The following is a 121896-nucleotide window of genomic DNA, read 5'->3' on the forward strand; positions in this document are numbered from 1 at the left end:
GTCATCTTTGAGCAAAAATATTGTCAATCAATAGTTGTTAAAACTCTATGGTAAAGGTATACTCAACAAATCCTCAACACTATTAAAGACGGACTTATATAAAATTACCATAGATTTGGTCCTAAAGTATCAGTATTCTCTATCATTTGCAATTGTTTCGATGTTTAAGGTAATCAGGTTGCCAGGATACTTTACGATTAAAATCATCAAAACTTGATTGCAAACATACGTGCCAAATGATATCACTAGTTGTTATCATTGCTTTAGATGATATCAGCTATTATATTTAAGTTGAAATGTTCCGTGTTTTATACTCTGTAGGTCTCTTTGCAGCTATAAATGTCATAATTAAACTTTCACAATCAATCAAATAACTAGTTTTGTCATAACTTATCGGTACTTTTAATCGTTTGCAATTGTTTTTATGTTTGAGGTGATCGAGTTGCTAGGATACTTTACAGTTAAAATCATCAAAACTTGTTTGCAACTGAAACTCTAAGAGGGACATACGTGTCAAATCATGTCACTAGTTGCTATCGTTGCTATAGTTGATATTGGCTATTGCTTTCAAGTTGAAATTTTATGCTATTATTATCTAGGTCTCTTTGTAATTATAAATTCCATGATCATATTCCCGCTATTATTTAATCAAATAACCAGTTTTCCTCCGCCTCAGTTGACTATGCTGCTATTGTTATTTTGGTAAGATTACTCTGGACTAGGTTTGGCTGATCATATTTTATGGAGTAGCTGGCTATCAATACTATAACCACACACTACATAAATAAGTTTATGAAAGGGATGTTTTCATTATTATTCTTATGTATCCAACAGAATCAATATATTATTATTACTTATAATGGCTGACGACAACTAGACAAGCCGTGATGATTATGAATACTTAACTTATTTCAGACTTGCATTCACCTCAAAGCTAAACTTTTTAGCCCACACCCTGTCCTCCGCTACGGATATGCATTGCTCAACCTATCACAAGTTGGCTTGACATTTCATTGTTTGTGGTATAAGTAATAACTAATAACGCTGCTATGTTTAAGACTATGCATTGTCTCAATTTCTTTGGAAAGGTAAACATAACCACTTTCTGATCAATTGTAACTAGCATCATCAGTTATTGATTAGAGCTAATAACTGCTTCTTTACTTTTTAACTTAATTGTTTTATTATAATTCAACAACAGCTCAGAAACTGGATTTCTTGTTTGTTGGTTGTTAAATTCATTCAGTTCAGTTTTAGCTGTCTTTGTGAGATGCGGATGATGTTAAAAGTGTGTTTGGTAGAAGAGCCTCTACATGTAAAACAAGATTAGTAGGACAGGCTTGGCTATATGCCTAGTCTCAGGTTCTTTAAGTGGTACTGTAAAATTCTTTCAGCGCCCACTGCACATCATGTATTTGTTATTTCGTAAAGATTTGGGTGAGGTTAACAGCATATTTGGTAAAAATAATTTTCACATTTGAAATGAGAATAAATGATAGAAAAGGCTTGGCTATATTAGGTTTAATATCAGGTTCATTAAATATTAATGTAAAATTTTCACAGCCAATCGGGCTTAACATCTATTCCTGAAATTAAGTGTTTACCCAGAATTTGCATTGCTCAATGTCATAAACTTCACAGATAGAGCTCTGAGCTGACAGGCTTACTTTAAAACTATTGACTAGGTTTTTTACTGAATAAAGTCTATAAGAATGAAGTTAACTCAAACTATCAGCATGATTTTACCTAATCTGACACCAAAACTAGTAAGTGAAGTGGGATAAACCAGATGAATTTAGATATAACCAGAAAATATGGATCTTTGACTACTAAAACGTACAAATAATGGCAGATAGCTCTTAAAAATGCATGCACTACATTTAACCAATTAATTTAAGTAAGTGCAACCAGCTGGAACATTTCAATGGTAAGATAGTTACGAATTTTAATCACTGAAAACGTTGTGTTGTTTTGTTATCACATTGGACGTGCAGAAATGCCACAGTGTGTGCAGTAGACTACAGCATTAACCAAGGGTACACTAAACCTTTACTGTGGCAAAAAAGTGCAAGTTGCACCTACCCCTAGTAAGCAGTAGAGATCAGCTAGCAGTAGCTGATATCAGTAAAGACATTTCTGTTTTATGAGTTTGTTGTTTTGCAGCACTTCTACACAGCTTTCTAAGGAAGTAGTCTACTCACCACCGACTGTTTGCCGCTATCAGTCTAGAGCATTGACCGAAAGAGAGCACGCTATCACTGGTTCAGTACACAACCCCTACGCGTTAATAATCTCTGTATAGTAATCTTTTCTCAAAAGTCCATGGATGGAGTTATTCCAACAAAAGCGTGTTAGCATCTAAGATCCGTCTCACTTGGCACTGAGGCAATGGACAAATGGATTACTTGCAAAGCTTGACAAATTGAGGGCAATGCCTTGAGCTTGAAGCACTCTTTTCAATGAAAAAATTGCTGACAATCATCCGAGGGTCTCCTTTCATGAATGTCATTCAATTCTGTTTGGCACTCATATCACAGGGAAAATGAATAGAAAAACAAGTTCGATAAAATAACTTCTTACATTACTTGAATAGAAGAGTTCCAAGGCTCAGCATAACCTTGGAATCGTCCTCCTGTGTCGACATATTTGTAGCTAAAAATTCATAATAACAGATGTTGATGTGAATAAAGCTTCCTATTCTCAGAAGCTGTGTATCTTGTTTTGCATGTTAACATTTTTTAATACAATGAATGAAAAAATTTGGACAAAATTATAGATTAAACTTTTACAAGTTAGCATATAGTTTATAGTTCATTAAACTGCTTGTCTTAAAAATCATGTTAGAGTTGTTAGTTTCTGAACCCCCAAGCAATTAGTACCGCAGTAGGCCCTTTAATCAGATTGCTTACTTTTGGGGTTTAGAAGTGCAAGTTCTCAGTAGACAGTAAATGTTTTGAGGCTAAATCTACATACTTAATAGCAATGCAGAAGACCAAGTGCATGTGTGTGTGGGAAGTTTGAGTGACACGTCTAATGAATGTAGCATCAATCAATCAATGCACAATTGCATACCGATTGCATGGCGACAGCGATATGCGCTGCAGTAGCCAATCAATGTAAGAATGCGTAGCGTCTATGTTGACTAACAGTTATAAGCACTATGTAATTGCGAGGTTTATTCATATACATGACTGATTAGGTCACAGATGAATGTGGCCTAATTATTTTTTGCGCAACTAACAATAGATTTTCCTAAATAGCTTGTTAGCTATTCTATCTATATAAATTTTAGTGCTTATTTGTTTGCTACATGTTTAGTTATAGTCATTAAAACACGCTTAAAAAATTCTCTTGGCACTAGAATTGAAATAAAAAGCAACGGATTTGGTGACAGCCGCGCTAACCACTATGCCACTATAAAATAATTGTTTGGTTGCAGTTAGCACTCATGATCATGATCTGTGGCTAATAATGACATGAACGATGGTAAGCCCAACTATAAGCGCAACTATTACAAACAGTGCAGCACGCTAAACAGGCTATGTGGCTTAGTGGTAGTGCATCACATGTGTAAAAAAGACTAAACGATACAAAGCAATGCAAATCCTACAGCGGTGTGATCGAAAAACATTAGTCGCGGTTACGAGACTACTTCCAATTATTCAAAAACTAGAATTATCTTCACCATATCAAACTGAGGTAGCTCTTTTATCATTTTGGTCATTTAAAGTTAGTTAGAACCAGAATCTCAGTATTTGAAGGATTCAACAAAAAACAACAACATAGAAAAACAGTGTATGTCAACACAACCACTTAGTGAAGGCAGATATCTAACGGGGCTAGTCGCTGGAGGAGACTGAAATGATAGGCAGTCCTTAATTTTTTCTTAGACATACGGCCCTATTAGAGCATTAACAGAGGGCTAGCATTTCAGTTGTTTCAAAATTTTCCTTATTTACATTTTCCATATTGCTCTTATCATGGCTTGGATATAACAAACTCTTTAAAATTTAAGTAGACTCCCTTTTCAAGTGCATTTGTTGTTAAGCGGTATTTTGTAAAGAAAAAAACAAAGGCCATGCTAAAGAATGCTGCAATTCAATGAACATAGCTTTGATGGACACAAGTATACTGAAAGCAATATACATCTCTTATCAAGAAGCAGTTAAAGAGATCCGATAATATATACAGCTAGAGACAGCAGCAGGGACGGTAAATTGGCGGCATCGCCGTGAACTGTCCCTTAATTGGGTGAGTTTCTACAACATGCCACCGAAAGGAAGTAAATCGTCTACATCACCAGCGATTATCGAGGATGATGAGAAATTTAAGAGACTGGATTCAAAGCTAGACGTTATTAACTCTCAACTCAGTGAATTCAATGTAAGAATTACATCGGTTGAACGTAAAACAGCAGAGTTTGAAGACACGCTCAAATACCTCAGTAAAGAAATTAGTGACCTAAGAGCTGAAGTTAAAGAATTAAAACAATCTAAAGCCAATGTAGAGAAAAAGCTTGACTCTTTCGATAGTTTAAGCGGGAAGGTAGATGCTAGCGAGCAGGCATCCCGCGGCAAATGCATTGAATTGAATGGAATTCCACATTCTAAAGATGAGAATTTACTTGAAGGCTTCAAGAAGATTCTAAAAAATCTCAAACTAGACTACGTAAACCCAATGTTAGACATTGACAACATTTATCGCATACGCCGGACATCACGAGTGATAATTCGTTTTCTACACACCAGCAAAAGAGACAAGTTTTTCATCGATTATCGCAAGAACATTCAAGATACATCTTCTCTTGGATTTTCAGATAAAGCAAAGATTTATATCAACGAAGTTCTTAGCCGATCACAAAATGAACTCTTCTGGAAAACTAGAAACTTTAAAAAGGAACATAGTTATAGGTTTATATGGACATTTAAACAAAAGATTTACTTAAGAAAGATTCCGGATTCCAATGCTATCGAAATTTCATCTGAACAGGACTTAGACACACTAAAACTAATATAATTTTTTGTTTATAATATAAGCATAGAAATGTAGATTTATGAATATGTACATAACATGCACTGATTATGATCTTGATAAACTTGATACTTTTTCATCTAACTCTTTGACTATTTTGAACGCTAATATTAGAAGTTTGCGGAGGAATTTTTCTCATCTTCAATCTATTGTGTACAGTACTCGTAAACCAATTGAAATAATATGTCTTACTGAAACTTTTATATATGATCATGAAATATCTTTCTATCACCTGGATGGCTATATATTTTTAGGTGTTCAATGTAAGACAAGATGTGGTGGTGTCGGAGTCTACCTGCGCAGTGGCATTGCTGGTGGGGTGGCTGGCATCGCGGTTGAGTTGGCCGGAACTGAGGCTGTCACTTTTACTGTCGGAGGTGGGGTTGTTGGCATGTTTCAGACTGGTCTTACCATAACGGTAGTTTACAGGCAGCCCAGTGCTAGTATTGGCGACTTTTTGCATGACCTGGACAACTATCTTCAATCTATATCACCTTCATCTAATCATAATATGGTAGGAGATATTAACATAAATACTCTTGAAGAAAGTCATACCTCTTCAGAATATTTAAATATTCTTTCTAACTATGCGTTTGTAAACGTGATAAATATTCCTACAAGAATAAATACGTGTCTGGACCATATAAACATTAATTTTCATAACCGCATTATTGTGTCAGGCACGTTGTACACGCCATTAAGTGATCATCTACCAACTTTCGTTAACATTGATAGCCCTTCACGTTTTTGAATGTTTTTGACAGCGCAAGCTTTTCATTCCAGTATTACAAAAGATTTAATGAGAACTCGTTGTTGGGAGATTTGGCAAACCTTGACTGGAACTATTTGTTAAATAACCAGTTAACACTAGATGAAAAATATGATAACTTTTTACAAAATTTGTTGGATGTTTGTAATACTCATGCACCCAATAAATTTTTTAACTCGCAGTCACAGGCGAAACACCAGAAGAGAAAAGCTTGGATTACAGCAGAGGTTTTAGACTTGATAAAAAGAAAATATTATCTATATCGCAGAACATTAAATTCTCTGTTAAACATGAAATTAATAGATAAATACAAAAAAATTAGGAACAACCTAACAACAACTCTACGGTTTTCTAAATCCAAATATTTTGAAGAGAAGCTTAAGGCTGCCTCTAATGCTAAACACTTATGGAATATTGTTAATCAGGAATTAGGAAAAAGCACTGTAACATCACAGGTGCCTAAATTAATTATTGACAATCGAAACCAGGTTTTAGAAGATGAAAGATTTATTGCCGACCATTTCAACAGGTATTTTGTAAATGTTGGACCTAACTTAGCTAAAGCGTTTGGTAATACCTCTCAAGAAGAAAAAATACTATTGCAAACTAATCTGTCAAATCCAGAGTTTCAATTTAAAAATGTTGATAGCACCGAGGTGAAAGCATATTTGCAAGATTTAAATATAAAAAAGCTACCGGCTCAGATAATATTCCAGCAAAGCTATTAAAGCTTGCTTGTTCCTCCATTTTCAATCCTTTGACAAAATTAATTAATTAATCTTTAGAAATTGGCCAAAGCCCAAAATCTCTTAAAATAGCTAAAGTAAAGCCTTTATTTAAAAAGAAATCAGTAAAGCTTTGTTCAAATTATTGGCCTATTTCGATACTGCCTGTCATAAGCAAAATACTGGAAAAGATCGTGAACACACAAATAATGCAGTATTTAGAAAATAATAATTTGATTCATGAAAACCAGTTTGGATTTCGAAAAAACAAAAACACTACACTAGCTCTTACTCAATTCACAAATCAAATTTTAAAAGCACTTAATGATGGGAAAACCGTACTTGGAGTCTATCTTGATTTTAGTAAAGCCTTTGATACCCTTGATCACCAAACTCTTTTATATAAGCTGAAACAGCTAAAGTTTAGTTCAAATTCTAATAAATGGGTGGAAAACTTTCTTTCTCAACGAAAGCAAGTCACCATTATTGGACAATCTGTCTCTGATGAACTAAGCATTACATGTGGTGTTCCCCAGGGATCCATACTTGGCCCTACACTTTTTTTAATTTATATTAACGATTTACCAAACATTTTAACAGTTTTTACTCCCATCTTGTATGCTGATGATACAAACTTGTTTTTAGAATCCGAAGATTTAGATAAGCAACTTTCTGCAGTAAATAATGAACTGAATAAAATCCAAAAATAGTGTACTATGAATAAACTAACATTAAATGTAGACAAAACAAACTTTATGATATTAAAAAACAATCAAAATAAATATGAATTCCCTAGGACCGCTTTAACTTTGCATGGTAAAATTTTAAACCAAGTCGAAAGTGTAAAATTTCTGGGCGTTCACATTGATACAAATTTATCATGGAAGGTTCACATAGAAAAACTTTTTAATAGTGTTACACCTTTGTTAGGACTCTTATATAAATGCTCAAGTTATTTATCCCACAAAATTTTGGTTTTAATTTACAACACATTTATTCATTCTAAAACCAGTTACTGTATTGAGGCTTGGAGGAACGCCCAGGTAAATACTTCAACAAACTCCAACTTCTACAAAAACGAGTTCTCAGGATTTTACATAAAAAATCTAAATTAGAACACACCGGCCCACTTTTTCAAAAATCTTCAATTTTGACTGTGAATAAACTCTATAAATTTCAAACTCTCATCGCGTCTCATCAATTATTCTACAGCCTTAAATCACATCGCATTCATCAATATCCCACTCGCTGCTCTTTCTTAAATCTAAAGCTACCTCCCTCTAAATCTGCTTCGGGTCATCGCAGAATGTCATACCAGCAGTCAGCACAATGGAACGCTCTGCCTGATGAACTGCGTAGAGTAGAGAGTATGCTCACTTTTAGACATATCATCAAACTGTACCTGTTGAGCGGTGACTAAATATTTTCTGGCTGCTTGCTGTTAACTTGTGGCCCAGCACCTTGACTAGCATTGCTATTGCGCAGTTTGGGCCTCATCATTATTTCTTTTCTTTTTTTTCTTTTTTCTGTTTTCATATTTTTTGATGAAATAAAACAAACAAACAAAAATGAATAGAACCATTGGTGGACACTTGAGCATATTCTTTTTTACTTTAACCAAGGGTTAACCACCCAGCAATTTACTATAGTAAACTTTTATGTCTCCTATCTTGAAGACTCCATTTAAAGTTTCCTAAAATGAGTTAGTGTGGCGTTTACGGCTTGCTGCCTTTTGTGATTAATGGCTGAGAAAAATAATAATGAACTTTATAACTTTATAGTATGCTTAAAATCAACATCATCAAGTTTTCATTGTTTTTTAAGGATTTTCAAAAACCTTTTACTGCTCCACTTGAAACAACAGAATCATATACTTGTATTAATATATTAATCACAGTGTGAAATATGTGCTTATACAAACAAATGTTTGCAATAAGTCATTCCCGTGTTTTTCTTCACTTGATCCTAATTGTGTCTTCATATATTGGAGGCTCCACCTGAAAGCTGTCTAGTTTTACCAGTGTTGGCCGGCGCCTGACTAGTTGTTCTCTTGCCCAGGCTGGTCACCTCTTCTCCTGGGCCCGTGCTGTCGAGCCATTTTTCTCTCTGCCTGGTAAGACCGAACCATTTCCTTAAAGGCCGGGTAGAGCTGAGGCGGCCTGGTTTAGCCAATCCGTAGGTTGGTCAGCAGCCTTCACAGCATTAAAAGATTGTCTTTAGCATCTTTTAAAAGAGTGCAGAGTTTTAATTATTGTAGTATTGGGATGGCATCTAGTAAGTCGGTGTTCATGTCAATTGGACTGGACTTAGCTGTTTACTGAAGCAGTCTCAAGTAAATAGCAAATAGCCAATCAGACGCGTTGCAAAAAAGAGTGGAGCCTGGTTCTCCAATATCGTGTAAGAGCTAAAGCTGCACAAAGAATAAGCAGAAACAATTTTGGAGCCTTCTTTGTATATATTTGACTGTGACTTTTGTTTACAAATATATCATAATTAACTTCCAGTTTGAATTGTTTCAAAATTGTTGTGGCACAGTAGAAGAGTCAGCTGACTTACTTTATAAATTTTATGATATTTGCATTACTGCATTTTGTACTACTGTAAATTTTAAGCTTTAGCAATGTTATTTCAATTATTTAGGTAATTTTTCAAGCTAAATGTGCTGGGAACCTTAAACTGCAAAACCTACCTGCACCGAGAATCAGTGCAAAACTTATTTGTAAAAAGATTGCTAAAATCTTTAACAAAGACCTATTCTCTTGCTTAGGTGATCTTTTTTGCGCTTTGCATGTAAATTACTAACCTCTGCCTATTGATCAGATGCCCATGTGTTTGGTGTTAGTTGTTTAGCACTAAAGATGTAAGCGGGCCAACTGTAAGATGAAACAAAATTTTTAAAAAAGTTCCCAATAAAAAACAGTATACCAATATACTCGCTTATAATGCCTAAAATCTTTGGTATTAAACAATTGATAATTAAGATATTAAAGTAATTATTTTAACAGAAAAAATATATAATTTTTATCATTTGGGGGTTTTTTGTGGTTTCAAATGGTCTCACTGCTAAGATGTTTCATAATTAAAATTACCAAAACTTGTCATAATAAAATGTTCAGAAGAAAAAACATCCCAAAAATGACATCATTAGTCACACTTCTTATTTCTCCTTCTCGATATGACATCAGCAGCTGCACTCAAGTATCTTTTTCCCATCTTTGTTAGCTATTTTGCTTGGCTTTACTGACATATAACTTCTTCTGCATTTGCTCTCGATTGTTAAGAGAACACGTCAAATATAGGTTCAGATACGTCACAGTGTTCGCTTCAAATGATTTGAAGATATTTTTATTAGAAATTGTAAAAGTGTTTCCTCTAAATGTTGTGTAAACATAAGTACTTGATGTCAATGAGATCACATATTTATTACTTATAAACAATATACACAACAACTTTTGCCATTTTTGCATAATTCTTGGCTTGTCTTTTTTCTGGGACTGTTTTAGCTGTTATCTAGTTTTGAAATTTAAACTTTGAATCATTCTGGGAACCAGATCATTAAAAACAACAACAATATTCCAATTGGTAGAAAAACTAGTTATTTTAAGCTAAATTATTTTATTATTTTATATGAGTTGCCTGTTATAACTTAGTTGGCACTAACTTTTTATTTATATGCTGTAACCATTCAGAGTCAACGCTAGTTTTTTCATAGTTGAAGATAAATATCTGTTCTACTTTGTCAAAAATCAACTTTACTGCCTTCATAATGTATAATGCATGCATAATGTATATGCAACATCATGCACTTAAAATATCTCTTTAAATGTTGATGCTAACATTTGCCTCTTCCATCTTGAAAAAAAACAAGTTTTGTTTTTTAAATTATTTTGAATATGTTTTAACAACATATATTTTCTATCATTTTAGAGTTTTATTGTGGTTTAATGTGGTCTGATAAAACGTTTCATAATTAAAGTCACCAAAACATGGCATAATAAAATGTTCAGAAGAAATGGACTTGAAATACCTCTTTAAATGTAGATGCTAACATATGCCAGTTCCAAATTCAAAAAACTGGTTTTCTTTTCTAAATAATTTTGAACCAACTGATCTTTATGCAATACCTAATATACATGTACTTAAATTTCTCAACTTTTTCCAACAAAATGAACTGAAATTGTAAGTTAAACCTGATGGTAGCAGTTAAATTGAATTATATATGTTTAAATGGTGCTATAATTTCCATTATATTTAGTTTATAGTGTCATGAATTTACTGCACATAGAGCACATCAAACATTCTTGCATAAACTGCAAATGAACATGCACAACATTTTCGTAAAATTTATCAGAAAGTTTCAGTATTTTACATTCACTTGCAAATTTTTCTAATGTTAGAAGTGACCTGATGGTCAGGATTTTTTAAGACTTCATCAACAAAACTTAATCTTGATTAGAACGCTCAGACCTCTGGAGAAGTGTGATGATGGTGTATATAATTGCAAAGAGACTAGCGGAACAGATAGTCAGAATAACACTGAAACATTATTGGAATAGCCAATACCAATTATTGCAACGATAGCATCTAAAGCTGTCATTTTGCAAATAATTATTATTCTTTTGAGCCTTTTAATCGCAATCAGGTTTTGTCAGTTTTTATCATGAGTCATCAGGGCAGTCAGATCTTATAGATCAGATGATTACATCATCAGATAAAATGTTGAGTTTATCTTCAGTATGTAGATTTAGCCTACATATTTGTCTATGTGTCTAGGGTGTACACAGTGTTATAGGAAACAGACTGAAAGTTTCTATTTATGAGTAATGCAAACGCTGGACAACATGTACTAGTTTTTATCATCTATCAGTCATCTAACTTGCACCAAAATTTAAAACCTAATAAAAGTTAATTGAAAAAATGAAAACTTTTTTAATGGAAACTAGCTATTTTTGATTTGGGCTTATAGCTAAAACTGAAGAGTAACTTTCGTTTACAAAATGCCTTGTAGCAAAGACCATAGAAAAAGAGAAAGATGTCGTTTTGTTCAGAATTTTGTTATAGCTCTGTTATATTTTCATAGCATGTTTGAATTTATGTTAAACTTGGAACTTTAGAGTCAAATAGGTTTTATAAAACGATTGTTCTCTAAAATTACTGAAATAATTTATACAAAATGCATCTGTATGCCTTTTAGGTTTATTTATGACCTGAATGACTTGTACATCATCAGTTTTTAAGCATTCGAGTTTTAAGTGAATGGCCATTTGTAGCAGCAAATTAACCTAACTTTGAAACTTCAATTGGTTTACTGGATAAAACTAGCAAGGGGTTGCAGAAAAGACTGCATTAAATCTTTTGAGATGTTTTCAATTATGCTTTTATTGTAAATAGAAAGAAAAAGATGATAACTCCAAGTTTTGACATTCAAGTTAACTCGGCTCAAAAAGGTACGATCTGTCTGTTCTAAAAACTAGGACAAAAAATCTATGTATAGTAGCTGTGGACAGCGATGAACAATATTTTGATTGTTTTTGCCAGCTATTTTAGATGTAAAACTAAGTCACCCTTGTGGGATAGCTTAGAGCTTATACCCTTTTCTAAAGATTTCCAAGCCCTCATAGAGACTACACACATTTGATAAACTTTCAGTTAAGTACTCCTAATGCACCAGAATACTGCAGTCTTAGAAAGTGTGTGCAAGGTTTAATTTAAAAAAAAGGAAATTTTTTGGTAAGAGAGATGATTTTTAGGATTACGAGGTTGTGTACTAATGGCTTACATATAAATTACAAAAATGTTTGTAAAAGTACACACAAATTCAACCTTTTAACTGTAAAGTTTCTGTATATTTGCTCGGTTTTTATGCAACGGTTAGGTTTTATAGAAACAAGTTGACAATCTAAAAGTTTGTTATAGAGCAAATAACTCCAAATCAGACATTTTCACAGCTACTATAATGAGAGTTGCTATCCCATGACAGCTAAAGGATATATGTGCCATCTGGAGAAACTTGAATTTATGCCAAAGCTGTAGCTGCATCATTTTGTCTTGATGAAAAAGCTAAATTTTGGATGCTACAAAACTCTGCGAGCTGCATGACTAACAGAAAAAGCTAGACTGCAGCTTTTGGCATTAATTAGCATGTTATGAAATTCATTCATCTGTGTTTTTCAGTTTAACAAATGATAAGCTGTTAATCTGTCAAAGAAAACATATAACAAGAAAAAAATGCAAGATCTCAAAAAATTAATCTAATTAAAAAACTGCTGCGGTGAGGTGCAAGTTGAAAGAATATTAATAAAAAAATGCTTTAATGCGAAAACATACCCAATCTGTCATAAATTTGTAATGTTGAATTTAATTTTAGAAAGTAGCTCGTGCAATTTTTGTAATTTCAACATGTAGTTGCAATTAAAATTACAGTATAGCAATTACAATTACTATACTGTAAAGATTTTGTGCCACTTTCACTTTTCTTCCACTAGTACAAGACTCGGTGCATGAGTTTAGACATTATATTTCTGCTTAGTTCATAAGTTGTACAAGAAGGATCAAGTAACAGGCAATGAACAGGCCCAGAACAGCTCTACTTTTCTACACAAATGTTCGAGCTTATATCGCTAGTAAGCTCTGTCTCCGTTTTCCTTGGCTGGACCCGGCACAGCTCGGTCTTGAGTCGGCACGCCTCTGGCTTGGCTCTGACCTCATTATTTTGCCTGACTGAGCACAGCCCAGCTCTTGGCTTAGTTCAGCCCTAAGCTCAGCTCACAGCGGATCATATTCCACAACAATATGATGATTAAATGACAATCTTTACTAGAACAAGAGTTGTGTGTGTGTGCGTGTGCGTTAACGTGTGCGTGCGCGTGCGTGTGCGTGTGTGTGCGTGCGCGTGTGCATGTGTGTGCATGTGCGTGTGTGTGTGTGCACATGCGTGTGTATACCTAATAGTCTGCATGAATAATACTAGGCACATGTGTTTCCAGATCTTTGTATATTTTGTCCACACTTTGCATGCATAAATGCCTAAATACTTTCTATTAAACTGCCAAAAAAAGTTTTGTCTCAAACAAGAATCAACCTGAGGATAAGCTTCTTAAACACCCACATTTAGGCTATTTTTAAAAAGATAAAAAATATTTTGAGCAATGCCAGACCTAATGCTAATTATAAAACTTGACGTTATACTAGCAAATAAATATTTTCTTCTTTTTCATTAAGTTTTTTTGTTGAATGGTCACGCAGAGTGAGACACTACATGCTCGCTATGACTATTTTTGCGCTTGAACGTAATGAGTCTTTTTTAAAAAGCAAGACACAACCATACTTGTTTTTCAACTTATTTTCTTTTAGCTATTTATTTACATTTGTGCAAAAGCTGTGGAGCTAAAATACAACAGTGGTAAGCAATAACAACTTCTCTATAGAAAGACTGTTAAATATAGAGAATCACGTTTTAAAGCCATTTAGCATTCATCCGTTGTTTAATCATATTTATATATATATTTTTAGCCCCATTGCATTCTAAACCAAAGAGGTGGGTTTACACAAAGATTTTTATAGCAATGATTTTTCTGCAAAACTCAAGCTTTTTATTTGCTATGTTAGCTGTTTGATGCATTACTGTTTTTTTACTGACAGTCCAATATGTCTCACTAGTCTTTCTTGTTTTCACTTTTACCAGTATTGTTTTAAACATAATAAACCAAAAGTTCATTTTCTACTAAAAGCCAGATTCTCAATGGGTTGTGTGAAATAAAATGAAGTTAGCTCTTTCCTGAAAGTCTGACCCTTCCTGCCTTTGAAGTTTTCTGAGATATGGTCACTACTGCACTAGTTCTCGTTAAAGTTATACAAAATGTTTTGCCATGAAAAATGTAGGGACAATTTTTTTCTTTTTGTGGGTATTTTCTGTAGAGTAGCCTGCAGTCATTTGTGTTATATTACAACCTAGCAAGCAATTCTAGTGAGCATAAGGTGCGCATTCTCATTTGAGCTTGAAGTTGTGACAGGAAGGCCACAACACTCTTCACAAATTCAGCAGTTTCTTAGTAAGCAGTGTTTAACAGGTTTGAAAAATAATATATTTTATAGAGGCTAAAAAACTTAATATACTATTATTGAGTAATAGAATATTACTAGTTTGTTGATTGCTGATCTAACTTTTCAATCGATTTACTAGTTTATTGCAAAGATATAGAAAATTTGGCAGAAAGTAGCAGAAAGTAAATTTTAGTATCTGAATATTTATTTTATTTCTTTGTTTAAAAATTATCCTCTTTTGTATTCTTTTAGAATTACAAATTTTAAAACTTCTAGTTTTTATTGCACTAACCTTGACCAATGTTTAGATCCTCTCCAGGAGCAGTCCAGCTAAGAGTAATTACACCAGTTTCTTTGGAAGCATCCAGAACAACAAGGTCAGTAATCTTTTCTGGAGGGGTGCTGTCAGGTACCGCAGACCAGTTGCTAATAACAACTACGCCTCCTGAACAACATCAAGGTTAGAGAGTTTTCAGTCAAAAATTAATGTTGGCCTTTTGCTAAAATGCTTAAAATAAAAACAACTGTTTTTCGCATTTAATTTTAAATTTATTTCTAAATAATAAATTACCTGACACAGCTCTTGCAATGTTTCCAAGACTTTTGCAGTCTGTGCATCTCTTTTTTCTTCTTGAGTCTTCATCACCTGGTTGAAAACCCTCTCCAGATATCTCAATCTATAAAATACTTAATGCCTTTAATATATTTTAATACATGAGTAATAATTCATCATGTGCGTATGGTTATATACATATATGTGCACATGATTATATACATGCATATGTATATGCATATATAAATGTATATAACCATATGCATATATTTGTATATAACTATATGTATATAATATATATATATAATATATGTATATATCATATAAATATTGTATGCCTATGGTTATATACAAAAATATGCATATGGTTATTTACATTTATATATACAGTATATATACATATATATATATATATGTATATATATATATATATATATATACATGTACATAGCTGGTGCATCGTTACGCATGGGCGCATTGCTCAAATAATATATCATTAAGCTTGTGCATACGCTATACGGTATGCGATAGTGACTTTGATCAATACGCCTTGTTTTCAGATGCAATCTCTGTTAGTTAAAATCCATCACAGTGCGAAATTTTAATTCCAAGATTTTAATAGCTATAGCTGGACATACACAGACACATACAGACATACACACAAACTTTCAGAAATGTATATATTTATTTATACATATACATATGTGTCATCTGAAAACAAGGTGTATTGATCAAAGTCACTATCACATACCGTATAGCATATGCACAAGCTTAATGATGTATTATTTGAGATGTGCGCCTACGTGTTACGTTGCAACAGTTACAAAATATTTTTTCCTAGCTTGATGTTTTTTCACGGACACATAATGTTTTTTCGTTATTTTTTCCTTAGGCCAAATTTTCTCTACTATACAACATTGGCAATTATTTCTATCGAAAATTAAATTTAGCGAATTGTGTACTGATTATATATGTTATTACGAGATATACGTTGCTTGCCATCGCAAGTTCAGCGGTGATCATTATTGTAAAAACAGTTTCACAAACGGATAAATGATAAAATTTTAGTTGAAGTTTGAATTTTGCTGAAATACATACTAAAACTTCCTTCAAGTATGTGTTTTGTAAACTAAGTTCATTTAAATTAGATTAAGCGTTTATGTTACACAGTTGTCTCAAAAGTAAGAACTCTTTACATAATACTTTGTAATGCTAAATTATCTTGCAGATCCTATCTACAAAATGCACTAAAGTCATTGTAGGTACCTATATTTACAAATGTTAAAATTATTATTTTGTTACTAATTTTAATGATGATGATTTTTAGCCGGAGGTGATCACATTAGATAATTACTATAGGTTTTCATACCATTCTATGTATGTCTATAACCTAAGATGTTTTCACGTGCCAACCCTGAAATCATATATATGTGTACAATATAACTTTTATTGTAATCGTTGCAAAACAGACTTACTTTACCTTTAGCCATTACTTGCTAATGATTTCACTATCACATTTAATATTATTTTGTCTCTCAATTCATTTCAATTTCTTTCATTCTTGAATTTATTTCAACTACCAAAATACAAACGCACTTCTACACAACTAAACTTTTATCACAATATGTATTTTAAAAGTTAGAATGCCAATTTTTTATATGTTAATTAAAAATAAATTATTTAAAAAAATTATTTTTAATAACATTTACTTTTTGTTAAAAAAACAAAATAATAAAAATATATATATATACATGTATATGTATATATACTCATGCTACAGACAGTACTGTTTCGGCTATTGAAGCCTCATCAGGGCAGCTCAGAGCTTTGGCAAGGAACAAAAATCCCATTACCAATGAGAGTTGACTTCCTGCCACGAAACAACTAAGTTGCCTCACAAAGTTTAAGAAAGTCAATGTGCTGACACCAGAGTGCTCAAATCACAAAATTGATGAGCTTTGCACAAAGGCTAATAGTGTCGCACCAGTCACAGAGTACTGAACCAGACCGAAGTGAGGGAGCATATACTGTATAGGAAGCATATGCATATTCATATATATATATATTCATATATATATATATATATATATATATATATATATATATATATATATATATATGTCTGTAGCATGAGTATATGCTCCCTTACTTCGGTTCGGTTGAGCACTCTGTGAGAGGTGCTGCACTATTAGCCTTTGTGCAAAGCTCATCACTTTGGTGATTTGAGCACTCTGGTGCCAGCACATCGATTTTCTTAAAGTCTGTGAGGCAACCTAGTTGTTTCATGGCAGGAAATCAACTCTCATTGATAATGGGATTTGTGTCCCTTGCCTAAGCTCTGAGCTGCACTGATGAGGCTTCAATAGCCGAAACAGTATTGTCTGTAGCATGAGTATATATATATATATATATATATATATATATATATATATATATATATATTTATATATATTTATATATATACATTGTATATATCCACTATATAAACGGCAATCATTGTCTGTGTGTGTGTTCTCCTTATAGAGCACCGTGATTTTCAGACTATTAGCCGCTACTTTCTTCGGATGATTTGAGCCATGCGGCTTATATAAGGGTGCGGCTAGTGTATTCTGTATTTTTCTTTTACCGCTAGGGCACATTAACAGGAATCTCCGGTTAATTTGCCTCTATACATAACCTATTCATCGTTTTCACACAAAAGTGACATGATCTCCGATTAGTGCGCCTCTTTACAGTGCCTAACGGCACTGTTCCATTTTAAACAAAAATGTTCCTGCCGTGTTAAAAAGCACCATCCTGAGTTCTGTGGCCTATACAAAGGTGCTTATACAGCTATACAAATGTACTACTCATTAAATAAAATAAATTAATGAGTGGTAATTCACATGCAATTAATATTTACTGCCAACGTGTACCGAGAAGATCACATGAGCGTATGTTTCTTGCGGCCACGGGAAAAAACGCAGTTCTCACCTATTAAATTTTTACATCAAAAAGGTAAGTACTTCTTATTCAATGTTGTATTGTCTATGAATTGCCAAACTTCAAATACATAACCCTTTCACTTGCGTTAATGTTCAAATTTAGCTATTGGAATACTGCCAGCCAATTTGTCGATTTTGCTTCATGAAAATTATACAATATTTTTTTCAATTTCAAACTCCATCTAGAACGTTTGTTTTGGTTATAAATTTTGTTTTGCCAACATTTTAACAAGCACTGCTATGCAAAAAGTTCATCGTATCAATCCTTTGTGCATTCATAAAGCGATGTGTAGCTACAAAGCAAATTGATCTTCTACAATATTCCATATTCTTACAAAACCATTACTTTCACCACTATCAGATTCAGCGCTGCTATTGCTATTTTAACTATCTGTTTAATCACAAAAATCTCAATCAGCTATAATGTCATCAACATAAGTAGCTATTGTTTTTCTAACTTGAACACCTTTGATGAACTTACACCAAAATGTTCGTTTTTAAGTTGGAAACCCTCAACAAAAATTAAAATATTAAACTTTAGGTTAATTTTATAGAGAAATCTTAGGACAACACTTTCACTACCATAAAAGTCTTAAAGACCGTTGGTTATGTTATCAACGACTAATAAAATTCAGTTACTAGCAATTGCTGGTAAAATCTCAAAAATGCGTTTACGCGGTTGACCATAGAAAACGCATAATTGAGTCTACTTTAGTGAATGGGTTAAGAACGTTGGATTTGCCACTTTTTGTGATAGTATACGTGTTCATTTCTTGCCGCAGGCAAGTTAATCTTACTTTTTTTCTAACTACGAGTACACAGAACTACAGCTACTACAAAACCTGCACAGGTACCGCTACTCTGTTTCACCTGCTGAATTTCTACTTCAAAAATGTAAGTACTTCTCATTCAATGTTGTAGTGTACTGTATATGAGTTGCCACAGCTCAACTACTTAATAACGTTGGATTTGTCAGGGTTCGTGATAGTGGGACCAGTTCATTTCCTTCAGCACCTTAGTTACTTTTTTTTCTAGCTACTAGTTGGCCTACTGTAACTTACTACTACAGAACTTGCACGAGTACTCCGAGGGTTGTGATAGGCGATGGTGAAAAGAAAGAGAGCAGGTGATATCGACTTACTGTTTCTCTGCTTTAGCCATGACCAGCTGTACGTCGCTTGCTCAAAAGTAGGCACAAGCTAAAAACGGTTTGTTCATACACCCGACAGAAAAACCAAAAATGTTGTCTATCCACAAGTGTTGTGTTGAACTAACATTGTGTTATTGTTATGTCATGCTATGTTCTTCATGTTCTGCTATACCAAATCCAGGATTTTCTAACATATTTTTGAGTATATATATATTTTTTCATGCATTCGTTTTCCTTATTGTATCTCATAAAAAAGCTACCATTTTGGTGTCATGTTTTTTTTAGGTGCTAATGCTGTATCTGCCTTGAAATCATACTGTCTGTGCTGTTATTCAAATAAATCTTATCGACACAACTTCATTACTGTTTCTATATACCATGACAAGACACAGGCTATAGACGAAGAACTGGTGAACCATGAGTAGCGTTTTAAGCGTGAATAAGTCTCCATTCAATAAATGCTGGCGATAACAAAATATTCTGTATAATTTTTTAAATGATGAAAAAGTGTTCAATACTGCCAGTTTGAAGAACTTCAGTTTGCGTATTAGCAGATTTTCATTGTTCTCCCCAACATTATTGACATAAATGACTGCATATGTGTATGCTTAATGTGATAAGGGCAAAATATTTCAGTAGACTGCATATTTGGAGTTGTTTTATAGTATGAAAAACAACTCTCAATACACCTCTTGCAGTAAATGAATATTTTTCTGTAGACAGGTAATGCAGCTAGCATTTTGGGACCGTGGCGTAACTTGGGGATGCGATGCGCGGGAGACCTTTTTCGCCCCAGGTGCAGCGAAAGTCTCCAGGCGCGGCTTTCTGGATGAATTAGTTGGCAAGTGCGAGGCGATTGATTGCAAAGCGTTTGAGTGCTAGGCGATTGGTTGTGTGGTGATTGACTGCGAGAGCGAGGCGATTGGTTGCGAGGTGATTGATTGCAAGGCGATTGGTTGCAAGGCAAGTGCAAGACTATTAATTGCAAGTCGGGTCTGGGCCGATTGATTGCAAGGCGATTGATTACGAGTGCAAAATGATTGATTGCGAGGCGAGTGCATGAGCGCGATTGTCAACTGCTCAGCGGGTAAAGACTGGTCAGCCGAGGCCGGGCTCAGTGGAATAAGTGCGCGATCGTCAACTGCAAATTATGTAGACCAGTATGAGCGGATGCATGAATCTAGACACATGAATCTAGAATTTTTACTAGATTTTACACGTATCTAGCACTAAAACACTTTGCAAAGTTCCATCGTTCTCCTCAACATTATTAACATGTATATGTGTATGTATACATGTATACTCGGGCCAGGGCAACAATTTTAGTAGACTGCATATTTGGAAATGTTTCACGGTATAAATGACAACTCTCAAAAAATTTTATGCTGCACGTCAATCTGTTTCTTTAAGCGGCTAATGCAGCTAGTATATATACATATATATATATTTGAAAAATTATTGCGAAAAAAGTAAACTTTTAGTATTTGCGTTACAAATTTGTTTTGTGCGGAGCACTCATCAGACGTGATTGTACTCGCGGAGCACTCATCAGTACAATCGCATCTGATGAGTGCTCCGCACGAAACAAATTTGTAACGCAAATACTAAAAGTTTACTTTTTTCGCAATAATTTTTCAAATATATATATATATACTAGCTGCATTAGCCGCTTAAAGAAACAGATTGACGTGCAGCATAAAATTTTTTGAGAGTTGTCATTTATACCGTCATCTATAGCCGGAATGAAACACATATATATATATATATATATATATATATGTGTTTCATTCCAGCTATAGATCTTAAAATCTTGATATTAAAATTCCGTGTACTGATGGACTTGAACTAACAGCTAGAGCATCAACATATTTTTTATTTAGACGCGCTACCACTGGGCTAGAAAACCATGGTGATTAAAAACTTTTCATATAACAGACACACATTGCCCAAGCCAATTATTGTTCAGAAATATCTTGGGACCTAAGTATATGCAACATAATACTTAATCGTCTTTTTTCATTAAGGCTAATTTATTAGGCCCTCACGATGTCGACAACAATTTATCTAGAATTTAAAATTTGGCGATTTTGACTGATTATATACAGTGGAACTTTGGTTCTCAAACGCTTTGCTTCTCGACAAACTCAGTTTTCAACCAAAGTTTTTGTGATTTGTTTGTCTTGGAGCTCAAACATAAATTCTGTTTTAGATCAAACCGGAGCATGTGCATTAGAAAAGCTCTGAAAACAGGATGGAAACATTTGTTAACAAACAGAAAAGCAATTTGAGCTTCATAAACTCTTTACAAAAAGGGAGGAACCATCTGGGACGTCTTCTCTACTGAAAAATGTGCCAGAAAGATAACTCCTCCTGTCGAGTTACTCTAAATTGTTTTGGAGGGTGATTCTTCTTTGAAGATTTGAAGTTAATGTGCCATTGTTGTTTATATTTATTTTTCCTATGATTTTTGATGTAACTGATTTGTTGAATTTTTTGCTGTTTCATTATCAATTTTTGAAATATTCAGTATTGTACCTTAACCTTTATTGATTCTGATGTTTAAGAGCCAAACATAGAAAACATTTACTTTTGTTTTTTTATCATCATCTTAAAGAAATAAAGCTTTATATTAAAGTTAAGCACAATCTATATCTACCCGTTTTTATTTATAGTATGCGGTAGACAGTATACAGTTTATGGAGTAAAATGTTTAAAAAGTACTTTATTAAAGTTGTTTTTCTGTCTTGGAGGAGATTAAAACTTAGACAAATTTATTGTATTGGGAAAAATTGTTTTAGATCTAAAACAACTCAGTTTTTGAACAACCTTCTAGAACAGAATATGTTCCAAAACCAAAGTTCAACTGTACATTATTAAAAGATATACGTCGCTGAAAGTTATAAAATTTAATATTTAAAGTTGTTTGAAACCTGTGCAGTCGTTTTCTTTATTTTTAATCTAGTTGTCTTGCGCAAACCATTTTCCTCATGATATGAAGTTTGAAAGTTGCGGTTGTTTACATTGTTTGAATACCTTTACAGTTGTTTTTTTATTTTCTTTCCTAATATACAGTGTAATATACACTGTATTTCACCTACACAAAACACTTCTCTCATGATATGTAGTTTGAAGGTTAGAATGGCAACTAATGTTATATGTAAATACAAATCAATTTTCTGTCAAAAAACCCTTTTATTGCCCGGGCAAAACCAGGTAGCACAGTTAGTACATATATATATATATATACATGTATATATATATATATATATATTATATATATACATATATATATATATATATATATATATATGTATATGTATATATACAGTGAAGAAAAAGAAAAGGTAGAGAAATATCTCCCTCTTGGAGAAGAAATTGAAAAATGCTGGAATGTAAGAACAACTGTAATCCCAGTAGTCATTGGGGCACTGGGCGCAGTAACACCGGCGCATCAAATGTGGCTTGCCCAAATACCAACAACAATCAAGTCAGGTGAGTTGCAGAAAAGTGCGCTATTGGGAACAGCTAAGATCTTGAGGCGAGTGCTCAAACTCCCAGGTCTCTGGTAGGAGACCCGAGTTCGAGCAGGATTTACCACCCATACGGGGTATCCGGGGTGAGGAAACAATTTTTATATATATATACTAGCATGAGTAAGTATATATATATACTCATGCTACAGACAGTACTGCTTCGGCTATTGAACCCTCATCAGTGCAGCTCAGAGCTCAGGCAAAGGAGAAAAATATCATTAAAAATGAGGTTTGACTTCCTCCCATGAAACAACTACGTTGCCTCACAGACTTTAGGAAAGTCAATGTGTTGACACCAGATTGCCCAAATCACAAAAAGTGGTGAGCTTTGCACAAAGGCTAATAGTGCATATAAATATATAAATATATATATATATATATATACATATTTATATATATATATACATGTATATATATATATTATATACATATATATACTATATATATTTAGATATATATATATATATATATTAGTTGCGCTATCCGGCATTGCTCGGGTAATAAAAAAGTTTTCTATATATATTTATTCATATATATATATTTAGTATATTTTAGTACATGAATAACCATTTATCAAAGTCATATGTATATGGTTTTATATGTTTACATGTATATAGATAAAAATATGTATATTTTGGCATAAACTTATATATGTATATTTATATAGACATATATATATATATATATATATATATATATATATATATATATATATATATATATATATGTTTATTTATAGAAATATATAGTTACATCATAGATAATTCAAAGAGGTAACTTAAGAATAGCTTTGGAAAAATAGGATACAGTCAATGAGATCAATGAGGCAAGGCTCATCCGGACATTTTATCTTCAGTTAGACAAGAATGTCCTAACAAACCAGCAAAACTCTGGGATGGTAAATAAGGAAAGCTAAAGATCTACTATAATAGTTGTGGCAATACCTACTAACCACAACACAATTGGCCAAAAATGGAGATAGTGGAACAACTTACTGACAAGCCGTAAAACTTTTCACCTGATTTTCCTCCAATCAAATGAGGTGGATAGCTACCAGTATATATTCCATCATTTGCAACTGAAACCTTGCCTAAAAATGTAAAAATAGCTTTACATTTTTCTTACAAATAAATATTTTCTTTGTTAAATAAGTCTATGTGAGCAATTGGTTTCAAATATTATTTTACTGTTTCTTTCTCATATTAGTGGCACTCAACAATACGGTTGAAAATATCTGACTAGCGTGTTTCTTTCTTTTTATAGACAAAAATCAGGATACTTATGCTTTCACCCTGAACTGTTGTCATTAAAAATTTTGTATGGAAAACTACTTGTATTATTTTACTAGTTCAAAAATTGCATAAAAATTGCATAAAAATATCCATCAACTATGTATATATAATATGTATCTCTCAAAGTTTTTCTTTTGTTTTCTGTCGTCTGCTTTCTTTTGTCCGTCCTTTTGTAGATCTCACTATTAATAGTTATTAAAATTGTAAAATCTAAATTTTGCATTTTGCTGGTCTTGAACTCACAAGGAATGGGATCACAGTTTTATAATCTAGTGCTTTACTATATGATCGCAGAAGCTCTTACAATGTATCGCTCTAACTAAGTAACTTATACATCATTTTTTGTTTTCCCATCCATAATGATGCATTATTTGAAACTCTATTAACCCTTTTAGCTCTATGAAATGTGATGATTATTTGTCCTTGCCATACTAGGGCTAATCTGTTTTCAGCATAATGATTTAAACAATAAACTTTCTCGACAATAAAATTTGGCGATTATTGTACCGATTACAAAATATTCATCTGTGCTGGATATTATTATTTTTTATCAATTGTATCATTACCAAATCATCTGTTTCAAAGTTTACATACTTGCTATTTATTTAACATCTATACTTTTTTGCTCTCCTAATTTTTTTCAGATGCTCTGAAAACTTTTTCCCATGTCGCATTAAGTTTCCTTAAATCTGATAATAGCGTATTAATTTATAAGTGTTTCCACGCTGAATGGCGTGTTAAGTAAAACTCCATGAAATCTACTAACTCTCTGAAATGCAGTGCGTTTTTGTCTTCACCGTAATAGGAATGGTTGTTTTCTGCAAAACGATATCAAGAATTATAATGATCCTCATAATTACAATTTGGCTATTATATCTCACTTCAACATTATCCACTATAATAAAACTGAGTTTGCCAACTGATGAAAGATAAATGATAAGATCTTGGTTAACAGATTACTAAAATTCATATGAAAACTTTTTTCATGTATGTTTTTAGTAAGCTAAGTTCATATAATTTAGATTCAGCGTTTATGTTACACATCAGTTTTTAAGGTAAGAACACTGTGCATTGTAGTGTTAAATTTTTAGCAGATCGATGCCCATAAAATTCACTAAGGTTATTCTAAGTAATTATAGTTACAAAGGTTACTTTATTGTTTTGTTACTACTTTTAATGATGACGATTTTTAACAGGCAGTAATGGCATTAGATAATTACTATGGGTTTCTGTACCATTCTATATGTCTATAAAATATTTTCAATTCATGATGCCAACACTGAAATGAACTAAAATCATTTAATCGTATACCAAGAAATTTCGCATTGAAATCGAAGCAAAACAAACTATATTTAGCCATTGCTTGCTAATGGTTTATTATTGGCATTTAACAATCTTTAAAGTTTAATTTTTCTTCCTACTATGTTTCAACAAAACACTTATTTCATGATATAAAATTTAAAAGTTGCCGTTGCTTGAAAAGTTTGAAAAGCTTTACAGTTGTTTTCTTTTTCCTAAATCCATTGGAACTGAACAAAATTATTTCCCCATGGTGTAAAGTTTAAAATTAAACTAGTAAATGTTGTATATGTTAGAAAAAAATGAGTTTTTTGTTGAAAAATTTATTTTTTACCCAGCCAATGCCGGGTTACTACAGCTAGTCTATATATAAATCAAAGTGCTTGTTAGTGTGCCGACCATACATGTATGTCCAGTTATTGCAGCAAAACCAATTTGCACGGTAACTTAACACCTAATTCCAGTTCTGAAAGCAGGCTTGCAATGAACCATACCACACTACCAATTATTCTCATTACCCCTGTTAATATTCAGTGACAATTGGTTAAACTATTTGAGCTTCACGCTTCATCTAGCACTCTCGAACTCCTAGAAGAGAAACACATGCCAACTTTCCCAAATTTCTATAAAACATATTTATGTATGTATAACATAAACCTAATTAAACTTACAGTAATCCGAAAAATGAGCAAACTTCTTAATTTAAAAGTTAGAATACTAAATGTTATATATGTTGAATAAAAATAATTTTTTCCTTCTTTTTGTTTTCCGTGCAAAGCCGAGTGTTTAGCTACTGTTTTTAAAACCAATAAAAAAATTTGGAGTTTCTGTTTTTAAATTTTTTTTAATTTTTTTAGTTATTTATTTATCAGCTACAATAAAATAGGTGGTTATGTCAAATAAGTTTGTTCATGAACATTTTGCTACTATTGCTGTAGATGTAAGTTTGTGGAGCTTGAAAACCACTAAAAGTGCAACTCTTTTTTTGAAATTGTTACCCATCCCAACCAATGCAGGCATTTCCAGTTAAGCCATTTTGTTTTGAGCACAACAACTTGTGATATTTATGGTACAGCACATAAAATTGCAAACGGTTTCTCATCTTATTTTAGCAATCCTGCTTAAAATCGGTCTTCCAGCAAGTCTGGTTAAATGGCATCAATGTGAAAGTAGCACAATTAGCCGTAATTGGCTAAAAATGCCAATTTACTTATGGTTTAACATTCAAAGCATTGAATCTAAGCAGTATACTAATGAGCGGAAGCGACGCTTAGTGATAGACTTACTTTATTGGAAACAACATAACTGATTAGTTTGAACTGGATGTTTTTTATGCACTTTCAAACCTAAATCGTAAACTATCAAACTTAGATAGTCATGATTCAGCACCATATTGGTCTAACCCCATGTTATGCAGAGAGATTTCATGTGTAGCTAGTAAAACCGTTTTGTTTAAAATCTTGTTCTTGCTTAAGTGGCACAAAAGCTATGTGCTTCTACTAACAGTGCTAGTAAATTTATAACAATTTACAATTTACCCAGTCCGCTGATGAAGCATATTTAAATTACAATGAGATTTTTTCACAAAAACATGTTTTAAATCATTAAAGCATCTGCAAACCTAATTTGGCATAAAAAAGTTATATCAACAAACTAAGGCAACTAAAAAACACCTGCATCACCAAATGGCACGTTAAATTAAAGGAGAGCTTCAAACTTTCATAAAGAAGGATGGTCAATGATTTGTATCTGCAAGTATCTCTTTTTCCAAAAACAATAAGCCAATAAAAGTTTGGCTAAATTTGATTATGATTTGTTTTATTCAGCAGTAAGATGCAAAAGGCTTGTCGGTAAGATTTTACAACTTACTCTATGGTTGTTAGGTAGAAACATTCTACTGTTCGCAAGTTTTGAGGTCGTAAATTTTTAGTGAAAATAAGTGTTTTTTATTGTTTGCCTCAGATTCACTAATAAGTTGTTCGATTTTAGCAGTTGGAAATCCTTTGACTTTACTGAAGTTTTAAAATACTGCTTAAACCACTGACTTGCCCTTCTTTAGATAGGCCATATTTCCAGCCAGTACACCAGTTCAAGATGGTATACTGCCAATCCAACTGAGGTAAACAGCAAGACAATAAGTTATGCGCAAACCTCAGGCTGATGCTTGATACTAAAATATGTGGTAAATTTATCAATTTACAAAAGTACGTGTTTCAGAAAGTCTAAAATTTTGAAGCTTTATTGAACGGAGTGTAGTATGAGGCATGACTAGCATGGTTTTATTTTTCACTTTGCCGAGTTTTTAAAAAACTTCTGAAAACAGTTCTTACCTTTTCCATTATCATAGTACTGGAAAGGTTTTACACCACCACTTGGGTCTTCTAAGATCACAATGACATTGAGTTGGAGAACTGGTGTATAGCCCTGGAATACGCCAATGTATCCAGTAAGCTGAAAATAATAATGATAAATCATTAAACAAAAAAAATAATGATGATAAATAATGGTTAAATACAAAATGATTTTTGTGACTTTATGAATCTTATTGATTAAATTTTTTAAGCATCAAAACTATATGAAGCATGATGCTGGTTCACAATAATCTATATTTTGAAATTATCTAAGTTATATCAATTCCATAGAAAATAGTTTCCCCTCTCATCAACTAGGACATAATAACTAGTTAGGGGCCACGCTATCATTAATTTTTTGTGCTATTCAACCTTACATATATATAAGGTTGAACTAAATATATATAGTTTTTGCTTATAACTCGCAGATGCATTTCAGCTTTTGTCAAATAAAATTTGGAGTATATTGGATCAAAATGGACATTCTTTCAAACAGATAAAACAGTTGTTTGTACTTTGATTAAAGGTTTTTAGTTTTCTTAATGCAGAAAAAGTTTTTGTGCTCATGCTTATGATTTTCTGAGAATTCAAAAAAACTAGTTTTTTTTTAATTATGTTTCCTATGCAAAAAATTTGCTCAGTTTTATAGAAGAAAGATAGTGATTCTTGTGCATTTTTTTATATTTTGCCATTTATATTAAAATTAATTTTAACAAGAAGTCAACGAGAGTAGTGAACTTAAAATGCATCAGCAGAACAGTTGGGCAACAATTAAGCTGGACATGAAAAGACAGCAAATAGTGCACAGGAGTTATTTACTTAAGATTTTAACTTAACATATGTGAGGTTACATATTTTTGAGATATCCGCCTGGCTAAATCAATTTTACAAACTGTTTATCAGAATGTAGCACCAGCAAGTTAAACAAAATGTGAGCTTTTTATTAAAAAATATGGCTCAAGGAATCATTAGTTAGTACTGATTTCTGGACAGGTCAAGCTATACAGTACATATCTAATAGTTGCCAATAATTGACACGATTCAAAGCAAAACCACAATAAACCTAGTAATCATTTAGTGGTAAACTTTCATGGTCACAACATGAAATATCTATAGATTATGATTTTTAGAACTTATGTCAAGAAAATATTGACATTAATGAAGCAATTGCAATTAAAATCAGGTAAAAACATGATAATTAAAATGTGATTGATTCTATAGCAGAATTTACACAACTTACCTTCAATAATTATAAAATTAAACAAGTGAAATAATGCATGACTTGGTTGATAAAAACCATTGTTTTCTTATACACCACTAACTTACATTTAAATTTATACTTACATTTGCGCTAGCACTAAACTCTATGTTTTTAGAATTTAGCCGATTTTTAACTCTGATTGGCTGGACACCTGGGATCGGTGAGGATGTGACTGTGATGATCACTGAAGCAATTTCATTCAACGTATTTTTAGTGATATTATAGTCTATAAAATCCTCCTGAAAGTAAAATAAGTTTTAATAACATACAGTGATACCTCAATTTTAGTGACACACACTACAGAAAACTTTTTCATAGTTGCTGATTTCTAGAAAATCGATAGAATATTTTGCTGCCTCGTTTAACAGTCATGATAACTAAAAAAACACCTGCCAACACATGCATATATATATATATATATTTATATATATATATATATAATATATATACATATATATATATATACATATATATATATATATATATACATATATATATATATATATATATATATATATATATATATATATATATATATATATATATAGTAACTAGAAGCAGGTGCAAAAGCATATTCAAAAGAGAACTCTACACTAAAAACCTAAAAGATAATTAGTGGAGTATGAAATTTTTAAAAAATTATTACGAAGAAAGTAAATTTTTAGTATTTGCGCTACAAATTTGTTTCGTGCAAAGCACTCATCAAACGCGGTTGTACTAAAACCGCGTCGTTTAGTACAACCGCGTTTAGTAGACGCGTTTTAGTACAACCGAGTCTGATGAGTGCTTTGCACGAAACAAATTTGTAGCGCAAATGCTAAAAATTTCCTTTCTACGTGATAATTTTTTACATATATATATATGTATATATATAGTATATACAGTATATATATGTATATAGAGTATATATATACAGTATATTTAAATAAATAATTTTATTACATATATATTTTTATAAATGTTTAATATATATTTACGTTTTGATCTGTAAATGTATACACAGATAATATATATACATGATAGATAAATTCTCGACATATCCGGGGCAATACCAAGTCTCGGTACAAAAACTTATTCATTTTCATTCAACATATACAACATGGACTACTCTAATTTTTAAACTTTGTATCATGACATAAGTGTTTTGCGCAGTTCAAATTAATTACTATGAAAAATCAAAAAACTGTAAAATTGTTACGTAATGTAATAATTAGCAAGCAATGGCTAGATAAAGTCTGTTTTGCTACAATGATTACCATGAAAAATCCTTTGATAATGATACAGTTAATATGAACTGAGATGACAAAGTAAAGATTCTGAACATATCAAACTAATAATAATAATGTAATCAGAAAAAGTATGTCAATAAAAAAAATATTTTGTTATGTCATAGGCTGCCCATCAGAGCTCTAAATAAACAATACTAGTAGCTAACGATACAGGTAAAATTGTATAGAAGAAAAGTGCATAGGGGTACTTTTTCTTCCCAAATGGAGAGAAAACATAGAAACATTTTCTGAGATAAAACACTATACATTGGGCTATATGCAATATTTTTTGCTTTTACAGTTTTATTGAAAACACTTCAAAAGAAGAAAAAATTAAGTTGTGTAATGGCTCTTTTTAATTTTAAGCGGAATATTTTACAATTACAAATAAAAAAAGTAGGTAGTATCTTTTTAAACAGTCTTTAAAAAACTTTCAAAGAAAAAAAACACAAAAGATGTTACCAATTGATAATACCGAGTACATATTTAGCTTGTAACCTGCAACCCAAATAAGGCTAGATATGATAAGCATAACAAGGTTGGTATAGTCCAGAGGTTAGACTGTTTTAGATGTTCAAGATTGCATAATTATATATAGTTAATGGAAAACTTGCTCAAAGCTGTATTTTATTTTGCAACTTTGAACTTGCACGTCTACAAACAGTCTAACCGCTGGACTACGCCAACCTTATTATGCCTATTAATTAATATATATTATTTTTCTGGATTTAGATAAATAGAAAAAAAAATTGATCAGCGCAATTAGCTTAAAATTTGTGAATCTACATTATTACATATAATGTAAGAGTTTTTTTTTAGAACATTCTGATGATTGCAAGGTTTAGACCGATAAAATTCTAAATAAATGAATAGATGTAATTTAGAAAAAAATGCTATCACTAGGTTGCTTTAATACTTTGCATTTGAGTACCTCTTTCATCATTAGGCAGTAGATGTTTCTAAAAGTGTTTTTAATTTCGTCAATCAATTAGTTTTTGAGAAGATACCTCTATGTGGAACCAGGATCAGTTTGAATAGAACATGTATAAACTCTACAGATATCATGTTGCCAGGAAAAAATTGCTTTTTTTCTTGATGAATTGGCCTGACATGCCAGAATTTGTTACAAATGAACAACGACACCATATATTCTACTATAGCAAATCTATTAGTTTGAATAGCAGAATACAAAGCAAATAGATATTCGTATCTGCATTTCAGTGTCTAAGTCTATAGTTTAACAATGCTGCTGTTTTGCTAACAGCAACATTCATTTATGGGCCGTTATAAGCTTTTTTCAAAGTAAAAACTTTCTGCTAAAACTGCCTTTTGATAATCTAAACGACATTAGTTCCAAAGTGTACTCACCACTGTGCCTTCTACGTTCATAATTACTGTATTTAGGCTGTCTTGTTCTGTTACAGTAACTGGCAGATCAGTCAACAAGTCTATCACCACAGAGACATTATATTTGAAGACCATCTTGGCATTTAAACCAACAGTTTTATCAAAGTATACTTTGCCTTGGTAATGTAATTTGCCAGAAGGAATGATAATTTCTTTGTTCGCCAACTGTAATATGTGCAAAGTTGTATTTGAAAATGTTCTGGCACAGAAAAAGCAACAAAATCATTCTATAGGCATATTAAAGTTACTAGTGTGGCAAGTGACAAACCATTTACCGTAGTTGCAAGGTTTTTTAGTATTTGTTGAGTCTATCTTGTTGAGTCTACTTTGAGGCAAACAGAAATTATTGTAAAGTTTGATTTTTATAAAAAATATTTTAAAACTTTACCAAAGTTTAATAATCTCTTTAAGAGCTGTAAATGAGAACAATTAAATTAAATAAAAAGTAGACGTACTAGAGCATCAAAACTCTGCGCCTCACAATACCGATCTGCCGTCTTGAGATAAAATGACAGCAAAAGAACATTTCCTTGCTTATCACTAGCTAGCAACTCTTCACCTCCGGTTAGATTGGCTTGATTGGCTAGATAACCTCCTTGACTGCAACCAAACAATTAGCATCTAACATAATATGTAAAATTTAAGCAATGCAAAACTGCAGCATATGTACAGTGGTTCACTGTGGCACTGGTTCAAGAGACACTGACTTCTTAGTTTACGAATCACTGAGACACAAAAAGAACATTGCAGGTGATAGCAAAGTCTCTGTGCTGTATTGATAAAAAGAGATTCTTGGCAGATAGATGAATACTGACATATAAAATCACCTCATTGCTTTCCCCATATAATTCAACTCTAATTCTTCTAAAGTCGGAAGATAATTCTATGAGGAATCAGTCAGTCACCAAAATATCTAAATGAAATTGTCTTTGTTTATAATACTAGATTATTAATAGTATACAATTTTATATATATAATATTATTCATCTCGGAATTGCTTGTATATATATATATATATATATATATATATATATATACAATCTGTGAGATATATATATATACAATATATACAGTCTGTGAGACAACCTAGTTGTTTCATGGCAGGAAGGCAACTCTCATTGGTAATGGGATTTGTGTTTCTTGCCTAAGCTCTGAGCTGCACTGATGAGGCTTCAATAGCCGAAACAGTACTGTCTGTAGCACGAGTATATGCTCCCTAACTTAGGTTTGGTTGAGCACTCTGTGAGAGGTGCGGCACTATTAGCCTTTGTGCAAAGCTCATCACTTTTGTGATTTGAGCACTCTGGTGCCAGCACATTGACTTTCTTAAAGTCTGTGAGACAACCTAGTTGTTTCATGGCAGGAAGTCAACTCTCATTGGTAATGAGATTTGTGTCCCTTGCCTAAGCTCTGAGCTGCACTGATGAGGCTTCAATAGCCGAAACAGTACTGTCTGTAGCACAAGTATATGCTCCCTAACTTAGGTTTGGTTGAGCACTCTGTGAGAGGTGCGGTACTATTTGCCTTTGTGGAAAGCTCATCACTTTTGTGATTTGAGCACTCTGGTGCCAGCACATTGACTTTCTTAAAGTCTGTGAGACAACCTAGTTGTTTCATGGCAGGAAGTCAACTCTCATTGGTAATGGGATTTGTGTCCCTTGCCTAAGCTCTGAGCTGCACTGATGAGGCTTCAATAGCCGAAACAGTACTGTATGTAGCATGAGTATATGCTCCCTAACTTAGGTTTGGTTGAGCACTCTGTGAGAGCTGCGGCACTATTAGCCTTTGTGCAAAGCTCATCACTTTTGTGATTTGACCACTCTGGTGCCAGCACATTGTCTTTCTTAAAGTCTGTGAGACAACCTAGTTGTTTCATGGCAGGAAGTCAACTCTCATTGGTAATGGGATTTGTGTCCCTTGCCTAAGCTCTGAGCTGCACTGATGAGGCTTCAATAGCCGAAACAGTACTGTCTGTAGCACGAGTATATGCTCCCTAACTTTGGTTTGGTTGAGCACTCTGTGAGAGCTGCGGCACTATTAGCCTTTGTGCAAAGCTCATCACTTTTGTGATTTGAGCCCTCTGGTGCCAGCACATTGACTTTCTTAAAGTCTGTGAGACAACCTAGTTGTTTCATGGCAGGAAGTCAACTCTCATTGGTAATGGGATTTGTGTCCCTTGCCTAAGCTCTGAGCTGCACTGATGAGGCTTCAATAGCCGAAACAGTACTGTCTGTAGCACGAGTATATATATATATATATATATATATATATATATATATATATATATATATATATATATATATATATATATATATATATATATATATATATATATATATATATATGCTGTACCACCTGGCCTTGCCTGGGTAATAAAAAGTCTATGGACAGAAAATTGATTTTTCCTTAACAGATAACAACATTCACCATCCTAACATTCAAACTACATATCATGAGAGAAGTGTTTCTGTAGTTGAAATAAATTAGGAGAGAAAACAAAGTCTGTAAAAGTTTTCAAACGTTGTCAAACTGTAACTTTTAAACTTTATATCACGAGGGAATGATTTTGTGCAGAACAGGTTCTTTTCTTTGGATGTATTAGACAATTCGTAACTTCTGAGAATACATGTATCTAACAGATTAATAAAAAAATATGACAGAATATGGTAGTATTTCTTGGTTGAATTTTATTAGAACAATGTCTGCCAAAAATTGTTGAATCAAAAATTAATATTAATAAGAAAGGTTGGAAACTAACTAAGTAATAATAGGTAACAGTGATAGGACAATGAGTAATGGTTAAACTTCAAACAGATATTAAACTCAAATTATGTTTAAAAATGCAAGTTGCAATAAAAACGATAACGTAACAAACTGTAAAAACTTGTATTATAAACTTTCAAAATTATACAAAGTTTGTAAATGTAATAAAAGAATGTAAATCTACCTATATGCATATATATATTTTTTTCTCAAAGTATGTAAATGTATGTAAATATAAGAGAGTGAGGAATAACTGCTACTAACGATAAATCTTACAGATAATCTTACATTAAACTTACAAATGATTGTTGTAAAATGTGAAAATAATTACGAATTACTCATTGGTTAGGTTTAGAAGGAAAGAGGTGAAAGCTAATACACAAAATGAGCAATGATAGAAAAAGTTTTGAAGCACGCATTTCACGAACAAAACATTTGGCTGTTGAGGAAAGGAAATAGCGCTTGTTACTATACTATATCGCTATTAAAATAAACGCTAATTAGCAAAATGAAAAACATTTAACAAAATAAAAACAACTGAAAAGGGTTTCAAAACTTTTCAAACAACTGTTACTTTCAAACTTCATATCATGAGGAAAAGGTTCTCAAACCACTGTAAATTTAAAAGTTGATAACTTTCAGCTTTTAATGACATACAGTTCAACCTATTCTAGTGAAACTGTTCTAGCGTTGCTAACTGAGTTTTTCGAGATCCAAAACAATTTTCCCCTTGAAAATAAAATTATGTAAATTTTAATCCGTTGCAAGATGAGGAAACAATAAACCAGCAAAAAATACGACAAATATTTGCATCAAAAATCGTAGGAAAACGAAAATATAACATCAATGGCCTGTTTACTTTACATCTTTAACTTAACATCTTTATTTAACAACTGTAACTTTCAAACTTCATATCATGAGGAAAAGGTTTTGTGCAGTACAGCTAAATTAAAAATAAATAAAAGAACTGGTAATGTTTTCAAACCACAGTAAACTTAAAAGTTCATAACTTTCAGCGACGTATAGCTTAGTTTATCTTATCGAACATATTCGATCGTTCCAAAAGGTTGTTGTGTGTTACCTGTTAGGTTACATTATGTGTTAGGTTGTTCTAGCATCGCTTACCAAGTTTTTCGAGATCCAAACAAGTTTTCCCATTAAAATAAAATTATATAGATTTTAATCCGTTCCAAGATGAGGAAAAACTTAGGTAAATTCGGAGATATACTTCGGTAAAGTATGTTTTCAACATTTTACACCATAAGATGTACTGTATACTGCATACTATAAATGGAAACGGGTGTATATATATTGTGTTTAATTTTAATAAATTGTTATATACTTATTATGTTGGAAAAGAAAGCAAAAGTAAACATTTTGTACGTTTGGCTTTTAAAACGTCCAAAGGATTAAAGGTTAAGATACAATACTAAAAAATATGCACCAGATAGTTACATCAAAAATTGTAGGAGAAAGAAAATATAAACAGAAATGACCTGCTTTTGTCTGCTAGTCAATGGCCATGGTGCTAGGAATTTTTTTAGCATAGACCATAAACTCCAAAGAAGTAGTCAAAAGTCCTTTAGAGGTTTGTTTTCTTAGTTGGAGATTTTTAAAGTTGAATGATTGTTATTTGACATTTTTCTCTAAGTTTCATATCTCCGCCATCTTTTGTTTGGATGATGCAGCATCTTCTTCAATTTTTGCTAGGCTAAAACAGTCACACTATGGATCTTTCTGAGTCATGTTCTCAGGGTGGCATGCAGGGTGGCATCACAAACCCGAAGCGACTCCTGTATTGTTCATTAAAGCATTGAGCATTCCTTGTCTTAGTTCCCTCAATACACCCTATATTTTCAGTATTGTTTAATACAAGCACTTTGGACTCTGTTTTGCCCTTATTTTGAGGCTGTAGTAGCGTACGCCAGTGGTGAGTATATCCTGTCTCCTCTGCTAATCGTTGGAAGTAATGTGACTGGAACAAAGATCTATTGCTGCTTCTAATCCTGTGTGGTATGCCAAGTGTAGCAAAAACTGGCGGAAGTTTTGTTTTTGTCTATTAGGAGTCAGTGCAGGCTGTTTGCATTACAACTGAATATGTTCTTCTCTAGTCATTTATAAACATGTTGTAGTGTCCATCAGAGTATGGCACTTTAAAATCTATTGATATTGTGTTCCATAGGTTAGTTGGTATCATTGATTGTTCAACCGGTTTTTTGCAACCACGTTTTGAAAGTCAGTTAGCAAGGGTAGCAAGATGGAATGTGTTTTTCTACCATTATGTGCAAAACTAAAAACCAATATTGCTCTTTCAAAGTTATTTTAGTCTATTTGATTCTGTCTCTAGAGTTCTTTGACTATGTATTCATGCAGTGGTTAAAAAATCACAAAGCAGCATTGTTGAAAGTTCAAGCCATCAATGAGCAAAAGCTCGTTTCGGATTCAGAAATACAGTACTATTTTCTTTTTCATCTTTGCTTTCACCAGTATCCCTTCATAATGATCGTTCTCAGCTTTTTGAGTATATTGCCCAATTCTGATGTTCTTTGAATTATCTCTCGAATAATAGTGAAGTTCTCTTTTATGGTTCATTCTATATTAATGGGTGTGTTAATAGAAAACTTATAGGTTCTTGTTTTTCTTGCTTCTGTACGTACATGAGTTGAACTCGGGGTTACAGTTTGGCAGTAACTTTGTTGAAAATGGCTATCAATAATTTTTCCAATGGTATGCTTGTGAAATGAAGTGCTAGCAACACATGCATGCTAAGTCTTTTTAGGCAGCATGTGATGGCTGAGGTTTAGTTCTCAATTTGACTGATGTGGTTTTCAGTATTCTTCATGATGCAGCTGATGCAGATTAGTCGTAGCCCCTTTCCTTTGTCTGATGATTAAAACAGCCAACTAAACAGTCCATCATAATAGCTCACGTCTTTTCTAACTACAATAAACTGATTTGTCTTGAAATATGTCACTGTGTGCCTGTTGGCATTCTTTTCCAAAATCTTTTCAATTGTTTTGGGTTTTTTACGTTCATCTGGTGTTTGATTTGTTGAGTTCTTGCAATAGTGAGGTGAAAGATGCATATTGTGAGATACATTTTCTAGAGGTATTTCATCATTCTCAAAGAACTTCGTGCTGATTCTTGCTTTTGGTTTTTTTTTTATTTGAGAACTCATGTATCACCTTTGCTTTCTTCAATACTGGTTGGTAATTGCCTTGCTTGAAAAATGAATTCGCAAAATTCTGTTTCAGATTCTTGAAATTGTCATTTTCTCCTATTGATTTACAAAATCTGCTGCTTTTTGTATTAATGTTCTAAGAGTGTCATCATAATTCTCCACAGTTTTTCCTTTTATCATTATGTCATCTCTCTGATTGGTGCATTTTGGGATGTCGTCAAAGATAATGTAGATATATTTATTGAACATATCCTGTCTTGCTCTGTCTCCACAAACCAGACATTTTGGCTTCTAGTTGCTCCAAAGTGTGAAAAAATAATAAAAAAACCTACTTTTGCATTAGAGTCTGAGTTGATTGTATCTCTGATTCATGTCAATCTTATAGACCATCGCGCAGTAGTTGAAAATGCATGTGAAATAATGATATGTCAGAATTTTACATGTATTCAGTAGCATCGATAACATGTGATTGTCTAAATTTGATGTCACTAAATTGCCTGATTTAATGACAGCAGCATGTAAACTATTTTAGTCAATATAGTCAAAAATTGGTTAGAAAAAAGGAAACATAATCAGGCTTAAAATATGTTTGCTGCAAACTTGATACAAATATTCTGAAAATAGTGGTTCTCACACAAAAACAGTTGTGCTCATAACACCGCTTTTAGTGCCTTTTAGTTTTGAGTAATACATAGCTGCCAATTTTAGATAATCATATTTAATTCACTATTGTGGTAAAATATTTTGTTCCTAGCTTTATAAAAATAAACTTTTAATTTTAACGTGAAAGTTTGCACTGTCAGGTACAATATATAAAAAATGTAAGTAAACAAGAAGTAGGTGAGCTTTTGGAACTCAAATTTCCATTAAGATTCATCTCACAGCTATGTTTCAACAACTTCAGCAGAACTATTAGCAGTTAACATAACTCGAAGGCAACATTGGAACCAGCTCGGTATGTGGTGCGTAAATATCATTGAAAAAATGGGATTTTAAATAAAGAATTTAATGAAAATCTTTAACATGAAGAACCTTTTGAGTGTTGCAATAAGAATTATGATATATGGTTTATCAACTTTAGTTCTTACAGATATTATTTTTATTTATGTAGCCTTTATGTGGAAAACAGAAAACATGTAAGCAAAAGCATGACCATGTTCTTAAAGACTTACTTATGGTTATTTAGCTGTCACCATTGGTTAAGATATCATAAAATGTGTTTAAAACTGTTCATCACATTTCAAAGCATTTAATATGTTGGATGACAAAAAATTGGTTGTCTAATGTAATCATTTTGTGCTTGAAAAATGATCTTCGGTTAAAAAGATAAGAATTTGGCTAATTGTAGAATGCATAACTTATACATATATGCCTAGTATCATTGCCAGATACCATGTTAATGATATGTCTTGATTAATTTTTAAAAGTTTTATTGTTGTTGAATTATATAGTGAGAAATAATATAATTTAAATATTTAAATTGCATAAATGTAAAGAAGAAACTTTTTAATCTGATATTCACTGCTGTATTTTAGGTGGTAAATCTTGCAGCTAAACGATAAAAAGCTGTCATCAATTAAGTTGTCCAACTAAGAATTGCTTTATTATGACTTTGACAATTTTTTTTTTGCTAGTTCTAGTTATTCACTTACTTTTTTTAATTAAAATAATTTTTTTTAATTTTTTGTGACTCCTTAATTTTGTGACTCTTCAAACCTGCTTAATATGCGTTTAGCCCAACACAAAAATGGCAGCAATTTGATATTGTGCCTATTTAAAGACATTGGTCTATAACTGTAGTTTAAGTATCTAATATAGTTTAGCAATGCTTATTTTTTTCTAACAGGTTTATTTTAATTTCATAGTTTTATTGTTTTATTGTGGTTAAAAACTGAAATGATAAATATACTATAACCAGAATATTTTTGGATGCATGCTATTAAGAAATGTTTTATGATCATCAAAGAGTTGCTCAAAAAGTTGCTCTGATAACATCAAGGTGAGTAAAAGTCCCAATCTGATAGTAGTTATTGTTTATTGCATAGACGATGTTTAATTAAACATTGACATTTAGTCTATTTAGATTGTTTTTCTAGCTAAAAAATTAGTCAGGCCAATAAATATGTTGTAATTATTAGGGCCACTTTAAGCTGTAAAGATTTTTCCTTTTCAGTCACTTTACCTTCTGTTGATATAAAAAAGTTGCAAGTGCTGAAACATCTAAAATCATCTTACTAAATGAAAAAATGTCCAATATCAATGTTGATAGAACATATCTTACTTTTTAAAAATCAACTGGAAGCCTATGATACTACATTTCTTTTGCTAACACAATGCAGTTTGAGCAACATATTATCAATAGAAGTGTATTCTGTTTTAATAAGTCTAATTATCCTACTTTGCAGCTCGCCCTTGAGGAAAGAGATCATTTTCTTCTGAATAAAATCTTGATTTTCTTGATTCAATTATGGGAATGTTTTCATCAAATAAGCCCCACTTCAACTTTGCAAACTCTTTGACAATTCTCTTAGCTACAACGGAAGGCAACCAGTGATATATTTATTATTAAATCCAACATTTTATCCTCATGTATATGCAGGTGTGTGCAAATGTGTGCAGGTGTATGCAGGTGTGTGCAGGTGTATGCAGGTGTATGCAAGTGTGTGCTTGTTTGCAAGCGTGCATGTGTGTGCAGGTGTTTACAGATGTGTTCAAGTGTGTGCAGGTGTGTTCAAGTGTGTGCAGGTGTGCGCAAGTGTGTGTAGGTGTTTGCAGGTTTGTGTAGATGTTTGAAGGTGTGTGAAGTTGTGTGCAGGTGTGTGCATGCATGTGCAGGTATGTGCAGGTACGTGCAGGTTTATCAGTCTGCTGAAAAAGTAAGCAGTAATCCTGATACAGTTACAGCTCATACTTTATATCTAATTTTTACCCAAATAGTTTCATCAACAAGAAAAATGACAATTAAGTTTGTTGAGAAGTTTGTAGTTATTCAAACTGTACTTTTATTTTTTATGATGATGTGGTTCGGAAAACTAAAAGCATCTGTTTGGTAAATTGTACACTAAGAAGAGTGTGCACCAACTGGTTTGCTAGTACATATTTTAAACAAGCTTATACATAAATAGGTGTTCTATCATTTAACTCTTTGGCTATCGTAAGCCGCAATTTCGGCTTTCGTGGTAATTCAAGTACAGACTGTAAGCCGATATATCGGCTTTTCAATATGGTTTCACTTTTCTTTTAATTACAAAGCCTATGCAATAGCTAGATCAATAAAAATTGTCTCCCGTAAAACAACCTTGTCGCCAATTATTTGCTACCAATAGAATTTTTTTTGGCAACTTATTTTTAACAACTGGTGGTGATAAAAGGACCAACCGTAAAACGATATATTGGCTTATCAATGGGGTTTCGCTTTTCTTTTCATTACAAAGCCCACACATTAGCAAGATCAATCAAAATTTTTCTGCAGTAAAAAAAACCTGTTGAGCATCAGGTGCACATAAAAAAATGTTTGGTTCAACGATTCTATTTGTAATTACTTTTCAAAACTGCAAACCTAGATCGTAATCGTCATGGCAAGGAAAAGCACACCACTTTCGTTCAACGCAAAAAAATTAGAGATTGTATGATAATGGAATATACTTTAAACTTATCTTGTAGAATATTTTGATTGATATAAGATGCATTTACAGTAAAACAATATCTGATTTTACTCTCGAGATAATGCTTAAATACTAGCGGTAGGTATATATCGGCATTTTGAAAATTTGTTTTATTAATTCGGGCAGAATATTTATTTGGTAAGATATTAATGCGGTATTGAAAGAGTTAATTACAAAAATGTCGTTAATTGACAATTTCTTCATCATTTGGTGCAAGACTAAAAATACTTGTCCTGCAAATTAAACCGTAAAAATTAAAAAAAATTCTATGTTTAAGTTTTAGTAAAAATCCTTTACAAGTTTTAACTTCGTTTCAAGATCTATTTCAAACACTTTTAGAAATACTAAGGAGTGACAAAGATTAACTCATATCCATGACGAAGCAAGCTCACCAGGTTTATATCTACTTGAATCAACTGAGATGCCAGCTAAATACTCAGGAGTCATATGAATGAAGTCCCCTTCTTCTTTACATAAGCCAGGTTGACGGACGTAAGGCTCATTATTGTAAGCCGAATTGGCTTCTGCAATCACTATTCTTGCTGTATCTACTGTCATGCTTCTCTCTGCCTAAAAAAAATTTATTGGTAGTTTGTAGCTTAAGATAAAAATGGAATGGGTAAAAAGTCTAACAAACTAAGCACATAATCAACTTAGTTGCATGCTTAGTACTGTGTTAAAATTTAGCAATTTCAGCAATGCCAAAGATTCGCTCCGTTGTCAATCAGAAACTTCGTAAGTAGTTGGTCAAGAGGTTGATTCTCAGAAAGCAGATACAGCTTTGAAACAAAACTTTTTTTTTACTTGTGAGAAGGCAAAAACCATGCTCAAATACAATTTGAACAAAACTGCTCAAAGATGTAGAAGTGCATAGCATTTAAACAGACAAATACACACAAACATACATACAGTACATACATGCACATGCGCAATTACACACTTGCATGCATGCACACGCGTGCACACACACAAGCATGTGCATATGCACGTACACACACTTGTATACAAGCACACACATGCGCACGCACACACGCACACACACACACGCACGCACGCACACACACCTATATATATATATATATATATGTATGCAAATGCACAAACTTGTAACCATGCAAATCGTATTGTACTCATACAAAAAACACTGCCCACACACACATGTGAACACACGTGCCTGTACACCCGCACATGCACAGGATGGATTGAACACACACAGACACGCACACACATAAACACCTCCACACCACATACCACACATCCCACACCACACACCCCGCGTCCGGCACTTCGCAACTCGCACCTCGCACCCCACCCCACACATCCATGCACACACAGAAACAAAAAATGTAAGCACACACATGCATGCACTCAAATAGATTGTACATGCACACAAAAACAAGTAAACATGTGCACACATGCTCACTCACACTTTTGCACACAAACAATGACAAAGCGGGACTTGTTAAATATTGGTGAGTAAGGTACCTACTGAAAGAATTAAGCCTAATTATTATGTACAGGCCACAAATTTTCTTTTAAAGCAGCAATTGTGTGTGAATAAATACAGTTTTCTTCAAAAGTTTCAATACTAACTTTGAAAATATTTGCATAACCATTGACAAAAATCTATTTGAAATATTTTTGTTTAAAACACACCTTGATTTTGCATATAGAAATATACAACAATTTTTTTCTTCTAAATGACTCAAATGGACTATAATGTTTTGATTGAACATTTAGTACACTTGATCGCGCAGTAATTGCCAAAATAATTTTTGAAAATTTTGCAAGCCTCAACAGGATATAGTAGTTTATTTAAAATGTCTTAATGGGTATAAAGTTGTAGTAAGCAAATTAAAATCAACAAAACAATTTCGATATTTGGTCGCACTGTGTACAGAGGCAGAAACTGTAGTTTGATGGTACAAAGTTTATGAATTTGAAACTAATTGAGATGACCAAAAATGAATGGTGCTTAGTCTCAAAAGAAAAATGGTGACCCAAAGCAATTATTATTAGACTAGTTTAAGTAGGAATATATCATGAATTCAGACAACTCAACTCAGTTAGGGTAATTCTAAAAATAGAGCAAAAGAGTTTTGCAAATTTCCTTATTAACTCACTCATAAACCAACTTCCTAATTTAATACTACTTAGCTCAAAGTTATTTGTTTTTGTAGCAAAACAATATGAAACAATAACTAATAAATGCCCAACAAGTCCAATTTTAATATCTCAATTATCCTCACTAGAATACGGTCACTTTATGTGTGCTGTGCGTAAACCAAGGAAATGTATGATTTCTATCAGTTAGTTGCAGAGGTGAATTGGTATAATTTAAAGATTGTTGCTACAGTAAATCTGGAGGCTATATGTGTAACTCAGTAAGCTGTGACATGCTTTTTTTGGAAAGGAGTTTTGATATCCAATTGGGTGTTCACGTTACTTGTTAAGTTCAAGTTTTTATACATTTTGCTGCCTACATGAAATATTAAAAATCTGTGTGTTCTTGACTCATTACAATTAAAAACGAGAAACAGAAACACTAAAAATATTTAATAATTATCTATTTTAAAGATGATCTTGCACAACTTTTAGCAAATTTTGTTGGTAATAGCAATGATTTTGAATCATTTGAGTTCTTTTTTTATGTTTGAGGTCAATTTATTGCAAGGATGTTTCAAGATTAAAATTGACAAAACTTAATTTCGCTTGAAATACTCAAAAGAAAAATATGTGTGCATTGACTTCACTAGTTGCTATAGTTGATATTGACTATTGTGTTTAATTTGCAGCACTACATGTCTTTATTTTGTCAATTTCTTTGCAACTTTACACATCTTAGTCGTCCTTTCAATTGATATGAGCATTCTAACTGTGAGGAAATTTTGTCAATTATAATTTTAATTATTTTGACAGTCAGATCATCTCAAACATGGAAAACAATTAGGAATGCAAGAAAAACATCGGAACTTGCTGATAAAATCAACCAAAATGTTGTGCATGATCCTATAAGTGCGCAACTTAATATTCATCCTCTTAGTAGAGAAAAGTGCTTTAAACCATATATATATCAAACCATTGATTTGATGGACTATTACCTTTGCTATGAATCTTCTACAGCATCATTATTTATGCATTTAGCTAATAATAATTAATAAAATAAATTAATAAAACAATTAATAAATGCATAAATAATATGCCAAAATAAGGATTGACTTTGATTTAGAATAAACTTTCTACGAATTAGCTAACAAAACGCTGCATAAATTATTTGATTACCTACTGTGCAAGCGGGAAACTGCTTGTCCAACTTTCTGGTATCAGAATGGTAATGCCTTTGAAGTAGAGTCGGTTCTTTGTAGCAGTAAGCAAAACTTGGGAAGCTTCTGTGAAGTACTCCTATCGAAAGAAAATAACACAATTATTGAAAATGTCTGACTGGAGTTTTGATCAATGGGCTTAACTGAGCAAGGTGATGAAAGGTTAATAGCGAGTTTTGGCATTTAATCAAAGAATTATCAGCAAGAACAATGAAATATATCACATTTACAGATAAAAAACAGCTAAAAACAACGATAGAAACAATAGCATCTATTGATGTCAGTTTAATTGCATTTTTTAAAAGTTTAAACCGTGACCAAGTTTTTCAATTTTAATTTCAAAACATCCTGGCAGTCAGATCACTTCAAACATTAAAAAAAATTGCAAATAATTGAGGAATACTAATACGCTGTCATAAAATCTACTCAGTTTTCATGGAAGTTCATATTTAAGGAACTCTTTGGTAATCACTGCTTGTTTTGCTACAGTGTAGTAGGTATCAATTATACAACACAAATGCCACTAGCAGTTCTGTGCAAACACATTTGATTACAAATTCAGTCAATAATAGTTATTTATTGCTTTTGATACCTAATTGTATTTCACTTTTTAAATGCTAGCAGTGTTAATTTTTCTTCACAAATACCATAAAATAACTTTTTGTTCGAAACCATTTTTAATAATTTTGAGCTACTGCTTTAGTTTGAAGTGTAGAAAACTTTTCTCTATCTTATATACACAAAATTTGTCATGCACAAATTTTTGTAAATTAATAGAAATAATAGAATAATTAATACTATTGATTTACAAAAAATTTAGAGTTTAATTACATGTTCTTTGTAATTAAATAGAACACTAGTCTGAACAGTGTCTAAAGAGTTTACATTAGTGACTTGATTGGATGGCTGCAAAATCAGAAAAAAAATTTAAATTTGGAATCCTTTGCTCGAGCAAAAGATTTCACTTAAAGAAGTGCGATGTACTAAATAATTTTATGGCGTTCCTATTTTCAGCAAGGCTTTTTTTTGAGGAAATGCTTGTCACAGCATGCTGCGGCAAGTTAAAAAGTTAAGTGAGCCTTTCATTTTCAATGGGACGTTCAGAACAAAATAATTCATTATAATTTCATGATAAAGTTCATAATTTACTAGAACCAAATACAAAACAGCGGGTGGATTATTACTGTTGATTACATAAGGCCATGTGAAGATTTATAACAGTTCTACATGTATTTAAATTAATGCATGAGTCATTAATACTGGGATTTTAGGTAGTGCATAAAGAGTATCAGAGGTTGCTCCCTGTTTAAACTTTTGATTATCTCTTATACTTTTTGATTTGCTGCCAACTAACAAATCAAAACCTCATTATCTATCAGCGCATTTCATATTTAACTCCTTACTGGCTGTAGTGGCATTGCTGCTTTCTGAATTTAATACTACTACATGGTGCATAAACCTTGCTGGTAATACATAAAATTTCAATGTTGAGTTTTCAAGCTACAGTAAATAATCTCATTTAAAATCTGATAACATTCATAATATAATATGCTTTTGAGACACATATCGATATTGTTTAAATTTTACTTCTAGAAAGAGTTATGGTAAAATAATTAGTCACTTGAAACACAAATTTGCTCATCAATGTACTTTAAGTCTGTGAAAAAATGTGTTCAAAGTTCTCAACAAAGATTTTAGGAAACCCTTTTAGATTTATTGCAACCAAATACAGTAGGTTTAAACTGCAAAGTTGTCCGTCAGGTTGCGAGAGGAGTAAAAGATGCATGCAAATTTAGGCTTATAATCATTCACAAGCAACAAAACACTCAGTGATCCAGTAAAATTGAAGTAATTACATTTTGCAAAAAAAAACTAATATTTTGCAAGCCATGTATTCTATAACAGGAGTGGCCAACCTACTGTCTGTAGTAATAGTGTAGCCTATTTGCATATTCAGAGTAGCTCACCTGTTTATGATAACTTTTTGTGTGTGAAATAGTTTATGAAACTTACTGGATTTGCTCTGCACAACCCATCTGTTGTATAAGTTTTGTAAAGATTCAAAAACTTTGCATCTCCCAACATAAAGTTACGACCAAATCTACAGTTGTACCGGCATAAACAATGTGTTCGGCCTTTCATCAGCATGGAATTGTGTTACATTACTTCTTCTTGCATTAATAATTTTGTAATGCACTTATACATGAAACCAATTCAGCATTCTTTTGGCTAGTTACTTTTTGTGGCTTACTTATACATATTCTGACACTCCAGTTTCGTTTCATATTATTCTATTAATCTGGTAATGAACATATTAATAATATTGATATTGATAATGGCTAACACAGAGAAAAAGCAAAAATTGTAGCCTACTATCATAATTTTTAATGATGACTAGACAATCGAGCTTCTTTTTATACTGTGTGATACTAAATCCCAATGCTTGATATGCCATGAGACGATTGATGCTATCAGAAAACTGGCTCAGCTCTTAAAGCAAATTTGATAGCTAGAACAGCTAACAGTCAAAAGCGACTTTAACTGTTACAACAGATGGGAATTAGGCATGGGTCATTAGTAAACTTCCTATTGTACCTTTCAGTGTCGGAGATGCATATGAAACTACATGTATGTGACCTGCAAACAACAGAAAGTGTCTTTACCTCAAGGTTTTGAACCAAAGCTGACAAAGGCATTGTATCCCATGACACAACTAGCACGGGCTGCGTACAATCTTCCCATGAACATATATATGCCAGTCCACGTGTTCTAAGATTATCCTAATCAAAACTAAACAAGGATCTGTTCTCATGCAAGACCATTTACACCAATCAATGATATTATTGTGTACCCAAATTAGATCAGACTACCAAAAAATTTTGAGTGCTAAAACCCGATTCCATTATAGGTATTAGAAATTTTGGCTCGAGTCGGTAATTTGTGTGCACGACATTGCTGTATGTATACATACATATTTTTGATGCATTTTAGTGTATATGCATCATTTATAGTAATTTATATTATGTTTCAAAATAGAGTAATTATTGTTAATTACCTATGTCACTAATGATTTATGTAAAAATACGCTTGGTTATAAAAGCAAAGACCTCTGGTCTATCTTACTCTTTGATTTCTTGTCCATTAGCAAAGACATTTGTTCACCTTTGGTATATTGCATAAACATGTTTAAGTAATTGCATAAATTAATTACGTCCCATAATTTAAATTTTTTTTCATCATTTGAATAATTGAGGGTTTATTAGTCGTCTGCATGTTTTTGTCACTGTGATGTACTCATAAATGTTTTCAAAACTGCTGCATTTCAGTTTTGGTTTGACAACAAAATTTTAAAAGTAAACAGTTGTTTTCTATTTAACGGGATATAGGTATTTATTAGCTAGCATATCATGTCTACATCGTTACTGCTATTTTACTACTGTATCTATATACAATGTCATCGATAAAAATGCATAGCTGTAAAATTTCAGTTTGCGGAACCAAGTTGCTTGAGTTTAAATTTAGGGAACACGATTTCTTTTTGATAAAATGCAACATTGAAATCAGAAAAGTTAATTTTTTCTTTAAAACAAAATGATTGAATAGATTTGCAGTGGCTGTGACTTAAACATTGATTTAATAAATTAAAAACACTATCTTTAGAGAAAAATTTTGTTGCTCACAATTATTTCCCGCAGATATTTGCGGTATTTGGTAAAAATTAATTTTTAGGTATTAGTTGTTCAACAAAACAAAGTTTTCAGTTCCATTATTATTGCCATGTTAGTAAAAAAATCAACTCCAAATTGATGGAATATTATCTCACTCTAATTAACGGCATTGTTTTACTGCAAAGTGGTTCTCTCAAATTAAGTAGAATATATATTATTATTTAAGCTTTTTTCACCTGACTGAGAAAATAAAGCTAATTTAAATTTCATTTTTCAAAAGAAAAAATTTTTTAGTGTTCATGTAGTGTACTTCACAACACTAACTGTTAAATTATAGGAAAGTGATATACCTTGTAACTTTTTATGAAATGTCAGAAGATTGCGGAGGAGCATCTTTAAAAAGTGAATTTAGTGATAAAAGTTGAACTTAGTTCATTGAGTTTATGCAAACTACAATAGCTCGATATAAAGATAAAACTTCAAGCTATAACTTGAATTTATTTTTGTTTTTGAAGACTTGCCAGCCTAGAGATATATTAGCTTGAATGAGATTCTTTCTTAAAATGCTCATACTCAAGCAAGGTCTCTTGGTGCACTTCGGCAATGAAACCGACCCAATCGAACCAGGTACTAATGCGGCTTGAACGCGATAACCTATTTCAATGAAGAGAGACGGCAGGCGCATTACTGGTAACGTAATTTTACACAAATTTTTCTTCTCAGTGTTTTAATAGCCATCAACTTTGATCAATTTTTGTCTTAAAAAATTCTGAAAGTCATTTCACCTCAAGTATCAAAAGGTATCTAAAATAGTAAGTGTTAGAAAACTTAGAAAGATACTAAGTGTTTTAATAAAATTAATTATAATTGTTTTAACTTATTTTCAGTCTTGAAAAAAATAATTTCTAAATAAATTAGAAATTTATTCTGTTCTAGTAATTATTTTTTTGCTCCAACTTTATAAATTGAGCAAAATGTTTCATGACATACGATTGCTAGGAGTTTATTGATGGTGTTGAAGAGATTCGTTAGTTCATTACTTTTAAAACAAAATCTTTCAAAGAAAAACATGAATACTACTAAAGACAATTTTAAATACGCTGCATTTTTTTGTAAAATAATAGCTTTCTGAACCAGCATATCTTAAAACCGATAGAAGTATAATAAACCTAGTCATAATTTTGTTTAATTGATGTTCATAGACTGCCAGCAGCTATTCTATTCTGATATTGTCCAAAGTACATGCAATTTAGGAAATAAACATTTGTCAGCGCTTTATGAAAAACAGCTGACTGCATCATGATATGGTTGGTCCATCGAATTTACGCATCATTCATACTTTTTAATGTAGGAGGCTGCATCATCATTGTGTCAAGTATACATTACTATGATTTTCCATTGAATTTGTTTGAGAGTCTAAAACCAGTTTATTTGGTCAGTGATAAAAAATTGCTGACAGTCAATTTTAATAAAATTAATGTTCTAGTTTTAGGCTTCTTTTTGAGTTAGTTATTTTAAAGCAACAACTGTTATACTCTGACCTTCAGTTTAGAGACAATTGCTGTGTTCTCAGGAACGTCTTCATCAATGGCAACGAGCACGTTGGTGTAGCCTCCATCGGGACTAAGGTTGAAATCCTGCCTGTCCTTACCAATGTTTGATGGCATTACTATCACAACTGCCCAGTACAGCATGATAAGTCTGGTGATGCCATGTGGAGGCAGCATGTTTAGTAGTAATCAATTAAAACAACCCCACTTCCTAAAAATAAAAATCTTTTGAATATATTTTAGCAATAAAATACTATAGCATGAAAATAATTTTAATCCTGATTGGTGAGATGGAAACTCAGTTTAATAATGAGCCATTTTTACATATTATTCTATCTCCTAATTCTTCTTTTCATATGATATATTTTCATGTGGGGCTTATAGTGAAAAATGAAAAGTTTATTTATTCTAAGAGTGAAGATGTAGTTGTTTTTGTCCAAGAAACAAAACAGACATATATTTTGACTGATACAAAGTACCAAAACCTAGTTTTCACTTTTTACTACTGATAAACAGATTAAAGCTATTTGGTTTTGTAGTACAACTTATAAACATTTTTTACTTTGTTTATACATACGTGAATCCCAATTCTTTTTTGGGTTTCTGTTCTTTTCACTGAGATTTTTTTTCTAAAAACTTTTCATTTTTAAAAGAACAATATATCAATGTTTTTTACACACAGTATTTGTGAGTGCATAAACAGTGGTTTTTTTGGTCTAATCATGATTTTTTAGATAGAAGAATTGCATGGATATGCAGTCAGTTTACGACATTATTAGTTGAAAGCTCATTGTTAATTTTTCCTATGTCGCTAGTAAATACATGAGGTAGATTACTAGATAGTTTGGTCGCAAAACAGGAGAAGCAACTCTAGTATACAAACCACTCGAATTACAAATAGTATTAGAGGTACTACTAGTACTACTACTAGTACTGCTACTATTATTACTACTACTACTACTAATACCACTATTACTACTACTGCTACTACTACTTCTACTACTAATTCTACCGCTACTACTAATATCACTGCTACTACTACCAATATACTACTACTACTAATACCACTACTACTACTACTACTACTACTACTACTCGTACTACTACTACTATTACTAATACTAACACTACCACTACTACTAATATTGCTACTACTACTTCTTCTACTACTACTACTACTGCTACTACTACTGCTACTACAACTGCTGCTACTACTACTACTACATACTACTAATGCTACTACTACTACCACTACTACTGCTGTTAGTTATTCTACTACTACTACTGCTATTACTACTACTACTAGTACTGATGCTACAATTAATCTTCTTCTTATAAAAACTACTACCATTCCGACTTAGACTACTGCTACTACTACTACAACTTCTATTAAAACCGATATTTTTATTAATTTCGCAGATAGTATTCTTACTACTACTATGCTTGCAGATTGTAGATCATCAATCATACTGGCAGCATGCTAGTTGATCTTATTCATTGCGATAAGATCTCAACTCATTACAAACGGATATCGATTCATGACGGTCTGATCTCGACACATGACGATCTGATCTCGACTCATGACGATCTTGTAGTTAGTCAGGAGTAATAAGTGTATGAAAACTTATCCAGTATATTTCTAGGGCACCCAAATGGTGCAACACTAGTATGCTTGTGTTTTTTTTGTGCGTTTGCAATCAATCCCAGTGCAAAGCATTCTTTTTTATAACATTCTTCACTGAGTCGATAAAATTTAATATTTGTCAGGAGCGCGACAAAGTCGTCTTAGCTTTTCAACCTAATAGTATATAAAAATATTTTATACCATATAATTCATCATAAAATTTTACATTAGCTGATGCCATGAAAAATACCAAAAATGCATTATAGGATGAAAGGGAACACTTTTTCGGTCATTTTCGAAAAGGCTGTTAGTATGTCTGATTCAAAAATTAATAAATACTATTAAATTTTACGACACCATTACTACTGATAAAATGTGAACGTTAGTGTTTAATAGTACTATTGCTTAGTAAAAACCATCTGAAGGCCATACATTAAATTTTAATACAAATTTGTAGCTTTAATGCGTCTAATACGACTAGTCACTGCAGACAACAAACTGCAATAAACATAAAAGATATTGAAAGGCAAAATTAAGCTTTAAATAGAATTTTTAACATATTTTTATCAGCTTAAGGCGTGCTGATAAGGGTACCATTTTGTTAAAGTACAGAGATGACAGGGTCACTTAGGGGTGTAGTGTTTGTAGCGTCAAACAATGAATCTGGAATACCTGAATCCAACTGCCAAGCAGGACAAATTTTATTCCCAATGCTTTCATAGTGACTTCGGATGAACTGACCTTGTTATTAATATGGTATAGATTACTAGTACTGTTGCTAATTGTAATACCTTTATTAGCTGTGTGATTATTTTAGTAACTACTACTATAGCCACCAGTACTCCTCCTCATATTACAGCTTCACCCTATAAGTACTAACAGCACTACTGCCACTATTACTCTAACTGCAGCTAATATTTCTGCTCATACTAATCTTACTACCTCTATTACTCTCACTGCTATTACTACTAAAATCGCTACTAATACTAATAGTTATATTTGTTTTACTACTGAATTATTAATACTAGTAGTAGTAGTATTATTACATCATATTTACTATCGTTATCATTACTATCGTTACCATTAATACTAGTTCCAGCGCCGCTATTACCAATTGATCAGTTTTACATAAGACTAAACTAGAGTCAGCAAGGATCCAAATCACCAAAACTTTAATCATGAGATTTATAAACAAAATTTAATTTTCAAAGTCTTTTGGAATTGTTGTCAAGACAGTTTCTACAAAATATACACAAATATGAAAGGTTAAAGGTTAAACTGTCGCCTTTCAAACTTGAATGTCATTTCATACTTTGTTTTTTTACATGAGAGTCAATACCTTAAGTATGCTTGAGCTTATTGTTATTGTTTAAAAAAATTTCTATAAGATTAGCCATTGCATTTCTATGCCTGCGGTGTTAATTGTGCCCATGTGTAAACTATGTTAGACTGTGACAGAATTCAACAGTTGCCTTGTCTGGAATAGCTAAAACGTTTCAAGGCATTTAAAAATTGAAACGCTTTAGCCAAATTTTTTTGACCTTTATAAGTTAACAGCTCATATATGGTATGCATAAGAATTTGTACAGATGTTCAAATTTGGTGATTTTCACATACCAAAAAGTATATTTCAAATTGCAATACTCATGAAACAAACTGTATGAAAAATTTCAAGATAAGAAATAGCCATTTATTTTCTGTTATCCATAGATTCCCATTCCGCCACGCACTATAATCCAATTGCATATAGACTTCAAGATTTTATCACTGAAATTGATATAAATAATTTGACACTTAAAATTTTTCTAAAAGTCATACATGTATATCCTTTCACAATGAAAAGCCATTTTTATTGTACATGTGATCTAATATCCAACTAATAATTTGATAATCATATAAATCTTTAAGCGAATTAATTTAAAAATATCAAAAAACCACTTTTTCTATTGGTGATAACCTAAACACTGAGTCACACTTATGGTCTCTGCCTAGGGTTTTAGTGAAACTGAGCAGTGGTTTCGGCATAAAGAAATATTTTGTACTTTAAGCAAACACCTCAAACAGACTAATTTCTACCTGTGGTATATCTCATGCAGATCATTAAGTGTTTTAAAAAAAGTGTGAAAAGCTTTGGCCAACAGACACGCTTAGTTGTTTTAAGGTAGGAACAAATAGAGAAATGTTTGTATAGTCAACCCAAGGTTTTTAACTGCTTTCTTATCAAATTAAAAACTTTTAAAAATACGGAAAACATTCACCTTTTAGTACAGATGGTGAAATGAGTAGTTACTACTTGTATGTTATCAGATAATTCTAAAGCCCACAACATTGAGAAACCAGTACTAATTATATGCTATTTACCGAGTGAGATTTTAAACCTAACTTTACATATGCATCAATTGCTAAAAGTAGTGATTTTTATGGAAAAACTCACCAAATAATTTTCAGCCCAATCTCTAAACTATTCAATGTATTCACATGTTTACTTCTTCAAATTACCATATATAGTGACAGCTTGCTTCTTTTTAGTACACTATCAGGTGGAGTGCAATCAGTGCTAACTTACCTGCGTGAGATTTGTTGCTAAAATAACTCCACTAAAATTTCTGCTATCAAACTTGCATTGCTAAAATTCAATGATACTATTGCTCGATTAATTAGCAAAGAAAGAATTTAGCTATTTTAGGTTTTTGTATTAGTTGTAGCTAATTGGTCTGACTTCTTTTGATCTTGTTTAAATGGTTTTGTAACCTCGCTTGATTTCAACGCGCCTTGTCTCACAACAATGTAACTTAATTGCACTCAGCTAAATTGTTTTCATAATCAACATGATCAGGCCTAAATTCTTAAAGACCAATGGTATGTGTATTATTATGCGAGTGAAGCTAAGGAAGGCGGAACAAACTATTCATAGCTGTTTGGTGGCGGCCCATACCTCTTGAAATATAGCTGGTTTACATGACCTGAATATTTATTCTCAAGTGGTTTATTTTCATGTTTATCTAAATTGTCTTTTATTGGTCCAACATCTTTGAAAAAATGTAATTCATCAAACCTTATATTTTGTAGCTATTTGGCGGTAGCCTGTACCCATTGAAATATGACTGGTTCCCATTGCCTGAATATTTATTCTTAAGTGCTTGCAAACTTATCTATTTTTTCTGTTGCTATTCCAACTTTTTTTCAAAAAAATTTAATTCATGAAATATGTTTTTTTTTTTAGAATGTTTAGTGCTATAATATAAATATTTTGATAGTCAGGAAAAAGTATGGAAGCTAGTTTTTTTCTAGCTATTTGGAGCTTTTTAAATTCATTCAAAAATAATCAAAATTATTAGAACCCCAAAACGTGCAGAGTTTATAAAGTACTTCGGTAAAGTTTTCTTTACGTTTCTAAGAATTTTCTAAGGTGGCCTTTGCTTTGCCTGTTTAGGATCTCTCTCTTTCTCCCTTTCTAAGTGTTATGCCCTGTCCCTTTCTATCTTTTGTTCTTTTCAACAAAGCTTACTCCGTTACATCGGTTTTCTCATTTTTTGGTAGTTGATCAGCCATTCAATTGTTTAGGTTTGCCAAGTAGGTGGCGGTTGTCTATCCCTGTTCTGTTGTCCTTCAATTTTTCCTGTTACCGTCAAGTTTTCCAGGCCCTCCTATTGCAATATTTTCTTTTAAAAATGGTAGCGGTATTTTTTCTGATGTTTTTTATTAAGTTCATATCCTTCTGTGCTGTTATTGACACTTCCACATTTGTGAAATGATCTGTCCAAGATGATCTAAATACTTATTTTAGACACTATACTTCTACCTGTGCCTGTCTTCCTTCCTCTGAGTTAAAATTGTTCAATATCCACTACATGAATATGTAGTGGATGTTGAACAATTGTATGTATATGAATGTATGTACAATGAATTATATATTGTATGTATGTACAATGAATGTATATAACAACTCAACAAACTAGATAAATCTTCAATCCAGCACTGTGTTTATAATAGAATCACATATTCCTCTAACTAACTTTGCCAGAATGTAGTGTGTAAAAATATGTCGTTGCTTTATTTAAATATAAAGATCTCCTTCATCTTTTCATTAGTTGACGATGCAATGCTTTGGCAGCAAGTGGTATCTATTGTGATTCAGATATTGTGCTGAGTTTTCATATGAGGAACTTTGTTAGTAAATTCGGCAAGCTTCTTTATTTGCTAATTTAATAAGGTGTATGATTTTGTATTTGGCATGAAAGTTTGTATCAAGTAGTAATCTAGCATTTGTTGCATTTAATTAAATTATTCTTGTGTCACTGAGGAAAGCGGCTACTAAAAAGATGAAAAACTTATTTCAGTGGCTTTCAGCAAAAACAGATAAACAGGAAGTTGTGTGCAATGCCTGTTTTAATTTATAAATATTCCTAATTAGTTTGGATTGAATTTTAAAATAATTTTATTATATTTAAGTCTATACCTCAAAGTTGATGTATTAGTTGTCTATTGACAGTTTTTTACTTGTGTGTAAATGAGGCATTGTCAAACAATGTTTTAGCCACTGCAAAGCAAATCTAAAAAAGCATCAGACTCGTTGCTGTCATTTCAGTTTGTTTGAATAATTATCCTTGTCGCAAAAATCTTTGTTAAGCTTCCATCTTCTGAAATCAAATATTAATTTTGAAATGGTTTTAATTTTTTTTAAATGTAACAAGTGTTCTGATAAAAAAATCAAAATTAAAAAAAACTAATAAGTCAGAGCATTACGTTTTCCTCACATTAGAATTCTAAAAATAGTTCATAATGACTGCATCAAATATATTTCTGATTTTTGATCAAAGATATAAAAACCACTAAAATATTTTAAACTTAACACTTTGTTAAAATTAGAAGCATTAAAATATGTGTTAAACATTATTAGTTTGGATATGAAGAGCAAAGACCTAGTAAGGCTAATAATAAACAGCATTATTAAACACTTGATGATTTCCACGTCTATGATCATGCTGGAAACTGAATGGCTCTTGCGGCATAGAATAATAATGATCATTATTATAGGCGGAACCATAAAAGGTTACATGAGGAGAGGCTTGTCGGTAAGAGCGCCTGAAAATAGAAGAAATATACAATGAAACGGAAATTTGTGGTAATTTGAAAATTTTATCTTTGCTAGTGAGTCTAGCTTCTTTAAAAAGATGCTTAAGCAGCTGCTAACATAACATCAGTCAATTTTTAGCCATTTTTATCAGTATTGAAGTTTTAGTTAGGTTCTATCCAGCTTTAACCTTTCATTTTTAAATCTTCACCAATTATGGAAACTAGTTAAAACTATTTGCCGTCTACGTGAAGATTATGCACGATCTAAAATTGAAAATAAATTTGCAAAATCTTTCTAATGACTATGCACCACAAAACAAAAAAACTGTCTAAGTCTTGTTAAATTTAAACACAGTTTGCTAATGCGTTATAAATAACATCTATTGCATTTAAGATTATATCATGGCCAGCTTGAACTAAAACTATAAGACTCTGAAACGTTCTAAAATATTGATATTTGCTGAAGACCAATTGAATGCAAAGTTTCTAGTTCAGATAATGAATATAGTTGATATTGTATACTTTCAATATATTTGAAGTATGCTAATTTTATGGTAAAAATATTTAGTATGACTATTAGCATATGAAAAGTGAGTTGGTTGGCTTCTTTAAAAAGGTTCGCTTGTAGTTTCATTATAAATCACAACAAAAGCCAAATAGCGCATTGTGTTCCAACTAAATAAATATGTATGTTATAAAAGTAAGTTGATTTGACTAATCAAATGTCGGTCAGTTTTTGTGCTAAGAAAAACTATCTTACCTGTCTTTCAACTTGCTTTTAGAATTAAAGCTGTAGAGGCACATTGCTAGGCCAACAGCTAAAGCAAGGAACCCTCCAAGGCCAACACAGATCAAAATAATTGTTAGAGATGATGTCTTAGTTGTTATCTGTAAAGTAATCAATAAAATCAAGTTAAAACAATCCAGATAGAGTATGTAAATATAGGTGCCAGATTAACATAGTTACTCAGCGAATGCTCCTAAGTTTAACATTTAATTTTTTAATAATTTACACCCGGCGTTGCAAAAGCTCAAAAGTTACCATCAAACTACCAAATTTGCTAAAAAAACAGTTATTTTAAATTTATGGACAGATATGTAGCTTGGTACAATATAAACAATTGATTATAAATGTTTAAATCTAAAACAAAATAATTGTAACTTTATTGGTTTTTAAGAACTTGCATGAGTACCTATGAAATTCATAACAGTTTTATTTATTATAATAATTTTGCTACTGTTAAAAATAGATGACAACTAAGGAATAACAATAAAAAAAACTTATTTGATTAACTTTAAAATTCTTTTCACCGTCAAGTAAGATGCTGATCAAACTTTTTAATAAATATTATTCAATTTAAAATAAAAACCAGTAGTCCTCCGAGCAGAACCCGTTGCAATTTATGATTTGGTTAATTAGGTTTCTTCAAAATGACAATATTAAGCAGTCTCATGCATTGCTAATGCTTATGATGAATTCGCTAACTTCACCAAAAATTTACTGATCATGCTCAAGGTTTGGGTAGTGGGCAGATAAAAGAATGTAAAAAGATTATAATAATAAGAATAATAATAGACAATAATGTCATATATAATAGGCAATGCCAGGCATTCAATAAGTACTCAAACAAAATAATGTACATTAGATGCAATTACTCCATAATCATAATTAATCATCAGACAGTTATTAGCAATTTAATTTAGTATATTATCAAGTTTTAAGATTTTTTGATATGTTTCTATAACATGTCCAGTGTTTTTTGTTTGTCTGTTGGTCTGTTGTTTGTGTGTCCAGTTATAGCAATAAAGTTTTAGAAATGAAAAATAAGCTTTGCACTAGCCTTCAACTGAGATTTCACGGGTCTGCAGACAGACATTATATCATTCAAGCCAATCAGCCACAATTTTATATAAAGGAACAACTCTGCTCATATTCATTACATCTGTTACAATAGGCACGCTTGAAGAGCTTGCAAAAACACCATTGATTACTACTAGCACTAACATGATCATCAGATATGTCAATATGTAGGAATTACAAGCTGGCGTCATGGCTGTTATGATAGTAAGTTACTAGCGTAAATTACTCAAATTAGTAAATTTACTAATTTTACTATAGGGTAATTATTCAACCTAGCTATAAGCGACTACATTACCTGCAACTGTTTTTAAGCTGTTTGTCATGAGTTGTGCAAAACTGGGCAAATACAAAGAGTATATATACATATATAAATATATATATATATATATATATAGATATATACATATACAGTCAAACATGGATAACTCGTCCACGGATAGCTCGAACACATGGTTAATTCGAACATTTCCTTTGGTCCGTTCCCACGTAATGATAAATTGCTATAGATAACTCGAACTCAACACTATTAATTCGAACTGTTTTTTTGCCCAACAGCTACCGAAACGGTTGTTTTCGCTTTAGAAAATCACTTCATTCAAAGCCATAGAGGTAAACTTCATCTTTTCGTAATTCATAAGCGTCGTTATTACCACCATCGGCAAAATATTTTTGTCAACGACTTTTCTAAAAGTTTGGTGAAATTTGATTTATACTGCGATACGATGAATAGCACGGGCTAGCCGGGTCACGCGCGCAAGAATTTTCGCCACACACATACAAAACAAAAATCGCATGTTGTTTTGTATGTGCGTGGCGAAAATCTTTGAGTGTGTGACTCGGCTAGCCCGTGATGAATAGTTTTCCGACGTTGATTCTGTGTTGAATCAACGTCGGAATGTTGAATGTTTAAAACGTCTTAAAAATGTTGTAATTAAACGTATACGTTGTCTGAGCTACAAAAAACTATTCATCGTTTGACCTAAACACAGAATACGTATGTACATTCAATAAGTATCTATTAAAAAAGCGTGAGTGATATAGAATGTACCGTAAAACCTCGTAAAACTTCTAATTGAACTGCCTCGGAGTGTTGCTCTTAACGAATCCCAGGTAAAGTAAGATAATCTGCATAAACTTCAAAAAAAATGGCAAAATTGATCGTGGGTAAAACCCCAAAAGAAAAAAATGTCTTTTCTTTTGAGCATTTCAACAACGATCAAGTTTTGCCAATGTCAATCTGAAAAACGTCCTGGCAATAACATCACCTCAAACAACAAACCAATCTCAAGTGATAGAAAAATCTCTATACTTTTTCATGAAAACGTTTTAAACTTTACATTAGAAGCATTTTATTTGAAACAAGCCATTTGTGCTTTTGATTTATATTATAGTTTGCATATGTACATGTATCTACTAATAAATAAGTGAATATATGGACTTGTGAAAGTGCTCTGATAACTTGAATACTCTGATAATTCGAACACTTTTGCTCGGTCCCTTGAAGTTCGAGTTATCCATGTTTGACTGTATATATATATATATATATATAGATATAGATACAAATGGTACCATCAAAGATATAGAAGAAGGGTACAAGTACTTGGAGATTATGCAAAGCAACATCAACCACGAAGCCGTGGTACGTCACAAAGCCATTACCGAATACAAGAAACGCCTTCGGCAGGTCTTACGGAGCCAGCTCAGTGCTAAGAACCAAGTCATGGCAATAAATACCTACGCACTGCCAGTAATAAGATATCCATCAGGCATAATAAAGTGGACTGAGGAAGCCATCAAAGAAACAGATATAGCAACTCGTAAACTGCTGACCATGCATAGAGCACTCCACCCAAATCTGATACGACTAAATTGTATCTTGATAAGAAAGATGGCGGTAGGGGACTCAAAAGTGTACAGCAGACAGTGAAAGAGGAGGAGCAAAACATCAAAGCATATGCAGCCTCCATGCCAATTCAGATAAGTTGCTGGCAGAATTTCAATCGACCGCTCTTACAACGAACCTACGCCCTGATGATGAGGAAATTGACTGGCACACGAAACCTCTTCATGGTGCTTACCACCAACAAATATCTAAGGTTGGCAATCTTCACCAGACATATATTTGGCTGAACAAAGGAAACCTAACGGCCAATACAGAGTCGCTAATCATGGCAGCCCAGGAGCACATGCTCCCAACAAGGCAACTCCAAACGAAAATCTATCACACTAGAGATGATGCTAGATGCAGACTGTGCAAAGATGCACTTGAGACCATCCATCACATCATCAGCGGATGCAAACAGCTAGCAGGAAACGCATACACTGAGTGGCATAATCATGTCGCAGGTGTTGTGTATAAAAGTCTATGTGACGAGTATGGCTTTAATAAACCACAACAGTAATTAAGTCACTGGTGGGAAGCTCCTGGTAAGGTCAATGAAAATGACTGCGCTAAAATCCTCTGGGACTTCTACATCCGAACTGACAAGCATGTCCTAGCAAACCAACCAGATATAGTGGTGGTAGACAACGAGAACAAGAGGGCTACTATAATAAATATAGCAGTTCCCAATGACTAAAATATAGCCAGCAAAGAAAAAGAAAAGGTAGAGAAATATCTCCCTCTTGGAGAAAAGATTGAAAAATGCTGGAATGTAAGAACAACTGAAATCCCAGTAGTCATTGGGGCACTGGGCGCAATAACACCGGCGCATAAAATGTGGCTTGCCCAAATACCAACAACAATCAACTCAGGTGAGTTGCAGTAAAGTGCGCTATTGGGAACAGCTAAGATCTTGAGGCGAGTGCTCAAACTCCCAGGTATCTGGTTAGTTAAACTGAGTTAGAGCAGAATTTACCACCCATACGGGGTATCCGGGGTGAGGAAACAACTTTTTTATGTATATATATAAATGTTTATATACATATTTCAAAGTTTGTATGTCTGAGTGTCCTTCGGTATGTCTGGCTATTAAAATTATGGAATTAACATCTCGCATTGTGCTGGATTAGAATTCAAAGCGAATACCAACCACAGGTTGTACTCCAATTGTCTAACTACGAGTCTACGAAGGTTTGTATGATTCATAGCTCTTACTATATACACCCTTTTCTCCATTGCCCGTAATAAATTATTTATTATATATATACATTTATATAATATATATTATGTATAATACATATATGTAATACATATATTATATATATATATATTTTATAACAAACAAAGAAAAAAAATATATAAATATATATATAGTTGCCCCGATTTTGGTAACGGTATCGGTGCCGATATGGGTGTTAAGTATCTGAATCGGTATCGGCCGAACCTTTCTTTAAAAATCTGAAACTTTCGATCCTTTTTACAGATCATCTATTTAGCAGAAAACCGTATTTTAGCCTGCTACACTAATAAAAAAGTAATCAGCAGCAAGCTCCTTACTTTTACCTAATGAATATTGGGCCTACCACACAATTTATTTCATGTATATAACCTGATCAACACAGCTGAGGAACCTCTTTGCTTTAGTCAGGACATAATCACAAAGTTTGGTATTACCCAATTACAGCGATAGGATTTATTACAGACAATCACGAACAAGATAACAAAGCTGGGAGACAGGAATGCAGTGTAATATTTCTATTTAATAGCATCACGAAAGTAATTTAAACAGTTTTTGCATAAAATTATCTATCACTCTCTTGATCCTGACAATACAATGCATTGTTTGTATTGTACAAAAAATGGTAATCCCAGTGGCTTATCATTATTAGCCTGTCCTCATTAATTTGTGGCAAATGAGTCACACTTCAGTACGACTGGCTACATTGATAGTGATAGAAGAAAGGGACTTCTTGAGTAGAGAATTGAATCACTAACGATTATTAAAAGAAACATTGATTTGCTCTAAACTTGTACAGGCGCAGCAGTTTGTTCAGCTATAGAGAAACGACTTCGTTATCACAGACAGAACTGTATCACGAACAGTAATCTCACGACCAAACAGAGCGAAGCGATTGGTTGGGAGATTTATGATAAATGCCCATGTGCACACAACTCACAAAAATTATTCATCAAAAATGAGACGAACCCTTGTATCAAAATTTCATCAACAAATTTAACCATCGTTTTGTAGAGTCGTTAAAGTATAATAACAATACAAAACACATACAAACCTATTTGAATATGTTACCAAGTCTTTGTAAACCGTCGTTATTATCTTAAAACTTACACATTTAATCGGATTGTACACAAATAGACAGATTTATTTGGACTAAAATTGCCACAAAACGCTTGAAAAGCTCGGTTTAATAAAAATTAAGACCGAAAATTGAAACGCCAATAAAGCCGTGCACAAATTGTACAACTATTTAGCAGTGCGCATTTCACAAGAAAACCCTGCTAATTTCACCAGTCTATGGCCTTGTTTATTTGTAATCGAATTCATTCCAAGGTTTCTGTAATAAACGTAGACAGTTTGAGGCGTAAACCGATTTACAGGTACGAAATTGTGGTACATAGTTTATCAGCCTATGTTTTTTTGTCCAATCACCGAAGGTTTCATTGAACTATTTAAAACGTTAGCCGAAATTCTTCACAACTTATGTACAAGCTAGGGCCGAACTGCAATGCCCCTTTATGACGAGGCATTCTTCTCGATCTAGCATGGGGTTTGACAATACACAAGAGTCAAGGTCCTACCATAGCTAAAGCTGTCATTGATATAGGCCACAACGGAATGACCACTGGAATATCGTTTGTTGCTCTCTCGAGTTCGAAACATCAATGACTTATTGTTAACAACTTCGCTAGGGAGCGCATCACTCGATTAGCTATCAATGACCAATTCTTACAACGCAAAATAGAGGAGACTAGACTGCACGACATTTAACAGATACTGTATAGCCTACTTATAACAGACATTGTAATATCAACAATTAACCAATTACCTGTATACCTGGTTTCAACCCAACATTGTCACCAAAATAAATTGTTATAGTTGCACCTTTTTGGAATCGTGCTCCCTCAAATTTATTGTAAATCACCTCAAACAAGTCTCACTTACACTACACACTGTCAATTCTTGCTGAAAACTACTTTTTTAACAATCAGCAGTACCCTTTTTTTCCACTATCACTTTGGTTGTGGGCTGTATGACGGTAAAATTTCTAGTTACCTTTATTTACTAATTACAAGAAACATCGACTGTTTTGTTACTACATCCACGGCATGTCGGTTGTGGATATTTATATATTTTTTTCCATAAATACAAACAAATTAGTACATTAATATTTATATTTTCTCTGCATTATGTTTATATTTGCATAATAAAAGAACAGCTATCTATGCAACACAAAAGATTTTAATCAGATTAATTTTCAATAAGAATCGGTATATCGGATTGGTATCTGAATCGGCTGGTGAATATAGAATCGGGGCATCTCTATCAATATATATATATATGTATATATACATATATAGACAATTGAGAACCATATATTTTCATATATATATATTATATTAATATTTTATATTATATTAATTTATATATATATTAATATATATATATATTAATGTATAAATATTAAAATGTATAAATATATTAATGTATTAATATATATATATATTAATATCTATATATTATGTATATTTATATATAACCATGCAAAAAAAATGAATTTGCATGTAAATATGTATATTTTTGTTCATACACATGTATGAAAATATGTAATTTTGATTTATATACAACTAAATGCGTAATATTTATATATATAAAAGTAAATATGTGATCGTTAAGGGTATACATGTAAATTTGTACATATTTATGTATATAAAAATAAAAAAGTGCAAAGAACTTGTTAGAATGACAGCTTTTCAAAGCATGTTGTTCGTATTGTTTATTTTCTTTCAATTATTATTATACTCAAGCTAGTGAAAAATGAATTACACTTTACTTCCAATAGGTTTAAATCTAGGTTTAATTAAATATTTTTGATTTGAAACAACCTTTTGCTTAGTAGGCTGATATACATTGAGAATAAACTAGAGCCGCAATGCACATTTTAGGGTAAAACCAGTATGCTTAAAATTTTGTTACTAACCTCAGTTGGTTGGTTTGTGGTGGTTGTCGTAGGACCCTGCAAAACAAATTCACAGTAGTGTGTGTATTGAGTACGCTAATTCTTTTATTATTTTTAATGCCCAAGTAGTGCATTTCTTATATCAATGGTTTAAAGCTATTCAACTATTTGATAATTATTAACAATGCATGTAAAACTTATTTCTATACCTAAAATACAATTTCTATATCTAAAATAGTTTTCCTTTTAAAACTGATTGCAAACTAAGCAATATAATCAGCTCTCTTTTGCCAAAAGCTTGACTAACAAATCAATATCAGAGTAGCTTGATTATTGACTAACTTTAAAGGTTTTAAAAATGCTTTAAAACTGGTACTTTGACATTTTTTGATTTGCAAACAACATTTATTTGTGGAAACTAATAAAATGAATTAGTTTCTGTACCACATAATTTTCATTCTTGTCGTACAAAGTAGCATGTGCTAATGATTAATAAGATTGATGACTGCATTAGCAAGCATAATCTCACTCAGCAGTGTAAATCTGTTGACGTTCTCAATCACAGAGCCAAATAGGTAGTGAAAAAGTTTAGTGACAAAATAATAAAAGCTACCAGATAACACAAAAATTGCTATTTGTTACCTAAGAACATCTGACTGAAAATGAAAAAAGTTATTTGCCGCATCAGGTAGAAAATTCTTGGCTAGTTATAAATAAACTTCAGAAAAGCTGACTCCTCGATTTCAATCTTTTAAACAGTTTCAAGGCTTTTAAAATTTGAATGTTACTACGGAATGTTTAAAGTAAAAGCTCATTAATGCTGTAAACCGCAAGAGAGTTGAACAAGATAGTGTTTAACAGCCAAAAAAGTAAAAGATATATAGTGTGCTGTTTTACGCTTCTAAAAAGGTAAAGTTTTTTGAAAACTTTTACTGCAGTAGGTCATTGCGCCAATTATGATCGGCTGCTATTTTTGTTTTTGCTGAAGATGTTTGAACCAATTTTTTAAACTAATATTGTATCAGCTGGGTTTTCTTCATAAGGTCAAACATGGTCTTTGACTGCTTTTTGCTAGACTTGCCTAGTGCGTTATGCTGCTGTTTGTGCGCTAGTTAATGTCAATTATCATCAAGCTTCTGTTTTACGTCATTGTTTTTCATATTAACAAACACCTAGCAAACCACATCTCAACGTATTACATATAGTTATGACTACAACTAATGAGAGTTTCATCCCCTGACAACACTATTAATTTGGAAGCTAGCAAGCATTTCAATTGGATAAGTACCCTATTGTTGATTTACTTGCTAATGTACTTGATTTGAGTAGGATTTGAATAAGAAAACGCTATAATCAGTTAAGTTGAACAAAAAGCGGTTGTGTAGATAAGCGTATATCAAAGAAACATGAAACTACAGCAAAGAAAGATTGTCTGTTCAGAAAAACCTGTATCGAACAAACAATAGTTTGACTACTAAATAACCCCAGATATATAAACTGCCTCTGGTCATTTTTTCGGTATTACATAATGATACTAAAATCTACTGCAATTGCATAATCAAAATAGTCTGGTTCATTCTTAAACGAACCAGCTCAATCAAAACTAGTAATTTTTCACAATGTGTTATGATTAACAAAAAATTACAATGTTAATCACACCATTCATTGATCTTTACTAAAGGCTTTCGGAGCTTCCAGCACAACCTCGGTTGTATGCCATCTAATCCATTGCGTAAAAATGATCCACTTAAGCTTTTTTTAAACATCAGATACTTTTTTATTAACTTCAAATTCACTATACCTACACTTTAGTTTGAGCTAAATTTACTTATAATTTACCAATAATCTGCCCTGGTCGAATTAACAGCATCACCAATTATACGGTGCATGATCTTTTGGTAGTTCTTTTTTCCGCTATGAATGTTTGCGCAATATGGGACCATTTTATTTGCAGCTTTTAGTTACATTCATACATTGATGAAAAAAGTAAACACAAAACACTAGATATATTTCCCGTAACAACATAAAATATAATTAGAGAAACATTACTCACATATAGAACAGCGATAACAGCCGGGTCTACATATGATGCTGAAACAGGGTTAGACCAGTTGGCATAGTTGTTGCTAGAGTCATATGTTCTGATCCGAAAATAGTAGGTGCTGATGTTAGCTGACTCAGGAAGGCCAATCATTGCTGGAGTAATAGCACCTAAAACATGCATACAATATTAAATTTTTCTACTTCCAACATCAAAACGTTTTGAAGAATTTGAGCTTCCTAATCTTTCAAGATTTTTAGCAACATTATGGTTGTTTCAAAAATATTTTGAGAAAGCTTTTTATAAATAAGCAGAATTATTTTTTGCAAAAGTCATGGTTCTGCACCCCTCTTTCCGTCATCGCAAAGTTTTGCGTTTGTTACCTCATACTCAGATGTCTCAGAGCTGGAATGTTTGCGTTGATCTTTGTTATGGGCAATATGAGCTTGAGGTTTTTCATTCATATCTGTGTATTGATCTTATTTCAGCTGTTTTGTACACCTATGGTATTTTTAACTATGCACAACTGTTCTAAGCTTTACAGAAAACCATTAAGTTGTAGCAACTAAACATGTTCACAATGATCTCCAACCTTGAATGCTATAAATTTATAAAATTTCGTCAATTTTGTCTTGCATGAAAGCAATTTTAAACTTTTCTGACATGCACTGTTTTTACAACAAATGCTTGCTATAATCTAGCACAAAGTCAAGCAAATAATATAGACATACTGCAACAAGTGTTATATCAGAATAATTATTATGCAGTAGAGACATTAAAACTGCAAAGTAAAATTCTATGTTCTAGCTATTAATATGAGTACAATTTTTTACAACATGATATAAAAAACATCGAGTTACTGGAGCATTATTATTGTGAAACTTACCGGCATTGACCTGCATTTCAAGTGGACTTCCGGCTTCTACCAGAAATGTAGAAACATCGCTTAGAATGAGTTCTGATGCAAGATTGATCATGGCATCTATGGAGACCTCTGCACCGACCCCAAATTCATATCCAGACACTACAAGCAATATTCATCACTTTTTGAAAGTTAGCTTAGTTTTAAAAATATGTTTTGTAAACAATTTTTTTGTAAAAATCAATTATGTCCAACTCACACTGAGCTTATTCTGCTCCTAAAAGGCTGGTTCACAGTATATCATCGTATGTCATTGTTAGTCACACAATAATTTAGAGATCATCTATAATAAGGATGTTCACACTATCACAAGCTTATAAGTGTTTACACCAGGAAGTTTCTACACCATGGTTATCTCATTATACAATATACTAGTAGAAACAATAAAACACTAGTTCTGCGAGAACTGTAATAAAACCAATATTATTCAATCAATCCGTGTCGACAAATCACTATCACCAAAGTGCAACACAATGCACAGGCCGTCGAAGGTGCCCGGTGAATTTTCAGGAAATTCTGGCAGCTGTAAACTTTCCTCAACTATCTGCGTTGTCTCAACGATGCCTTCGGTTTACAGTGCACATAATTGACAAATAATTACTGAGATGACGACTTCGACTTACGGTGATATAATGTGAACAAGCCTAAAATAAATGTTAATTGAAAGTTTTGGTCAAAACTGCATAATCTGGTAAAAACTTTGTTCAAAAATGAATAGGTAGTCTGCTTAGTACCAAAAACCCAGTTTTAAACAGGCCCATTCGTTTTGTACTAACATTAACTTTTAGATTCTGGTTATCAAAAATCTCACCAAGATACATACAAATCGTGACCAAAATTTAACCATTGAGAACAGTTATTCTCTAAATCTGCCTTGCCTCAAAAATGCCTCTTAAACTAGATGGTTAATGTGTTCTAACTGCCAAAATGAATTTTAGCAATAGCTTTTATTAACAGTATCTAACCACACTCAAAATAGACAATATGATCATGTGATTTTTTATTATTTTTATCCAACAATACATAACTACAAATGCTAAAAAAATTAGACCATTTTGGACAAATTTAAACCATGCAAATTTGATAAAAAGTGAGCCAGTTTTTTTGTACAGCTGTTCATCAGAATAATTTTGTTTTTTATTTCCGCAAGGTCAAACTGTCACTTTACCAGATTTTTGTAACAAATGGATCTGCGAACAAAAAAGATTACCCAAAACCTACAAATTGATCAGGGTTATAGAAGACTTGCAGTTATCAGTCAAATTATAAGTTTAGAATCAAATTAACTTTGTGATAAAATTTAAAAATTAAATTTTGTGGGTAATTGTTTCCAGAGATTTTCTTCAGGATCTTTGAACATTGTCTTCAATTCAAATAATCACACAACAGAAATAATTGTGCTAACCTTTTTTTGGTGGTTTTTCATTTTCTTTTATAAAACATTTTTTCACAAATACATTTACATTTTGCAGGTAGTTTGCAATTGAAAAGTTGAGCATTTAAAGCTCTATAACACTCAGGTGTATACCTCTACCCATGTTGAGATCTTCTCCAGGAGCTGTCCAAGCAAGGGTAACTTTACCATTATCTTCTGACACTGCTAGGACCGTAAGGTCTGTTATCTTTTCTGGTGGGGTGGTGTCATTGAGTTGAACCCAGTTGTCAATCACTATCACTCCCCCTGTCAAAAAACTTCAATTTTTTCAAACAAGCGCAATCTTTGTTTTACAATAGCAAACTTTTTTTCTAGTAGCCAACATTCTTTGGACTTTTGTAAACATTTTTATAGGAAAAATAACACTTGAAACACTAAAAACAGAAACATTTATTTAACAGCCAAAATTATTTAAGCTTTTCAAAAAAAATGTATGGCAAAATAGCTTTTGCATTATAAATTTAGGGAAATATTTACAAACTTGCCATTTGCTGTTGAAAAATTAAAAAAATTGATCCGTTTTTTCAGCAAAAATTATTACAAATAACAACTCGTTTACTCACTATGCCTTTCAAATATTGCTTCAAAATACATATTGACTGTTTTTGTTAAAATATGAACACCTCTGAAACTTGCTATGTAAAAATAAATACGTTGTGCAAATTTCAATTTATAATGCATAGGATTATAAATATATATATATTTGTTACTGCAACTTATGACCATTTGAAAGAATTCTTTGAGATAAAACGAAAAGAATTAAAGGAATGAGGTTACACAGCTCAATGCTAATAATATAAAAGTAATAATGATAATAATGACGATGATGATGTAATACATATATATGTGCTTCCAGCTTAATTCTTCAAAATTATTCAGTTAGCAGTCCTAGCAGAAACCACTTGTTTAATGCTAAAAACTTTTGATGATGCATAAAAATATACTCGCTTCATTTCATTGGGAATGGTTTACACGACGTTGAATCAAAATTAAATGATTAATCGTTAAATACATAATCAATAGTAATCAATTTGTAATTTATGGCTCACAAAAGTTTTAATATATGGTTTAGCACACATTGGGAAAATATTCTTCAGTGTTTTTATTGAATTTGAATAAAAATTGTTTGGCTTGAAGTTTACAAAATTCAAAAAAAAATTGTTCTGAAAGTAGCTATGTTTTACGAGCGTTGAGCATATTCAGTGTTTACAGAAAATGGTTGGACTTTATTGCAAAACAGCCATCAGAGCTGACACTGGATATGGCAACAGTTAAATCAAACTTTATAAAGAGTTTTCAAAAATCCTTGCTTACAAAACAGTTTTTTTCTTACTATTGATGAACCAATAAGCAAACACTTACATGCAAATGCTGAATTAGATGTCTGCATGATTTAGTATTTTTTCTATTACGCGCTTTTAAATCGGAAAAAATTTAAAATTTTTAACGCTTTAATACGTCTTACTCACAATGCCTTAGCAAAAAACCTTTGCATGGATTGTATTGTGAGCTGAGCGCAAAATTATTGTAACTTCATATAGAACATAAGGGAAAGTACAACAGTTTTGCGCTCAGCCCACGGTATAGTCATAGCTCATGCATCTGTTTACAAGTTGAAATATTATGGCTCAATTAATGCAGCTAAATGCATGATAAAGTTTATTACAAAAGTCAACAGAACTGTTGCAAACCGTAAATGGAATATTTGAAACAAATTGTGCTATATTTTTAACCATTTCTCTTTTAATAGGAGTGGTTTATTAGAGGCAAATGCCAAATAGAGGGCGGGTTTGTGTTCTTTTGACTAATTCATCAAGGTTTTTAAAAATAAATTCCAACGGAAACATGGGATAAGCGATGCCAATTTTAAATATAATTTGCACTTTATTTTTGGCAGAACAACATTAACTTCATCAGTCTCAGCATTTTCGATGAAAGTTTTTTATATAAATTGAATAATCAAATCAAGGTAAACAATGAACTAATTCCATGAAAAAAAACTTAGCCTCAAGCAGCAAATAAAATGTTTGATAGTGTTGATTGCTAATTTTTTTTAAATCTATAAATGTTTGGAATTAAATGACAGATTTTGATATGTCATAACCTTGGCTGATATTACATTGTCTGATGTTCTTCAAGGGTACTCTCATTGGTCTATTTTTTGTGTACTTTTTATGGCAATCATGATATCACGCACACAGTTTGACGTTGTTTCCTCATGTTAATCAAAGAGGGGCAACTCCCTATAATACTCTTTTCTTAATCTGTGCAAACCTATTTTATCTTAACTGGTTTCTGTCCTCTCTGTATTTACCTGTTTGAACCAATACAAGACTATGAGCGCCTAATCCTAATTAACTAGTAACTTTCTACAGGTTATGGGCCCAGGAACGTTATATGTACTGTGTAACTAGTTAGATTAGTCATCTGAGATCATTATGGACATTAAATGGAGTGTAGACAAACTTCCTAGCAGCAACTATTCCACATGGACGTTTAAGATTAAACATCTGATGATTGTTAAGGAGCTATTTGGATATATTGATGGAACTACGGTTGCTCCGGCAAACACAGCTGATGGAGCTGTGAAAGCTGCCTATAATAAAAACTCGAGCAAGGCGCTATCTCATATTGCGCTTGCAGTTGGCGATGAGTTGGTCTACCTTATAACTGGATGTGAAAAAGCCAAGGAGGCGTGGGACAAACTGTCTAAACATTTTGAGCGAGACACTCTAGCTAATGAAATGTTCTTGAAGAAGCGCTACTTTTGTTGAGTAATGTCTGAGAGCACATCAATTGAAGGTCATCTAAAGATTATAAAAGATCCCTGAACTGACTGTTAGACATACTCCAGAGCAAAATGGTGTGGCTGAATGCTATAACAAAACGGTATGTGAATCTGCTTGTGCTATTATCATAAACGCAAATCTTCCCAAATCTCTATGGGCTGAGGCCGTTGCCACTGCTGTTTATTTAAAAACAGAATTTTGACTCGCACGCACAAAGCGCCTACTACACCTTATCAGATATGGTATGGTGAGAAACCTGATATAGATCACTTTCAAGTATCCGGCTGCATGGCATATGCTCACATATCAGACGCTATTTGTAGAAAGCTTGATGACAAAGCTGAATCCATGACATTTGTGGGCTATAGTGTAAGGTCTAAAGGCTATTGCATGTACGACCATCAACCTAATTTTGTGGTTGTGAAAAGAGATGTTTTTTCAATGAACAACAGTTGGGTATCACAGATGTATCATGTATCATGTATCCTAGCCGCATTGTGTATCTCAGCCGCAAGTCCAAGGGTGGACAACCCTGCTACTGCAACAGTAAATATTTCCCGTGCTCACGAAACTCAACTTCACCGATCTGACCGCCTTTGCAAATCACCACAGTGCCTAGGTATAGACACTGCTTATCATGTTAGTCAGATTGTTGAACCATTAAACCTTATGGAAGTAGAAAAGTGTGAACAGCGAGATGATTGGTTAGCTGCAGCTGAGAATGAGTATGATGCTCTCATGAGCAATGAAACATGAAAATTCGTAGAGTAGAGCTGCATTCACAACATAAATCAATTGGATGCAAATGAGTATTTAAGGTGAAGTACAATGCCAATGGTCAAGTCGATCGTTTCAAAGCTCGCCTTGTAGCAAAAGAGTATGCTCAAAAAGCTGGCCCCGATTATGGTGAAACATACTTTCCGGTAGTTCGAAACTCATCTCTCAGAGCTGCGCTTGCTCAAGCCGTAGATCGAGGTATGCTAGCGCACCAGATGGACGTTGTGACGGAGTTCTTAAATGGCAAACTCAAGGAAGAAATTTATATGTGTCAGCCAGCAGGGTTTGAGAAGACAGGAGAAGAACACCTATTCTGCAAACTCAGTAAGTCGTTGTATCGTTTACAGCAGTTACCAAAGTGCTGGAACATTGTGTTAGATAACTTTCTCAAATCTCTCTGTTTCAGTAATTGAAATGCTGATCATTGTGTTTATGTACCCGACATATGTGAAGTGAAAACCATCATTGCTGTGTGCGTCGATGACCTAGTTATTATGTCAGATACTGAATGTGAGATGAGCAAGATTAAACCAGCGTTAGTCTCAGAGTATCAGGAGAAAGATCTTGCAATTTTTCACTACTGTCTGAGAATTTCCATCTGCCAAAGTGAAACCACCATCACGCTAAGTCAAAAACCTTATATCGAGCAAGTTCTACGCAAATATGGAATGGAAAATGCTCACCCTGTTTCTACCCCAATGGCTACCGATGCGAAGTTCATGAAAGACGATGGTAGGAAGCTAGCAAGTGCATGTGTCTACCAATCGATAGAAGGTAGTCTTTTGTATGCTGCATCTGCTACTCGTCCTGATATATTTCATGCGGTGGGAGTGTTATCTAGGTACAAATCATCGCCAACCGAAACGCACATTGCGGCTGTAAAACGAGTATTCCGATATCTCAAGGCAGTATAGACATCTGTCTTCACATTGAAAAACATAACATTGGTGAACCGTTCGAGTATACAGATGCTAGTCGTACGGACAAATGTGATAACCGACACTCAACCTCCGGATTAGTATTAAATGCACGACCTTACACCTGTTAGCTGGTTCAGTAAATCGCAGAGTATTGTTTCTGTATCTACCACCGAAGAAGAATATTTAGCGCTGTATGATGCTGCAAGGAAGGCCACTTGGCTTCGTCAGCTATAAGACACTGTCACTAACTGCCCGACTCCAGCAATTTATGTTTACATTGAAAACCAGTCAACTATCACATTAGCAAACTCAGATTTAAACATGAAACAAACTAAGCACATTGAAATAAAGTATCACTACTGTAGAGAAGCGATCACAAACGATGTCATAGTAACTTCTTATTGCCCATCTGAGAAAAACATAGCTGACATTTTCATCAAACCACTCGCTCGCCCTGATTTGAAGAGCTCCGTAAACTACTCATACATTGACAGTAATAAGTCACTCGTTGGTTACGTGTATCAATTATTTTCCTCTGCTAAATGTAAAAATTATGTAGGAGTATTGTTTATGTAGTTTTTTTATGGAAACCGTAATATCATGCACACAGTTTGAAGTTGTTTCCTCATGTTAGCAAAGGAGGCGCAACTCCCTACAATATTCTTGTTTTAATATGTGCAAACCTTTTTTACTTTACTATTTTCGGTCCTCTCTGTATTTAACTGTTTGAACAAATACAAGACTATGAGAGCCTAATCTTAATTAACTAGTAAGTGTTTACACATTCATCACAGCACTTCACAAACTTCAGTTCAGATTGTAACCCACACTGCAAACAATTCTGAAGACAATGGGTTGAATTTAGATCACCATATTGTGAGACATTTCAGTATGTTCAATTTGACGGTGGTTCAAATATTTAAAGGTGATATTTTTAGAACATTCTAGTAAAGAATTCAAAATGATATAACTTGTGACAATAGATTTTACAGATAAATGGGTTAGATTGCAAAATTGGCTCACAGTTTTAGAAAGCATTATATTTGACTATAATTTGTATTATGCAAAACTGCTGAGATTTTAAGCATATTCAAAGGCTCTCTGCAGAATGTTCCCAAATTTCCTTAGTCGTCATGGCTGAAAAGTTTACAAAAAGAGTTTCATTATTTGGCTTTATTAACTAACTTAACAGCATGAACCCTTTTTTAGTTTTCTTAAAAGTTGTCTTTAAAATAAAGTCAAAACAGATTTACTTAAAATAAATATATTTGACTATTACCGGATCCAGATCGCGTGACGTTACCCAGGCTGTTGCAACCCACGCACCTTTTCTTTCTTCTTCCCACTACTCCCAGTCCTGGCAGAAGACCCTCTCCTTGAATGTCAATCTAAAAATTACTACAAGCTGTTACCAGCTAACAAACATATAGCTCTAGTTATACGCATAGTAGTTATACTATGTGTTATATGCATTACTAGTTGTATGCTAGTTATATGCATACATAAATAACTTGTACCTAAATATATAAAGCTTAGAGTCAGTCTGTATGTTTTTCAATTTTTTCTATTTATACCAACAAATTTTTAGACATGAAAAAACTGCTGCTTACTGGATTTGAAATCAGAACTTACAAGTCAGCAGACACACATAATTTATTCAATGCACTATGCCATCCAACTGGCTATACTCTAGAATAATGGTGCTTATACATATTACACCTGCTAACCTTTTATGGCTTCTCACTTAAAACTTAAGCTACTGTTTTGCCTGAAGCTGCTCTAACAGAAAAAGATGTGCCAATATGGGAAAAAATGCCTAATTTATTACTAAACTATTGCAATCAGTAAAGAGTTGTAGTTGAAAAAAAAATATTTACATGTGTAGCCTATATATATGTATATATACATGTTTTTTGATATATGTAAAGATACATTTTCTATATAATTAGAGTTTTTCTTACCGACAACCCGTAAAACTTGCCGCTCGATCCTCCTCCAATCAGATGAGGAGGCAAAAATCCTGTGTAGATTCCATCATTTGCCACTGAATCTTTGCCTAAAAATAAAAAAATTGTTCCTGTTGATGTTTAATTTCTATATTTAAACTGCTTAAAATGGAAGGATGTTTTTTCACAAAGTCTAAAACTGTATTAATATCCTTACTTATTTAGATAATAGATGCAATTTTGCATATTGGTATTTTTGGCAAATCAATTTTTGTGTTTTTGATTTAAAAAAGCTAAATCCACTTTCAGTTAATGACCAGCTTGACAAATACACGCTACATGTATAATAATTACCGATTAACACACAATGGCTAAAGTGAAAGGCAATATGGTTCAAAAATATGTCATCCATCTTTACAACAATTGTTTAAATAAATTTTGAACCTTTCTGTTTGCGGTTACTGACAATTATTTACAGACAACATTACAGAAAGTTTTACAAACATTTTATCAATAATTAACCTAAAATATAACTAAAAGCATGTATAAAATGTGATGTTTGTTTGTTTTATGATTTTTCCCTAATTGGTACTTGCCATTAATTATTTACAAGTTGGTGAGTTGTGTACACCTATGCACCTTTCTAATACATTTGGCGAAAGCTAAAAATATTAAATATAGAAAAAGAAGCTTCCCAACATTTTAATTAAGGTCAGCAATATTCATGCAAAAAATATTAATGCATATATGGTTAATTTGGATAGATCAATTATAAAATTTTTTTTCGAAAGTATTGAACTTAGTTTTAACTAAAAAATCTGTAATTATGCCAAAAATTAACTCTTTCACTGCCATAGAAGCATAAATGCGTCTTCGTGGGACGAGTGCCATAGACGCGTTTGTGCGACTTTCCTTAGGAATTGCGTGGTTACCTAATTTTATTATTCGTTGACAACATAACCCACAGTCTTTAAGACTTTTATAAAATTGACAGTGTTGTTCAAAGATTTTTCTATAAAATTAGCCTAAAATAACGAAGCAATTTTCCACTTTTGTTTAAGAATTTTTTTTTTTAAACTAACGTTTTTTGTGTGAGTTCATTAATTACCGCGCAAGTCAGAAAACAGGTAATTAGTTATGTTGATGATATTATAACCAATTCGGATTCAGATTTTTGTGATTATACAGATAATTAAAGCAGCAGCACCGTCTCTGATAGTGGTGAAAATAATAATTTTGTAAGAGTAAAGAACATTATGGAGGATCGTTTTAGCTTCGCATTGACCGTAGCTTCACATAGCTTTATCATCGCACAAAGTATAGATCCATTGAATTTTTGCGTAGCAATGTTGGTTAAAAAATTCTAAATAGAAATTGAAATTGAAAAAAATACTCTTTGCATATCATTAAGCAATATCAGCAATATTCAGGAAAATGGCTGGCACTTGGCAGATACCCGAATTTGTACATGGTTGGCAGTGAAAGGGTTAAGTAAAGTTGACAAAGATATTCATGAAGTATTCATGTGTTTAAAAAGAGATGTACAATAAAAGAGATTTAGGCTTTTGACTTAATTTTAGTCGTAATAATAGTTAACAAAAGACATTTGTTTTTTTTTCTGAAACCGTAATAAAATCACTCTTGTTTGATAAATAAAATACAAAAAAAAATAAATTTTATTACACAAAACTGGATTGTACTTAAAAGTTGTTAAATGTATTAAATAGATATTTTGACAATATAAAACCCGGATAAACTACAAAGTTTTTGCAACAAGCAGTTCTTATGAACCAATTTGAAATTCTTCAAATCTCAAGTCATTATTTAACGCAGTGATTTGCTAAAGGAGTATATTTGGTAAGCTAGAACCTGTTTAATGATTGTTGAAACTGTTTAAGGCCGCAAGAATATCTACTAAAAGCAGCAAAAGTAACATGATGTTAACATATAATTAATATAATTATTATAGCAACATGATATTGGAACAAGGTAGAGCAGACGACCAAACCACATCTAAATTGCCGTTTTTTGAGTGAAAGGTTTTCTTGTAAACGGTACAAATAAATATATTGTTTTGTGTATAAAAATATATGTCAAAAAAACAAGATTTAAACTATTAACCATGGGTACTCTGAGCTTTGCAATAGGCAACTGTGAGAAGAAAAAGAGAAGGGTAGATTACATGAAAACACACCATCGCATTCACTTTTAGATATGCTCTCAATTGAAAATATACCTCAAACAACAAAAAAAACAAATATTTTACCAATTAAAATACTCATTTTTTCTAATAATATACAACTTTCAAAAGACACTTTGCGGGCGGAAACAAGCGTTTAATATAGACCTTCGAATATCGGGGATCAATATATAAGCCCTAAGGGCTACCGGACTAGCTTACACAATGGTCACAACCAGCCTTATATTTGGTAAATACTAGTTTGTGGCAAATCCAACGACGAGGTCAAAAGGTCATTGCATAAGCTTGTCCTGTAGCCCTTATATATCGAATCTCGATATTCAATGGTCTACTTTAAACACTCGTTTCTGCCCGCAGTGTTTTTTGAAAGTTGTATATTATTAGAAAAAATGAGTATTTTAATTGGTAAAATATTGGTTTTTTTTGTTGTTTGAGGTATATTTTCAATTGAGAGCATTTCTAAAAGTGAATGAGATGGTGTGTTTTTTTGTAATATACCCTTCTTTCTTTATTTTTACCATTGTGTTCCGGAATCCTCAGAGTACCCGTGCTATCAACCCTTTCACTGCCGTCCAGGTACAAATTTAGCTATCGGCCAACTGCCAGCCAATTTACCAAAAATTACCAATATTGGTTCATGATAAGTATATAATATTTTTTTCGATTTCAAACTTTATCTAGACCAGTTTTTTATTTGTAAATTTTGTTTTGCCAACATTTTAACCAGCACTGCAATGCAAAAAATTCAAAGTATCTACACTTTGTGCCAGGATAAAGCTATGTGAAGCTACGATCGCAATGAAGCTAAATGTTCATTACTCTTACAAAACTATTGCTTTGACCACTATCGCAGTCAGTTCTGTTACTTTAATTATTAGTATAATCATGAAAATCTGAATCTAAATTGGCTATAATGTCACCAACATAAGTAGTTATCTGTTTTCTGACTCAAGCGATACTTAACAAAACATTCACAAAAAATGTTCATTTTTTAATTGGAGTCTCAAACAAAATTTTTAAATTGCTTGGTTACTCTAGGCTAATTTTATAGAGAAATCTTCAGACAACACTGTCAATATCATAAAATTTCTAAAGACCGTAGGCTATGATGTCAACGAATAATAAAATTAAGTTGCGATGGAATTGCTGGGAAAGGCGTGGAAATGTGTCTACGGCACTGGACAATAGAAAACGCATAAACGCATAAATGTGTCTAACAGTGAAATGGTTAAACAACAGCTACAGGTGGTGTGGTAGAATACCCAAGCACTGTTTGACTATTTAACATCACTGATTGCAATGTGCAGCATAAAAATAGCAACTTATATTGTACATGCTCTAATTCATTTTGGTTTCTTCCTTCTTAAATGCCACTTTAGCAGTTAATTTGGGTTTTGCCAGAACATGTATTTTTAATTTTAAAAAGAGTACGGTTTTGATAAGTTTTCACTCGATTAAGCTAAAGTTTTATGTTCTATACAATTAATCTCTTAGCATCATATCTACAAAAACCAGGAAAACAAATCTTACATCAATAGTTTGATGAAAAAGCACATTTTAAGTGTTTCTAAAACAATAGTAGTTTTAAAAAAATTAAATATATTTGGTTGGCTAAATGGTTTCTATAAGTGTCTAGTTTATGCTTTTCTATATTTTCAATTTTGTAACTAAATTTTTGATGTACAGTTACTTTCAATTACAGCATTTTAATTCAAATGAATAAGTTTGTTTTCAACATAGTTTTGTATAAGTCTCAAGGCAAAAATTTTCCAATTAATTACCTCATGTGGTGCTCAAAAAAGAAATTTGACTAATAATGTCAAATTTCATTTTTTCAAAGTAGTTTATATTTCAGGTAAAACCCATTCTCACCAGTGCCGTCGTCATAATACTGAATGCGTGTCAAAGATCCACTTGGATCCTCTAGAACGGTAAATACAGCGAGCTGGAGAACAGGAGAATATCCTTGGAACACTCCCATGTATCCGATAAGCTGAAAAATGGTAAACAGTGTTAACCATTGCAAAACTTCAAAAATAAGATTTTAGGAAACCTTTGGTTTTGCTATAAGCCAAACTAGACTTAGTAAGAGTGAATTGTTCTAATTATTGATCTAAGTGATCTAATTAGTATTCAGCAGCTTTTAGTGCTAACAGAAATCAACTTTGACAGCAAGTGTACTGGTTACCTGCATTCCAGCTAAACTTATTTTTATCAATATTAGCAAAAAATCAAATCTATCATCACTTGAAAAAAGAAATAGTACACCTTATAAACTATTTGCTCTTCTATCGAATTGTTTTTAAATTGCAGTACTTATTTTGTTACTAGAAAAACTTAAAAAATGCAATAAATTTATCAACAAAAATTTAGAATGATTTTTAAAGAACTTTCAAATAATTTACATATTGGTGAAATTATTTGTTTAAATATATATTCACAAAAGAAAGGTTGATGTCTGTTCATGATAAAATTTAAAAATCTGAATAACCTGAGGAATGCAATAAAATTGTTAGTGACTGCTCATCAAAAGTTAAATACTTTAAAATAGACGCATTAGCAGCATAGATGAAATTTTACAATTTTAAAATATTTTGACTATTATACATTAATCAAATGATATTACATACATTACAATTAGCTGATAAAAGTGTGCAAATTTAAAAAAAAAAGATGTATAAATCTACTATATAAACGGTAATCGTTGTCTGTGTATCTGTGTGAGTGAGTGTCCGCCTTATAGAGTACCGTACTTTTTGGACTATTACCCGCTACTAGGTATCTAGGGCGCTTTAACGAGAATCGCCGGTTAATACACGCCTCTATACATAACCCAGAGCCGTATGCTTTTACAGAATTACCTATTCATCGGTTTTACACAAAATCACGTCACCTCCGGTTAGCGCGTGCTTCTTTACGGCGCCCAACGACACTGGTGCGTTTGAAACAGTAAATTTTCTGCCGTGTTATAAGGCACTGTCCTGAGTTCGGCTGCCTATACAGCTATACAAATGTACTAATCATTAAATAAAATAAATTAATGAATAGTAATTTACATGCGATTAATTTTTACTGCCAACATGTACCGAGAAGGTCACGCAAACGTTGGTTTCTTGCGGTCACTGGAAAACGCAGTTCTCTCCTACTAAATTTCTACATAAAAAAGGTAGTCTGGTGGCCACAGGGCATTATTGTGTCAACAGGTGGCAGAAGATGGGGTTTATGGTAGCTTGAAACTTTTAACATGGTTCTAATTTATTCATTACTAATTTAGTTTCCCACCGCTATTTTAGTTGATAAGCTAAGAGTAATTGGCCATTAAACGGTGAGTAGTTATACAAAAATAAATTTTTTCTTACGCCGTGTGCAGTCAGTCGGACCAGCTAATCAGAGTCGTAGACCAACATTTACGTCATGTTGTAGTACGGGGGTATTAAATTTCCCTGATATCAATTAGGTTTGTAGTCAGTTTCCTGTCCCGCCGAGCGACCGTCGGCGTTTGTAGTAATGATCGAAAACTTTAATTTACTAACTATACCGATTTCCAAAGCTAGCTGTCATGGATTACATAATTCAACATAATCAACTACCACATTCTAATAGATAAAAGGTTGTTCAACGCACTAACACATTCAACACTGCATCTTTATGGTAAGTCTGATTCTACAAGTGAAGCCGATGCCAGATACAGGTTGTTCTCATCAAAGCTATCTTATGAAAAAAAAACTTCCACCAAGAGGGTTCTCTCCGTTGGCATTTAATGAGGGTCAATTACTAAACAGCAATACAGCAGTGGGAAATTCAACCATTAATAGTGCCCCTAGATCCCACAAACCATGTCTGGAGTAAAGACGATGATGAGATTTCTGGGCAATGCTTACCTGATGAGCAAAGAGCTATTCCTAGGCAGCTTGTCCAATGGACCAGTTGCTCATGCAAAAAAAGTTTGCACAAGTCTATGCGGCTGTGTAGAGTGCAGTAATGAAATGACAGACACGAGATTGAGGATGGTAATCAATTAGACGGTGATGATGAGCTTTAAGATTATAATTATGTAATAGTTTTATTAAATACTTTGCAATATGCTTTCTAGAATCGATTAACAGTTTTTGATGTATCATGATAAACAGACTATGTACTTTGGTAAACATGCTATATAATAATCATACAAAGTACTAAGATACCCATACAAAGACATGATATTAATTATTCATCCAGAAAGTTGGTTGTCATCAAACATACTGCACCATACATTCCATCATACTGATTACATTCAACATTTCAACCATACATGGTTTCAAAATACTGCATGGTTTTAACATGCTACCAGTACAATAAATCTAAAGCTAAGCCAGAAATTTTGCATATAAATGTCAGTTAAATAAAAAAGAAATAACATGTACCAACGGAAAGTACCAAGATAAGCATAATAAATAGTTTATGCTTGTCATGTGCTGCCCAGTAATATAATAATTTCATTTAAAAGATTAAGTTTACATTAGATTTGTTAGTTAGTCTGCATCACAACCAGTGTACCCAATGAGGTATACAGTATAGCCTGTCAATCAGTAGTTGTACAGGTATCAATGTAACGAGTATGAAGAGGGTTTCTGGCAGATCAGTGGCTAAGGTGATGGCGAGAAATGTTTGTCTTATCGAGTCCCTGGCGGCCGACAATGTAAAGAATCGCATCCATTACAGACAATGAGTTCAAAATACAAAATGATCGTATAGACATATAAGAGCTGACATACATTTATGGTGCAATATTTATTGATCATAATCTACCCGAAAAATGATCTATCAAAGCATGTAGCAATAAATTTAAAACTTGAAAATAGGAAGAGCTACAAGACTGATTTGAACGTGTACGCAATGTGCATAGCCCTACATAAAAGTAATAGATGTACCCCCTTTAGCTTTAACCACAACAATGCTTAATTAACTCATACATCACATACTTCTGTAAGGTCATAATTGATATGAGAGCGCTATAACAATACAATATAATACAATTGATTAAAATACAACAAAAAATGTATTAATATATATAATATCACACAACATAATGCAACATGTCAATCCTATAACACAATTCAAATCAGTTCAATACAACATAATACAGCTATAATTATAATACAATACACCATAATATAGTGTAATAACACAATAATACAGTACTGATAAGTTCTGCATGACACAATATAGTAACTTAAAACTAACCAAACCATCAGTTAAATAACAATCATACAGTTGCATGAAGGTACTACACTTTGTGTTGATATCGGTTTGACGTTTCGAAGAGCAATACAGTCTCCAATTTTGTAAATAGGCGAGCTAAGTCTTAATAAAAATCAGCAGATGCATGCTATATTACAAATAGTTCAGTATTATTGGTTTATTAAAAAATACCCAATCTAGGTATTCTATTTATGAAGCCCAATAATATAAGTAGCTTATAATGTTAGGCCTATGTAGTGCTACCGTCTTAGCCTAAAAATTACACAAATTCAATTAGGCTATTGAGTGTATGAAACACTGAGTGTCTAAAGACACAGCAACAATACCTACGACATAGAGTAGTTTATTGTATAGTTTGTAACCAATATGTAAAATCTGGACTGAAAAGTTTGACTTGAGAGTTTGATTCATTAGAATAATCAACACCTATCACTCATTGATCCAACTGACTACAGTAAACAGTGAAGGAAACGCAAGATTTTCAATAAAGCAATGCATTTAATCTTTGATTAATTAATCATAATTATTAAGTAAATGAGTTTGCTATCATCTCACCTGTTTTTGTTCAGGGGTTTGAGGTTCTTTGCTACTTGAGAAGCTCTTAGTTATTTCGACTCACTAGCAATCTTCCTCAAGCATTCAGTGTGGCATTTACATACGACTAAACACTGCGAGTTGCGATCTGACTGTTTGTAGATGGTGCTCTACATCTCATAAAAACTGGATTATCCCTTTTTTCCGTTAGTAAAGCTCTGTTGACTTCTTAGCATGTAAAACTTGATTATAATGAATTATGTAACCGATAATAGCTAGCTGTGGTAATCAATTTAAATAGAAGATACTAAATTTGCGCTGCTACTACTAACCAACGTGGACGGCAGTTTCTAACAGGGAACAGCGGAAACAGACTAAGGACACAAATGTTATCGGTGAAGGCAAATACGCCCCGTATTAAACCAAAGGGGAAAATTGCGTAGATTTATGTTTACCTAGCTGATTGGCTGATTTGGCTAATTGCGCATGGCGCAAGGGAAATCTTATTTATGTATTTCTACCCATCTTTTAATGGCAAGTAATTACTGCTTGACAAGAATAATTCTGGTAGGTATAGTAAAAAAGTTATGAGATGCTTTATTCTATCCATTAAACCTAAGATTCGTTATACCCCATCGTCGTGCCACCTTGGCCAAAAAACGACACAAAAATGCCCTGTGGCCAGCAGACTAAGGTAAGTATTTCTTAATCAATGTTGTATTGTATATGAATTGCCACACTTCTACTACATAACCCTTTCAATTGCGTCCGTGTACAAATTTAGCTATCGGCCTACTGCCAGCCATTTTGCCGATATTGCTTAATATGTATACATTATTTTTTAAATTTCAAACTCGATCTAGAACGTTTGTTTTGGTTATATATTTCATTTTGTCAACATTTTAACAAGCACTGCTATACAAAAAATTTGTTGTGTTTATACTTTGTGCATTTTAATTATCTGTGTATTCACAAAAAATTGATATGGCTATAATTTCATCAACATAAGTAGTTATTTGTTTTTTAACTCGGACGCATTTAATGAACTCACACAAAAATCTTCGTTTTTAAGTTGGAAATTCTCAAACAAAGATTTAAAGTTAAATTTTAGGCTAATTTTGTAGAGAAATCTTTGGACAATGTGATGAAAGAAGAGAGTCATGACATACAGCTTGCGCTTGTAGCGGGGCATTGTTACATAGTTGTGGTTTGCCTTTGGAATGTGTTCGTTACTGGCAGTATGCCTTACTCTTATGTCATTGGCTGTGCCCTTTTTGTCTATCTTGTGTTGTTTGAGATTATGGTATGAGTAGGCACTCACTTCTCACTTGCAGTGGTCCAATAAAGTCATATAGTGTACAGCACATTTCAGCACAGACAACACTGTCACTACTATAATAAAAGTCTTAAAGATCGTTGGTTATGTTATCAACGAATAATAAATTTCAGTTGCTAGCAATTGCTGGGAAAGTCGCAAATATTTTAACGGCGGTCGACCATAGAAAATGCATAAATGAGTCTACTTCGGTGAAAGGGTTAAAAAAATTGGTTTTGCCGCTGTTTGTGATAGTAAAGATGTTCACTTCCTTCCGCGGCTGAGTTAATTTTACTTATTTTTCATCTACGAGTACTACAGCTACTACAGAACTTTCACGGGTACTGCTACTGCGTTTTACCTACTAAATTTCTACATCGAAAAGGATAGTATTGTTGTACATGTATGTTATTGCTATTTACTATGTTATTGCTATTACTGCTATAACTGCTATTGCTATTTAAATTATATGTGTAATCACACAAATCTGAACCGGCTATGTCATCAACACAAGTAATTGTTTTCTAACTCAGTGGCATTTTCAAAACTTACACAAAAATGGTTGTTTTTAACCACTTCGGGTACAATTGCATAATGCAATTTCGTGTTCAGGTACAATTAAATCATGATGCTCTACAGATTATGACATAGGTCAACAAAAGTTATTTTAACCGTAGAAGCACTAACATTTTTACATAGAACACCTATACTTTTTGGAAAGCAGACAAAATTCTATATCTGATCGTATTATCTTTATTTCAAAAATTAAAAAAAATAAATATTGAAAGGAGCTTGAAATAGCGGTTTTATTAATATTCGTGTTCTACAAACATATTTGACTAATAAGGGTAGCATGAAAATGTATAAAAGTATATATAATAACAAACAATCAAAACATTATACTGTGTATACAATGCAATCTACAGTCTCTTCCATAGCTGTTAACTTATCTCCGTCATCACTCTTACTCAGACTACTTACACAGACTACTGGAAGTCTGCCATTTCTATCGCTGAATTGAAGCCTCTACGCATCAACTACTAGCTACTACGCGTTGTTACTAACTGATCGAGATGTTGAACTTTGAACGCAAATTACTCGAAATTCTTTCATTTGACCATAGCTGTTTGACCAGTCCAATGTCTGCAAACACGTCTGAAGGTCATGCTTAGCTTTGTAGATATAGTGTAACTGTAAGCAGGCTCTAAATATACAGTGCCGTCAGAAATTATGAGACCACCTCACATTTTAAGAGGCAATTGGTGGTAGCAATGATTTACTGACTTAGTTTTACAAAAAACTATCATAAACCATATACCATTAGATGCGAAATTTTCTACTGATTGATATGAAGCAAATTTCCATCACATAACAATCCATACTTATTTTTATCCCAATCGAAAGGCATATGCAACTGATATGAATTAAAAAAACGAAAATTTGCTTATCTATTTCTATTGAATTTTCAGCTCGTTCAGCTTTTGATATTCCTGAAATATAATTTGAACAACTCTTGTAAATAGATGGTGGCCCTGAAAAGGGCCGTTGGGGTTGTCAATTTGCTGGGGTTACCATTAATATTTGGTAGGTCAGCCTTTGTTCTTGATCACAGCTTGACAGCGTCTTGGCATGCTGCTGACCAGATTTTGCAGTTCTTCTGCAGTCACAATGTGATGCCATGCTCTGATTATCTTTTCTATCAGCATTATTTTGTTGGTTGGCTTGTCTTTCGCTATGATGCAACTCATCCTCTGCCATAAGTTCTCTATTGGGTTCAAGTCTGGAGATTGGGCTGGCCAATTAATGGTTCTCACTTCATTCTCCTCCGTCCATCTTTTCACCAATCTTGCACGATGACAAGGTGCATTGTCATCCTGAAACATCCAGTCATTCATTTGAAAGAGGGTTCTGGCACTTGGCAGCATCTTGGTCTGCAGAACATCTTTATACTTTGTAGCGTTCATCATTCCTTCGCAGATATGGAGGCGACCAATTCCACTTGCCGCCATGCACCCCGAAACCATTACACTGGTCGGGTGTTTGATGGTTGGCAATATGCACTGTGGGCTAAATTCTTCATTGGTTCTTCTTCTGACGTAGTTGTTACCCGCATGGTTCTGGATTGTGAATGTGCTTTCATCGCTGAACAAGACTTTTGCCCACTGCTCCTCCGTCCGTGTCAAATGTTCTCTTGCCCAAGTCAATCGTGCCTTTCTCTGCTTCTCATTGACTTTTGGTTTCCTTCTTGCCTTACAACCTCTCAGACCATTCTCCAACAACTTGGTTCTGACTGTTGAAGGGGCTACATCAACATCAGCTGACTCTTTCCATTCTCTGCAGAGGTCAGTACTTGTCAAGCGACGGTTTCCCATGGACAGCCGCACCAGAGTGCGATCCTGGCGTACAGTAGTGGCTCGCTTTCGTCCTCTTCCAGGCCTCTCTTCTAATCCGTCAGTTTCCAACCATTGCTTAATGGTAGTGTTGACACCTGTTTTGGAGCATCCAACCTCTGAGGCAATCTTTCGCTGAGAAAGTCCTGCTTTATGAAGATGGATAACCAAATATCGTTGCTCTGATGTGAGATGTTGAGGCATTTTGAAGCATATGATATTGCAAGCTATCTTCTGAGTTTAAATACAAATTTATGTAACAAAGAAGACAAGTAGGCAGACTAAACCCATTGCCAAACTATTTGACTTTGTGAGATTACAGAATGCACAACACATAGTGATGACATGACGTTTTACCACTAACAAGCTATGTGGTCGGACACTGAAGAGATAACTTGATGACACCAATTCTATCACCAATGCTGTAAAAAAAGAATGAAAGACTCCTGATTTACTTTACTAGAACAAGGAGAAATTTCTGCATCTAATGATGTACAATATGTGGCAAATGAATGAATTAATATGGTGCCAGCAGAGGTGCAAAGTTGAACTAAGGCGAGAATTATTGGGTGGTCTCATAATTTCTGACAGCACTAGATGAGTAATGCAACTACACAAAGCCAAAATACTGGCTGATGAATTTTAGAAGAATATACTCAATCTGCTATAGCGGCGCATGCACCCAAAGGGGTTAAGTTGGAAATTCTCAAACAACGATTTAAAATTAAGTTTTAGGCTAATTTTATAGAGAAATCTTTGGAAAACACTGGCACTCCATACAAGTCTTAAAGATCGTTGGTTATGTTATCAACGAATAATAAAATTCAGATACTAGCAATTGCTGGGAAAGTCGCAAAAATGTGTCTATGGCGGTCGACCATAGAAAATGCATGAGTGAGTCTACTTCAGTGAAAGGGTTGAAAACGTTGGATTTGCCACTGTTTGTGATAATAAACATGTTCATTTCCTTCTGCATCTGAGTTACTTTTGCTTTTTTCCAGCTACGAGTAATACAGAACTACAGCTACTACAGAACATGCACGGGCACTCCGAGCCTGGCGAAAGGCGACGGTGAGAAGAAAGCGTGCAGCCTATATTACAAAAAAGCACACCATCTCATTTAATTTTAGAAATGCTTGAAGCAGTACAATGCCTTCCAAAAAGCCTACTGCCCAAACGCAAGAACAGATTGATTCCTGTAGAGAAAAAGACCGAATTTGCAAAGCAGCAGCTAGACAAGCAGAAACTGCAGAGCAAACACAGCTACGTCCACAACGAAACGGATCTGCTACTGCAGCTGCTAGAAGTGCAGAAACTGCAGAGCAAACACAGCTACGCCTACAACGAAACAGAATTGCTACTGCATCTGCTAGATGTGCAGAAACTGCAGAGCAAACACAGCTACGCCTACAACAAAACAGAATAGCAGCTGCTAGAAGAGAAGAAACCGCCGGACAAACACAGGTACATCGAGAGCAGGCCAGAATAGATGCTGCAGCTGCTAGAAGTGCAGAGACTACCTAATCGACCCCAACAGCAACTCAAACGGCTCGGAGCAGCCGCTACATCGGCCAGACGTGCAGAAACCTCCGAGCAGATGCAGCGGCAACAAGAACATGATGCACTAGCTACAACAGCTGCTCGGCGAGCTGAATTTTCACAGCAGATGAAACGGTGACAACAGCGAGATGCACTAACTACAGCAGCTGCTACTAGGCGCCGTGTATGGACAGAAAACTTTGCACTTGACTACAGTCCTGCAACATAGTATAGGGTCAAATTTTTTTATGGGACAAATGTCCAAAAATGCTCCAGACGTAGTGTCGTACGTTGGAAAGGCGAGAGGCCATATATGTAGTTTATATAGTAGATTTTATTGATAATAAATTTTATCAACAACCGCATTACTGGTGCACAGTTTGTATATACCATGTCAAAACACAGGCTATAGACGAAGAACTGGAGAGTCATGATTAGTGTTTCAAGCATGCAGAAGTCTCAATTCAGTAAATGCTGGCGATAGCTAAGCAGTGCAATAGCAAAATATTTTTTAGAATTTCTTAAAACATGTAAAACTTTTTAGTAGTGCCAGTTTGAAGAACGTCAGTTTGCTTAGCAATGTCAATTTCATTATCAGTTCTGTGTACAAATTTAGGACAATTCCGATTTGATTGGTTCGCGATTGATGCATTGTAAACTAGCTGTAAAACACATTGCATATTTCCATTGGTCTCTCCAACATTATTCACATGTACAACTGCATATGTGTATGCAGTCAGATCAGTACAAAAGTTTCAGTAGATTGCATATTTGGAGTTGTTTTACACTATGAAAGACAACTCTCAATAAAACTATTGCTTTACGTAAATCTGTTCCCGAACACGGGTAATGCAGCTACATGTAGTTTTATATAAATACAGCCAGCAGAACATGGTCTTGTATTAGTATGGCTTTTAATTAGCTTACTGAATAACTGTATCAAGTTTTTTGCATTAGAGGGCTTTAAATTAAAGTATTTTATTTCAAATATTATTGGCTTTTATTCTTTAAAAAAGTATGGTCACTGTTTTAGACTAACCTAAATCAGCTTTCTTTTAAAAACGAAATCATAAAGTATTGCACATATCCTCACTATAACTGTTAACTTCACACATAGCAATTTTATGAAGACTTCAGATTCACAATAAAATTACTCGCATATTCTTTAGTTTACCTTACCTCTGAGCTTGCGCTAAAATCAATGTTGTTGGAATTGAGTCTATTGTTAACCACAATAGGCTGAATTCCAGGAACTGGTGAAGAAGTTACAGTAAGGATGACAGATACTTCAGTGTCTGGATCTTCTTTGGTGATAGTGTAATCTAGAAACTGTTCCTAAAATGAAATGAAAGTAAATCTATTTACGCTAAATTTGTAAAAAGACAGTAACTGCACTTAATGTTGGCTAAACAATAATGTCGCCTTCTCTCTTTGGGATTAGCTCACCAAGCCATCATGCTGGTTTCTAGTGATTTCAGTTTAATTGGCTGTATACACTTCACAAATATTGAATCACAACCTTTCAAGACTAGCTTGAGGTAACATAAACAAAGTTCTTTTACCCTGTGTTGTTTTAGAAACTAGTTGCAGACGATAGAAAAATACCAATTATCTATATATACAAATGTAACTGTTTGACATCTATCTGTTTACAGCGAGGAACTTTTAAGAATAAAAAACACACTTCGTACTGGGTTTGAACTCACAAGGATTGTAACCACATGTTCTCTAACAGGCTCGCCTCGGCACAAGGCTAATCCATTCTTACCACTCTAAGCTGTTTTATCTACGGTATCTTTATCGCTAAATGGAATGCACTTTTTACTATTAATTAATATTACCTTTAGCAATTTTTTGCTTTTTAAAAGATTTCAAAGCTGTTTCTAATAGCATTCCCTATTTTTTTATTTGTAACTTTCAAATGTCCTATTACTAACTCCAGTTTGCGGTTCTTTCTCATGACCATTGCTAGGAACTATTAAATTTGAAACCTTTCCAAGTGGACTGTTGTATTATCCCAAGTATGCATTGCATATACACTTTTTCTCCATTTGGTTAGATAAAGCATTCAAAAAAAGCAGTCCAATATCTCATTGTTATGTTGTTACTGACTTTGAAAGGTACAAGCATAATAATTATAGAATGATGGACAGCTTTGGTTTCAACAGTAATATTTTTATACCCATGCTTCTATGCTGTATGTAATCATATGTTGCTATTATTAATTCAACATATTCATGGTTTTAACGTATTTTCTCAATTCGTAACAGTCATATCAGTCTCAAATCATTTTTCATGGTAAACATTGTAGTAAAAAGACTATCTAACTAAAACTTGCTAACTATTTTAAACAAGGACAATTTTACAACTGATATATGGTCTTTTAATTTATTTGAATTGTACAAAACACCTGTCTCATCATATGAAGGTAAAATGTTAGATTTGGAAATATTTCCTATGTTAAATAAAATTAAACTCCTGACTAAAGAATTTTTATTACCCGGACATTCAGCTAGTCTTTATTACAATAAGAACAGGCTCCGTACGTCTGTTTGTCCAGAGCCAAGCTAATAGCTTTAGAAAAAAATGGTTTCATTCTAGAATCAAATCAATGGCATCAGGCTCAATGGCAAGAACACCACTACTACACCACTTGGGGGCCTTATTGTTTTATGGGCTAATTCTCTATATAATGGTTACTCCTGACAATCTCCTACATTGTACAGTTCTGGAAAACATACTATTTTTTAATAAAATTAACTGAAATTACGTGCTAGTTTATTTTTAAGGTACAGCTATAGGTCGCTTGATAGTTCACCTAAACACTGTAGAACTATTTAACATTGCTGATTGCACTGTCCAGCATATAACATGATATTTAAAACGGTTTTGAAGCTAGTTTTGGCTTTGTGAAAATATGTTGTATTTTCATATTAAACTGAAGCACATTTTTGATGAATTGTTACTAAGTGAAGCAAAGTTTAGTTTTTTGCACAATTATCTTTAAAGCGTCTTATCTATAAGAATAAAATACTTCAATTCCTACTAATTGCTTTGGTTTAAACAAAAAACCTGGTTAATTAGTTTTTACTTACAAGTTGACCTTCTATGGTAACAATTGTTGTCAGAGAGATAACATCTTCGGATAAGGTAACTTGGAGATTAGTCGATATTGATATTTCAACTCTAGCATCGTATTGGAAGACCATTTTGGTGTTCAGGCCAATAGTGACATCAAAGTAGACTCTTCCTTGATATGTTAATTCTCCCGCAATAATCAATATTAGGTCATTGTTGAGCTACAAAATAAAATTTGGTGTATGAAATGCTTAGATTAAGTTATTAACCACAAATCATTTCTTCGAAGGTATGCAGCATTTATAACAAAACCTATAACATTTTTTTTGCAAAGGTCTACTAAAATACTGTATTATGGCATTGTATCCAGCTTTAGAGTCTGATAAGGTTTTAGCTTCAAAATTTTGATCAGATATGTAGCTTGGTACGGTATAAATGGTTAATTACTGATTTCTGAGGTCAAAGCAGAATAACTGTTAGCTTTTCTTAGTTTTTAAGAATTTGCATGAGTACTTATGAAGATCATACCATGTTTATTAGAGAAAAATACTAGATGGTATTCTCCTGAAATTACATCACAAACACTTTTAGATGAGTGCAAATAACTATTACTTGGAACCTGAAACTGTGAAATAATATTCATTAAATTAGGATTCAGCACAAGCATAATCAGATTTGGTTCAAATAAGCTTTCCATAAGCTTGATAAACCTTCACTGGTTTACACATTACAAAATTGCGAGGAATGACTTTTTTAGTTGAAGTTTTAAAATCACCTTCTTTTTTGGCATGGTCAATTTAACAGTTTATTTTTGACAAACTTGTTTCATGTTTTGAGTGAATGTTTGTAACTTCAAACATGAAGATGCACCTCAGGAAAGCTTGGTAAGCAAGAGTGTCATTAATAAGTTAAAGAATTTTTATTGACATGCAAAGTTAGTGATGGAATTTTGAGACCGTAAATTTCAACGAAACAAGCCAGGAGAGGGTCGCTCACTTAACCAAAAGCACATTTAAAACTTGAAAAAGGGTTAAAGAATGCGAAAAGTAAAACATTGCTTTTTGGCCTGTAATTACTATTGTATCATCAATATTTGTAGTCTGTTTTTATTGTGCTTTCATTTGTGAGTACCGTGTGTGCGTGTGTGTTGTGTGTGTTGTGTGCGCCATGTGTGTCACCTATTTGTGTGTGTGTGTGGTTGTGTGTGTGTATGTGTGTACGTTTGCGTGTCCTTGCACATGTTTGCATGTATGTGTGTATGTGCATGCATTTACGTGTGTGTACGTGCATGCATGTACGTGTGCATGTATGTGTGTATGTGTACTTGTGGGCGTGTGTGTGTACATATGTGTGTATACATGTGCGCAGAAGCATGTACATGAGCGTGTGTGCATGTGTGCATGCGTGTGTGTGCGCGTGTGCGTGTGCGCGTGTGTGTATGTGTGTGTGCATGTGTGCGTGTTTGTGCAAGTGCGAGAGTGTGTGTGTGCGTGTGTGTATATGTGTATGTATTTGTGTGTATAAGTGTGTGTATAAGCCTGTGTATATGTGTGTGTATATGTTGATGCATATGTGTGTGTGGATGTATATATATATAAATATATATATATATATGTATGTAGGTATGTACGTACATGCGTGCGTATGTGTGTATGTGTAAGTGTTTATATGAGTGTATATGTGTGTATATGTGTAGTTATGTCTATATATGTGTATGTGTTTGTATATATGTATATATGTTTGAATACATGTGTATGTATGTGTATATATGTTTATATATTTGTTTATATGTGTATATATGTGTATTCATGTGTTTATGTGTGTATATATGTGTATAAATGTGTGTTTGTCTGTGTGTATAAATATGTGTGTGTATATACGTGTGTATGTGTGTGTATTTGTGTGTATGTGTATGTATGTATGTGTATATATATGCATGTGTATGTATGTGTGTGTGTTTGTATGCGGGTGTATGTGTGTGTTTGTGCGTGCATTTATGTATGTGTATGCATGTGTGTGTGTATATATGTGTCTATGTATGTGTGTGTATTTGTATATGTGTATGTGTGTATATGTGTATATGTTTATAAGTCATGTTTACAGTCATGTTAAATGCACCTGTGTCGGTTACATGTTCAATCTGACCACATTGAGTACCGTGAATCTTAACATGAAGCTTATATTTTCAAGCTTCTAATAAGTTACTCAATAATTGTATTACAATATGTTAGTCATTTAGTTAAAAATACTTTTGGCAATTGCTTTGATGCTAGTTAAGCCTTCCATGCAAAATGCTGAGAAAACATGTAATTGAAAAAGTCAGTTTTGTTTTAGCCATTATGTACCTCTTAGCTTAGTTACTGAGTTGATTTTGTGATTTTAGAGTTTTAGATTTTTCAGCCTTGTCCTCATCCTCTGACTGCCATCACATCAAAACAAATTTGCAAACTTTCTTTATTTTGAAGGCCTATAGAAGAAAATATTTGATACAGGGAACCTTTTCGTCTGAAGTTGATAACTTACTAATGAAAAGCTAGCATTCCTAAACAACATAAAACATACCAAAGCATCTTCATTTTCAGCTTCACATGTACGTAAAGCAGTTGACTCATAGAATGCCAATAGACCAACTCCTCCTCGCTCATCACTCGCAAAGTACTGCTGTCCTCCAGTCTCCCCAGCTCGATCTGCTAGAAATCCTCCTTGTCTAAAGTTAGAGGAAACTGGTGAGATTTTTAAATGCAAGAAAACTACCACATATCCTGTGAAATGAAATTGTCACTATAATAAGTGTCGCATTTTTTATGCCTCAGTAAAAAACTACACTAAGCGGTGTAAAAAAAAACTGTCTGACACCAGGATCAAACCCAGGGTATTATATTCACAATCAGGCATGCTTCCACTGCACTGCTCGTTATAATGACACTGATTACTAATAAGAAATCTCCCACAATGCATGGGAGTGAAACGAATACTAATAATGAGTGCCTATAGAGACACCATAGCAGGAATGTTAGTCACAGCAATATTCTCAGTTATTGAGTTTATTATAATTGATGTCACAAACTGAGAAAAGAAAAAATGGTTACAGTGCAGTAGGTGCTAAACCTGTAAAATTTGTAGGGTAACTACTAAAAGGCAAAAGAAGACCTCGAAATCAGTTATTTTTTTCAGTTTTGAGAAAACGAATGTTTAATATTTAGCAGTGTGTCATGCAATGTATATACAATTCAGGACAAGCATACTCTACATGTATTTTATTCAAGGGTACTTTGTTGCAATTACCAAGCTTGTTAGCAATAGACAACTTATATTTCCCACGGTACACAATGTTCATCAATTCTAAGTTAGCTTTCTAGTAAGATTTAGGTTTATAGAAAAGTTCTCTATAATTTAATATTGGTCCAACTTCTGCGTAGATATGGCTAAAGTCTAAATAGGCAAAAATCAACAATTCCAGTAACAAGATCGTAAAAACCCAAAACTTAAATAATGGAAATAATTTCCAAGTTGACATTATTTTCAGTTTTTTTAGATTCAAAAGAGGTAATTTAAGCCAGAAAATAATATGTCTATACAAAGCCAATTTTGAAACAGTTTCAACTTCAAAAAAAGTGATTTTTAGTGTTTTGTATTCTAGTGGTTTAATCTGCTTGAGAACAGTGAGTTGAGTAGTTTTGCGGTCCATTGCAATATTGAAGATTGTCAAATGTGATAACAATGTGATAAAACTATATGTAAATTAATCTGATTTGCTAGAAAGTGGTGAAATGGTTTCAGTTTTTGGGATGTTGGTCTGTTAAGCCAAATGGCACCATTGTGGTTCCCGTACCAGCAGGTACTGAAAAAGCCAGTGTAGCATGAACGATTGTCAAGCGTAATAACTACAAATGTTATTATTCTAAACAGCCAGCATGTGCTTAAGTGGTGCAGGTGATAAAAACTTGCGTTAGCAAACCGAGTGTTCTAGGCTTAAATCTCATGGCTTGGAAGCTTTTTCCTAGCCTCCAACAGGGGTTTTGGTCATACAGACAAAAGTTTCTTTTGTGTTCGTCTTTCTTGCTGCAATATTTTATATTGCAAGGAATTCGTCTTTTGTACTCAAGTTAACACAATAAAATAAATGAGCTATGTGTAGTAATCAAATTTTGGAATACGTTAGAAAGAGAACCAAAGAACATTGACTTGGAGTTACCAGTATTCGTAACTACTGACCCAAACAAGACCGTGTCCAGAATAACACCTTCACTGATAATTTGTTCAATAGAATTATCTACAGTTCCTTCTCCGTCACTATGCAAGAGGATTCTAGTATTTTTGATGTCCCCTCCGGTGTATTGGGCAAGTATCTAAAACAAATATGTAAATGATCCTGTGAGAAAAATTTGCTAACTTTTTTGAATTGCTTAACTGGAAACATGACCAGTATCAGCTTACAACAAAACAGGTTTCTTGAAGAATTTGAAAAATATTTAACAGCTTTTTTTGCTTGGAAGAGTACAGAAAGTTATGCTAAATATAAAATTTAAACAAAGGGTTATGTCACGATAAATAATCTTAATTAAGCTAAAAATTTTTAAATTAAATTGGTTTAAAATATCCAGTGAGTTAGGGCAGTATAATTTATATCCAATTTTATAATAGTATCCAAAAAGCTAAAATATTTTATTTGAAAGCTGTTTATTTTTAAAATTATTTTGGCCAATCTAACGTTCTTGCAGGTAGATAGGATGTGTTCAAGTTTGTTGTAAAAAACCCTTATTTTGCCAGGATGGATTTACTAAATTATTTAATGGTAGATATAGAGCCATTCTGAATTTTCAAAAAAGCTCTGATCAAAGAATCGTAATAATACATATATTACTAAATGTATGAATATTGTTTAACCACAGTTAAAACAGGTACCAGTCTCACTGAGCTTGCACTGTAGGCTCTGAAAAAAATGTACTGCTGCCTGCTTTAGCTTAGCATAAAGTGCTTAGTACTTATATATTATCATTATATATTATCTGAATGTGAAAAAAACACCTACTCGTTGACACTCGTAGATCCCAGCCGCGATGTTTGTGCCACCAATAGTTTGAGTAGGTACAGCTGCTCGGAGGCTCTCTTTCACTTCATCGCTAGTAACTTCAGTCATGTCAGCGTGCAGATAGGCATTATTAGAAAATGAGACAATTCCTACAGCAGCTCCGTCTCTCAAGAAGCTCATAATATACAACTGAACTGCTTCTGACATGGTAGTGATTCTGTCGTATGCCTGCAAGTATAAGAAAGCTTGAGATCTTTTTTTCATATCATATGAGGCCTAAATTGATTTGCTCTATCCAGAGCAAAATGAATTATACTTGAGAAAATACAGTTGCGCATGCATACAGTATAGCACTGTGGATTTTTATAACTGAAACAATGTTATTACCAGTTTCAGTAATATTTCATATTTAAATAATTAAAACCTTTGTTATTTTTAGTTATGCAACCAAAGTATTCAATTAAACATGTTAAGAAGTATTCAAGGCTCACAATTTTTTCAAAATACTACAATATTTTTTTAAATAACAAAAAACAAATTATTTGATTTCCACATATGTTAAAAATTAAGCAATTTTCAAAGCCTAAAAGTGCTTTTTTGGCATCCTTTAGTTATTCAAAGTTGTGTGTATGGTAGATGATGTCTTTATTAGTTTTCGTCTAACTTTTTCTGACTACCATTTTACTTTATAAACCAACCAATCAATTTTGCTGTTTGACATTTCCTACAACAACATATTTATGATTTTCATTGAATATTAGCGCATCTAGTTTGTTTTGCAAGAAAAATTGAGCTGCACAGACCCGTCTTCCCTTGGGCGGCTTACCGGCTGAGCCACACCAACTTTTTGAGAATTTTTACGGCTAAGTACAGTCAAACTCGAAAAAACTTGCCCTCGAATAAAATGTAAAATTTCATCTCAAACACAAGGTTAACTCGAACGAATTTGCTTGGTCAGTTCCAATGCAATGATAAATTGCTTCGAATAACTCGACCTCAACATCATTTATTCGAAAAGTTATTGGCCCAATGGCCATCGACACGGTTTTTATTGCGGTAAAATATCACTTCACTCTAAGCCATAGAGACAAACATCAACTTTCAGTAGTTCTTAGGCGTCATTATTATTGTCATCAGCAGCAAAATATTCTTGTTAACGACGTTTAGAAAGGTTTGCAAAAGATCAAGTTTTACCAAACACCCGCTTGGCAATGTCCCATCAAAAGCGTAAAAACCTCCGAATGAACTCGAAATAAAATCCGAAAAATTGATCTTTGTTGAAACGCTCAAAAGAAAAAGATGTCTTTTTTCTGAGCGTTTCAACTGCGGTCAATTTTGCCTATTTTAATTTAAAACCGTCTCGTCAGGGACATCACCTAAAACAAAACAAATCTCAAAAAATAGAAAAACGTTGATACTTTCCAATAAAACTTTTTTAAAACTTTACATGAGAGGCCCGGCTGAGGCCCTAAATGAGAGAAACCTTTTGGGGGCTTACACCGCCTCGCTCCACACCCCTAGGTGTTCATAACTAGTCGCCTAACATTAGCCGCCCCAACTTGCAACCAGTGAATACAGGCCTGGAGCTGCACCTGGTAAGCTACATTGATTATCTTAATCATACAATTGTATTAAATTGACACGTTTAGGAATTGGCTTTGAAAAAGCTTCTGCCTCAACAGTATCATTTTATACACACACTTTTATGCACTAATCAATGTTATCATTAATTCAGCATAGTCAATATTTTTATCGGTTTTCTCAGTTTGCAAAAATTGTATCACTGCCAAATAATTTTTCATTGTAATTGTAGCAAACTAAAATTTAGTTAGCTATGACTCCCTAATTATTTAACATTTGCATGTAAAAAATTTTACTGTAGTCTTATTTTTCTTACTAATATATTTGACCTGCAAAAGAAATTTTTCCCATTACATAAAGTTTGAAAGTAGGAACGTTAACTGTTGTTATCTGTTAAATAAAAATTGTGTAGTTAGCTAAATTTAGAGTTTTTTCAGTTATAGGTTCGCCTAAAGTCAAAGTTGTTTTGAATTACAGCTGCAAATCAAGGTACAAAAAGGTTCAGTTGAGCCAATTACTTACTGTCTTTGACATGCTATATTTTTGTCTATAATCAAAACAGTTTCGTTTAGTAAATACGTGTATTTGGATCGTTTTTTAGCCGGTTTAGCCATGTTAATCCATCCAAAAGTATGGGATGCAAGACAGAATTGAGCCATTGAACATTCTTGTTTTAAACATAACAAATATTAAAGATTGATCAAGATTTACTAGCACTAGATTGCACTATAAACTTATTAATTTAAACACAGTAGAGCACTTTGCCTATAGAAAGAGTATTTGAAAGTCTAACTATATAATTTTTCACAAATATTTTTCCGCTGGTGTTAAAACAAAGGTAACGCACTAAAAACCGGGGCATACCACTCCTTTGAAGTGAAACAGTTTTTTTTTCTATAAACATCTTAATGGTTTTTACTAATGTTACTAAGAAAGCTTTGCACTTATGCCTGTATCTACTACTTTTGACCAGTTTTATAGTAAATCTGAAATTTTTCTCGCAATAATTTTCACAATTTCCGACATTTTTAAACCGTTTTTTATTCTTAGCAATATAAAATAAAATTTTGTTGCTTACTAAGTCGGTCAGAGTTTTTTTCATAAAATTTTTTACCAAGGGATCAAATTAAAGTGTGCACTGTCAAAATTCAAGTTGCAATAATTTCCGTGTACTTTATAAGAATCAAAAAGACCTAAAGAAAAGTAAATCAAGCATACCTTGTCTTAGACAGAAAATAGTTCTATTTTCACTTGCAGGACAAGCTAGCCCAGGCTAAGACCCAACAGAAGGATAAATTTATTGTTGTCTGTAATGTCAATTGACAGTGCAGATTATTTAATTATCCTTATCTTTAAGTCAAATCTTTAGTCATCAAGAAATACCTGAAGGTAGTAAAATGTTATTTTCTAGTCTATTCAAAACATTAGATTAAGCTATAGCAGCAGGAAATATTTTTGATAATAATTCTTGAGAAAGCTATGAGCTTTTAAAAGTGTCTTTTGAGCTTTTGAGCTTTAAAATTGTTTGTTTTAAAGCAGGGATGACCACAAATATTTTTTCTATCCAGTTTTAGTAAAAGTATTTCAACATTTTACTACTAGTTTAGAGTAAATTTTACAGACACATATATAACGAAAGCGTCAAATATTAAGGTGGCCATTGGAATTTTAAATGAAATGCAGATATTTGCCTCAGAAATGCGCTTTGCCATACACTTTCAGCGTAGATGTTTTGCCAAATTTTTGAGATTCGCTAATCAAACTGGTAGCTAAAGTATATTTGCAGTGTACATACATCCATACTGGTCGAAACATCTAAACAGAGACACAGTATATCCTGAGCGCATGGTGTCACTAAGGCTTCTGTTGGCGGTGCAACTGTTGTAGGTGAGGTAGAGGATGAAGGGGTTGTAGTAGAAGTAGTTGATGTGGTACTTGTGGAGGTCACCGGAGTTGTAGTAGAAGTGGTTGATGTGGTACTTGTGGAGCTTACCGGGGTTGTGGTAGAAGTGGTTGATGTGGTACTTGTGGAGGTCACCGGAGTTGTAGTAGAAGTGGTTGATGTGGTACTTGTGGAGGTTGTCGATGTTGTAGTAGATGTTGTCGTGGATGTGGTTGTTGTGGGAAGAAGAGTAGTAGTCGAGGTAGAAGTAGAAAGTGTTGTTTTTTGCACAATTCTGAATTCTGGATTAGGCGGAACATCGGCATTTCTTGCAAGCCCATAATCTGTTGCTAAAATTACGCACGACCAAATTTGTTGTCTCATTGCAAATACAGACAAACATAGCCAGTCTCTTTAAAAATATTCCCCAAATGGTTTGCAAGAAATATAATACAACTGAAATTACCAAAGTCTTCCAACTCCAACATAACACTCCAAGCGCTTCTATCTTGACAATTCGCGTTCTGTAAATTGCTAGAAAGAATATTGTGAGTTGCTCCTTCTTTATTATCTTTGCAGAATCCGGTCACCTAAAAAGAGATTTTTAACATGGTCAAGTTTTACGCGAGATTTTTAACACATTTTTTTGGCCATTTACATAGATTCTTGCAGTTTAGTTTGTTGGTTTTGTATAACTAGATGCCTTTTTTTGCAGTGAAAATCAAAAAAACTTATTTTCTATCAAGGGACAGTGAGACAAAAATGATAAACTCTTTATAGACATATAATCTGCTAGTTGGCGTTATCTAAACATGCCGTTGAGCAGTGATAAAAACATTGTTCTGCCTAATGAATTCAAGAATAATTACTGTGTGGCATCACTATTATTGGCTGTAAACCTATAAATGCTTGCTGTAGTCGTTATATTGCGTTGAGTTTTTGTAAAACTGCTTTTGTCACATTTGCAGATGAGTTTACTAACTTAGGAAATAGTTTTTCTACATAAATGGCTCAAGTTGTTTTGATAATCAGCTTCAAAACTATATTTAAGTATCATGCTTGACCAGTTATGTAATTAAAATAGATAAAATCTACTAATTTTTGTAGTAAGTTATAAATACTCTTTGAGTGGGTTTGCAGTATGAAAGGAGATAATACGCATTAAAGTTTAGTGTGTAGATAAATAATTTTACATAGCTCATTGTTAAAACTAAAAATTCAAAGCAATAAAAAGGTGTTTTATTTTTAAAATTTGTAAAGTGAAAACCAGCAATTTTTGGGTGAACTGTGGCATTTGTTTACAACAGTTCGTTCATGTATCATTGAAGTCAATGAATAGCAAAAAAATACTGTCTTTTCATTGTTGCAGTACAGGGTTAGGTTATAAATAAAAAAGCTAGTTTTTCTTACTAACAATGTTTTGTAACTGCTTTTGGTAATTTGTACATTCATTTGATTAACCTAATTAAAAAAGTTATTTTAACATAGTGAACAATATATTATGCAATTAAGTCTGAAGGACTCATGATTTTATAGTTTTTGCATTTCTTATATCCAACCCAAAGCTTAGACTAAGCATGGAACAGTATACTTTGAGATCCTAATCTATTATATTAGTACCACTATTTGAAAATGAAACTGATCCGCAGTATTAGCATAGTTATGTAGCTAGCAAATAAATGCAGCTTTATATGTCAAAATGCTAAAACCACGATAAGTGAGGAAAAATGAAGTTAGACAAAAACCAAACCAAAAATATCAAGAGCTATAAAGTTTATTAAGCTTGTATCAAAAGAATTAGTTTTAATCTATAAACTCTGGTCGTTTGCAAACAAAATTCAGTTTTCATCAACAGTTTTTTTGAAACTATGCCTCTGAAACATAATCTGAACAAGTTCATATAATATTTTTTACAGAAGAAAAGCAACATATTTCAGTGGTAAGAATTTTTAATGATAAAACTTGGTTTTATATATGGAGTAAATAAGGTATACATATACAATAAATTATTTATACATGTAAATACTTTGAAAAATAGCTTACAATAGAAAGGCAAGCTAAGATGGAAATACTTTTCTTACCGATTCTGCGTAATCATAAGATAATAGTGATGCTGAGCCTAAAACCTCCTTCAGTATAAAATCACAAGGATAAGGAGGAGGGCTGTTGCTAATGACACATTGAGAAAAGTCTTTAAAGTCGAATTTAACCGTCTCAATGCACCTAAAATCAAAGTTTACATAAACTGCATCAAAATCAAGCTCCTTTTTTAATATCTAAAGATAAAAGTTTACAACATCTTACTAGCTTCACTAAAACACTATTTCAAAATATGATGATGTCTAATTTGTAAGTATGCTGGCAGCACCATGGGCTGTGAGAGATTTTCAGGTGTAAAAACTATATTTACAATTATTCTTAGACAGAGAAATGTGGTTGTGTGATGCAGTGGCAGTGTGCTTGCCAAGGAATTTAAATATCGAATTTAATTTTAGCGTGGCATAATCTTTTTCTAACAATCTGAGAGTGGCTTCAAACAAACAAGCAGACACATCTCTTATAATCATAAAGATTAAAAACTCCCAACTTGTAATTGTGTGTGTCTGTTAGTTGCCATAAACGTGATGCATTTTCACATTTTGGTTAGTTTTACCCAGATTTCTTGCACCTGTGTGTCAGTTTGAATTGACGCCCAGCTGTTAACGCCTAATATTCAAACATCTCTGGCACCCGGGAAGTAAAAATATAATTAAAAAAATAAAAATAACAGTTGTGGTAACAAAATTCTGTATAGCTGCTGATTTAGTAACAGAAAAAACTAGAATACCTGGAGAATTATTTGAATAATAGTCTACTAAAACGTTAAAAACCTATGTAAATCTATTTTCCTGAATGACTTAAGCTATAAAAAATCCTTTGAGTTCTGGTAACAGCTGCAGTTTAATTTTTTCAACGATTTTTGTTTGTTACTATTGCCAAAAGCAAACAAAAAATTATAAAACTTTGACTGATTAATAACTCATATGTAATGTCAACCAAATATTTGCATGTACCAACTAGTCAGCGTCAACTACTATAATTAACTGAATGTCCGGCATTTCCTGAGAAATAAAAAAAGTATTTGCACAGAAAACTTATTTTTATTAAATATGTAACAACAGTTACCATTTTTACTTTCAAACTTCATGTCATAAGAAAAGTGTTTAGCACATGTAAGCTTCTAAGCACAAATTACGCAGTACCAGACTGCCAGCGGTGACACTCCAAACCTCCCCTTATGTCACTCCCACTCCACCTGCACGTTTTCCCAGAAAACACCATAGTGCCAGACTACTCCAAGACAGTTTACTCGCGAGTCACTAAGATTCAGACAGACTTGAAAGATCCTCGAGCTGTGACACCACACAAAGAGCACAAAAGTCACGAGCTACGCAAACGGAGCTCTCATCCACAATGACAACATGGCCGATGTCGCTCATCCAGTGGCGCTTCCCCACGAACCTTTCCAAGCTTCCGTCAAGCACCACGTGACTACTAACTAACAGTGCAGCTCAAATAATTTAGGATAAAAAAGGAAACAACTGTAGAGGGTTTTAAACACTTTTGAACAAATATAACCTTTAAACGTTACATCATGATAAAGTTTTCCGCTGAAATAAATTAAGAGAAAAAATAAACAACTGATAGGGTGTTCAAATTTAAATGTTAAATAACTAGCATGTAATTGCTAAATAAATTCTGTTTTGCTATGATGACAATGAAAACTTATTTGGTTTTCATTTATATGATTTTAATTTTTTTCAGTGTTAGCTTTGTAAGGCAAAAATACCATAGATAGTTGCATAGAAACTCATAGTAATTATCTAATGACAAAACCCTCTGGTAGAAAGCATCACAATTTTAAATCCGTAGCGTACATCTTAAAAATTAGTAACCAAACAATGAGTTAACCTTAGGCACTATTTTTTCCTACAATAATTACAGTTCATGTTGTGGTTATGATCTGCAAAAAATGTAACAATACAGTGTACTTCGAGCAGTACATATCATGGGAAGTCCTTACTTGTGATACAGCCATATACTTTAAACCTTGAATTTAACTAAAACAAATTTATCTTTCTAAACACATAGATAAAGCTAAGTTTCAGTGTGTATTTTACTAAAAAAAAGCCTCAGTTTTGTCATACGCTAAAATTTTGTAACTTTCTGTTTTTGATGTCAATTCTACTACAATCTGCAACAAACGATGCTAAACTCGACAGGCATCATTTTTTTTCAGGTGTTTCCGGAGAGGTTTTGGTGCATAGCATATCGGCATTTTCATTATTTTGTTATAATCAGTATACCGACTGTTAAATTTTAACGTCGAAAGAATTTTTTGTTGATGTCGTATCATATGGCAAACAAATTTAAAAATAATGGTCCTCGTCGTAACCTCGCCGGAAAAGAAACTTGATGAAATAAAATTCTGCTCTATTCAAAAAGGCAAACCAATCTTTTAACACTGGCTCCGTGACCTGAAGACACACTGTATTCATGAAAGATAAAAAGTGCACATTTAGTGTGTAAAATCGACAAAAGATAAGAGCGATGTTTCAAATAAAAATGCCTCAACTTTTTGGATAGGCGCACTTGATAATAGACTGGTGATTTGAATGTTTTGAGTTCTAATCCAGGATAAAGGTGGTTTTTGAATGTAATATTCTGTTGCTCAGGCTTTACAAGCTATAGCTGGACAGACAATGACAACGCCAGACAACGGGATGGACGACGATGGACGACGACGGACGACGACGACGGACGACAACAGACAGACGACGACAACAAACGACGACAGACGAACTTTAAGATTCACATATTTAAGGTAGATCAGTGACCATCTGTCTGCACAAAGCTACACCGAGAGCGTTAGAAAATAACATTCCTTCAAACAGAATCAAACTTGTAGCATGATATTTATAGTCGTAAAAACTGTGCTACCACAACTCAGTTGACTTACAGCTTAACACAGTAAATCTTTTATTTCACGAGTGGCGTAGAGCGGCTCAGCAATGCATTTCTGTATGGCAAAAAGCCTCATGATGCGGCTGTATCAGGCTTCATACAAATCATTTCTGTTTAAAGAACAGTTAATACGAGCTTGTAGCTTACCCTATCGTATCTATACGTAAATAAAAAAAAAGCAGTCCACATACGTTGAGCCAATAAAATTATGTTAACAAGCTAGCCTGAGTGTAGGTTCACTTTGCAAAAACTATTTTTATTGTAATTTATTGTTCGCAGTGACCAGTTGCGCTACATGTATGACAACTCCAAATTCTTAATAGATCTTTTTAGATCTATGAATTTTAAATGATTTTTGGTAGTGAACCATAGCACTGATGATAGTTAATATTTATATATTATCAGTAATAATAATGTCGTAAATATTAATAATGTTGATAAATCGTCCGACTCGAGCATTCTCACAGCCTTTTCGCAAATGTCCGAAAAGGTAATTGCCCTGATTCTACACAGCATTATTGGTAATTTTCACAACATCAGCAGATGCAAAAAAAATTTTGGAATAAGTTGGTATTAAAATATTATTATAAAGTGGTTGGGTTCAGAAGATATGATGATTTATAAGTGCCCCTGTCAAATATTAAGCTTTCCGAATACGTAATTATTTTTCGGTAGAGACTTTAATTTTGTAGCGAAAGCGTTGAATTTGTTTGTTCAGTTTACTCACAATCATATCTCACAATGCATAAGACTGCTGAGCATACTAGTGTTAAAAATTTTAACCAACTTACCCTTCTGGCTGTATTGCATTATCTTTAAAATAGAACCGTGGCGTAACTGTGTCATTTATGGGAATGTTTTCATCAAACAAACCCCATTTCAGCTTGGCAAACTCTTTCACTACTCTTTTAACTACAAAAAAATAGAATTTTACTCATGCAAAAAAAATTTGTGAATGGTAAAGCTTAAAAATGGTACTGCTTGAAAAAAGTTGCTGCACCTAGATGCCAAGTTCACAAGCATTAAATGACAAAATCCCTAATTTTTTTTCATAGTGATATTGATGAGCGACACATTTAGGGAAAATATGTTCTTCAAATAAATTGCATTATATGTTTTGGAAACTTGAACTGATTGCTAATTTTTCATTTTAAACTTCAACAGGTGAAGATTTACCATATCTAAAATAACTTTCTTTGTTTCCTGTAGAGGGAATATTCATGGAGTGTGTAGATTGAAACATGTGAATAGCCGCATCGATAAAAACTTTGTTCATCATAGCCTCTAGTGTATTCCTACACTTTGAATCTGATGAATATACATGCATAGATACTTTTCAGCATATTCGCATAAGTCCTTGGTTCAAACTTTTATTTTACGCATATACTCATGTGTGTTTGGCAACAAAAAATGCATGTCATATAACAAATTACTAAACAAGAAATAAAAAGTTTTGTCTGCTTTCTTTTCACAAATAGATAAATTTGATTTGTGTTTGATTGTTTTTAGCATAGACTCGTCAAACTAAAAAAACTCTTTGTAGCTAAAATCTGTGCAACCATTAAGTTTGGTTATCAGTTAAAATATCTAATTGGTGCTACAAGAAGAGCGTAACATGAGCTGCTTATCATGCATATTTAAAGAAACATTTTTTAGAATCAACAGCGTAGGTTTTCTTAGAACTCAATCTACACGAATGGCGTTTGGCCATTCGTCTAAATTTAAACATACTTAATTAGACAATTACGAGCATTGTTCAATAGTCTAGCTATTAAAACCCATTGTCCCTCCCTTTTTTGAGTATTTGTTTCCCTAAAACCAACAGATTATCAGTTTATGTACTCTGCCTGATTGCTAACAGAAAACAAAACTTTTAACTGGTCTATATTTCTGTGTTGGCTGACCTCAGTTTAACTGGCGATTAATCATTATTAAACATTGATTAAAAAGTGTTTTTTTTTACGTGATTAGAACAACAAATCTTTGGCCGTATGTATTTGCATTGAGCATTTTTTCATGAAAACTTACCGACTACGATGCTCGTAGCTTGTATATTGAATACAACTGGAAGTAGTATATGATAAACAGGCGTGAAATACATATACATGTATATGCAAAACCATTTTCGCAAATTTGAGGTAGAAAAATGCTTTATCTACATAGATATTATAAGGATTTTGAAGTTTGTAAAAAAAATTTCATTGGCAGTCTTAGGCTTGATTTTTTGACGAAATTATCTTTTACATATTAACTTTACTTCAATTTTGGCTTAAAGCTATTCAAGTTCACTTTGGAGTAACCATTGCTGGTTGAGATAATTTTAACTTTTCTATTTTTTCCAACTTGCTTTTGTTAAAAGAATAAAACTTTTTTATGTGCACTCTTAGTAAAATATGAACCATTTATTTTTCCTTTTCAATTTCCATCCCCTTACCTGGCTTGTATGTATTGGCGTCATTCGAACTTCTAGTAAGATACTCTGAAGTGAAGTGAATAAAATCTCCTTCCTGTCCACAGCCTCCAGGTTGAAGAGTGTAAGGTTCGTTTCCATAAGCAAGGTTAGCCTCTGCTACTATTATTCTTGCTCGTGTTACGGTCTCTTCTTCTTCAGGCTAACAAAAGCAAAACCAAGCAACTTTTTATTTGCAATATTAGATTAATTTAAATTTGCCCAATTTGGTTTGATGCTTAGAGCATACAAGTCTTCAGCCTAGAAAACTCAAAGTCTCTTAGCTAGGATGAAAATTAAAAATTTCATCACCATTACTTTATTTCACAAAAATCCTATTAAGGAAGTTTAGATTGTTTTGTTGTTTTTGTTAATTTTCATGTTGTTATATATATTTTTGTATTAATTATACCATATAAGGCAAAATAATATAATATTATTTTGTATTATATAGTATTTTGTAACATTTTTTTATATGTTATCCTTTTTTAGGCTTATGCAGTGCATGATTAAATTATACTACATTTATTTTAAAGAATTTTATTACATTACAAAACTGTTTATTGTATACTGCTTTAATATACTATCAAATGCTAAATTTGTATTATATTATGTAGCAATACCGTATAATGTAATAAATTTTAATACATTAGGCAGCTTTGTGTTAAATTATGGAATATTACCTAATACTTTATGTTTCTGTCATGACGCTGCAATTCATTACAGTATCTTATGGTGAACAGCATAAAACTATAGTAAGTTGTATCATGTTAGCTGGTGTGTTATGCAGGACTCATTTATTAAAATTTACTTTCAAAAATATTGACATTACTTTTGTTTCTACTAATATATTTTTTGGTATTAAAAAGCACCTTACATTGTAGTTTCATCAGAAAGTGCTATCGTGAGCCAGGACCATATTGAAATACTAAAAGAACATGATAAACACTACTAGTTAGAATAACAAAACCATTTTTGTTAAAAATGATACTTTTAAAACTGCAGTCAAAACACAAAATTAGCTGCTTTTCAATTTCAAGCATTTGTTTTATCAAGTCTGAGAGACACGATATTAAAAAATCATTTCAAAACTAGTAGGATTTGGTTACTAGTTAGACATGACTAGTCAGAGGTGAAATCATCTGACAAAAAACTTCTTAGCCACTGCTGAAGATACATGTATTAATATATGTTCCACACATCACCGAGAAAATTGGTTTGTATATTTCCAAAGTTTAAAATAGTTTCAAGGATTTTACTACTCAACTTACCTCCATCCAATCACTGCTGTGTGTCCAATTTTCTGGTACAACTATGGTGAAGTTTTTAAAATATAGTCTATTTTCAGTAGCGATTCGAAGAACTTCTGAAGCACCAGTGAAGTATTCCTAAACACATCAAGCAGTGTAAATATGCTAGCGTGTAGCAATAAGTAATATAATTTTACTATATTGCTTCAAATTGAAAGAAATTACGCTGCTTAAACAAACAAAAAATTTCACCTAATTTGAATAATCGAAACATAGTATTTTGTTTTGCTAATAAGTTCTTTATCAATCCCTTATGCATAAGGATTAATATGCATAGTGTTCTTAAACACCAAATTAAACAGATCATTTTGGTTGATCATCAAATCATTTTAGCTCACTATTTTCTGGAAGATGTCCTAACAAAATTTTTTTTTTTCAGTCTCTTTAGGAACATTTACATCTCTGTAGCAGATCAAAATCAAAGGTTTGCCCACAAAAAAAAACTATTATGTTATTGTTTAATAACTTTTTTACTATATAAAAATCGTTTTTAATTTATGTGGTTTTATTTCAAAAATATGCTTTTGGAAAAAAGCAAACTAGATAGGTAAAACTATTTTGCCATAAATAGTTCTCACTTTTTATGACCTCTCAGTATTTGAAAAGTAAAGACTTTATAAGGTTTTTGTGGTGCTGAGGAGGTTTTTCCCCGCCGGCTACAGGTTTTCTACTATGGTTGTCTTCCTACGGGTATAAAAATCTTTAAGTCAAACCTTCATGACATTTCATAACAGAGCTCAAACCACCTATTTTTTGCTTCACAATACAGTGTGATTGCTACCATAAATGCACATATTTTTCTAAATTGCAATCGGTAGAATTTGTTGCATGCGGAAAAGTTACTGACTATTAGAAATGAAATTCTGTCAGTTTCATAAATGAATTGCTTGCTTTGGATTGATCCAACAGATAATGGTTGATAGCATTCATGTTCAGAGTGTTTTATTTTAATTCGTGAGCAATTGAAAATATGAGCTATGCAATTAATCAATGAACTATGAAACCATCACATGAAAAACTTTTTTACTTAATTTTTACCTGTTCATCAGCATAACCATGGCATTTTAAAAATGGTTATTTAACTTAGAAAAAGCTATCCAAGTTTTTTATCAACAACTTTACCTGCAGTTCAAAAATAATTTCCGGGTCTTCAGTAACTCGTTCATCAATAGCAATGAGTATGTCAGTGTAGCCTCCATCTGAACTCAGGTTTATATCCTGCCGGTCATTACCAATGTTTGACGATGTTACCAGAACGGTCATCAAGCACGTGATGTGAACTATCATATGATTTTGGAGAGCCATATTTGATGAGATCCTAAAACACATGGAGATAGTAATGAAGCAATTTAATTACAATAATGATTAAAACAATAAAATCCTCTCAGTAGTTATGCTGTAAGAAAACTCTTCCATTTGCCTAGCAGTTATTTTACACCATATCGTCATGTTTTGCTGTTGTCTTCTTGGCAATTATATGCATCATGACCGATAAAATAGTCAGAGTAACGCAAAAATGTCTGAAAAGTTTGCAGCTGTCAAAGTTTTCTGAAAGTTTGCCGCGCACCCATGACAGCGTATGCAATTTTCAGCGCATCGGTGTTAATGATTGGTCATCATAGATTGCTCCATTTATATATTATTTCACGACATTTACTGCAAGGCTAGTATTTTATCAGTTCCACATTGTATAAAGAGAGTGCTTTAACCTAGAATATTTGCTGCTGCAAGTGCGGAAAGGTTTTTCGGCAGTGTGAACATTGTTATTACAAATGATCACCAACATATTCTCTGCTTAAAACTGACAATTGACAATACATGGGCCTACGTATATATCAGCCACACAGCATCACCCTCTTGTACAAAAAAACCTCGAGGTCTATGTCACTCTATTATGGAGTTTTGCTCCGCTTCATATTCCAAAACGCAGCATGTCAGAAATGCTTTGATAACTTATTGAAACCCTTTTTGAACAGAGCGTTTGGGAAGTGAGGCATTACACATTACTTGTTGTAAATGACTTGTTAGTAAATTTCTTCTGGATAGAGAAAATTGGTTGAAAGTGTTTAGCAGATGGCATTTTATGTATTGAGCTGCGCCATTTTTTAACATAATCTATGTTTACAAGATACCATCTAATACAAACACACTTGAATACACGCCTTCCTTTGTCTTTTAGCCTTAGAGTTTATTCACTCATGTAATGGTATCACACAGCTAGTAACTTTACAGTGAGTGGTGTCGGGATTGAGTGTTATGAAGCCTAAGCAAGCCTTTTCGTAATGCACACATTTTGCTGTAGCAATACAATGAGTTCAGTGACTCAGCTGTTTTAAAACAAGCTTTGCCCAACTGTTTTGATTCTTTCACGGTTTATCCAAATGCTTTTTACGCCAAAAAGAAGAACTAGTGTGGTAGCTGATTGCCGGGCTCAAAGCAAAAAAGAAGGGAAGAAAGAAAGAAGAAGGTATAGCAACTGACGTAAGGACCAAGCTAAGCTCTGACTCAGCTGAGAGCATGGCCCTCGATAGAATACCCGGTCAAATGAGAGACATGCAGCTACCAAGTTGTCCCTGCAATTGATAGGTAGGCTCAACATTGCACAAAGATTAAAAAAGACCTTAAATAAGGAAACAAAAGCAGAGCTCCTGGAAGTCTCTCATCATGCAGTTTATTGTATGTTTTTTGTATTTTAAACTGTACTCTTGATATTGGTGAAATATATATTCTCAATGCCTTGCGCTCAGGTATTTTGATCTTTGAAGGGCAATTAGAAAACTTGGCTGTTTCCATGACAATAGAGATAGCCCCAAATCACATACAATAAGACCTGCTGTTGCATTAAAATTAACTGAGATATGTAAAGCATATGTATAGTTAAGTGAGACATTCCTCTGCTGTTTTCAAAAACCGATGCTCACCATGTTGATTTTCTTTTCTTTGTCTTTAATGCAACATGTTTTCCTTAAACTTAAAAGGCTTTTTTGGTAGATTACAAGTAAGTGAAATCTGCAGCAATGAAACCACAAATATTAAAAACACTTTAAATTTAAATAGAAGCTCTCAATAAACTCAAATGCCTTCCAGTGTTTGAAAGTTCCAGTTAGAGTTCATTGATGGCTGTGGAATAAGCTTTGTTGAATTTACTTTTACCAGCTGATATTAATGGTTTCATCATCCTAAAAAAACTATCTAATCATAAATAAAGTGTAGCACACAATGTCTCAATGGAATTATTCTAGTGTGGTATTTACTGATTTAATGTAATTATAATTATATTAACAACTCAGTAGCTGAAAATCACAAACGATAATAGATTTTTTTAAAATGCAGCGAGTTGGATTCACTATTTCTTTAAAGTGCACTATTTTAATAGCCTTTCACTATCCAAAAAGCATTTTTAACTGGACATGACTAAACATTCCTAAAACCTAATATAGGTGCATTTAAGTTATCATAACCTTTAAAACACAAAGTTTTTGAAAAAAGATTTTGATAACAAATTAGATAGCAACATATTTTATATCTGCTGATGCTACGAAAACAAGTCTGGAAAGGTGTTGCATGTGTGCTTTTACCCATCCCTCCTAGTGTAAGTAAAGACTTTAGCGTGATCTGAGTCGTAAGGGTTATTGATGTTAGTATAGTTTACAAAGTTTTTTTTGTAATTATTAAAAATACAATAGCACACTTTTCCTAGGAATATTATGCTATAGATAATCACCACAATCAATCGATCTACAATTTGTAAGGTCTTAGTAACTGTAACGCATCTGACACTATAATTGGTCATTGTGAAGAAAGATTTGCTATGAAAACTTATCATCTTTGCTAAAAAAAACTCAGCGCAGCTTAGGCTGTGAGCAGGTTTTAATGGCTAAACGCATGCGCTCTTTTAAATACATACATGTATGCAATGGGCTGATTAATTATGTGCGTTCTAATTGGTAACATTTTATACAAAAATTACTAATGAGTTTCCACCAGGCTTTTAACCATACATAATCCTCTAACGTAGAAACCTAAAACTTGATTCAGTTTTGCGTGTCAGTGCATATTATAATCTTTATGAGTATATGCATAAGCTCTGCAAATCACTAGCAACATACGCGCTTACAGGAGCACAATCAATATCTAACTGCGTTTGCTGTTAATATCATGTTTGTATAATCTTGATCTGCACAGTTGTCGTAGTTAGACAAATATGTGAAATTGAAACTTGTATCCTGCAAGCTACTGGTAAGTTTTATCTATAACCTTTAGATTGTATTAACTGCCTAAAATAACGAGACAAGGGTGCAATCAAAAATCGGTGTTGTGAACTGTTTAGCAATAGTTCACCTTTTTATAAGTTCAGCAAGTCAATAGTTGATGAAGGAGGGCAACCTTTTTTTTCATTTACATAATCACTATTCTAGAGCAGGAATTTGCGCACTAAAAGGTTTTCAAATTTGAAATATTCAACTAAAAAGTATTTTTTCAAATGAAAAGATTTTTTGTTGAATTTTTTTTAGTTGAAGTTTTTCTGTAAATACTTTTTGTTTAAAAATGAGAAGCTCTTGATAAAAACCCACTTCCGACATCATGGGGTCAATATGGCGCAAATCGGGCATGACTTCTTTAGATAAATTGCACATTATTTGCTCAAGTTTAAATTGCTATTTGAAGAAGTTACGTATTTTATATTGTTTCCAGTTAGTAAAACTCATGGGTATTACTAAAACTAAAGCTTATAGTATGCTTCTAGTTTAAAGGGGTGGATACAGGTGGAACAAGGTGGAACAACCTTTGCAATTTGCAAAAAATTTACATGAATTTGTTTTAAAACTGATATTTGTAACAAATATCTTACAAATAAAAGATAGTATTCAAAATGAAAACAAATCTTTTCTACTTCTTCGATACAAGTATAATTCTGGCTTTTAGATTAAAAAGTTATTACCATTAAATAGACAGAAATAGTCAAAACCACATGTACTTAGCATGGCAATATCAATATATTCTTGTATGAGACAGTTTCTAATCAAATCATATTGATAGCACATTCAAAGGTCAAGGTCACAACAAAGTCAAGTTCAAAACAAGGTCAAAACCGCTCATCAGGTTAATGGAAATACGCTAAAATACTTTACAAAGCTATGCAGAGAGCATCAAAGGTTCTGCCACTAGACATTTTACTCATATTATAAACAAAGAACTTTCCTTCTTTGACCAAAGTTATGGTATACAAATAATAAATATAATAAACTGGTTTCAGTCTGTTTACTCTTTGTTAAGCATAGGTAATACTTATACTAATAATTGATAAAGAATTTTCAGCATTCGCTTTGACACTCAAGATGCGGTTGGTGTAAAAAATAATTTACAGTTTATACGCACATATCATGTTGTGACAAGTTCGAAACTGCATCTCATATTTAGTTGAGCAAAGAAATCTTAATAAACAATCATGGCTAAAATAATTAACACTTCTACGATTTGGAGTCATCAATAGGTTTTTGCTTATTTACTTCTACTTTGTGTCCACCAGACAATTTAATACGCAAATCAAGTATTGACTAAGAGGACTTTCTTTCCTTTAAAACCGTGTCTAAAACAAAAGTCTTTACAAAAGTATTTAAGAGTATAAAAAACTGGCTAAAGTAAATTATTAAAAAATTTTCATTGTTTTTACTTATGCATAATGACCTCAAATAATTTATTTATCCAAATATTTATTTATATTAAACATATGGAAATACATAACGTAGCCAGTAATGGGTATTCCTTGCAGATATTAGGTTTTTTATTAGTATAATTTCAGTGTACATTTGAGAGGTTTTCACATTAAATTTTCAATGAAAAATGGCTAAACGTGTTGAAAGGAGTGTGTGAGCTGTGACCGTCTATGTTCGCATGCACACGATTATCTCTCCTGTTTGTTTGGTAGTAGATTTTAACTCATTTTTATTGCTTGTTCAAATGCACAATACACATTATGACAAACCATGCAGCACGGCAAACCTATATAACCTTAGAAGTGCGGGAACTCACATGAGCCTTTAGTATCAGGCTAGGTAAGGCTAGTAAGGCTATTTATTTTCGCTCGCTCAACCATGAAGCTGCATGTTGACAAGACATTCATAAGAGCCCGAGTGCTATAGAACAATAGTTCTTTTTATTGCTGAAATCAAAACTTAATGCATGGGGTTAAGAATAGAAAAGGGTGTGGTAGTGTAGAGCGGAAATATTCTATACAAAACACCTTATTTAAAGAGGCATTGTATTTACAGACAAGTTTTGGGAAAGAAAACTTAGTTGCTAGGAAGCTAACAACGTTGACCGCTTTTCAACACAATGTCGCTATAAAGCCACTTGTGATGTTTGGAGTTAAAAAGACTATAGCTCTGACTGGCTGCAATATGGGTATTACTAGTAATCGTGAAGCACTGACCAGTTCATTCATTAGCAGATGCACTCAACTTTTTTTGTATCTACTTAATTCAATGGTTGTGAAGCACAAATTTCAGTAGCACACTCACTCTTTATTAAAGCCACTGACACTTACATTAAATCCATGTTTCTCTGCCAGCCAGCCCAAAGTCACGGTTCAATGTTGTAAAAATATTTCATTGTGCTGAGTTTTATACTTGTACTTATAAATAAGACCATGCAATAAACACGTTTTAAAATGTTCACTAAATAATGTTAAATGTTGTTCTCTAAGTTAATGATGATAAAGGAAGTCAACCTTTTTTTTTATTTAGAGAATCACTATTCTAGAACAGGCGTTTACACAGTGAAATATTTTCAAATTTTGAATGTTCAACTGAAAAGTATTTTCACCGATGTAAATATTTGTTGTTGAATTATTCTTAGTGGAGGTTTTTCCATCTGCAAGTTTTGTTTAAAAATGAAAAGCACTCAATAAAAATCTATTTCCGACATCATGGGTTCAATATAGAGCAAAGCGGGTGTGGCTTCTTTGGATAAATTGCACATGACTTGCTCAAGTTTACATTGCTATTTGAGGAAATTACTATTGATATATTGTTTCAAGTTACTAAAACTTATGGATATTACTAAAACTAAATGTTATAGTTAAAAGGAGTAGAGATGCAATAAATCTATGCATTCAGCAAACTTGAGTGTTAACCGAAATAATTTATGTTAATATAATGCAATTTTATAGTAGGGTAGTTGCCTATTGCATCTGAGCATGAGCATTAGGGCAATTGATAGATAAGAGGGAACTTTGGTTGTGCCAGCTATGTTAGGGAAAACACTTCTCAACTTGCAAAAAATTTACATGAATTTGTTTCAGAACTAATTTGTGTCAGTTTTAATGAATATAAGCTAGTATTCAAAATTAAAACAAATATTTTCTATTTCTCTAATACAAGCATAATTCTGGCTTTCAAATGAAGAGCATAATTCTGGCTTTCTAATGAAGAAGTTATTGCCATTAAATAAACAGAAACAGTCAAAACCACATGTACTTAGCATGACAATATAAACATAATGTGTTTATATACAAAAATATTATTTTGTATTAGCCAATTTCTAAGCAAATCATTTTGGATGCACAGTCAAAGGTCAAGTTCAAAGCAAGGTAAAGTTCAAAACAAGGTCAATGTCAAAACCACTCATCAGCTTAGTGAAAATATGCTAAGATACTTTACAAAGTTATGCGGATACTATCAAAGGTTCTGCCACTAGTTCTTTTATTGATAGTATAAACAAAAAACTTTCCTTCTTTGACCAAAATGATGGTAAACAAATAACAAATATAATTAAATTGCTTTAGCCTGTTTACTTTCTGTTGAGGATAGTTAATATTTATACTAATAAATGATAAAGAATTTCTAGCATTCACTTTGACACTCAAGATGCGGCCGGTTGCAAGAAATAATAAACTGTTTATGGGCACTTATCATGTTATGACAAACTCGAAACTGTATATCATATTTACTTTGAGTGATAAAATCTTGATAAACAATCATGGCTAAAATTATTAATACTTTTATGATTTGGAGTCAGCAAAAAGTTCTCACCTATTCACCTCAACACGGTGTCAGACAGACAATGCAATATGCAAATCAAGTAATGTTTCAAATGAATTTATTTCTTTTAAAGCCGTGTAAAAAATGAAAGACCTCACAACGGCTTTTAGGAGTATAGAAAACTGGCTAAATTTAATTATTAAAAATATTTCGTTGTTTTAACTCATGCATAATGACATCAAATAATTCATTTATGCAAATATTTATTTGTGTTTAACATATGGAAAGACAAAACTTTGCCAGTAATGAGTATTCTCTGCAAAAATTAAGCTTTTTAACAGTAAAGGTCAGTGTACATAAGGTTTTCATGTTGAAAGAAGTGAGAGGGCTGTGACTGTCCATGTTTGCATGCACAGCATCATCTCTCCTGGCTGTTTGGTAATAGATTTTTAACTTATCCCTTGTGCGTAAAAATGCACGATACGACAGACCCGCAGACCTCGCAGCATTGCAAAACTATACAACTTTAGACCTGTTGAAAATCTCATGAGCTTCTATTATCAGGCTAGGTAAGGCTAGTAGGAGCTAAAAGTTGGTTTATTTTTGTTCGCTCAACCATGAAGTTACATGCTGACAAAACAATTATAAGAGCTGAGTGCTATAGAACAATGGTTCTTTTTATTGCGAAAATCAAAACCTAATGCATGCGGTTAAGAATAGAAAAAGGGTGTGGGTAGCGTCGAGCCGCAATATTCTATACAAACCCTTTATTTAAAGAGGCATTGAATATACCGGCAAAGTTTGGAAAAGAAAACGTAATTGCTAGGAAGCTAACAATGTAGACTACTTTTTAACACAACGTCGCTATGAAGCCACTGGAGATGTTAAAAGTCATGATTACTAACTCCAACTGGCTGCACTATTGATATTACTAGTATTCGTGAAACCCTGCCTAGTTCAATCAGTAGTCGATGCACTCAACTTTTGTTTGTATCCACTCAATTCATTGGGTGAGAACTAGAAATGTTAGTAGCACACTCTCTCTTTACTATAATAAGAGCCATATCTGTCTGCTTGCCAGCCCAAAGCCACAGTTAAATGCTGGAAAAAGATTCCATTGTGCTGCGGTTCATAATTGTACATATAAATAAAACCATGCAGTAAGTACATGTAAAATGGACACTATCTTTCTCTTCAAATTAACAGAAAGCTTGCTTTGCGACAAACCCTTCAGTTCTACAAATCTATCCTTACTGTGAATCTGCTTAAAAAATGATTGTTTTTGAACATCTTGTAAGGGCATTTTTGGTAAATTTTTTCTCCGTTGGTAAAGGAGCTGAACGGGTGTTGATCTGCAAAAATTTCTGTGGATTTCTTTTTGTTTACAATTTTGTACAGAAACTGTAGCTATTGCATATAGTTGGTTGCAAAGATTATGATCTGTATTCTATTACATATAATCCACTTAATAATATATGCTCAGTAGTGACTGCAGAGTTTGTAGAGCAGAAATTAGATTATTACACAGCATGAGAGCAAAGTCAGCAGCTTAAATGATCGAGTCATTCACACAAAAGATGGTTTAGCACAATAGAACTATCTGCCAAAGAATATTAGACAAAGCAGCATTTAAGCTGCAGCATTTATGTGTTTGCTTACAGGCTAAAACAAACAGATGGAATGGAAAAGCATTGCCAAGCTGTTGCGAATACTAGTACAGGCATCTCTACTAAAATAGACAGCTAAGTGCAACAAGCTGGAAGCAAAAATAGGAACTATTTTTGCTTTTCACGTATGTCATTGCTAAAGTTTAAAAATGGAGATTGTAATTTAATTTTTGTGTTTAAAAATATTGCAAATCATTTTGCAACTTCTTCCTTGATATATCGTTATATCAGCAAAAAATAATTTTCTATTTTTGTCTGTTTGCATACCACATGCCCATCGCATCACACCAAATTAAACCAATGGGGCAGGTGTACTATTAAAGGCACCTGGGAGCTTTGATTGACCCCTCTGTAAGAACACAGATAATTCATCCAATGAGATTCCCCTCTTAGTGACCCCTAGTTAGCACTAAATAATTCCGCAATAAATGGGACTGCGCTCTAGACAAAGTAATGGCTGTCTTAGCTAAAGAAAAGCGTTAGTATCAACACCATCATATCAAAGCTGTTGAATAAAACTACTAAACATTAAAAAATATTGAATAATCCTAAGAACATTCTATGAATTTGAAAAAAGTCATCTTTGAGCAAAAATATTGTCAATCAATAGTTGTTAAAACTCTATGGTAAAGGTATACTCAACAAATCCTCAACACTATTAAAGACGGACTTATATAAAATTACCATAGATTTGGTCCTAAAGTATCAGTATTTTCTATCATTTGCAATTGTTTCGATGTTTAAGGTGATCAGGTTGCCAGGATACTTTACGATTAAAATAATCAAAACTTAATTGCAAACATACGTGCCAAATGATACCACTAGTTGTTATCATTGCTTTAGATGATATCAGCTATTATATTTAAGTTGAAATGTTATATACTCTGTAGGTCGCTTTGCAGCTATAAATGTCATAATTAAACTTTCACTATTAATCAAATAACCAGTTTTCTTCCGCCTCAGTTGACTAAGCTGCTATTGTTATTTTGGTGAGATTACTCTTGACTAGGTTTGGTTGATCATATTTTATGGAGTAGCTGGCTATCAATACTATAACCACACACTACATAAATCATTTTATGAAAGGGATGTTTTCATTATTATTCTTATGTATCCAACAGAATCAATATATTATTATTACTTTTAATGGCTGACGACAACTAGACCAGGTGTGATGATTATGAATACTTAACTTATTTCAGACTTGCTTTCACCTCAAAGCTAAACTTTTTAGCCCACACCCTGTCCTTCGCTACGGATATGCATTGCTCAACCTATCACAAGTTGGCTTGGCATTTCATTGTTTGTTGTATAGGTAATAACTAATAACGCTGCTATTCTTAAGACTATGCATTGTCTCGTTTTCTTTGGAAAGGTCAACATAACCAGTTTCTGATCAATTTTAACTAGCATCATCAGTTATTGATTAGAGCTAATAACTGCTTCTCTACTTTTTAATTTAATTGTTTTATTATAATTCAACAACAGCTCAGAAACTGGCTTTCTTGTTCATTGGTTGTTCAATTTGTTGAGTTTTAGCTGTCTTTGTGAGATGTGGATGATGGTAAAAGTGTGTTTGGTAGAAGAGCCTCTACATGTAAAACAAGATTAGTATAGGAAAGGCTTGGCTATATGCATAGTCTCAGGTTTTTTAAGTTGAACCGTAAAACTCTTTCAGCGCCCACTGCACATCATGTATTTGTTATTTCATAAAGATTTGGGTGAGGTTAACAGCATATTTGGCAAAAATAATTTTCACGTGTGAAATGAGAATGAATAATAGAAAAGGCTTGGCTATATTAGGCTTAATATCAGGTTCGTTAAATATTAATGTAAAATTTGTTACAGCCATTAGTGCTTAACATTTATTCCTGACAATAAGCCTTTACCCAGAATTTGCATTACTCAACGTCATAAATTTAACAGATAGAGCTCTGAGCTGACCCGCTTACTTTGAAATTTTTGGCTAGATGTCTTACTGAATAAAGTCTATAAGAATGAAGTTAACTCAAACTATCAGCATGATTTCACCTAATCTGACACCAAAACTGGTAAGTGAAGTGGGATAAACCAGATGAATTTGGATATAACCAGAAAATAGGGATCTTTGACTATTAAAACGTACAAATAATGGCAGATAGTTTTTAAAATGCATGCATTACATTTAACCAATTAATTTAAGTAAGTACAACCAGCTGGAACATTTCAATGGTAAGATAGTTACGAATTTTAATCACTGAAAACGTTGTGTTGGTTTGTTATCACATTGGACATGCAGAAATTCCACATGGTGTTCAGTAGACTACAGCATTAACCAAGGGTACACTCAACCTTTGCTGTTGCAAAAAAGTACAAGTTGCACCTACCACTAGTAAGCAGTAGAGATCAGCTAGCAGTAGCTGATATCAGTAAAGACATTTCTGTCTTATGAGTTTGTTCTTTTACAGCACTTCTACACAGCTTGCTAAGGAAGTAGTTTACTCACCACCGACTGTTTGCCGCTATCAGTCTAGAGCATTGACCGAAAGAAAGCACGCTATCACTGGTTCAGTACACAACATGTACGCGTTAATAATCTCTGTATAGTAATCTTTTCTCAAAAGTCCATAGACGGAGTTATGCCAACAAAAGCGTGTTAGCATCTAGGATCGTTCTCACTTGGCACTGAGGCAATAGACGAATGGATTGCTTGCAAAGCTTGACAAATTGAGGACAATGCCTTGAGCTTTAAGCACTCTTTTCAATGAAAAGATTGCTGACAATCATCCGAGGGTCTCCTTTCATGACGGTCATTCAATTCTGTTTAGCACTCATATCACACGGCAAGTGAATAGAAAAACAAGTTTGATAAAATAACTTCTTACATTACTTGAATAGAAGAGTTCCAAGGCTCAGCATAACTTTGGAATCGTCCTCCTGTGTCGACCTATTTGTAGCTACAAATTCATAATAACAGATGTTGATGTGAAGAATGCTTCCTATTCTCAGAAGCTGTGTATCTTGTTTCGCATGTTAACATTTTTTAATACAATGAATGAAAAAATTTGGACAAAATTATAGATTAAACTTTTACAAGTTAACATATAGTTTATAGTTCATTAAACTGCTTGTCTTAAAAATCATGTAAGAGTTGTTAGTTTCTGAACCCCAAGCAATTAGTACTGTGGTAGGCCCTTTAATCAGATTGCTTACTTCTAGGGTTTAGAAGTGCAAGTTCTCAGTAGACAGTAAATGTTTTGAGGCTAAATCTACATACTTAATAGCAATGCGGAAGACCAAGTGCATGTGTGTGTGGGAAGTTTGAGTGACACGTTTAATGAATGTAGCATCAATCAATCAATGCACAATTGCATACCGATTGCATGGCGACAGCGATATGCGCCGCAGATGGCAATCAATGTAAAAAT

The 121896-nt window shown here is 33.0% G+C and overlaps 2 protein-coding genes across 2 annotated transcripts; both read right to left on the bottom strand.

Moving 5' to 3' along the window:
* Positions 1–56371: 56371 nt before the first annotated feature.
* LOC137388372 (calcium-activated chloride channel regulator 4-like) lies at positions 56372–96722 on the bottom strand. The gene is made up of 14 exons (XM_068074857.1): positions 96615–96722; positions 95798–95931; positions 94145–94289; positions 91600–91803; positions 89684–89839; positions 79358–79478; positions 75301–75395; positions 74619–74727; positions 68947–69099; positions 67383–67520; positions 66509–66666; positions 64477–64512; positions 57277–57404; positions 56372–56525 (listed from the first exon to the last, which is right to left on the bottom strand). Exons 1-14 carry the CDS (start codon positions 96720–96722, stop codon positions 56372–56374), a joined length of 1839 nt encoding a protein of 612 aa, XP_067930958.1.
* A 2-nt stretch (positions 96723–96724) lies between these two features.
* On the bottom strand, positions 96725–120984 carry LOC137388373 (calcium-activated chloride channel regulator 1-like). Its single transcript, XM_068074858.1, has 9 exons — positions 120975–120984; positions 109963–110158; positions 108802–108918; positions 107516–107693; positions 105873–105993; positions 102159–102300; positions 100564–100667; positions 99991–100379; positions 96725–96842 (listed from the first exon to the last, which is right to left on the bottom strand). The coding sequence occupies exons 2-9, from the start codon at positions 110143–110145 to the stop codon at positions 96745–96747; spliced, it is 1332 nt and encodes a 443-aa protein (XP_067930959.1). The 5' UTR covers positions 110146–110158; positions 120975–120984; the 3' UTR covers positions 96725–96744.
* Positions 120985–121896: the final 912 nt, after the last annotated feature.

The sequence above is a fragment of the Watersipora subatra genome, chromosome 2, assembly GCF_963576615.1.
Source record: "Watersipora subatra chromosome 2, tzWatSuba1.1, whole genome shotgun sequence".
NCBI classification, from domain to species: domain Eukaryota; kingdom Metazoa; phylum Bryozoa; class Gymnolaemata; order Cheilostomatida; family Watersiporidae; genus Watersipora; species Watersipora subatra.

Excerpts from the sequence above, each read along its gene's own strand:
- LOC137388372 (XM_068074857.1), bottom strand. The coding sequence starts at position 96,722 with ATGACTGAAGTTACTAGCGATGAAGTGAAAGAGAGCCTCCGAGCAGCT. Across the intron at positions 67,521-68,946 it reads AGATCTCAACATGGGTAGAG|TGTCTGGATATGAATTTGGG; the intron begins GTATACACCTGA and ends TATTGCTTGTAG. Across the intron at positions 56,526-57,276 it reads AAAAGCAAGTTGAAAGACAG|GCGCTCTTACCGACAAGCCT; the intron begins GTAAGATAGTTT and ends TTCTATTTTCAG.
- LOC137388373 (XM_068074858.1), bottom strand. The coding sequence starts at position 110,145 with ATGGCTCTCCAAAATCATATGATAGTTCACATCACGTGCTTGATGACC. Across the intron at positions 108,919-109,962 it reads AAATTATTTTTGAACTGCAG|GAATACTTCACTGGTGCTTC; the intron begins GTAAAGTTGTTG and ends TGATGTGTTTAG. Across the intron at positions 100,668-102,158 it reads CTTATGATTACGCAGAATCG|GTGACCGGATTCTGCAAAGA; the intron begins GTAAGAAAAGTA and ends ATCTCTTTTTAG.